This window comes from Pezoporus wallicus, unplaced genomic scaffold (genome assembly GCF_028554395.1).
Source record: "Pezoporus wallicus isolate ANWC-B61680 ecotype Strahan unplaced genomic scaffold, APGP_CSIRO_Pwel_v1 scaffold_8769, whole genome shotgun sequence".
Taxonomy (NCBI): domain Eukaryota; kingdom Metazoa; phylum Chordata; class Aves; order Psittaciformes; family Psittacidae; genus Pezoporus; species Pezoporus wallicus.
This window is the reverse complement of record NW_026642673.1, coordinates 986,624-1,126,006: the sequence shown is the minus strand read 5'-3', so window position 1 is coordinate 1,126,006 and position 139,383 is coordinate 986,624. Positions and strand designations below refer to the sequence as shown.

Here is a 139,383-nt window from a genome sequence, read left to right as displayed (position 1 = left end):
GTCCTCACGCTCCATGGCATAGATGGTGAGAATGACGCCCTCAAAGCCGTACCTAAGGCAGAGCACACCACGAGCATCACTGCATGTCCCAGGCAGCCCCATTCTCTCCCCAGCCTACGGGAGCCCAGAGCATGGAGTCCCACCTGACATAGGAGACATAGGAGCTCCACTGCAGGTAGGTGGGGATGGTCTTGAAGCTGACAAAGAAGCCGGAGAAGAGCAGGACAGGGATGGCAGTGACAGGTCCCACAAAGGTAGCCACCTGGGGAGCAGAGACCATTAAGTGTCCTGTCCCTGTCCACAGGCACTCACGCCTATGGGCAACACTTCTCTCCATCCCTCCTTGTCATGGGACCCGTGCAACTTCCCTCCCATCTCCACGTAATAGGTAAAGCCAGGGCCCCATCTGACCTGCAGAGAAGTAGAAGCAGCTCCGATGAGAAGCCCAAGGGACTGGGCCACCAGGGCTGTGGCGGTGGCCAGGGCAGAGAAGAGGAGGAAGCGTGTGGCTTCAGGTGGCTGGCCTGTCATCCAGTACACGATGCTGCAGTATGCAATGGGGCAGATGATCTGGAGAGGGGCAAGCAAAGAGAGCACTGTGATGGACCCATGGACATCTTCAATCCACAGACCCTTCCTAGGGGATGGAGGGATGCAGAGACCCCTCAAAGGCCAGCCCAGGGAACTGTGTAGCCAGGCAATTGGCTGTGCCAAGGCAAGCACATCAGCACTGGGGCCACACTTTCAGCCCAGCTGAAAGCTCACCTGGAAGGGCACATCTGCCATGGTCTTTGCCAGGTAATAGGCTTTCAGGCTGTACCAGTAGTTCAAGTGCTCTCTCAGGAATACAGTCATCTCCTGGGGAACTGCATAGAAAGAGTTAGCAATCAACAATGTCCCGGCCTGGACTGCTCCAGCCCCTGCTCCCACTTGCCCTGGTGCAGGCAGATGTGATGCTGTCCCAGCACAGAGCACCAGGCAGCCTCCTGCCTGCACCGTTAGTGTGCGAGCAAATCTTCACCAGGGAACAAAGTCAGTGACCAATATGGGAACTTTCTGCACAGAAAAGTCAGCTTAGATGGGGCTTTTTAGGCAAACCTTTTGAGGAAGTGGAAGAGGGGTGAAGCAGCTGAAAATGCAGCTCTACAGACATTTTCTCAGAAGAAAAACCCAAAGCATTAAAAACTCCAGCATTCTGCTTCAAGCCAGCAAGTACCTTATAGCCAAGCATTAAAGAGCACAACTGCAATATACCCAAATAGCAGTCCCTCTTGTCTATTTCCCCCCTTTTCCCCAGTTCATCTGGCTCCATCACACACCACCCTGCAGACACACTGCTGGAGCACCCCCTCTGACACTGGGCTGGGAGCAGGGAATAGGTGTTGGGGGAAGGAATTCCTTACAGGTGAGGATGGTGGGCATCAGTGCGGCGAACATGAGGAAGAGCATGGAGAAGAAGAGGAAGCCGGTGTTGTTGAAGACTTTGCCCGCGTCGTTGCCGATGTGCAGGTAGAGCAGCCCAATGAGCACCCCGATGCAGATATGGGACATGAACCGCAGGTGGGTCAGCACCTGCAGGCACAGAAGGAACAGGGGCTCAGTGCTGCATCCCATGAGCATCTCAGCAGATCAGGGGACAGCCTGCCTGTTCCTCGAGGGTGAGCCCCACTCCAGCCCCCATTCAACTCCTGTTTCTGCCTGTCCACAGCAACTGAGAGGCCCCATCCCCTCAGCTCTGGCCCAGCCTCCCCTGTCCTCACCGTGTCCCTTAGGATGCAGATAAAGGTTCTCTTGAAGAGGATGCAGAACTGAGTTGAAGTGCTGGTGGCAAATGTGTGGCTCTCGATGTGGTCCACGTCCTGCAAGACAACAGGCAAGTCAGAGACATGGGTCAAGCTCACATGTGCTCCCTGTGAGAGAACAGGTACAGCAGCAAGCACATTGCTGTTGCTCAAGCCAAATGGAAGCTGATTGAACATCTCTGCATTGGGGGCAGAGGAGACTGAGTGTCCCAGGGTGGGCACCCTGTTACCTGCTGCTCCCTGTCACCGGAGGAGGGTCCTCTCATCCCCACTCACCGCCACACAGTGCGCTGGGCATGACGGATCTGATCTGTCAGGGCTGCTCTTCTTCTCAGCCATGGTGCACATGCCATTCTGGACAGCTCGGAACAGGACAGGGTTGAGGTCCCCATATTCTCCTGAGGCCACCTCAATAACTGTGGAGGCAGACAGGATCCATGAGAGGTGCTGAGCCAGCCTTGCCATTGCTATCCCCATGGGGCAGGGGTTGGGGCATCCGGGGATGCTGCACCACAGAGCAGCACTGCCCAGCCAATGCATAAAGGGAAGGGTGCAGGCAGCCCTGCTCCATGGGGCTTCGGCACTGGATTTGGAACTTGCCACCCTCTTCTCCCCACCATGGCCCCAGCTGCTGTAGGAGCACTCACTGAAGTCAGCAGGGTTGTGGTATGTGGGGCAGTGAAGGCCAAGACCCTTCAGGTAGGGGATGAGGTTGGTCACGATGCCTTTAAAGATGCACTGGCCCTGGCTCAGGATGTAGAGCTGGAAGAAAAAGCCAGGATATGGGAAGTGCAGAGCAAACAGGGGCACTGTCGCCTGCTCCTACCCACCTCCCTGCCCTAGGCGACACAGGGCAACCTTGCCAGACCTCGGCCAGCAAGGCTGTGTGCCACACAAGTCCCAGGTCAAAGGCCTGCAGCCCATCCCTCCCATGGCCTCTCTGCTGGGTCTGGAGCCAGAGGGACCCTGCATCCCTGAAGAATCCTGTGTCCAAGCCCAGCCCAAACCTTGTCGAACATCTCAAAGAGCTTGGCGCTGGGCTGGTGGATGGTGCAGATGATGGTGCGCCCACCCTGAGCCAGGGACCGCATCAGGGAAACCACCTGGAAGCAGGAGGCACTGTCCAGACCGCTGTGGCCACACAGGATGGGGTGGGGGAGAAAGAGACAGCAGAGAGAGAGAAGAGGAGATTTGAGAGAAGGAGGAGTACATCCTAAAGATGCCCTTGCTTGTGGGCATCTTTTCAGATTGATAGAGCATCCCTTTGCAGCCATAGCTCTGCCATCCCTGAGCCCTCTTGGGGCTCAGGTGGGCACAGTCACATCCCACCCTCAGGTCTTGCAGCCCTTCTGTGCTCAAGTGTGACCCCCCGGCACCCCCCAGCAGGAGAAGCCCAGCTTGGGCAGGCAGTGCAGGGCAGCCCCTCACCTCGTGGGCTCATCGAAGAACATGACGGGAGGGTTGTTCACCAGCTCCAGGGCGATGGCCAGGCGCTTGCGCTGCCCCCCCGACAGCGAGCTGGTGCGGGTGTAGGAGCACTCCAGCAGCCCCAGAGCCGTCAGGATCTCATTCACCTGTGAGACAGCCTCATTGACCATGGGCTCCCATGGGCCCTCACCCCATCCCTGACACCTCCCTTCAAACTCCATTGTTGGGAGCCACTCAGCATCTCCTGGTCCCCTCAGGGTCCCTCCTCTCCATCCTGGGGAGAGATGAAGGGTCCTGGACATACCTTCCTCTGCACTTACCAGCTCCTTCTTCACCTCCTGCTTCTCACTCAGCTTCAGGTTAGCAGAGACCTGCAGGGAGAGGATGGGCAGGGGGACACAACTGTCACATGTAGGGAACGGAACCGACTGCACCATGGCCCAAGGGCTGGGAGCAGTGGCTCAGGATGAAGGGAGCAACAACAGCAGGATTTTGCCCACATGTCCCAGAGCCCTTGGAAATGCCTGATGTCAGCGTGGGCTCAGTGCCTGAGGACACAGGATGCCCACAGAGCCCAGCAGGCTGCCTGGCTGCAGCGTCGCTCACCATCATAGCCTCCAGAACAGTGAGGTGTGGCAGGAGCATGTCATCCTGCATGATGTAGCAGGACATCTTGCGGAAGGTGCGCAGGTCCCGGGGCCGGCCATTCACCAGGATCTGGCCCTTCATCCCCGTCTCCCTGCAGGAAAGAGGAGTCGGGGGAGTGCAGCACAGGGCCCCCGGCCCTGCACTCCCAGACCCATGGGCTTTCCCCAGCCTCACCTGTACCCAGCCAGGATGTTCATGAGCGTGGACTTCCCAGCACCCGAGGGGCCCATGATCCCGATGAGCTCCCGCTGGCAGAACTTCCCTGACAGGCATTTGAGCAGTGTCTTGTACCCTGCAGGGAGAGAGCAGCATGGGTCTGGCTTTCCAAACTGTGTCCATCGCCATCCCCAGGGCTACAGCCACAGCAGCTGTCATGTTCAGCATGATCCCTGACCCTGGTCCTTGGCTAACCCCACTGATTTCCAGCACCAAAGGGGCACATGCCCTGGATCCCAGCAAAGGCGAGGGAACTCCCTGGGTCAGGGCACGTAGATGCCGAGGAAGATTACCAGGGTGTGACATTGATCCTGGGCATGTTTTCAGATCCTTGTCCATAGGGGTAGCAAAGATGGGCAATGAGAAGCAGGGTAGCATGGGGCAGGCAGAGTCCCCAAGCCTGCTGGATGCCTGGCTGTTGCCTTCATTGGCATTCATGCTGAGGCTCCCAGCAGCAGCCACTGCTAATCAGACCTGGAATTATCTCTGCTTTAAATGCAGCCGATTAGCATTTTCTGGCAGAAGGAACATGATGTGTTGGGAGCAGAGAACAGGCACAGCCTCAGGCTCTCAGGAGCTGTCCCTAAAACACAGCCCTGGCAGGAGAGCAATAGTATTGAAGGGCGCTAGGACCATGCTGAACCATGGACCAGCTCTGAGCATCTCCTTGTTCAAAATACACCCCTCCTGCATCCCGTGGTGGCAGCTGGTGTCAGGTGAGAGCAACACATCCATCCCCAGCCCACCAGCTTGGGCAAGCCCATACAGGTACAGGTCATAGTCCTAGCACCACACTAGCGGGGGTAGCCCTTCCGGCTTGTCCATCCCCAGGACAGGGGGTCCAGCGCCACAAACTCCTGGTTCCTCCTTTGCACCCCTCGGAGTCAGAGGGGCAGCAAGGGTGATGAGAGGAGGGCAGGGGGCTGTACATGACCACAGCAGAGCAAGCACGGCCGGCAGCCCCCCCATCGCATCCCGGCACCACGCACACAGCTCCGGCACCGCGCATGCTGCTCACGTCGGCGCCACTGCAGCTTGCGCAGCGGTTACTTGCGTTCATTGACTGCCAGTAACCTCCCGCTTCGGCACAGCGAGAGCCTGGATGGATCCTGGGGGCTGTGGACAAAGGCACCGGGAGCTCCCCCCGCCACCTCCTCCACCTGGCCTCGGGGGAGAGACCCTCCCATTGCCATCCCCAGATCCCAGCACCCATTGGGATGCTCCTCTCTGGTCCAGCTGCCTGAGCCTTTCCCCCTCCGTCCCTGCAGGGCACTGGCTCACTGGCAAGCAGCGGGTCCGAGGACTCCAGGGTGCTACAGCACACTCTGCCCTAGGGAACCCAAGTTATGCCATGGCTCCCCTTGGGATGTTGCCTCAGCATCCCAAATGGGCAAATCTCATCCTGAGGATATTCAGAATGCCCCCACTGTCTTTCAGTGCCTCAGTTTCCCCCGCTGCAGAGCCTAGGGAACAGGACGGGATGAAGCCTCAATCCAGGGCTCCTGGGTGGCAGAGCACCTTGCTAAGCAGCCCTGTGCCCTCGGTCTGCTCATGCCAGACCCCGGCTCATCCCTGCCTGCCTTCGGCTTCTGCAGATCAGCTCCCCCTCCATCTCATGGGGCTGCCTGATTGGCATCCCATTAACTGAGAAAGCTAATTAAAGCAGACTACCACCCACCAGCCGCCATCTGCCTCCCCTCTCCCCTCCCTGAGCTCTCGGCCAGAGCTGTACACAGGAAAGAGGACCACGGTGTCGGCTGCGCAGGGAGGAAATCCCCTGCAAACCACACAGATTCTCCTTGCCAAGCTCTAAGCTGTGGCACCCTTTGGGGTCTCCTGCTATTGGCACATCACACACAGCTATCATACCCCAAACAAGAGCACTGGGGAAACCCATCCATCCTGCCTGCCCCTGAGCCTGGAAATTAGCCCCATCTCCCCCATGCAGCCCTGAGCAGAGGATTCCCTGGCGAGAGACTTCTTTCAGATGCAATCTGCTTTCCCTGGGCATTGCACAGCAGAGGTGCACAGCAACTGCTGCAGGACACGAGCCTGCCCTCCACCCATGGGTGCCCAGCAAGGACAGCCAGCCACAGTGCCATGTCTAGCACTCAGACAGACCCCAGGGCTGGACACCCAGCCAGGGGTGCGATAACCCTGCAGGTCCCCTCCGCTGCCCTTCCCCAGCCGGCAGCTCCTACCTCTCTTCCTCCACCAGGAGCCTTCCCGCACAGAGTAGGACAGGTCAATGAATTCGATGTTGACAGCTGAGCGCTTCGGGAGGTGAGAAAACCTCTGGGCCTCTGTGATGTGGTTCTCAACCTTCTTCAAGTGGGTGGTGAGGAGCGGGGCATCGGCAGGGCTGGCGTGGCACACCGTGTCCTCCAGGGCAATGGAGACACACGCGGGATCCATACCCTTCTCTGCCATCCTGCTGTTGGAGATGCACAGGGACTGACTCACTGTGAGTCCCTAAACCAGCCTACAAGTCCTTCCACATCCTTTCCTGCTGGCCCCCTCTGCCCTGTGATACATTGCCCAGCTCTAGTGTGGCTCCCACAGCTAGATAGAAGGATGGACTTGGCCAGAGAGCTGAACTTGTGCCTAGGGGCTTACAGCGAGGTGATCAGTCAATAATTCATGCACCTCCTGTGGCTGGTCCAGCTCTGGCAGCAGAGCTAGCAGGCTGTTCAGCCCTACTGCTGCTGGCTAGCTGCCCCATTCCTCTCCACCATGGTGGGCACAGGATAGGAGGTGGGATAACTGATGTTCTGCCCTCAACAGGAGATGCCCAGAGGTGCCTCGATGGCCCTAAGGGCTCCCCAGGAGCTGCCCGTGCCTGGCCCATCCAGGACTCAGGGGACATGGGCATGGAGTCCCAAGCAAGCAGGCTTTTCCAGCCAGCTTCTCAGACAAAGCACAGCATGCCTCACCCAGGTTCCTGAGGCAGGGCAAACCTGCCTTGATTAGACACTCAGCTGGTGTCCAGGATCCCCATGGGCTTCCTTGGTCAGCCTTAATAGAACAGGGAAGGGACCCTACTACTGCGAGTCCTTCTCTGCTTCCCTTGGCTCATTTCACCTTCCTGGCCCTTACCAACACAGCCTCAGAGACCAGGCCAGTACTTAATTGGAGCCATTGCATGATGCTAATATGCACACCTGCCCAAACGTTCTCTTGCTGGGCAGTGTTATCTGCCTGCAGTCCTCCCCACAGCCGGCTGCAGCACGGCCAAGCTCCTCGCATCTCCGCTTGGCTTGCAGATTCCGCGGTGCTGGGGGGGGATGTTAAGCCAAGTAGAGTGTGGAACCCTCTAACCCCAGATCCCACTGCAGCACCAAAGACTGGGGGGAGGCTGGGGATGCCCACAGCCCTGGGAAAAGGAGCCTGAGGAGGCTGGGCCCGGCGCCCATGTCGCCTCCAAGGCTGGGGTCCTATCGCTTCGCTAACCTACATTGTGTTGAGAGCAGGCTGCAGGCAGCTCCCCGCTGTAGCTGCAATGCACACACACAATTCCCAGGAAGGAGCCGCGCCGAGATCTTCCCAACCCTCTCCCCGCTGCAGATAGATCCCTTTCAGGACTGCAAGGAAGCCCGCCCCAGCCCCGGGGAAGAAGAGGTAGGAGCGAGGACCCCAGCGCTCAGCACCCGCTTGGCACCGCCGTGTCACGCAGCCCCCAGGGTGCGGGCCAGCGGCAGCGGGGGGTTCGGAGCGGGAGAACGACACCGCAGGCACAAAGCGCCCTCGGGCTCACCTTGACTCCTTCGGCCGGGCGCACAAGGAGCTCTAAATCCCACAAGCCGCTCTCCGCGGCTTAGCCCATCCCCGGCACAGGATGCTCTGCCTTGCTCCCCGGGCAGCGGAGGGGTGTCCCCGCAGGCTCACCTGCAGGCTGCGGGCGCGGGGCTCCTCTCGGCGGGGTCCGGCCGTGCTTCCCTCCGCCGCAGCGCCCTCCGCCTCTCACTTCTCCGCAGACAAAGGGGCGATGCCCGCGGCGGGGGCTGGGAGCGGCTCGGCGGCGGCTCCGCCGGTGCTCAGCGCCGGCAGCCGGGCTGGGCGCTGTCCCCGCGGGTCTCCAGCCGGGGTCCCCTCCCCATCCCTCCGCAGGGCTGGGCTGGGCTGGGCGGCGGCCGGGCGGGCAGGAAGGGATGGAGGGAAGGAAAGGGTCCCTCCGACCACCGCCCAGCAGTCGCTATCAGCACACCCGAGCGCGGCTGCTCGGCGATGCCCCTCTCCTCCAGCTTTGTGGCTGCCGCTGCCTCTCAGGGTGGCAGGATGGGCTGCCCAGGCAGGCAGCACTGCCAGGCAGCGAAAATCCTCTTAAAGGGACCGGCCCTAATTTCCTCTCCCTGCAAGCTACCAGGCCCTGAGCATCCCTAGCGCACAAGCCTGGGGTTCACTAGCCCTGTCTCCGCATGCTCCCAGCAACCCTCCTCACTGCCTGCTCCTGTTCACATACGGGACAGAGCTCACCGCAGCTCCCTCCATTGCCACCTCAGCCCAAAACTCCGTGAAATAAACACCCCCTAAGTCCAGTCCTGCCCGGGACACTTCTGACACCGCTTAGTCGCTGTAGATCCACCCCAAGAGGGGCACAAGCTGGGTGAAACCGGGGCTGCAGCACAGAGTGCTGCCTGGGAAACTCATACCAGGCATCAAGAGCCAGGGCTGGTAGTGATATAGCTGGCCAAATAGGGCCTTGATAGAGGAATGCACCTACTCAGGGCTTTACCCACATCACACACTCACTTCTGCATCTCTTCAAGCAGGACCTGCCATCCCCGCCCTCGGCAGCACCACGCCTGGCTCCACGCTCGCTGTTACTCACACCTCTCCCCCACCACAGCACTTAAACACGAGAGACATATGGAAATGAGCTGCACTAACAAGAGTATTAATTAAAAACCATCTGTTGAGCCAAGGAAAGCTTCCCCCCTCCCACAGCCAGCCTTGGACTGGGACAGAGTTTAGGGCAGTGATTTGGCTCCTCGCAGAGAAGATTCAGCCAGTGGGGCAGGACAGCCCACAGGCTGGGATTAGGGAGGGCACAAGGAGGTAGTAATGGAGCCAAGCTCCATACAGAGGTCTTAAGTAGTCTCCTCACAGAGCAAAAGGCACGCTGGACCTATCCAGTTTGGTCTGTATTCAGCACCCTGACTTCCACCCCCAGGGCACTCACCGTTAGCAGGTCCCTCTCTGCACAGTACCATAACAGTCCTGTGTCCCTGCAGGTGGGCACAAGCAGGGGCTGGAGGTGAACCCCTCGATGTCAAAGCCCCTTCCTTCTCAACTGCTCAAGCCTGGTTTGGGAGCTACTGTGACCAAGCTGGTGGCCACGCAGCAGCCAGCAGCTGCTGCAGCATCCTTTTGTGAAGTTGTTTCAAAGGGGAAGGCCAGCAGGGATGGGAGTCCAGTGCCCGTAGGACCTTCCTACAGTGACCTTAATCACAGTGGTGTTCCCATGGTTGCTCACATGTTCAGAACAGTATCAGTGGCAGGGGGAGCCTGTCCGGGCTCTGTCCAGGGCTTCAGTGACAGAGGAGGCAGGAGAATCTCTTTGCATGATGGGAAAACCTGTGTAATTTCCTGTAAACATACTTTTAATTACCCATGGTGGTGGTGCTGGTCCTCCAGCTCCCCTGGCAATCCCATCACACGTGTTCCAGACCACCTTTTCCTTCCCTGGGGGAATAAAGTACCTGACTTTTCCATTGCTGCTTCAGAGAGAGCCAGGGCAGTTCCCAGGGAGCACAAGGCTGGAGCCGGATACCAGTGTCAGCATGAATGCAAGCCACTGAGCACAGCCCCAGTGAGGAGGGAATGATCATTGAAGGGGAGAACAAAGAGTTTAGGGAAGGAAGCCTGTTCAGAAACCCACTCCTGAGAAGAGAGGTGGCAGAGCACAGGGTTACCACAGTGCCCGTGATGGCTGCTCCTGCCAAAGGCCACATTAATAGCAGCAGGGCACAGGCTAACAGGCCCCATGGTAGGCAATGAGGGCCCACAGCCCAGCTCCATTCTCAGGTGCTTGGAAGGAGACATTGGGGACCCATGCACCAGGTCTTTTCCTCCAGCTATGGGACCAAAGAGGGTCCTGCTGTGCTCAGGACAGCCTCTTATACCTCCTTACCCATTTTACTTGCAGGACATCAGCTTCCATGTGTCCCCAAACTGTTAAAAGTCCCTGGGGAAAGGGGCTCTCAGGGCAAGAGTGTAGACACTTCAAAGAAGCATGCCCTGAAGCCAGTGTGTGGACCACATGGCCATGGGAAAGGCTTTGTACCTGAGAGCTCACACAATTAGCTGTTCTGGTCCTAGCACTCCCAGGGAGGCTGGGGGGCAGTCCCACTCTAACACTTGATTCTTCAGTAATGGGTGGTGCAGCACTGGTCAGGCTGCTGTGGCCTGAGAGCTCTGCCCATGGCATGGAGATAGTGAGCAGGCACGTGTTCTCTCCCTCCTAAAGGGGACATGAACCTTCTCTAGGAAACAGCCAGGCAAATGGGGGTCAAGACAGCACCATTCCCAAGCCCAGCTGCAGGAAACGCATGCAGCTCCTCAGTGCCTGCTGCTCATAGAACATCCCCCGCCAATGGAGAGTCATGGGATGGGGCCAGGCAGGAAGGCAGCCCTACAAGAGAGCGAGTCCAGAACATCTCCTCTCCTCTTAGATGACAGCCTTGAAATGCATGGAGCTTAGGAAAGAAGAACAGCAATGATGAAGGTAAGCAGATATCCGGGGTTGAAGCCTCCCTCGGCATGGGGCCAGCCCTGGGTGGCCCAACTCTATCCAGAGGAAGCTGTAAGGAGAGCAAAGGCAGCAGATTTTGAGCTGTTTGGCACCCCCCAGCTCTCACTGTCACCCTCTCCCACAAAACAATGAGGGAGGCCCTTACCAAAGGTGAGCAGCAGCTGTCAGGACTCACCACACGGGACATAGCAGTCACACTCGCAGACATCACAGCGCAGGAACCAGCGGGCCCAGCCCGAGTGCTTGGTGACACAGCCCGAGATCTTGATGCAGCCACGTTTGAGGAAGGCTCCCAGGTGGGCCTGGGTGCTGCAAGATGAAGAGCATCTCCCAGTGATGTCCCTCTCACTGATCTCAATCCGACCTCGCAGGCAGATCCCTGCAAGAGCAGAGCCAGAGCCCATGACAGGCTGCCCACCAGCCCTACAGCTGGGAGAAAAGAGACTGGAGACCTGCCTGCAGCCCTCACCCAGCAGTACTCACGGAGGCAGGTGGGCTTGGGGGTCCAGCGGCCATCGGACTGGCAGGCACTGGCTGGGTCCCCCAGCAGCAGGAACCCAGGTCTGCAGCTGTACCGCACCACTGAGCCGACCCACCAGTCATTGCCGTACACCACCGAGTGGAAATCTGCTTCGGGTCGCCCGCAGTTCACTGGGGACAGGGAGGTTGCTGAGGGCAGTGCAGGGCTAGCACCCTGTGCAGCCCAAGAGCATGCACCCACATAAGGCTGTGGGTGTTGTGCAGGATCTGCAGGTGCCCCAGGACTGCTGGAGAGACTCCACACGTGCATGGCACACAACCTGCCCTCCCCAAGCTGGCTGTGCCAAGCTCTGCAGCCATCCCCAATCCCCCCCGCTATCCGTGCTCTGGCTGTACCTCTGCAGAAGGACTTGTATCCCAGCCAGCAGCAGCTGCCATTCCCACACTGGCTCCTCTTCAGCTCCTTGTGCTTTCCCTTGCAGCCTCCCAAACAGATGGGTGCTGTGCCAGACCAGTAAGTGTCCAGGTGTCCTGGTGCCATAGGGAGCAAGGAAGAGCAGGGTTGAGGCCAGGGACCACCCTTTCTGCCAGCTCCCCAGTCCTCAGAGATCTGCAGGGAGGTGGTACTAGCCCAGGAAAGGCTCATCCCAGCTCACACCCTGCTGTGGTGAGGAGTGCATCCTCTAGCAGCACCCAGCTCTTGTGCAGACCAGCTCCCACTTCCCCTGTGCTCACCACAGGGGCATGACAAAGGTCTTGCTCGCTGCTCCAAAAGACCAGTCCAGCCAGGTGCCAGCAGTGCTGGGCAGCCTGTAAAGCCCTCTTCCCCAAACACTCTGTTACCTTCTGGGTCCTCACAGGAGACCAGCGTGGCCAGCACGGCGAGGAAGAGGAGGCCCAGTCCCATAGCGCACACTCTGCCCTCCTCCCCTTATCCCTCAAATCAAAGGCCTCTCTCTACTTCCCCAGGAGAAAGTGAACTTGGTTTCCATGCTGTAGGACAAGGGGAAAGGGGAGGAGACATTCCCTTTAATGCCAATCCTCTCCCCACCAGATAATCTCTGGCAGATTACCCTCCCTGGATCCAGTGTTTAAAGGGACAACTCCTCCCAGTCACCACATCCTTGTCTTCACTCCCACCACCAAGCACTCACATTGTGCAGGAGTGCTGTAGTCCAAGATAATGCAGCTGCAGCTGTAGCTTTGGCAACAGAGCCCTGAGGCCCGCATGCTGGAAAGAGGGCCAAGCTGGAAGTACTGCAAATGAAACCTGGCAGAAGGCCATTCTCTCAAGGTATCCTTAATCCAGCTCTGCCAGGTACCAGGGAGCAGGAGCTGGGCAGAGGCCGGAAAAGTTAGGCAAGACCCAGCCACATCACTTCAGCAGCACAGGGATGCTCTAACCAGAGTTAGCAACATCCTCCTGCACTGTGTGCTGTCAGGGCTGCTGGGACAGACAGCTGCCTCCTACCCTGTCTCACCCTCAGCACAAGGTGCCCAGCCGACGGCCCTAGCTGTGTTCACATGGATTCAGCCTCAGGAAACCTTCCACACAGCTTGCAGCAGGCAGCTCTGCCCACTATCATCCCTGCTCCTTACCAGCAACTGCAGAGCATGCTGCCCCTCACTCAGAACACAAGCCTATGGGGCTGCTCTCATCACCCCATCCCAAGGGCACAGCCACAAATCACACCCAGTGTTTGTAATTGGAAAGTGAGCAGATGGCCAAGGGTTTAGTATAAAGTGATTTCCTCCATTAACCTGGAATTCCATCAGCTTTTGCTGAACTGCTTGAGAAGAGAGGGGAAAGTCAGCATTCAGCCCATATCAGCAGAGTGCTTCCCTGCCTTCATCTCAGCACATCAACTCCACACACAGGGTGATGAGGGTATCACTCCAGGGACACCAGCGTCATATTATCCTCATCCAATTCACTTGACGAAGGGCAAGCTGGCTCTGCTCACAAGCCCAGACATCGCAGACAGATGACATTTACACCCTGAAGGAGACAGCAAAAATCAAACCCATGTAGGCAACAAGAGTGCCAGAGTGAAACCTGGCCTTCCAGTGCCACCTCTGGGATGTGGAACAACACACTCGCCAAGGCAGCTGCACCAAGCAGCAGAACAGAGGACACGTGAAGAGATCCTGGCTGCTCTTCAGTGCCCATCTCCTGCACTGCAGACTCTAGGCAACTGTCTCATCCTCTCACCACAACGTGCCACGGCTGGCAGGGATGGGGCCGAAACAGACACCAAACACTGACTGGCTTAGCAGTCTTGACTTTTATTTGTCTTGCCAGAGAACACTTTGCCCAACCAGGAGCCCCAAACCCCAATGTGGGGAAGAAACCCAGAGAAGGACAAATGCAGTAAAAAAGCTTCCAATTCCCCAGTGCTGCATCAGCCTGCAAGGGACAGTACCTCCAGCCTTCTCCCCCCAGGGATCAGTACAGCATAACGGGACCAGTGGTGCAAACACCACTGACAGCACCAGCTGAACAACCTAGGAGAGGTGATGTGCAGGGAAGTACTGATGAAGGCAGAGAACATGCCACCCCTGGAGAACAAAGTATGGATCGTGGAGAACAGCTCTGCTATGCGCCACTCATCTCCCCAGGGAAGAGGCTCCAGCTGGTGTCTGCTCAGCACACCATCCTGCCTGGGGAGATCCTAGCTGAGGACCAAGCTCAGCAAGCGCTAACAACTTAGCTGCACAGCAGCAGGGACCACATCACCAAAGAGTGACCAAGAGGGGAAGCACTGTGACAGGCAAAGGCCAAACCTCCTGGAAGGGTGGGAGATTCTTGCTAGTCCCTAATCCCCCACAAGGAGGAGACGGACAGCTCTTTCCAGCTCAGGTCACTTGACCACAACTGAGAGACCTGTCCTTCCCCTCTCCCTGTGCTGACCAGAACCAGCAGTCACTGAGGTTGGGTCAGCAGAGGAGGAAATTCACCAGCTGCAGGCAGATGAAGAAAAGCTCAGCCCTATCCCTCAAGCACTTCTCAACCTGCCCCACCAGCACATCCCATGGAGGCCCAAGTTTTCCTCATGCAGAGAGGCAGGTAGCGCCTCACACGATCTGGATGCCCAGCTCCTCAGCTGTCTTCTGCAGACGGTCCATGACATTCTCCTCCAGCTCCATAGCCACCCCATTGGCTGCTGCCACTTGCTCCTCTGAGGAGGTGCTGGCCATGACATAATACACAGTCTCAGCCTCCCCATGCTCGTTGGTCCTGTTCACCACATGGATGATGGGGTTGGCTGGGGCGCCTGGTTCTTTCCCCGATGACAGTGCTGCTCCTGCGAAGACACTGGGCCGTGCTGGCTCAGGGCTGTCAGCACAGTGAGAGGTTGAGGGTAGCTGGGTCACCTGCAGCTCAGGAACACAGTGTTCAACTGGTTGAGCCTCTCCTGAGGCCTCCAGAATGATGCCTTGCAGGTTGCCCTCACCCTCAGACAGCACCACACACTCAGTTGAGCCATCCAGTGCCTCACCCCGCTTCTCTCTGTCCTTCAGTAGCTGCTCTGTTAGCTCCACACTCTCGTAACGCACCAGCTGCAGCCTCATGTAGCCATCCTCATGTTCCTTGTACCTGAGCAGAGATAGGTAGGGGTGATGGAGCCAGTCACACTATAGCCCTTTCCCACAAGACAGGTAGCAGCCTGAAGCTGCAGCCAAGGAAGGGAAGGGGCACTGTGAAGTTGCACACTGGTTGCAACGGCCAGTACTTCATATATAATATTGTGCAAGTATGATAAAAACCCTAAAGTACATGGGTCTTGAACACATTACAGGTAAATATCAGAGCCCAAGCACTGCCAGGCCTCTACTTCAGCAAGACACAGGATGTGGTTTCAGCTATTTCTTGTACTAGAGAGGAGGTAATGAGAAGCTAAGGCTGGGCAGTACCTGAAGCGAGGATGTCCCGAGGGCCATTTGAACTGATGTTTCTTCCTGAGGTGGACAGTGAGGTTGTTTCCACGTGTGAAGCACTTGTCACAGACATGGCACTTGTACCGCGGCTCGAAGTCACCCTGAAGGGCAGAGAAAGGGATGTGAATACCCCATGAGCCTGATCAGTGGGCCTGGAAGGATGAATCATGTTCTCCAAGGAGGCTGATAGGATGTACTATTGCAATAATAAGAGAGAAGTGCAACCTGACCTCACATTCCTACAGCCCTGCTCAGCCTGGGGTACTTCGCATGACTAGTTTTTTAATTCATGCTTCTGTACAGCATGTTGCACTAGCAGTTCTCACCCTCGCTGGGAGGCACTACACAGCAGAATAGCCCTCTGCTTTCTTTGTACCTCATGGACTTTCCGGCAGTGCAGTTTGATGGAGCAGGGGGAGCGTGCAGTGAAGCTACAAGCCTCAAACTCGCAGTGATAGGCTGGCTCTTTGCTGTGAGTTTCCAGATGTTTCCTCAAGTCAATGAGATTCTTGCAGCTAAAAGGAAATGATAAGGGAACAAAGTTGAACACTGTGAAGCACACACACACAGGTGCCTCTGGGCGGCAAGATGGAGAACCCTGGTCCTCACCTGTAGTCACAATAGTCACACTTGAATGGCCGCTCCTCACTGTGCCGAAAACGAATGTGATTGCGCAGGGAGGAGGGCAGTGGGCAGGTCATGTCACACATTGGGCACTTGTAATGGTTCACTGTGTGAAAGAGTGGGTGGAAAACATTACTGCAAAACAGGGAAGAGCACACACTCTTCATGGCCTCAGCTGGGAGAAGGGGTCTTTACTCACCATGGTTCCTCATATGGTCACGGAGCAGTCTCTCTGTGGCAAACCTCTTGGAGCAGTGAGAACACTGAAACCTCTGCTCTGCAGCATCAGGGGCAGAGAGAAAAAGGACAGGGTGGTGAGAAAAGAGATCAGAGCAGAGAGAACAGCACAAAGAACTGCAAGTGAGAAAAAGAGGCAACTGGGAACCCTCTCCAGGCAGAGACAGCAAACACTGACTACAAACAAAATCACTTGCAAAGACCAATCTGCTTCCCCTTTGCACAGCTTCCTTGTGCTGCCAGTGCAAGAACTAGGGAGCAACCCATCACACACACATCAGCACAGCTTGAGGGAACTCAACAAACAAATCCCAGTGCTGCTGCAAGAGCCCATCTGCTGCCTTTGACTTTGCCTGGGTCCTTACAGGATGAACAGCTTTGCCTGCAGCAGTGTCTGAGGTCCCAGCCATCAGAAAAGCCAGGCTGCTTTCAAGCACACTCATGCCCTCTGCTTACAGAGAACAGGCACCTCTAGGAAGCCAAATAACCCAGCCAGAGGACTGCTTACAACCCACCCACAGGAGCTTACGGTCCAGTGCAGTCTGACGGCGGATGTGGTCAAAGAACTTGGTGTTGTTGGCAAACATCCCCCCACAGGTAGGACAGGCCACCACCTTCTCCTGCGTGTGGCTGCGCAAGTGCTCCCGCAGTTTGCAGCGCCCCTTGAAGGTGCAGTCACAGTCTGAACAGAAGCAACAGAATACCATTAATGGATTAAGATCCTTCACACATGGGCCACAATCTGCAACCTGACTGAATGGCAGGCTTCTTGCTTCTGTTTTGGTTAGCAAAAATCAACTCCAAAAAGCCCCCAGAGAAGAGTCACAGCAGGATGAGATCACTAAGCGAGATCATTAATGTGATCCCTAATGTTCCTGGACAACATCTGCAACTCAGCCCTGTGCAAAGCTCTCTAGAGAGGCCTTGCATGCACTCACTAACCTTTCCAGCCACAGAGGACCACATGGTTCTCCTTCCCTCTTGCCTTGTACTCTGAACAGAAGCTGTGATCCTCCACGTGCCGATAGAACCACTCGGGATTATCAAATGATCTCTGTTGGGGAGCAGGGACAAACAAAAGAGGGTAAAGAGATCAGCCTGAGCACAACAGGTTCTTTCACACAGGTACAAATACAGGCAGGCACGCAGGCGAGCTGCAGGACAAAAGCAGCTCTCCTTCCCTTGGCTGCACCAAAGATGAAATATATGAAAGCGAAACTGGGTTCTCTGTTCTCACCTCGCAGTACTCCCAGAGGCACAGGAAGTTTTCCTGGATCTCAGGGATGATATTGCGGCTCTGGAAATCCAGCTGGCAATGGCTCACATCTGACTGGCTCTGCAGGGCCCGCAGCCCCCACTGCTTCAGCTTGGTGTGGTAGCAGTGGAAATAGACGTGGCGAGTGAGGTCAGCTGAGCTCTCCAGGGAACAGAAACCGCATTCCTGCCACAAACACGTGTATTCCTCTGCAACAGGCAGATATTAATGAGATATGACATTTACACCCTGAGAAAACAGGAAATATTCATGCTCTAACAGCCTGGTGGAAACTTTCCAAGTAAAGCTCAGGTTGCAGCACACAGAGAACACCACAGCTTTTTTCATGCAGTCCAGCAGCAGCAGCGCTGCTCTCCTCGGGGACAGGGGGATCCTCACACAATGCAATAGCTCATACAAGTGGGAGAGCAGCGGTCGAGGCTGCCAGCGCCTTACCGAGAGGGTCCATCTCGTCCCGGCGCTCCTTGGTAAGGTGCTGCTGCAGGTGCTGGGCCACATGCTCGCAGAACTCCTCCATCTGCGAGGCCACGTACGAGCAGAGCTCCCATTCGCACTGCAGCACCAAGGCACCCTTGCCGCCGGCCTTGGCGGGCGCCATGGCCGGGGATGCAGCGCGGCGACGCCGAGGGCTCACCGCACCGCCGTGGCCACGAGCTGCTCCGGTGTTGCCAGCAGGCCTCGGCGGCCCCGTACCGCCCGGAACCGCGGGGCCCAGCGGCACCGAAGCGGCGGCCAAAGCCGGGGGAGCCCCGGGCAGAGCGGAGCGCTGGAGCGGCCGCACTCTCCGTCCGGCTCTGCCCCGCCGGGGGGCGCCGGAACCCAACGGACTGCACCGCTCCTCCAATAGCGGCTGCCCCTCCGAGCCGCAGACCAATCACCGCGCAGGAGCTGGAGGCGCGCGTACAGCGGCCGAGAGGGCCCGCTGGAAACCGGAGCTGGCTCGCAAAGGTTCCGGCCCCCTTTGGGGCTGACCTGCGAGCGAAGTCCTTTTGGGATTAAAGCACGTTTGGTTATGGTAACATTTGGGTTCGCTGCTGCCACATAGGTTAATTTCTTGTCGTTTCAGAATGCTTCCTTGTCTAAACAAGAGAGTTCTCACAGTGCAAAACTGCGGTCAAAAGCCTCATGATTGAGCATCCCAGCCAAGCACCAAACACAGAATGCATCAGGATTGCAGCTCCTGCTGTGAGATAATGCAACATATTCTCTTTACTCAGTAACTGAAATGACAGTTTGAATTAAACAAATATACATTGACCATTACAACTGCTGTGCCACGCTTTTGTAACACCAAATGGAGACACAAAACTCAAAGTTTGCTTTGGCACAGGTAAATGCCACGCTAAATCCAACCAAAATAGTATAAAATGTGCCACAAAGCGTGCCTTTCTAACACACAATGGCTTCTGTAATTCCTGTCATACACACCAGCTCTCCCCTCTGATGTGAATGGGAAGTACGTGCCGAAATTGACTCAGTTAGAATCTGGATCTGTTTGTTGGGGGTTTAGTAGCATTATTATTTTATCTCCATTTATTTGTTTTCTGCAGGATCTGTTGCTTTCAATGTAATTATTTTGTAACCGGTGCAGAAAACACCTGGCCAGGTTAGACAGTGCAAAGCCATGAGCTTGAATGGGACTGGGATTTAACCTGTGTATCCTAAAGAAAGTATATAAATATCCAGCGCAGAAGACAAAACTATCTGGGAAGCCTGCCAGGAAGCAGGTGGCAAACTAAGCCTCCTGCTGATAAAGTGCAGACAGCCCTCTTCTGTTGGACTTCACATCTGCCCACACATCCCCAACCTGCCTGATGCTTCCTGCCCATTCTATTACCTGTCAGCCAAACCCAAGACACCTGCGGGTACCAGGATGGGGTGGCTAAGAATGGATGGACCACAATAGGACTTGTCTTATGTAAGGGCATATATGCACGGTAAAAGAGTCGGCACACAGTACCTTGATTGTGTGATGTCCTCTTGGTCCTGAGCTCCATGTCTGAGCAGGCAGAATACCCGAGTGGTTCTGCAAGTTAAGAATACTGGGAATTATTCAGGATGTTATTTCAGCTCTGCTTTCTCCACTTGCCTCAATGGCCTGAGTAGATGCAGCCTTTGCCAGCTGCTGTTCTTTGCATTTCAAGTTCATATGGCAGGCCAAATTAATCTCTAGGCCAGCACTGGGCAAAGTACACAGAGTTACAAAGAGGAACAGATCTTACCTAATAGTCCCGCAAGCTGGCAGCAGACTCCACAAAAGGAGAAATATTTAATAATGAAGAACAGATTGGCGCCAGTCTTGTCCTGCTCATGTAAAATGAGCACAGCAATGCTGTGCCTGCTCTGCTTGTACACAAAATGCTCTAGAGATCATCTGCCTCACCAAAAACCTATCCTCAGCGTATTGACAGGTTGTGCTACCTGTGCTGCAGGGAAAATGGCTTTCTTACAGCAAATGTGGATGTTTCAGAACTAGGATACAAGCTACTAGGCTTAAATAAGAATTTAAGGCTTAACTCTGCTTCTTGTTTTGCAGAAACAGTTTTGCTACCATTTGGAGGCTGGGAACAAAGGAATGGTTATAGCAGGCCTGGCCAAAAGTCCCTTTAATCTGGGTCTAGCAGCATTGTAAAAACAGGTCATTTCCTGGCTGCTGTTTCCCTTCCTGGCATCTCAGTGGAGACTAATCTCAGACTTTCTGAAAGAGAACCCCTTGCTTGATAACTAAGAGCCAAACCCTGCTTCCCCCCCCTGCCACCAGGAGCCTGTTGGGTTGCTAAAGGATGCTCCAGCTGGTCCCATGAGCACGTATCCCTGGCTGAGTGTTACTCCTCTCCCCACAGGTGCTCTCAATGATATGCAAAGCTTCCTGGGTTCACAGTGTTCAAAGACCCAGTTTTAATTGTGTGATGCAGAAGAGACCGTACTACTGTCAGAATAAGCCCCGCTGTGTTCATCTTCAACAGCACATGGGTATCTCACACTTACACATGACAAGATGCTCTTGTCCCAGGCCTTGCTTTTCCAGCCAGGTTCCTCACCTGTAAGGCCATGGCCCATCGCTGCAAAACATACCAGCCTTTCACTTTAACCTAGGATTTTTCTGTTGGTAAACTTCAGTTTTCATCCATGAAGTGTCTGCTCAGACAGGAAAGGGACTCTTTGGGAATGATCCGCACTGACCATGCAAATTGGAGTGAAACACACACAAGAGATTTGCATTTAAGCAAATCCCAAACAAGGTATCATGGAGACATCACTAAATTGTCAAAAACATATTTCCATCAGGCTCGACTGGATCTTTACCAGTGGAGTATGAGCACAGACTTCACTCTGCGCTGGGAGGTTCATGACAGACAGCCCTTCTACAAACTCCTGCAGAGTCCAAGAGCTGGGACTTGTCAGCAGTGACAATGGAAACAGGTGAGTTTCAGCACCTTTTCACAAGCGTAAATAGAAGCCTCTATCTAAATATCAGCAAAAGAACATACCATGTTGTCCTTAGGCTCATTTTAAAATCAGAAAGGATTTTCTAAAATTGATTTATGGCATCTTTAATGTCACAATAATTTAATAGCATCTATTAGCATGTTCTGCCTTCACTAGGCTGAATTTCTATTCCTTCACAATGCAGCACTTTCCCAAAATGAGGTTAGATCAAAATTATATGATTCAATTTGCCTGAAAATTATATAAACTCAGGCCTAAATGAGCATTCTCTTCCCCAGTGCTGGCAACAGCAGAGTTATCTGGAGTTTCAATTGCTCAGCATCAGATCCTGATAAATAACTCACTGAAAGCAACAGGTTTAGTTCTGTGGGGCTGGACTGCTAAGTTAAAAACAGGGCTAGAGGGCACAGCCATTACTTTTATTACTTCTGAATTTGAGCAGAGGAATAACTGTGAGTGCATAAGTGAAGTAACTTCAAGAGCACCCATGTGTAAAAGTAAGGATGTGTGGAAGTGTTTGTCTAATGTCTTTAGACCATAGTAAATACATTAGGAAAACAGGACTGCAGAAGTGCAGAGCATCAGACACTTTCTAGAGCAGGTCACAGAGAAGCAAGTTCAGTTCATACAGAGAGGCTGTGGGATTTGGCAGTATCAGACTGCAGAATAAATGAAGAAAAGCTGCTCACAGCTTTTCTAGTGATGCCATTTTAGAAATATTCCCATTCTGAAAATTCAACATAAGCCTTGGCTTCAGTGCTCCTCCAGAAGTTCTCTGCTAAATCAAGGCCTGAATCTTCAACTGGATGTAGCTAGCAAAGGCTGCACAATTTATCGCAGGTGTGAAACCACGATGGAACTCAATGGACTGTGCTATACAGTTGAGACTTTTCCATCAAATATCAACACTCTTATCTCTAAATGAATTCTTATGCAAAGGTGCAAAGTTTCTGCTATGGAAAGCATAGCTGTTTCTGCCAGTTATGCCTGCTCTTCCACAGCTTTCGAGCTCCAGCTACATGTGCACACCAGGTAACCATGCTTCCTACTGCTCTCAGCAAGACAGCCCTGGAAAGGGACTACAGGAGGGAGATTTCTGCTATGGGCTGTCAAAAAAAGTCAGATTCAGTATAGAGATTCCTCTCAGCTGCAAGGATTGATATCCATTCCAGCCATGTCCTAGTCTGTCCACAGATGCTCACTGGTTCATATTCAGACTCAGCATTCACCTCTATTTTGATCATAAGCCTTTTGGGGTACCGTCTCTTGCAACATATTTGCCTTCTGCCTAGTCTTGGCTGAAGTCTCTGCTCTTCCCTTTCTAACCTCTCAATGTCCATGGGCACCTGGGGCCACAATGCCACATGAATGAAAGCGATAAATGGAGCCAAATGACGCATCCTGAAAAGCAGAAAGGCAAAACGATAAAACACAGTTTTAAAGATCAAACACATCAGCTGTGGAACGTCTGCTTGTGTTCCCTTCAGAGGACACGGCTGTGTGTTTTCCAAGGGATTAGCTTCAAATTAAGCTCTTCTCTGGAAGATCTCAATAAAAGCCCATATGGACATCCCTCCCTGGCTCCACAGGTGTGGGATCTCTGTTCAGGCATAGCCTGCTAGCCAAGATAAAAGAGCTGTTCCTAGTATTGTACCTTGCACCTCTCTGCCCTCACTTGTGCCAAAACACCTGTACACAAGGCAGATCTTGCAAAGCTTTATCCTGGCAGAGGAAGAGGACAAATGCCTCATACCCAAAGTCACACAGACCCTATAGACAGGTTGTGCTGTAATCCAGTCAGGTGAAGAAAATGGATCCTGGCCTGCCATCAGCCTCTTGGGTGACATGGCCAAGACACTGTACCCCTCTTTGTGCCTTCCTTGTTAACCTTGATAAAACAGTAGAGTCCCAAAGTACCTGTCTGTATTCACTGTGGATACAAATCACACTGAGCAGACAGCTCCTTTCTCTTTGCAGAGATCTGCACTGTGATTCACATCACTGTTCACAGGAGCCATTCCAACTCCCTGGGGTATTTCCACCTTTGCTGCGCTGACATCAAAGCTCACAGAGCGATGTGCTGAAAGCCAGCAGCTCCAGAAGGGCAGGGAAGGGCTAAACCGACACCACCTCTGCTGAAAGCAGTAGGGATGTGCAGTCAAAGCAAATTTTACTGACCCAAAGAGGAAACATAGGACCCCCCAGAGCTCTCTTTGGAAAAACCAAACCCCATCAGCCAGTCATATCTGACACAGAGGGATGTGCATGGAAACCACATGGCACCCAGTGCTGAAATACAAGGTAGGGCAAATGAGTAGGCCTTGGTGTTTGGCTCCTAAGGGATAATTTTATATTAATAATAGCAGTCTTATGTACTTCCTTCCTAACTTGTCATACAGAGGAAATGAATTTGCTTCTTCCATAACAACCTCCTCCAGCTGCTCTATGCTTTCAATAAACTCCTCTAATGCCCATTTCATTTCCTCAGTCCCTACAGATTTTGGCAAACGGGTGTACCAAGGAGTGAGGGTGAAGCACACAGTCAAGGACCTTCTTGCTGAGAAACGATCCAGGCAGAGCAGTGCCTCCCACTTCAGTGTAAGTCACTTTGCATTCCACCACCACACAGCCCTTTTTCCGAACCAGAAAAGTCATGTCATGCAATCCTCTGGTTTAAAGAGCATTTATGCTGAGTTCAGGGCATCGCCAACATTGACCTAGAATAGCAAAAACCATTTGCAGCGCTCGTGTTTGCCCTGAAAGATCACAGATGTCTCCCTGATTTTTTGCATTAGTGAACCTTTGAGGGACTGAAGTCCTTTGGCTGTTTTTCCCAAGCAGATCAGTAATGCTGAATTTCTCATTCCTTCCACATCCTGCATATGACACCCTTCCAAGTCAACTTCCTTTTTCACTAGCTACACTCAACTCAGTGCCACAAAAATAGATGTTCTTCCCAGAATGCTGTGCTGCTTCCAGCTCCTCTCTGGCATACTAGAGTGCCAGAAGAGATGCAGTGATTTTATGGTCTGGAAAGAGGCCAAGCATCAGTTTGTTAGAGATGATTTCTTCTTAAAGTGGTTCTATAGCAACAGGAAACCTAAATTATAGTGCACTACGTTGTTTTTTCTCAATCACTAGCCAGAGAAGCAGTGCTGTGCACAGAAGACACAATATTGCAGGTGCCAGCACATGGCACCTGGTAGCACAGTAAGCCATTCCCTGTGTACTCTTGAGACTCACCTTTACCAAACAGCAGCACCTCCTTCCAAGCTGATTGGGAGCAATGGGGCCTTCTGACAGATGAGGAGATGCAGTCAAGCTGCTGAAACTGTGTCCTGGAAGGAAAGGGCAGGAGCAAAGACACAAATGGCTGGCAGCAGAACACACAGTGTTAATGCTCTTTCCCCCCATCCACTTGCCTCAGGCTTTTTGCTTTCAGCAAAAAACAGAGACCTCAAAGGGACTTCCAAGTTTGTTTTTTTTTCACTGTTACTTTCACATGTTAACTCTGTGACAAAACAGGCAGAAAGCCAGTTTGGGCATTACCAAACACAGCAAGATCTAGCCATAGATATCTTCACAGCCTTCAGCTAACTGCAGAAATGCAGAAGACTGCCCTGAGCCATGGACAGTCACTGGGAAACACATGCTCCCACCAGGAGGCATTTGGGAAGACTGCTTTGGAGAGCAGCAGGAAGCAAGTGTTGTGTTTGTGCTCACTGAGACAACAGATCCTGGTTGATGACTATCATGTTTACCTGCTCTCTTTATGAAGAAAGCAGTTTCAACAGCTGCAATAAAAAGCCCTAGGAACTGTAGACCACTTGCTGCTTGGTTTATTACACTTTGCTTTGTATTCCGAAGCTTAGCAGTTGTGTATCAATCTAATGCAATATCAGCCCTGTTACTAATTCCTTACAAGGCACAAAAAATTATTGTGCAGGGCAAATGTCTGTATTTGCTTGAATGTATCATGAAAAGAACAGCTGTAAGTGCAGCTCTGTTCATGTGACATAATATAATCCCGAATCAAGCAGCAGATAACTGAACACCCCTTTGTGTATTTATGATGTTGTGTAATTTAGCTGCATCTATTGTTTGAACGTGATCTTTGCTCCAAAATCGGTAAGCCGCTGTTGTGCAAGGGGAGGTCTATAGAGGAGATTCATGATGCTAAGGAAAGGGCATTGCTCATCGGAGGTGAGCCACTGGGCTGTTTACTGAAGCAGCAGAACAGCAACAATTTCATGACAACTAGTCCCATCAGATGCAGGGCAGAAGGTCCTGGGCTTTAGTGAAGATCTGACTTGTTTCCCACTGTAGGCATGAAACCAGCATTTGCCCTCTGCAGGATTACCTTCTTTCCTCAGGTGAGGAAGCTGCTAGGTACACAGATGTAGCGCTATGCCCAGCAGGACTCAGAGGCCAGGGATGGATCATTCTCCATACTTGCCATCAGCAAACCAGTGAGGTGCTCTGCCTAGGCTCAACTTTGCTTTTACTGTTAATGTCTTTTACTCCAGCTGCTGTGCTACAGGTTGGGTCTGGAGATGAGATACACTGAAGCCAAAGTACAGTCAAAGGGCACCATAGAGCCCCACTGCAGGACCAGGTCATTATTTTGACCTGCAACCTTATGTTTAGTCCCCCAAGGCAGCCTTGTAGCTGAACAATGCTCCCAGGTTACCAAGGCAGTGAAGCAACAGCTCTCTGGAGTACCCCTAACCAGTATATCTGCCTGCTCTTGTGTGAGGCAGGCTGAGACCAAGCTTATCAGCAGCTGAATATACTGTGGGCACAAGTGATGCTAAACAGACACACTGATGTGGTGCAGAAGATCCAGCTACCCCAGTCCCACAGCACTGAAAGGAAGTAATGCAGGGAGGAAATGAACTAATGTGCTTCAATTAAGCTGAGCCATTCATCACTTGGTAAGGAGCCAGGAGGCAAGTGAAATGTAGGTCTCTGCAAGTATGTAGGTGCCTGCTGTGATGAAGGCCAAAGATGGGCTGCTGCAGAGGCTCTTGAAATTGAATTAAGGCAAGTAAAACCCTCGCAGTTAATGTTAGCTCTGTGGCTATTCACCACAGGCATGTGCAAGAGGACTTGCTGCCTGTGACACACACAGTCAGATGGTTTCAGTAGCTGTTGAACACACAGGATCAAAGCTGAACTTAGATACACTGGTAACTTTAAACGCTTCATACTAGAGACTGGCACTGAAGTGACATGGATGCTGAGAGAGGGGTGTCTGCCAAGACCAGATTTGCATGTGGAGGCTTTAGCTTTGCAGGGCAGCCTGCATATCTAGCTATGATCCTCACTGAGGTCTGTGGCCAAAAATGTCCCAGCTGGGGGCAGGTGCAAGTCCTGAACCTGCAGCGTGAACACGTTCATCTGACCACAAGCCAAAGGGCTCCTTCCTGATGCCTCGTACCACTCCTGCAGCCTGCGTGACTCGTGTGGGCTCAGAGCTCATTTTCATGATGGAGCAGGGAGCAGCTGCAAACCTTCCTCAGCAGTAAAAGGAAGTCCTGGCGCTGGCAAATTTAATTCAAATCTAAACCTCTAAATTTGGTTGCTTGCTATGGCAGGAACCTCCTGTTTGCACTATGCAAACTGAAAATAGCATGCCACCATCACTGGCCACTACAACAGCACAGCTGAAGTAATGCAGCCATGGGCATGGTATTTCTGCTCTATGGGCTTGGAAGTCAGGAGACAGAACTCAGTCAAACTCTGTGTGTGAGCTCTCATCCAGAGGAGCAGATGGCTTTGCCTGAGTACTTGTAAGGAATTAGCCACCATGAGCACCAGGGTCACTCAAGGCTAATTCTTCCTTAGGGACCAAGAGATTATTTTTATCGATACTTCTGTAACACCCAAATAGGAACTAGAAGCAACTGCCTCCAAACATAGCCTGCCTGTTCTGCCAGGAGGGGCCAGCTAATGCAGCTCTGCAGCAGGTAGATGGAGCACAAGAGAGCTGGGCTAGAACACAGGCAGCGCAGAATCTGCCTGTTTTGACCAGCCAAGGGCTTAGAGAACAGCTTATTGAGACCTCTTCTGAGCCAACACCAAAACGGAAGGCTCAGCATTATGCCTGCATTAAGGGACCCTGCAGCCCATGAGAAAGCAGCCAGTTATCTTGATATTTCTACTGTTATCAGCTCTACACAAGACTTCAAAATCTCTTCTTAGCCTACATCTGCTAATACCTCAGAGGCTAGAGGCTTGAAATCTTAGAGTTAAGCTCTTCATGCTGATAGCACCAAGACTCAAATAGTGCATCGGAATGATGCCAGCACCTTCCCAAACTACACGCTTAGAGAGCTGCCTTGCTTTGAAAAGACCTTTTTTAACATATCTTTATCTTTTGCAGGGCAGCATCAGCACACCACAGTCATCATTTGTCCAAATGCCAGGTGAGGTTTTCCTCCACTGATAAATGACTTCTGTATCGCTTGGACAGTTGTTGTTGCTCCTGTTTCTTCTCCTCCAAAGCACATGAAGGGAGCAAAGGAGCAGTGGAGTAGGGCTACCTCTCAGAGAGAGCCCAGGAGGAAAGTAATTGAAAAAGTCAAAACAGGAGCAGCAATAATAAAAGAAAAGCCTCTGTAATCTTGTATGACATTCCCAGAGGTGAAAAAGGTAATTAAAGCAGTTCCCATCTCTTTTGGTAGAGGTGCCACACAGAAGCCCTTCTTTTCCCTCTGTGTCTTCTGGTTTTCCCTGAAGCTGCAGAGAGAAAGTATGAAACCAGGAGCTTACCTGTTTAAACTCTTAGGCAGGGAAAGGGAGTATGAGACTGTAACACCATCCTCCTCCCCAAGAGCTGTAGCAGAGCAAGGAAGAAGCAAACTCTGGCCTCATACTTGAGGCTTTCCCAAAACACACTTGGTTTGCTGCAGATGGGGACATCAGCTGGATCAGGTCAGTCTGAGGTGCTAAAAGCCCATTGGGCTGACACACCTGCTTGAAGACAGGAGCGACTCCTGCCCTGGGTGATTCTAGAGTGAAAAGGGCTCTACTTTGTGTCTGCAGTGGTGGCCGTAGCTCTGTGGCTCTCTTGGTGCTGCTGTTATGGTTTCCCTTGAGCCAATTTTTTCTCTTTGCCATTGCAGGCTCACCTACCACAGCTGGTTACTATGGCGTCAGGAGATCCTTCACCACAGAGTTGGATTTCCACAACACAAAGCAGTTTGTCAGTGATGTCTACTCATCCCCTCTAGGCTCCAAGCCCTTCTCTAGTGATTCGTCTGCCACTCAGGCATTCCCAGCACTTCTGGACCAGTATCTCACAGACCAGTATGGGGATTACCGTGCTACTCCCCTCACAGCTGGTACCAGCTCCTTCTTCAGCCCTTCTGTGCCCCCTCTCCTGCCATCTTTACCTAATGACACAACGCACTTCCTACTAGTGAGTGAGTCTGTGGTTCTCAGTCACCCAATGAAAGTTTACCCAATTTAAAGCTGGGGTTAAGTCAGGGGGACTTATGCAGGAAGGATGTGGCTGTTAGAGGAGGCAGCTACAGCAGAGAACACAACAGAAGGGGCAGGGCTGAAGAGCAATGTGTGTTCTCTTTGACCATGACCTTCATGTCATTATCCCCTCTTTCTGTTGGAGACCAGCTCCTAAATTAACAACCTCCCCTGCTCCCCAAAACAGCTCCTGCATTAAGCTCCTTAAGTTTCTAGAAACATCCTTAGTCAGCTCCAGGCTGTTGCCTATCCCCATTAATGCCACTTCTCCATTCACTCTGGGCCCTGCAGGGTCAGGAATGGTCAGTCCTGCTATTGACAACATGGATGTTTCCTTGCAAAAGCTTTAATACCAAATACTGCTCCAGAGCAACAGAACTGATGTGAGCATTCCCAGCTAGGCGCTGAGGATGGCTTGGCTTGGTGAAGCCAAGATAGGTATGCCAAGCTTTTATTCTTAAGGGTTCTTTCTTGCTTTCTCTCCCTGATTCCGTGCAGAGAGAGCCCTGGGAGCAGACCTCACCCGACAGTCTCAGCCAGCTGGATGGTGCATGCTCAGACCCTCTGCAGCCACTGCCTGCCAGTGCCAGCTGCCTCTCCTCACATGAATCAGGAAGCATTTCCCCATACCGAAGCTCAGGTTGGACCGCAGCCATCCCCGGAGCCCAGCCCTACCCTTTGCACCCTCTTGAAGATGTCCACTACTCCCCCAGCTATGCTGCCACCTCACCCTACACCTTCTCACCAATCATGACTGTGGCAAATGAGCTTACCTCCAGGATGAGCCACCTCTCAACAGAGCAGTCCTCAGAGACATCACCTCTGCATGATAACTCTGCCTGGGCAAAAGATGATGGAAGTCCCATCTGGGGGACTTATGAAGGCCGGAGAACTTATTGATGAGAGTTAAGAGCTGGAGTAAAAGAAGAATGGACCATTATTGAAGCAAATTAATTACTTGTGTGCTTTTTCCTAAAGATGGTCCTTTAAACAGAGGATGCTAATGCTGTACAGTGCTGTATGCTCTGTTTAGAAGTACAATCACTTGGATGTACCACATTTAGCTTATAGTGGTGCCTTCTAGTGCCTTATGAAAGTCATTGCTCACAGTCCCGCTGTGCTACAAGTAAAATTCACAGCCTGAAAAACATCTGCACAAACAAGGATCTCTGGTACTTCTTTTCAGGTGCTGGGAAAACAGGCTGCTCTGAACCTTAAACCCCTTACACAGCATTACCAGAAAACATTTAGGAAGAGCAAGGCTGGGGCTGGGGCAGGGCCTCCTTAATAGCACAGAGTCTGTGTAATGGTATCTTGTTACCTAGCAGCATAAATGCTAGTTCCTAACTCCAGCATGCTACGAACAATGACATTAGCTTGAGCAACAGTTATGCCCAGAGTAGCAAGTTCATGACACATTAGAGCCTGTAGCACAGGAGGCTACAACCAAATAAAGCTGGGGCCCTGGCAGGCTGTGGGAACACCATCCTGCCTGATGCTCTGTGCAGGAGGAAGCCTGACCTGTAATGCACAAAGCTCACCCTCCCCAATTTCCTTTTTGCCTTGAAGAAAACGCAGAGCTGTTCCCTCAGAGAAATACAAGCCTTGAGTCAGTGGGCATAAGGCAGAATGCTGACAGCCCCTTGCCTAGAGATACCCACCCGGCCCTAGAACTGGGACCAAGGCTGATTTAAGGTCCCAGGGCTCTGCCGAGGCGCACGGCCACTAGAGGTAGCTCTGCACCCACAAACACACACTCGGAGTCCGGCGCATCCCTCGCGCATGCCGCCGGTCCCGCCTGCTGCATCCAGAGCCGGTGGAGGTTACCTGCTCTGCCCCATCTCACCCCCCAGCCTGGCACCCACAGAAGCAGCAACAAATCCTTGCTGAGGAAGAACAGGAGCTCTCCATTGCCTGAAAGTGTGTAGCAGTGAGATGCTTTAAGGCCCTCCTTGCCTCTTCTCAAATCCTGAGGCTGATGGGACATTTGGAGTCTTCTCAGCACAATCCAGGGATTATAAACAGCACTGGAGCCTCAGGATCGGGCTCAGAGCATCGCTTCATGCCATGCTGTCTACAGGCACCTCTCTGTGGGGCAATGTGAACTGGGGATACAGCGCTGCACCTAGAAATAGGCAACGATACTGGGTCCCTGTAAGCATCACTGCAAAGAGCTGCCAAGCAGCCAGGCCAGTCCTCTGCACAAATAAAGCCCTTTGCTGTACAGGGATACCACCTAGCACCATCCCCGGCACCCCTCCTCCTGGAGCCCAGGAATGTCCTTGCACCCCAGTGTGCACACAATGACCATACTGGGCAGACCCATTGATGTCTTCAGGGGCCCAGCACAGCCTCTACCCCTAGGGCCTTGCAGCCCGCAGCAGTAGCCCTGGAGCTGACCCAGGCTCTTCCTGCCTCAAGAGGAGCCCACAGCTGGCCAGGAGCGCCCAGCTCCGGTCCTGGCTGGACTGGGGTCCCTCCCAACGCTTCCTGATTCCCCAGCCTTGTTCAGACCTGCTTGAAAAAGCAAACTCCAGCTGCTCTCTGTGCCTCAGATCTCACCTCTGCTTATCCCCATGGGCTGTGCCCTTCTATTTGCTAGTGGGGTCCTGTGGAGACATGGAAAGCTCAGCCCAGGGAAAGAGCCATCAACCAGGACTCCTCCGCACACATTGCTAAACATGGGGCGAGGTGAGCCCAGCTGCCTCCCCATGCTTGGACCCTGGGCACCAGAGGCTCCTGCGAGCAGCCAGCATGGAGCATCCCAGGTTGGCATTTGCTCAGAGCTGCTCCCCTGACAACGGGACAGGGCAAGGCAAGGAGCCCCAGAGCATCTCAGGTGTGTGCAGGTCTCCTTGCCCTGCACCCAGTCCCCTGTGCTACCAAACCTGAGACCTGCATGAGCCCACAGCATCGTTCCATACCACAACAGACAGCACCACCTGAATCGCTGTCTGTAGCTGCTGCTTGACAAAAGTGGCAAATCTCAGCCGTACCTTCTTCAAGGGCCTTGCATGGACGGGGACACCAGCTTCAGTCTGGCTCTATTTCCATCAGGCTCTGAGAGAGAAGCAAGGATAGGAAGTTTTTGAGCTGTCTTGGAAGTATTTGACCCACTCTGGCATTCAAATCTTAACCAGCTCTGTGAGCCTGGAAATGCTCCGAAACCCAGGACATGCAGGAACACCCAAACACGGGTGCTTCTTGTTTCCTTAAGGCACACAGCTCAGGCAGGGCTGGAGCTGAGCAGCCTGCACTCTCTGCTCTGCGGTCTCTGGTTACAGAAGTAAACATTACCCTGGCTCCCAGGAGTGCCAGCTCCCCCCACACCATGATAGCCTCACTGCCTCTACCCTCCCATCACCAGCAGCCACAGCAGGGGCTTCAGGTCCCAAACCTCTTAGGCAGGCCTGTGTACTCCCCTGTGACCCCTACTCTCTCTTTTGCTGCATCAGAGGTAGGAAGAGAGGGCTCCTACCCAGAGTGGTCCATGGGAAGCATCCCTACAAAGCCACCCCAAGCAAGGGGCTTCACACCCACGTTTCAGCACAAGGAATAGCATCACAGCTGAGCCCACTCCCCGCAGAAACCAAGTGTATTTGTTCAATTAAAGGAAAACATTCAGCTGCAACAATAGCCAAACTGCACTGCTGGTAGATTATTAACAGCCTGGCCTGCTTTCTGCTGCAGCCAGCTATTCCCAGGGCATGGCAGAGACTGCAGTGCCCAGGGAGAAGTTTAAATGCAACCTAAAGATCCCAGCTACATCAGTATTGCATGGTGATGAAGGGTTATCCAGAAACTGTGCCATCCTACCACACACCGAAACCCCACCACTTACAGCACACAGGGCAGGCCAGCACTGCAGCATGCAAGAAGGGGGGGGGGGAGCAATTTGTGCAAAGAGAGCAAATAGTCTGAATTAGGGGAAAATGCAAATAAACTCCAATATAAGCCTGGTATCTGGGCAGAGGGAAGGGTGTGCTGTGGAAGGAAGTGGGGTTTGGGAGCTTCAGCTACCTGGGCGTCCAGGGTGTAGCACCACACATGCACACTGCCATTTGGGCCCCAAAACCTTAGTATTTAGCCTTAAAATGTGAAAAAAACCATGTAGAAAGCAGCTCAGCCCCTTGTAGAGTCCTCTCTGCAGGTAGCAAATGAAATATGAGAGGGCTGGAGCCCAGCCTGTGCATCTGAGGGGAAAATACTGAGTCAGTTGTGAGGCATCTGCTTTGTTTGGGGCAAGATGGATAAAACCCTGCAAATGTCCCAAAAGCAAAGGGTGGGGAGGGCGGCCCTACCAAATCTTATTCCCCCAGACCCTCTGCTAGATGGGGATGTGCTCAGTTTCACAAAAAGATAGCCCATTTTGTGGAGCCTTTGAATATTCAAATTGAAAGTATCGCGCAATCATTGATTGTCAAATCATTGGTTTCTAGAGGTTTTAAATACTTGGCATTAGGAGAGAAAAACTCAAACTTATACCCGTAGGGATAAAACAATAATATTGTCGGGATCCACCTGTCATTGCTGCCAGGCAAGCAGGTCCCTTCGCCCCCAAATTTCAAGCCTGTCTCCTCTTGCCCCCTTCACCTGCTCTGGGGCCGGGGCCAGGGCCACCACTGCTGCTGCACCAGGCGCCCGGGGAGGTGCTGCCCACTCCTGCTCAGGATGTCCGGTAAGCCCGGCTGCGCCTCCTCCCCTGTATCCCCCCGCCACCCCATTCTGGGGCTGTTTCGGGGCTCGCCGGGGTCACTTCGCGAGTGAGGCAATCGCCTCCCGGCCGAGGAGCACCCGGCAGGGGAGGGCGGGGAGGAGGAGGGAAGGAGGCGGCTAGGAAGCGCTGTTGCTGCCCGCCAAGTGCCGGCCCCGGCCGGCCAAGGGGCCGCCGCCGCGGGGCAGCCGGCGGGGCCGGAGCGCAGCGGGCAGGACTGGGGGGAGCCGGGGCGCCGCTCGCCCTCCGGCAGCCATCCCCGTGGCTTCCCGGCGGGGAGGCGCTGCCGTCCCGAGCCCTGCGGCGGGGGAGGGAGACGCGGTCCCCGCACCCTCGTCTTCTACTTCTCTGCGCCTTCCCCGTTCAGCTCTTGACCCTAAGCCTGCCCCGACCGCCCGCTGCCCCGAGCCCACCCGGACACACAGCATGAATTTATCGCCCTGTTCCTGATCCCCACGCTGACCCCCTGCACACCCTCACCACCCTGCTCCTAGAACCCCAGCCCCAGCTAAATCACCCTGCCCCTTCCATCCACAGCCTGGCTATGGCAGCCCTGCTCTTGATGCTTCAGCTGCGCAAGACTGCGCTGGGGCCTCAAAGTGCTGGAAAAGCAGGATCCTCGGGGCACAAAGCTCTGCCATGGGAACCAGGGGTGGGAGCTCTCTGATACCCAGCCCCTAGGTTACAGATGTGTCTTTACCTCATCTGCTGGTTTAAGTTCCTCATAGTGTGCTACCTGTGCAGATCAGAGCTGAGGCTGGATGTAGCATGTACTCCTCTTACAGCTGTAGCTCCCTGGCTATAGGGAGGCCTGGTTTCTTAAATTCAACCCTTTCCTCCCCTCATTTTCCCCATCTTCAGTTTGTTGAATAGAAACAAACCAGAAAAAGATGAATAATCTCCAGCTGCTGGGAGCACAGCTCAGCATACTCCCCTCGAGGCAGACCTGGCTCAGCCTGTCACCTTTCTGGAGGGACCTGTATGCCTGTTACAGCATGTCCTCACCCAGAGTACCAAGGGGGCAGGAGGAGGAGGGCTGGCCGGACAGGAGGATGAAGCTGTAGAGAAAGGTTAACAGCAGAAAAGCATATGCAGGTGGACCCTGCAAATCCAGCGCTATCTTCTTGCTGCAGCAATAGGATAGGGGACCTGCAACCTGCTGCCTTCACTAGGGAGCAGCCGACTGCAGGATGAAACAATGAAACAACACTGGTGTTTGGTGTCTGTTTTGGCCCCATCCCTGCCAGCCGTGGCATGTTGTGGTGAGAGGATGAGACAGTTGCCTAGAGTCTGTAATGCAGGAGATGGGCACTGAAGAGCAGCCAGGATCTCTTCACGTGTCCTCTGTTCTGCTGCTTGGTGCGGCTGCCTCGGCGAGTGTGTTGTTCCACGTCCCAGAGGTGGCACTGGAAGGCCAGGTTTTGCTCTGGCATTCGTTTCCTCCTGTGGGTTTGATTTCTGCCGCCTCCTTCAGGGTGTGAATGTCAGCTGCCTGCGATGTTGTTTGGTTAATACAGAGAGTAGCTTTGGGTGTTTTACCGCGAGTAGAGCAAGTGAAAGTGATTTTTCACAATAAGTAAATTCTTTACCATTTCCTGTACTGAAAAGCCCTCATCAGGTAGTGACTGATGATGCTGACTGGGTTTGGCTGGATTACAGACATCCTAAATGCTTGTTTGAAATCAATGGGTGTTGTACAGAATGAGCAAAAGACAGAGATAATCTAGGCTTTGCAAGAAGTGATTCATGAAAGCAGTCATTTTATTTGGGTTTTGTTTAGACCTCTGAGTAACTGCCCACATTTTTCCATTGTTTTATTCCTGGTCCTCATCTGCCAGATGAAGGGCTTCACAGATTTATTTTCAGGTCCTAAGGGAGACAAATATGATAGGAATTTTATATAGATTCAATAAATTAAAATACCAAGCACCAGATGGAGCTTGGTATTAGTACACCAGGGAGGGGGGGGGGGGAGACAATGCAATAGGAACAAATAAAACACATGTGATTACCGAATATAATCAACACCATCTTTTCCAGAAATGTCTGTTTGCTGCAGGCTTGAAAAGCAGGCATTGAAGAGGGCTATAAACTGTGATTACAAGTGACTTATCAATGACAAGTTAATCATGTTTGCTCTAAGTAGACTCCATGTAAAGCATGACTGAAAAAAAATGCTGGATTTGCTCTAGGTTTTGAAAGTCTTCAATCTTAAGTGTTTTTTCCCACACATACTTTCAGGAAAGCCCAAGGTGTATCAAGGTGTTAGAGTAAAGATTACAGTTAAGGAGTTACTGCAGCAGAGAAGAGCACGACAAGCAGCAAGCAGTGCAGCAGTAAGTAAAACTCTTGTGGTGTCTGCCTTGTCTCTTAATCTTTCTCTCCAAGACTGTAATCTCTGGGTCAAGTAGACTGCCTGAGTGTAGCAGGCTGGTGAATTTGGGGGAGAATAATATTCAGCCAGAGTAAATGCAGCAGTGACCCAAACACAACATAAATCATCACTTCTTTGGTGACGAGTCTTTAGTGCGGGGAGAAAGCAGAACTGGTGCTTCAGAAACATAACTCACTCTGCAACAAAAGGGCCAATATGGGCAAGTTTTGGTCCAACAGCAACTCCAGTATCATTACGTTGGATAAGCAAGGCAGGCCATGGTAACTGCCCCCCATGTAAAATATGGCATAGTCAGGCTGAAGCAACAGCCCCAAAGTTTGTCTAGCAGAAAGGAAGAAAACAAAGCATGGGCAAAGACCCCTTAAGCAAGGCTCCATCCTGCTCCATTAGGGCTCCTTAGCATAGTATTCAAGTATACTCAACTAAATTCAGGTCTCTAATATTTTTCAGTACCATCTGGGCAGCTCGTAGCCCCATCCCTTCTAAAGGAGGGGATGGAGATCTGTGTGTGTACACACACATGCACTCTCTCACTTTTCCAGTCTTTGTAGGAGTCCTCTAGCTCCAGCCACTCTTAGGGATTTGCATAAAGAGCTTGGTAAATCATTACCTCTTCCTGGTTCATGACATTACAGCTTTGGATAGCTTTCAGATTTATCTCCATCTCCTGCACCTCATTGCAGCTGACTGCATAGAAAGCTGATCAGCCTGCAACCTACAGGCAGGGAGGCCTGGGTGAACAGTGCACAGAACTGCTTGGCTTTAGAGATGCTGGGCTACTCCTCCCCTCCAGCCCTAACAGAATTAGCCTCTCCATCACAGCAGATGTCACAGGCTGCATGGAACTGGTTTTTGCTCCCCATAGCAAGTTTACACAGCATTTGTTTTGCCCACACAGGAAAAAGTGGCAACGCAGGAGGTTGCCTTTGTGCTTTCCAAAAGGTATGCATTGTCTTGGAGAGGCCCCATAGGTTAGGGCTGGCAGGATAAGCTACCTCTGTGCACTGAGAAAAGCTGAACCTGGAAACTTCTGCTGCCAGTGTTATAGCTATGTCTGCCTTGTTACGTATCTGCAGCCAAAGAGAGGAGGGGTACTCCTGTGGGTACTTTCAGCCCAGAATAGCTGCTGTTTAATGAATTAAATGCATGGGGATGAGCTAAGAAGTTGTTGCTGGAGAAATGAGCCACTCATTTTTAATAAAGGAAACTAAATGGAAATTGTATGAATTAAAACTGAGGGGGAAAAAAACCCAACCCAGTATTTGTATTTACAGACTAAAATCCTGACCACAAAAGTGATAGGAGTTTCGATGCTTGATGTTTGGGGATTTCTTTACTATGGCAGGTTGGATTCCTAAAACAATTGATCTGTCTGCTCCAGCTTCCAGCATCCCTTACAAAATGAGACTGTCTAGTTTCACAGAGGCACGTAGCTGTGTTAGAGTGGGGAGCAATGGCAGAGCTGGTTCTCAAATGACATCAACCCCAAACACGGCAATCCAGTCTGGTGCCCAGCCACAGGGATACCTGCAGTTGTCTTTAGTTATGTTTCAAGAGTTATCCCTACAATTTGTTAACTACTCTCAATCATATTTATCCCTACAAATTCTTTGGGATCCCTCCACTATGGACTGTGGTCCTAGAAATTAATGTGTTAGTTTCAAAGGGAGCCACATCTCTACTGAATCAACAGGAATAGGGAGAGCACCCTAACAAGGTGCTCTTGATAGAGCTTTACACCAAGCTGGTGTTGTGCTCCTCCAGTGCCATTATAGGCTCAAGAAAAAAATCATGTTATGCACATTAATCTTGTTCTGTTAATGCTAGGGAAGTTTTCCATATTACACCCACCAGGTAAATAAGGTTTACATAAATATGTTGAAGAGAAATCCAACTTACCTCAGCACACAGAAGAGCGCTCTCCTATGTTACAGTATCTGCAATTCCTTTTCTTCCCTTCTCTTTGGTCAGGTTTCCTGGGGCAGCAGCAGCATCCAGTTTCCAGAGTCTGTGTCTCCACCTCACCCAGGTTGGTACAAAGCCCATCCACATGTCCCTTCCCACCCCCTTCCCAATTTTTCCCACAGCCCAGAATCTTTCCAGCCCTTGGTTGAGGCAAGCACCACCAGATAACAGGCAATGCAGCCAATCAGCGCCTGAAAGGAGCGCACAAAATGCAGATGAGGATCCTGTGAGGCCAGCAGGGTACATATTACCCCATTCAGGAGCACGATCACATGCTCTCATTTGTGCAGTTTATTTTCCTACAGCAAGGAGAGAGGTCTCCTTCAATAAGGGATGCTCATCCCCTAGGGAATAACACTGCTGGCATCACCGTCTCCAGGCTCCAGTCTGTGGGTCTGAATGGATCTAGAGGGTCAGATTGCACTGGAGCACTTTGCTGAGCTCCAGCAGCTGGCTGTTCTCACTTTCCTGGCAGCATCCATGGGAGCAAGAGGAGTGTCAGGTTTTCAGCAACACAAAGAGTTTCTTCCTCCTCTATGTGAATATCCAAGGAAAGTGGAGAGGGGTGGAGGGTACAGCAGCTTGAGCGTACAGATCCTTCAATTATTCTACAGCCAAAGCAGAGACCTAAAAGGTTGGGCAGGTGTGGATATATACATTGTATGGACATCCATCAATATTTAGGAATCAATTTGCTTATGCTAATAAAGAACTGCGAGACATACCACAGATTTTTCAGGCTGGAAAGTCTCCATCTGTTTATGTATCGTTCCTTCCTCCTCCCCACATCCAACTAAACACTGCCACGCTGAACTTGCAAACTACTGGGACTCTGAGTGACTCTCTACCTATGTGCAGTTCCATTGCCTTCAGGCCTGTGCCCCTCCATGTGGACAGACTTTGCTTTTAACCATATTTGAACGCAGCATGAAAAGGTGATCATTCTGAAGAGTCAGATATGCTTTCATACCCCAGCAAGAGCGTTGCAGTACGTTGAGAATCTGACCCTATGGTTTTCTAGGAACTCACTCATAACACTATGTGGGTGCAATGCCACGTTATCATTGACTTGCTCCATTTTGTTTGCTCAGAGGTTTGTCTCCTGACTGCCTTTTTGGAGTATTAAAGAGCAAATTGTTCTCCTGTTACGCTCTTCTTCCTCTAGATGTAGCTACCTTGCATCTGAAGACTGGGTGAGGCAAAAGCGCAAGGCATCTGCCAAGCTGTGAAGCATAAATCACTGCATGGTAAACTTCTAGGTCTGTAAACAGCTGACATTTGAAGGGAGGCTAGAGGATCAAGAGTCTGAGGGAGTTTCCAGCTGGATCCCTGTCTGAAACGGCTGGAGCCAGAATTGTTTCCAGCCGTATTTACAGATTTTTGGAGCTTTCCAAAGGGACTAGATTTCCCCAAGTTATTTGCATGCTTTTGATCATCTTCCTTCTAGTGTCTGCTTCCCTAGAATATTCACCCTGAACTGGAAGGACCTTTTTCTTTGTCTAAATCTGTAGGGCTACTGAACATATGAGAATACTGAAACCTGACCTGGGGCAACACCTGCCCTTTGTGAAGACATAATCTGCTACTGTCTGGTTTACCTTCTCTCCTAGGACCTTTTGATGCAGAACCCATCACTTCTGTTCCCAACTATTGTCCATCATGGCAGTTTTCGAATTGCCTCTCCTGTGAAGAAAGCCCTAGCTATTTGGAACAACTGGTAGATTCCTGTCTTCAGACAGATGCACCCTCAGACCCAGCCTTCAGTGGTTTCCAGACGTCCTCACACTACACCTCAGATGCCTTCCAGCCAGTCTCACACTGCTTTAACCAGGGCCTGGTAAGTTTTGTCTCCCAGGGGAACAGAAAAGGGAGGAATGTCCTTTCTACAGATCTGCAGATTTTCTGCAAAGGATAGCCCACTTCCTGCTAGGGGTTCTCTGACTCACAGACAAGCTCCCTATTAACACTAATGTCACAGGAACTGCCTCTTGCGTTTAAGCTTCCAAGGGCCAAACCATCTCCCCGGCTAGCCAGACCCCCCCGAGAAAGGTGATAGCATTGAAATCCTGACAGCTGTCCACATGTCCCCAGGTGGCACCCTGAAACATCCTGTGTTTTGTTGTTTGTTTTGGTTTTTCTTTCATTTCCCTCAAACTCTAGGCTGCTGGATCCCCCAGTTCGGCTGATCTGTCCAGCCCATTGAACTATAGCTGCTCTCCTCCTCAGCTGTCTCCTTTCACTCCACTGACCCACAGCCCACCCTCTGCTCTGGACTCCGAGACTTACAGCTACCCTGCGGAGGAATGGTCCTGCCATACCCCCTCCGCATACACCACCTCTGCCTGCTGCTGCACTGCCTATGGCTCCCAGCATGGGGACAACAGGGTCCCGCAGTACTTCCCCTGCTCCAGCACGGACTGCATGGACTACCTACCACCCATGGCCATGGCCGATGACTTCTTCAGAAGGGATAGGAACTGTGACATCTGCTATAGCTAATGGGGACTGTGGTTTTACACATCCACTGTATCCAAATCAGATTAATTGCCCATGAACTATGCAAAGCTGTGCTGCCTAACACAGTTCAGTTTATTCTTCACTACTCACACATTTTCTACATGACACTGGCACTACATTAATCCTCCTGTCTCGTATGGTCAGGGGTATCGGGGTGTTTTGTTGTGGTGGTGGTGGTTTGGGGTTCTTTTGCTGCCTTACCAAACACATGTAATTAAGCCCTTTTTGATACAAATAAATAATTTGGTACATATGCTGAAGCCTGTTCATTCCTCATGTGCTTTTCTGCTGATGATGCAGGATCCTGACCCTGTTTCTCATAAAGGTAAGGAACAGAGACATTCAGCAACCTATACAGAGAGTAATTCTCAGCAGCATGAAAGCAGCTTACCCTTTCCAGCAGATAGGGTCTGCAGCAGATAGTCTATATGTATCTCAGCACCCAGCACACTATCTACAGAGAAAGCTGTACATTACCCTGCTTTGACATGGATCTGCAGTTTTGTGGCCACTGTTTCTGCTCAGACTGCCATGATGGTATTCTCTAGCAATTTTGCAGAGAAGGAAAACTGCTGTTTTCCATGCAAGCCCAGGGCTTAGCCTATGGGTCATGTGCCAGAAAGGCCCCTCAGGCCTGCACAGGGGTTGAATCCAGTGCCAAACATCTTTGGCTGCTGATCAACACCAGCTTCCCTCTAAAGGCTGGGTTTCAGTGAGAAGCTGCTGTAGTTTGGCAGCTCTTTGTATAGTTTGGTCTGTTGATATCAGGTTTTCTTCACCGTTCAGTGTGATCAACTGAACAGGAGCTAAATGATTTATTTTTTTAAGTAGATAATGGGGAAAGTTATCATACCTGAGGATTCCCTGTTTCTTGCATAAACCCAGACCTTTCTAAGACTATGTCTCACCTCCTTTCAATAGCACTTGGTGAGGCAGACCGCCAAGCCACCCATTTCTCAGCTGAGTACCCAGCCTGGAAAGAAAGAAGCACCTCTCCGTATTAAATCCAACACTAATTAAAAGAAAAACAACTAAAGGTTAGTAGGGAAGACAAATACATCATTTAACTAGCTGTACTGGTGAATGTACAGGTGAAAATGGTTTGTAAGCATTCAACAAGACAAGTGCTCATATTAACACATCTTACAGCAAGGTTCGTAAGTATCCCAGTCGACACAGCAGTGCCACCAAGAAACTCTAGTAAAGTGTTACAGTCTAACAACATATCTCTTGCCTCCACATCAGGCAGATATTTAAATCTAATACATTATCTATCAGCAGACTGTGCATTTATCAACATCTGTCCAGCTATCAGTGAGCACACTGCATCTCAAAGAGGACTGCACTTAATGGTGTGCAGTGGAGAAGTTGTGCTCATCATTGATGGCTGTTGTTTAGGCATGACTGCTTCAGAATGGCAGTGTGAGCATGAGCACTACAAACCACCCTACATCCCATTCTTATTCCCACTGCTCAGATGTCGCATGACCCAGGCAAAAAAACCCCACTCCTCCCAGTGGGGCAAGCTGGAGGGCTGGTCTGGTCTCACCACTGAGCTTCCACACTTACAACAGCTTCCATTAAGTAAGTAGCACTATCCTCCATCCCTTGTCACCTCTTCCTATTTTTCTGCTGCTCTTCCTCCAGTTGTTTTGCAATCCCCTTGCCAGGGACTGGAAACATGTTTTAGACACTGATCTCCAGCTCTGTGTCAATAGCTTCAGGTGACACATGCAATGCAAGTAAAAGCTTGCTGACTATTGACATAATGATGTCTTGTTGACATAAGAAAGGAAATAAAGCCTTCAAAAACAACAGAGAAGGACTGTTCAAAGTTGAGTGTGCATTTTCGGGTTATGAGGAACATTTTCTCTCCCCACCTCCTTCGTCCCCCCAAAAAGGGAGGGGGAGTTAAAGGAAAGTAGTTTGGGTCACATCTCCAACAGAGCTGGCACAGTACTACTGAAACATTGGCATTTCACGAGTCCCTGCCAGCTGAAGTTCTGCCAGCCTGTATAAACACATGTTTACACAAAAGTGAGGATCACCCCATTCTTACAAAAGCCATGAATAACTCCAGAAGTAACCCGCCGTTATAGAGAACATGAAAGGTTCTTATTTTCAGCTTCTTTTCCAATTGCACAGGGTATTTGATCAAAAAGATTTGCTTGCCAACTGACTGGTGACTTTTCTATGGTGCCACTTAAGAACATTTGTTTGGTGATAACAAGCCTTTGTTATTAGCAATTTAACCAAAGCCACAGATAGGAAGAGATAAACTGTGCAAATAAAGGGGTGTCACACGCTGCCAGTACTGCTAAAGCTATAAAAGCTACAGCTCCCCTGAAAGAACCATCAAAAACTGAGGGGTAACTGTGAACTAAGATACTGCTCAAACAGATGAAATTTAAGCCAGCACAGAAGTCTTAACATTCAGGCCACCTTTGAGCCTTAAAAGGGATTTTCTTTACACACAGGCCACGAACTGCTTGGCTTGACAGGGAAAGGTGCTTTATATGCATGGAGAAGCAGCAGCCTCCAACTGTCTCGTGGATCCAGGCCAAAGACAATATGAACGTTGTTCACTGTTGATTGTGGTTGGCTTCAGAGAAGGCCTCTAATGCATGAGCTTTGGGAAGCTGAACACAGATGTGCCTGTAGAGAGAACAAATCCTTCCTGGGTCGGTCATGGGTTCTTCCATCTGCAAATCTCATCTGTCAACTCTGAGTAACAGGCTGCCAGGGCGATGCTTTGAATGAAGCCACATCCATTCCCCCCCAGGCTGATATTTTCCCTCAAGCCCTGGAGATGGTGATGTTTACAGACTACAAGTCACTGATGGTGTCGCCCTGTATTGAACATCCAACAGCAGGCAGATACAAAAATGAAGAGGTAAGCCACTCTAGTAAACAGGTCATGTATTTTTTTTCACGTTCTGCAAAAGGATTTCTGCCATCTCATAGACATTTCCAAATGGCAAAAAAACTTTTTACATTTTCCCTAGTGCATCACATGCCACATGCTAGTCACAATTTTACAGTCTTATTACTAGCAAGTTCAAGAAATGGCTATTTCATTGATCATTTTGTCTTGACACACAGCACTAACTCACTGATGCAGCTATCACTCAATTCAGGGCTTGCTGTAACATCCCTTCAAAGTAATAAAGCACATGCTTTTGCTGGCCTATGCCCAGATACATGCAAATTTATGCAAACACATGCAAATACAACTCTGCTTTTTATTGTCAGCGGATGTTGGCAGGTTTGTAAATATGATGTAGTGAGAAGCAATAGCGAAACAGCAGAGATGAGGCCTGTGAAAGCTGAGATCTCTGCATTTCTTAAGAACTTTTGTTCAATTCTGCCAAACAGTTGTTTAAACAGTCCAGGTCTGGGAGTGTGACAAGTGCTTTAGAAAACCCTCATTTGAGTTAGTCAGTGGGCGATAAAGGAAGTTACAGCAGTGATTTCAGACGTCTGCCCCTCATCTTGTTGTTTAGTCCTGTTAGAAATAATAACTTGTGCAACACTGAGAAATCAGTGAACTCTAATTCAGAACATGTACTGAAGATGAGACACCCTCTGTGAAGCGGTTGTCAAAACATGGCTTTCTCTTCCATCAGGCATCTACCTTCAATCCTATTGACCCAGAAGACATTGTTGCCAGTTGATTGCACAGCAATTCACAAATCATTTCACAGAAAGGATAAGAAGAATCTATTAAAACGCCCCCTTAGATAATAATGGGAATAGAAAAGCACTTACCACATTGCACTCTGACCCTGCTGTGCTCATGCACACACAGCTCAAAGATTTTCTACCCTGTCCATGCCTAAAAGCTGTTGAAGACCCAAACAAAGCCTTGGTCTCCTATACAGGCATTAGCTCAGGTGAGGTTTCAGCTCCTCTCCCTGAAGTGCTTCCAGAGCTGCTATTTGCCATCAGAGCTGGAAACTTGGATTGGATCAGATGACTCAAAGAAGAATCCCTTCACTGGGAAGCACTCAGGAGCCACACAAAACTGTACTGCTGAGAACCTTCCCCATGTAGTTGCACTTACAAGCATCTCTTTTCTTAAGTGGGGTGGCAATGGACAGCTGCTTCAGCTTTCTTCCACAAAGTGCTAAGAAACGGGGTAGTAGCAGCTTGCAGAAACCCTCTCTTGGAGCTCTTGAGTCCAAATGTCCATTCACTCAAGTAAAATACAGCCATGGATGACTCCTCAAGCTGACATGACCTCTTCCATCCAGTCTTTTCCTCCCCCTCAGGTTCCAGCATTCCCAGGCTAGCAGGCACAGTGAAGGTAATTGCACATCACATTTCAACCAGTACCTCTGTTGCAGAACCTAACAAGAGGCACAGGCTGACCGTGTCCGAGAGCAGTATTTCTCAACCTTTTATAACCAAACTTGGCTTGTGTTCTTTCGCCACTACAGGTTTCAGTTGCCACCAAATAAGTACAGGTTGGTTATTTATGTAACAGCCATTTGCTTTGCTTGCCTCTTTGCTTGCAAGCAATGCTTGAGGTTTATTAGTACTCTGTTAACAAAATAAAGTTTTCAGACATTTGAAAGCTCATCTTCTGATATGTTATTCATGGTCCATAGGTTGAGAAACACTGTCATCCCACCCTGATTTAAAGATGCTAGGAACAGGGATGTTTTAGTTTTCCTAAGAGTGCAATCAGCAAGCTGAGGTGGAAGCCATTCCGGAAGCTGCAGGCAACCTAGGATGTGGCACTTTGGTGACAGGAAATGAATGTAGATGCAACTTTCCCTTTCTTCAGCAAATGCCTGACCTGCCAAAAAAATGTAGAAGTTCACAACGTACCCTCTGAAACTGCATGCAGACACCCCAGTGCATACATATACATACTTAACGTGAATTTATATGTGTGACTAAATACATATATAAGCACATCAGGGACTGCAATGAGCTCCAGGAGCCTTTTCATACCTGTATGAAATCCAATCATACCTTGAGCTTTGCTACCACTGTGGAAGAACTACCCATTGACACCTCCTGGGATGTATTTGGACTGCCAGCTAATGCCTGCTTTGTGCTCCTCGATTACAGAGTTACTGCAGTGGGGAACCCCCAGGCCTACACCATGCAACATCAGCCCCATGTCATGACTTGTCCTTGCTGTTCCCCTAGTAAGGACAAACAGCTGTGGAGTGCACAGATGTGTTTGGAAGAAGCAGCAGCAATGTGGATTATGTACCTGATCTCCAGCTTTTCCAGAAGGAGCCATGTGGATTGGCTGATCGTTGTCTAAATTTCGGATGCTTGGGTCTGCCCCATGGTCAAGGAGCAACTGGACAATTTCTTTCTGGTTCTTGTCATGAGGCAATGCGGCTGCCATATGCAGAGCTGTGTTGCCATGGGCCTAATGTAAGAGAAGAGAAAGAAAAACAAGGGGAGAAAAAAAAGCTGTGCCACCTACTCAGAATTGTCCCAGAAATGAATACTTGTGAAATGAGAGGTGAAGAAGCCCCACATTACTTACTGGGAGGTGAGAGAGTGTCCCTGCTCTGTCTCTCCCATGTACAGCTGCTTGTGCAGGTGATTTGTGGATTTAGATTTTTGTCTCTCATAGATCACTACAAATTGGGGGCCTTTGATGCTTTGGCTACAGCTAACAGATAGACCTGTATCATGTATATTTATCCAGGAGAAACAATGGGAACTATTTCACTGGAAGCATTTCAGTCAGTCAAAGTGACACAAACCACATTATGCAGTGTTACCCATCACACATGTGCTATGCAAGGATTTACAACAGCAGACCCATTTGTGCTTCACACAGCTCCACTACTCCTTTTTACAATCGTTTGCAAGTGCCAGAAAGTTGCAAAGAGACCTTGACACAAGTGAAAGCCAGTCCCAATAGTGTGTAGGTTATACACAGGGCTCAGACTGATCCCTTGGATACAAGGCATCTTTGACTGTGCAAGTCCTCCCAGGCCACCAAACTCAATGGCGTTAAAAAGTGCTGCTTTGAAAGGTACCAGGCCATCCTGGTAGCCCAGCAGCCCATGTCCCTCAGTGACTTTGGACATGGACCAAACAGGGCTGTAGGTGGCTTGGCTCTGCAGCAGGCAAGATAAATCATGCTGGGCTCCAAACCTGTTCATTCCAGCACTCCAGACAAAAAACCTGAGTTTCCAGGAACAGGATTTGCGCAGAAACAAAGGACAAAACTTGTCGTGGAGCCACGAGAGGGCGCAGGACGGAGGATGCAGCGATTTGCTGCGGAGAAACTCCGGTACCACCAGACCGTGCAGAAATCTGTGCCCCTGCCTAGTCAGGTATGACTGGTAACGGTTTTAAATGAGAAACACCTAAGCAAATGCATAAGGCAAGGTATTTTTAGTCTGCAAGAAGTCTCATTTAGGCAGCCGTATACTTTTTTCCTCTCAGAAACAATCATATACTTGTCATGAACATGGAACGGTTGGGCACCAATTGCAATGTGTATTGCTATTCCAGTTGTTGAAGGAATACATATGATTTTCAGGCCCTACTTACCACTGAGACATAAGGAACACTGATGCACAAAACAAGATAGCAAAATCTTAGCAGTCATTCTCAAGCAAGGCATTTTTTTTTACAAGCCCTGAACAAGCAGATCCTTGTCAATTTTACCATCCCATAGAGTTAAGGGATGGTTACAAGCTCTTTATAGGTCTTCTTGTTAAAATGGAAATATCTGCATTTGTTTGCTGTATCTTTATGGCAGGAGTACTTGATAGCTTCCAAATCCAGGCATGGGGCTAAGAAAACAAGGCAGTCTGGCAATGTCTTGACTTTTATAGGGCTTATGTGAGACAATGGTCCAGAGCATCAGGTTATGGGCTCTAGGAATCTTTCATGGTAAAAATATCTCAAAGGCCTCAATGCTTTTCTTGCTGTGAAATCCACAAGGAAATGGATTTGGAATGAGACACCACATCAAGCAGTGGGTGAAAGCAGGGAAACTAGAACATGACTTCCAGCATCCCTGTTTTCTTGTCATCTTCGTATCTGGAAGAGCTAAAAAGCCAGGATGAGCATCGGACAACCTCGCCATCATATTTCTCACTACCCCAGACAGCTCAGCAACAAGACTGAAGACTTTAAGTGATCTTATCACAGTAGGAAGCTCTCACAGGATTGTGATCAGAAGGCAACAGCAGACTCCCATGGACAAGCTAGCACCTGCCTAATGGCTCTTAAAAGATACAGAAAGAATGTAGTGAAAAGGCAGCGTAGGGGCCTTCACTGTACAGAAAAATAGAAACCCAGTGTTATTACCCACAAACACAGAGAAAACATGTTTCCTCCAATCCAGCAGAGATCTGTAGGGGAAAAAATTGTGAAGCTGCCCAGTACCTGCTTCCCAAGTGAGCAACTGAGTTGACAGAAAACATTAAATCCCTTTCTGAATGGATACAAGCATGTGGGTGCTCTATGGAGTACAAGCAAGGCTAAGAGACTGAAGCTGTTGAAATGAAAAGCTAACGCTCTGACCCTCTCAAAACAGGGATCCTTAGCCCTGTCCTCCCCTCTGTCCTTTCCTTCTCAGAGGCACCCAGAATCATGCACTTATTCCTGCTGAGAGGGGACAGCTAGTCAAGAGGCGAAGCTCAGCCTGATTGTACAGAGCTATGTCTCAGTTAAGGCACAGGAATGTCAGCATTTTTGCTTAGGAGGATGGGTGAAGCTGATACAGCTGCAAGATAGTGTCACTGCTCGGTATCTGCTCAGAGGTGAAGTATGGGGCAGCAAAGGGATGGGTGACAACAGCATCACTGGGAAGGTTTTTAGCTTGCTTTATACAACCTGGGAATGGCTGTGCCTCCAGAAATCCTGCACTGAGGAACCAATGTTAGTAAAACTTCAGCTCAATAAGCAGCACTGGACAGAGTGCCTAAAACAGGCTCTCAGGCCCCTACAGTTAGACCTACTTGCCACAGCGCTTAGGCTTCTGCATGCTTGGCAAGGATGCTCTCTTGTTTGCAAGAGCTGGTTTCCCCATGCTTCACCTGCATGGCAATGTCAGCCACTGTTTCACTGCCCATAGCATGTGTCTGTCTTTTGTTACTGCTCCTGGCAGCTGCTAGGGCTTGGCGGGCCCTGTGAATGTTTTGGTTCTCCAGGCTCAAACTTGCAGGCAGCCATCATAATAACCAGTTTGCATCCAGGCACAAACAGAGCCAGAAGACTAACAAATAACATTTAAGGCAGAAAGAGCCACCATGTCCCTTAACTGAAATAGGAGCTTTGTCCTTCCTGTGAATGGCATGCTTGACAGGAGAGATTACTTGTTACATGGCTGCCCTAAACTGCTGTCATTCAGTATTACATTGCTGCCAACAACAAACCGTCGCATCATTGCAGATCTGTTTTCTCAGTCTTCAGCCTAATGTGATAAAGTTCATGTTCCTCCTCAAGCAACCACTTCCCACATTTTTCCTTTTCCCCGGTTATCTCGCTTTTGCACTGTAAGCTTCTGCCACCTGGGAGAGGGACCTGCACACAACTCTCAGTTCAAGCAAGGTGCTGCTTTCCAGGTGAAACATTTCTTTACTGGAAAATGCAATTTCAGGTTAAAAAAAGAAATTTAGAAAAAGCTCAGATTCACAAACTGTTGCTCTTTCCCTCCAGAAAAAAACATCTGTGGAAAGAGAACAGAACAGAAGATCTCCTAATGCCTCTGTCTGCATCAGCCTTGCATCGCAGCACAGCTCTCGCACTGTTCTCAGCATCTCTGCCCGTGGATGTGCACACAAATCCTGTCCACACACGGCCTGACTCACCTTGTTGTTGACAAAGTCCTTGGACTTGAAAGCATTCAACTCCAAGAAGTATCTGAGCAGCGAGAGGTTCCCATCCTGCACTGTATAATGAAGAACTGTCTTGTTGCTTTTGACATCCTATATAAAAACAGAAAACAACAACGACAAGTTCTGCAGAGCAACCTGAAGATGTTACATAAATCAGAGAAAAGCCCAGGCAAGCTCTGCAGCTCACATGGAGCACCTTCTTCCCTTTGGTGGCCCTCAAGCTGTCCAGTTTCTGCTTCAAGCTGCAATAAAGTAACTCCAAAAGGCAGCAACTAACTCTGCAGCCAGTCACTTTTAAGTGGAACAGGCTTGGTCGTGCAGTCAGCAGTTCATTCTTTCTCCAGTTCTACAGTTTGAGCACAGCACAAGCGTCAGGCAGGACAAGTGGGAGTTCCCACACAAAGAAACAGCATATAATTGAGCTGATTCCTTACCCTGCTGTAGATGGAGGCTCCTGTTTGCACTAGGAGCTGAATACAGGACTCCAGCTCTTCACTCTGGTGCTGAAGCTTTTTCTGCTGTTCCTCAGGCAACATCCGGCAACCCTGCTCTCGGAGCAGGGAGTTGTGGGCCAGAACAGCACAGTGGAGTGGAGTATGCCCTGGAAAATCAAGTATGGGAGATGATAAGAACAGTCCCAATGACACTATTGATGTACAGAGAGGAAGAGAACCTGGTTGGGAAACGTATGCATCTCTGCACCTCTGTTGCAAAAGTACAAGCCCTTCTCTGGTTCAAAAGGCACTTGTTGGCTGTATAGACACTTTCTGGGGCTCTTCATCGTGTGCTCAGTTCCAACTGTGCATTGAATCACTGCTGAATTATCAGCACGATTGATTTCTGTGGTACTTGAGCACACAGCAAAACCTTACCCAGTCAGTTTCTGAGGCCACTCTGGCCTCCTAGCACACCACAACAACTACACCTGAGCACCAGACAACAAAACAGCTGGTGTTTATTTTTATTTAATACTATCATAAAATATTTGTGCAAAGGTTTTTACCTTCAAAATCCTTCATTTCTAGATCAAGAGGGAAACCTATTGACAGTATAACCTAGAAGCAAGAGAGAATTGGAACATTTTAGTTCAGCAGAATATTGTCCAAGCCCAAATCAGTCAAAACAAACAAAATCTAAAAACAAAAAAAGTCAGATAACTATCATTTATAAACAAACTAAGTCCTTATTTGACACTAGATGTCAGTGCTTTAAACGTATTTCCTAACAGGAACATTCAGGGTTACACAAGATGCTCATGGTCCCTAGTTTCCTAAACCCCACCTAAGCATAGCATCCCATTAAATTCTCAGTTCAGAACAATAAAATCAAGTCATTGCCCCAGCTCAAAAGAGCTAGCCTCCTTGCTTTCACCCTATATTAAGCAAAGGTACCAATAACACCAATTCATATTTATTCTGAGCCATTCTTGACATGGATAAATGAAAAACTCTCCTTGACATGTACAGCCGATCTTTTAGATAGGGGAGTTCACTGATTTTGAAAATTACCAGACTGAATTCATTTACTTTTTCTTTTTAATGTGCAGCAGGTGAGCAGAAGTGTGACAGGTTAAAACCACAGCTTGCTGCAATGGCTGCAGCAATGATGATGCAAACCCTATAAATGTGACGAAATAGTGGTCTAAAGATGAGCATTGCCTGGATTTGGAAAAGAGTAAAATTTTTAACTCTTTAACTTAAGAAAATAATAGCTTAGATGTGAGACAGCCAAGTAGCTCCTTGTATATATTATTACAGATAATGCATGTTTTAGTCTTGATTAAATAAAGTTGTTCACATTATAGCATCTTGGCTGAGAAGTTTTGCAGTGCAGTGACTCACCCAGAACCTTGCGGAGTCAGACAAGGCACAGGACAGAATCCTTCTACAGAAAGATTACCCAGAACGGTTAGGGCTTGTGCTCCCTTTTCATAACAATAATATAGTATATACAGATCAAATATTGACAAGTAGTTCTGAGCTGCCTGATGATTAGAGATTAGGTGTTTAATCCACTAAGAAAAAACCCCAATTAAATAAACAAACAAACCATAAAGCATTCCATGGCTTTGACCACACCGAGGAGCAAGCCTGTGTGCATTTTCTTTTTTCATGTAAGGAAAAAAGCCACAAACAAAGCAAACCACCACAGGCACTCTGGGAGCTTTTGTTGGAATCATCTGGATGTAAAGCACTTCCTCCACTGTATAAAACACTGTTTTCCAAAGAAGTCTCAATGTTATACTGCCTGCTCATGACTTAACCCAAGGTGTGCACGAGGCAGAGCTAATGAATACTGGATATGGACTGCCAACTTGCCAGGTACCCCCTGGCACTTCCACTCACACATCCTCAGAGGACCCATGAGCAGATGCAGACCTATGGTCTGCAGAATTTATATGCCCCCCCAGATACACTAAAGCCATTTCCTCTGTAACAGGAGGCTGATTTAGCTGCTGTCTTGAAACAGGAATAACCTGGGAAGTCGATTCCTAACACAATGGAAAAGGAGACTTTGGTCAGCCTTCATTGCTTATTGACATCTTGCTTTCTGAGGAAATTATTAGAAGACATCAATATTGAGACTTTACTGTAGGTTCATATTGCTAGCAATTAAAGCATAAAAGCTTTTCCTACCTGAAGAACTTGGGCATAGCCATATGTTGCAGCAAGATGTAAAGCTGACTGCCCTTTGTTGTCTACAGCATTGACATCCGCTCCTGCCTGGATTAAATCATAGACAATAGCTGGCTGCCTGGCAGTGACAGCCACCAGCAGAGGAGTCTGGAAAAAGTAGCACAGCAGATAAAATGTGAGTCTAGAAGAGATGCTGTCACAGAACAAGGAAAAGGGAAAGGCAGTCTGGGCTAAATGGCATCTAGAAATGCAACAACTGTGGTGCATGAACCAAAGACAAATTTTGAATCCCACATATTAGGACCCATGCTGTCACGAGATGAGGGGTATTTTCCAGGTCTCTAGAGTGTTCTTTGGCCATAATATAGATGACAACCCAAGTTTAGCATTTTTGAAACTCCATTTAAAAGCACTGAAGCAAGTATTATCAGTGCCCATGGCTTCCTTTGCAGTAACACAGAGACAGCTAGATTTTTCAGAGCATCAGTTGCTCTCAGTCATGCAAAGCCCATGCCCATCCCAAACACAGCTGTTTGCAGGAGAAAGTGTTCCATATTACCTTTCCTCTGTGTTCCTTGACATCAAGTCTTCGCAGCAATTTCATGCGCTCTGCAGCTGCCAATGTATACGCCCTCATACCTTTAGCTGCATAAATATGTAGAATTCTAAGACAGTAAATAAAGACACCGATCACTGCTTGGTCGTGAACCACCCTGGGAGCAAACAGTTTTTCAGGGCAGCATAGCTACTTTGGGGGTTTTATACCCAGTGTTCCACAAAACCATACTATAAGCCCCAAAGGTCATGATCTTGACAGCGCCCATTCCCATGCAAAAGGCTTCCTACCTCAAAATAACTGCAGTGCTCAAGAGCCCTCAGCACTCCTGAGCTTTCTCATGCTGTCTCCTTTCCACTTCAGCACTTTCTTTCAGGTGAGATTTGCTGTTGTGTTGGGAGGTATCCACGTCCTCCACAAAGCCTAGTGTTGGGGCCCAGCGTACCATATTGTACGTATGTATGTATTGCTTATTGGGGTGATACAGCCTTGTATGCATTGGTGATAATTTACTATCTAGGGTAGCAAATAGCCTCTTCTAAATGGTGTATTTGTAAACAGCTTGTTAAGCTCCACTTCTTTATCAAAACTACTGGAAAGAGGGAGTCCTTATCATGTGCATAAGACAAGGAGTTGTCACTACCCATGGCAGTTAATGGCCTTGCTGCTGACATGGCCCTTCGTGATGGGAAACACACTTCACTGCTTCTTCACTTTGATTGTCTGGCTCTACGCTGAAGCTGGAGAGAATTACACAGAGCCACTTGACACTTCCATTCCCCCAGGTCCTAATTGTGTGAACAGGCAATTCCCATCCTACAGGCAGTTGTGCCAGTCCCTGGGTTTGTTTCACTCCAGCAACATTTGGTACACTTCAGTCAGAAAGTGGTAGGGCAGTTGTTCCTTTCCTCAGGCTGTTTTGGACTCCAGAGTCACACCTTGCAATTTCAGGAAGCAGAAATGCAACTTTATGGCTAGTCTGATTTTCAGTCAAGCTGACCATTAGCTGTGGCTGCACACCCAAACATCCCCAGATAATAGAGGATAATAGTGATTGAAATAACATCTGAACTGAAGGAATGCTTCTGTGGGTAAAGAATGCTTGAGTAAAGAGTGCCTCCAGGCCAAGTTTGGATCATGGATCTCCTACTTCATCTGCCTTAATGTGCAAAATTAACAGAAAGTCTAACAGCTAATCAGTGGTTCTAGCCTCTACATCTGCTATTGAGCTAATTGATTGCTAAGCCAGGTCTGGGTTACCCTTTTGGACAGGAAATAAAACACTCTAGGCATATGAAAGTTACTGTAGATCTTTATTGAAAAAGATTTTGTCTCTCTAACCAGAACAACCCAGAAAGAAATTCTGAAACAGTTCATCATTGTTTTATATTCACACACAGAATTTACATACATTGGAGTGAAAGAAATTTAAAAGCAATGTTAGCAACCACAGGCTTTATTCACAACTGCATTACCCCAGTTTTAGCTACTGAATGTGTTTGCACTTATAAAACTGGAGTAAGCAGTGGTGAAATAAGCTCCTTCTAATTAATTTCTTTGCTGGGTTTTTCTGCAAATGTAAGCCACTAATTTCCATGCACCTGAACTACTGCTATTTTCAAACAGCTTTATGATCACTTACATGATCTATTGATTATATCTTCCAAATTTGTCAATATTAAATAACAGAACACGCTTTCAAAGTCCTCAAGACTTTCATCCTGAGCTTGCAAACCTCACTCAGGCATAAAGTGTAAGGTCACTTGACATACTGCCTGGGTGGCAACAGGAGTGCTGGACACCAGGTAATAAAGAGTGCAATAAGTTATTTTGCAGTTAGTCTTGCAAATAATAAAATCACCTGAGGATCCTGGGCTTTAGAAAGCAGAAAAACCCAGAGAAATTGTGTTCACCAAAGAGACCCCTGTTTATTATGATAACAATAAAGAGAGCTAGAAAAGGATATCTCCTGCAAATATATTTGCCTGTGGCATGGCACTCCTGAACATCAGCAATAATATTTACAGTTGCAATAGAGGACAAAGTAAAGCTACTCATCTTGCAGGAAAGAAAATCAGAAAGCTCTAAAGAAAATGTGTGTACCTGTGGGCCTGCGATGTTACAGCACAGAGAAATGTTCCATAGCAGTAAGGCACAAGAGAAGTTACTAAGGTTCTCTGGCTCAGCATGACGTCACTGACTTCACACTCAAATGCTACAGAACGAGTTATACCTTTGTGTGAACTCAAGTGTTTCATCTAGGCTACTTCATGTTGCTCTGTAAATAGGGATGTCTGACTGCACTGACGTTTATTTCAGCTGTATTGACTTTCTGTCTTTAGACTAATGCACCTACCAGCACCAGTAGAACAAAACTGCATTTTATATTTTTCTATTTTCCAAAGGAACAGTTCAATTTAGGAAAGAAAAATGTCAACTTAGACCCCAAAAATGTTTTCCAGTGGCCCAGATCAGGTAGAGGTTCCTCCACAGACAGGGAGGCACACACACACAAGGCATTTACACTGAGCTCTGAAAAGCAGTCCTACTGAGCTAGGTCTTGTCAGTACTCAGAGGTAAGTGTACCTTCAACAAATGCTACAGTTGGCCATGGCTACACTATTCTACTTCAGTTTGAGACCATGCCTTATGTGTGAGGATGAAAGTGACCTTGTGCTGATGCTGGGCACAAGAATTATACAATACCAAAAGCCTGCCTGGGAGAGGTAGCAGGAACTGTAACAGCAGAGAAGTCTTGTGCTAAGCCTCAGGACAAAGCAAGTTTCACACAACACACAAGTCATGGTGTGCTAAAGGTGGATTCCAAAATCACAAGTAAACTTCCCACCCCCAAGCCTGCTTTTCCTCTGTACTCAAAATTCACCGTGGTGCCAGATGGAGTATTGAGTAGGTGAGGATCAGGCCCCAGATGCACAAATTAAAGCCCTTCAACAGAGAGAGCATGGTTTAAAACATACGTATCATTGTCTTCATCTTCTAGAAGTAGCTTCTCAATGGGCAGTGTGCTGATGACTCGTCTGGCATCCTCCAGCTCCTGCGGGGCTGGTTCAGGAATGGAGATGGGCAAGGGCACAAACTGTGGCCCAGAAAGTGTGGAAGAAGCTGTCTGGTACTGCAAAGTGGAGGCTGGCAGTGCAGAGAGGGGCTGAGCCCATGGGAAGTATGTGAGAGGCGGCTGCTGATCCGTCACCTCAAGCTGAGGCACTACAGCGGGGGTGGTACTTCGGGGCTGTTAAAATGGAAGGGAAATAAAACAAAATAAACCCATTGGCAATAAGGAGCAGAGGAAGGACCCAAACCCAGAAACTAAGGATGCTTGGTCTCGCTTTTAACATCCCTTTTCCTGTCTCTCTGGGTGAAGTGTTACATTGAGTGTGAGTTTTCCCACGCTGGCTCCCATGAGAGCAGTGGCTTGTGGGTGTCCCAGGTGCTTGCTGCCAGTAGCTCACAGTCATGTCAAGTTCCCTCTAGCTTTCTGTTCCCATTCCCACCCTCACTGTAAGCCCATGAGACAGTTACACCCAGTGCTGAAAACTGCATACTTTGACAGTCTCTCTCCCAGCTTGAACGCATGGCCGCAACTTTGCTGCCACAAGACTGAAGGTGGCTTATTCTGGCCTCTGCAGTAGTCTAACCTGACCAGCCCCTGTCAGCCAAGGCAGAGCCATATTTGAAATGATAGCGAAGGCACAGGACACAGGCATGTACCTTGGCTGATTTGGTGTCAGCTGCAATCACTGAACTAGAACACTGAAAGGAAAATAAGCCGCTTGAGTTCTACTGAAACAGAATTTTCTGTCCTTATCCTCTAAGGAAGGGCAAATCATCTTGGGTCAGATTTTGTCCAGCCTGAAACCAAATATTCTGCTCTGTTGATGTGCTGTTTTGGCCTTGTTTGGAATTAAATAACGATACTGCTTGATACCCTGGATACTGCTTAGGACTGTGCCCTAATCCTTGTTCAACGACTTATTGACTATAATGTGCATCCACTCCGTGAACTACTTTAATTCTGCTTCCTCAGCTATTCCAAATCCAAGCAGAAGAACAGCTCAAGTTGGAAGTGATGACAAGAGTAAATGTAATATTCCCTGTTATTACCCTTGAGCTGCAAACAGTACTCTCCTACCGTAAATAACTGTTAACAGACCTGAAAAAACTCAGGGCAATGGTAGTCCTGCTGCTGACTTGATGAGAGATGACTCATTCCCAGGACAACAGCAAAGAACAGTGTATGTGTTAGTAACATGGAAAGTCTGGAGGAGTGCAAAGGGCTGGGGAAACGGCAGTGAAGTATGCCCTATTTCATTGCAACCACAACAAAAAGTTGTGGAAAAACTCCTGCTCAAACAACACTCATGTCCACAATGCAGACAGAGCCACTGCTAGAACAACTATGTAGCATGGATGCAAAGACACACAACATTATAGTAATTAAATAAATTAACTAGTTACATGCTGCAGTCCCCATGGCTCTCACTAGAAGGTGGGGAATTGCTGTCATTTGTACCTAGGTATTTTAGACTTACTGCAAAATTGGTGATCAATGGTTGAGAAGCGTAAGTCAGAACAGATGAAGGTCCAACCAGCGTGTAACTGGGACACATAGGCTGAACATACATATCTGCTGTGTACGGGCAGCCAACTGCTTCGTGGGGCACATAATCAGGGTAAGTGGTCCACTGAGTTAGAGGCTGTAAGGATGAGGGAGAGGGCTGGGGGATCCAGCCAGAACAGAGTGGTCCTTCATCTGTGACTGGCAATGCAGAGGCAGCAACATCCATATCAGTGCAAGGCTGGCCTAAAAAAAAACAGGAGAGGATTAAAACCCAGTTCAGCATAGCCTTCCCTGCAGCAGGGCTGACAAACACTTAGAAAGTCAGGGGAACATTACCCATTGGTGAATAGGAAGGAAGAGGCTGGTGGGGCAAAACAACCTAGAAGAGAGGAAAAAAATATTCAGAGATGAACAGCATAAGCATTAAATTCAACCCCCTCTGAGAAGCACTGAGTGACAAAGCATATTAGCTATTATCAGACGATTATCAGCTACCACTTCAGCATCAGTGCCTGAATACCTGCCTCTATAGAATTTAAACCTTGTGTTGCAGAGGGAATTCCTCTTCAGAGAGCAGGCAGTCAATATCCTTCCTCCTGATACAGATAGATAGAGGTAGGCTGAAACTAAGAAGCAGATAGCCAAGGATGGCTCTGGCTTGTCTCTTTTTGTGCTCTTGAACAAGCTGCTTCTAAGCCACTTTCTGTTCTAGGAGTTAGATCCTGCCAAGTGCAAAACGCTTTCACTTTTCCATTAGGTCAATGCTGATCAAAGGTGTTCAGCACCCTAAAAGCACTCCACCTAAAGATACGTTTAGTAGTATCTCCAGGTAACATGAGGATGCACTGCCTTCAAAATGCTTTAGAGAAGCAAAGATTTCTTCCATTGCCAAAGCATTGCCAGCTCATGCCAGACCTGGTCAGTCATTGAGTGTCTGAGGAAGAACTTTCTGCTTGTGTTTTTTTCTCCTACCGTTGTAGCTGCCGTTGCACTGGCGTTATGAACATTGCCCCGTTTCCTTTTCAAAAGCTCCTTCACTGGCTCTTTGACACGGACACCTTGGTAGGGGCGAGGTTGCGGCTGCTGTTCTGGAGCAGAAGCTGAGAACAAAAATACAAATGCAGGTGGCTTTTATTTTCCTTTCCTGCCATTCCCAGAGGCTCTGCTCGTCTGTGGGCTGCACTAGTCAAGTTGGCTGGAGTCTGGGTTCATAAACATCTTATTCCTTAACTAAAGGTGTCTTTTGGCCCATACATGACATCAGGCAGCATAGGCGTTCTCTCTGCCATTGCTGCTTGGATGCTGTGATCACACAGGCGGATCATGAGGACGACCTAACCTGAAATAAGCAGGCTTGCAGTTCCCTCCGGTCACTAATCTGCAGTGCAGTGATTTACATCCATGAGAAGGACAAATCAGATTGAGCATATCCAACAGAGGTATAATACAGATGGGTTAATAGATATCAAGCCTATGATATATGTAATTTCTGGCAGGTAGATAAAAAAATAATTGGATAATCAAGAGAAATACATTATATTCTGTACTAGACACAACCCGTCAATACAACCCCAATTAGAAAAACATCCTTGTTTGGGAAGCCATGTAACTCATCACTAGTTTGACAGGCATACCTCATAGCTTTGAGAACAGCCAGTTATATTTAAGTGTCATCCTGGACCAGAGTCACGTTTCTGTTCCAGAGCTACGTTTCTGTTCCAGAGCTTTGCTCCTCACCTAGCCACGGGGGTTATAACTTGGTGAGCTGGAATGTGACACAGCTTCACAAACAATTATATTAACACATCCCAGAGCTTACACCCATAGACTATGATCTGTTTTAAAAAGTAAAGCTTATGACCAGTTAAGCAGGCCTATCATGAAGTCCTGCAACAAGTGAAAGTAGAGGAAACACAGTTCTTTATAAGCCAGTATTATCAACCCATATTTTACATTAAGTATTTGGAGGCAATTGACAGCAGAAGGAAACCATAGAATATGAAAGCTTGGGGAGGGCCAATATTTGTAAAGCCACTGATAACACTAGTAGCTACCTAGCCCTTTTTACTGCACTTTAATTTGTAAATATTCCAATTGATAAGATTCCATTTCTCAAGATCACCACTGGCCTTTGGTTTCATGAAGTACAGGTGGATAACCAGCTCAAATCTTGAGATATTATTCCACTTAGGAAGCATTTATTCAGATTTACATTCTGTGCTTCACATCACAGAACAATATGAATCATTTTACTTATGATCATCTCTCACAGTTACATGCACTTGTATGCACACTGAGATGTTTCTCTAACACCTTTCTGGGGAGTGAAAAACTGAGACTAAATACAGACGTTTTAAGTCAACATCAGTATCTTGATTAGCCATTATAAATACTTTTGGTACCAGACAGCACTGTATTTGTGTGTTGAACTTTTGTCTTTGTTACATTTTATGCATATTGGGAAAATACTCTGTTTTAAAGTAGCAGCTGAAGATAAGATGATTTTTCAGCCTTTGCCTGGTCCACATTTGCTTTCTGTGGACATTCTTTGTGGGACTTAAATTGGATTACTTGCATTCTCATGAATCCTGTGGCTTTGGAAATGCAGTTAAAAAGAATCAAGGTCACTTTTATTCTGCATACAAGCATCCACGAGGGCTTTTAATACAGTTGACATTTTGCTTTTTAAATCTAATTTGTATAAATTTATCTGAGTGCAAACAATAGACAGTGCTAAAAAGTGCCATGGTATGAGGTGCACTGAGAATGCTGAGAAGGAGCTAATACTAAACAGGAGGTCTGAAATACAGACGATCACTAAAATGCTTTATTCGTTTTAGAAGAGATATATTTACATTTGGAAATTATTTATTTGTACTTTACTTTTCAGGGTCAGACATTGCTGCTGCTCTTTATGCTGTGTGAAACATCAACTTTGCCAAAGCAAATATGAGCTCTGCTATAGACTGCATGAGAAGCAGAACTGTACCTCTTGGGTAGTATCTTATCCCTGAGTCATCACACCAATCTGAAAGGGCCTCCTTGCAGAATTAGGGTGGGGAAGGATAGTAGTTTCTGGCTCCATGTTTGGGGGAAGGGAAAGAAGAAATTTACTGTAAAAGCTGACAAATATACCTATTGAGGGTTTCCGGTGTAAGCAGAGTAACCCCCAAAAAAGAGAAAAAAGAAAAAAACCCCAAAGTCTGCAGAACATATTTCAGTTCCCCCAAGCTGACCTACAGAAATAAAAATAATGCTAGCACAGCTGCTTTTCCACTCTTCAAGTGTACACCAGGTCTGAGCATTACAGACAAACCACAGCAAAATTGCTTTTGTCTTCAGGGTACAATTCCTCACAAAGCAAAAGAAATATGATCATTTAAAAGCAATTTGAGAAAGAATGACAATTAAAATATCCTCAGTAAAGGAAGTACCTGGATTTAGTAGTCTCCAACTCCTTATACCAAGGTTGTCTTAATAAGCTATGAAGCCTACTTTGGTCCAAGTTTCAATTATATGTTTATTTAAATAATGACCTGCAAATGCACCATGGTCTGCGTGCCCAAATTCCATTGGAACAAATGAAAGCAACAGAACACCTGGGCTCCAGTGCTCAAGTACCCACTATGTTCTGGCTTGTCTCATGCAATTCAAGGACCATAAAACAGCCATATGCTGTTTCTTAATAGGCACTGGATCTTGATTTGCAACTGAAGTTTGAGCAGTATGAAGCATCATCAGTCAAGGAAAAAAGGAAAGAATCTAATCCAGCCAATACAAAACTTTGTAATAGTTTCTACTTGTAAATATATTCTGGATCACTGCAATGTTTTTATCAGGTTGCCTTACACATTTATAGTGTGTGTATAGGCTCGGGCTCCTTTCATCAATGTTATCACTTGCTGTATTTGTAGAACATCGACAAAAGCCCAGCACAAACTTTGAAGACCATTGAGTAATCTTTCAAAGCAGCTGGATAACACAACAGCTAATGAAAAGGTACCCGATGCAGTCCCCACCAACTCTAAGTGACAACAGAAGTCCCATAATGTTTGATCCCAAACTGCTCTGCAATTCAGACTGAAAACTTCCAGACTGCACAGACAAGCTCGAAGGTTGTCAGTTTTAGTGGACCCTGGATGAAGATTTGACAACTCTATTAGCTCTGTTGTTGAGGTCAGCACACTCATCTCTCTGCATTGATTATCCCTTTGCCAACTGGTTTGCACCTAGGAAAAAACAATTTTTCCTTCCGAGGCCAAGTTGTGCTGAACGTGGCAGACACAGCCAATGGTGATCCTGCTGTCTCTTTTGGGAAGCAGCTCCAACCCAGCTCATGGGCTGACAAGAGCTTCAGGAACATGCTTCACAAGACCCCTTGCCCAAGGTGAGCAAAATGCTGAGCAGTCCAGTGTGGTAATCCTATAAACCCTGGCCTACAGTTGTTTGTGCTGTGGAGAACCTGAGAGCTGTCCAGAGATTCTAGTGAGCAGTCAACACTATCCCTTTTTTTCATGATAGTTTTCATCCTCAGATTTTTTGTCAGTACAGTATCTATATGCAGTCTTTTTAGATATACTTTCTTTTTAATAGCATCCATGAAATGCTGGTCTGAGTAAAAGATCAGGCAGGGAAAGCATACCAAGGCATTGCCAAGTATTTAAAGCAAGAAACTTCAAAATGCATCTTCCTCTACATTTTTATTTAACCATTGCTGAAGTTGGAAGGAAGGGTAATGGCAAAACAGCTGTTGGAAGACTGCAAGTGTTGAAGCGTGACAAGTTTCAGATCACTAAACTTCATGTTAGCACCACTGGCCTTCACACACACATGAACTGCAGATCAGTTGAAACCTTCATCCTTTCAAACAAGTCAGAATCATTTCCCATCAGGCAATTTTCGGTTTGAAATACACTGCTAATCTTTAAGAGTTTGCAGGACTACCTGCCTGCAGCAGCAAATGACACACTTGTCACTGTGTCAGAAGATTTACTGTTTCTTTGCTCACACACTGACATGTGATATGCTTATCGATTGATTAGTGTTAACAGTGCAAATATTTTTCTTTTTTTCTTCTTTCACCTCCAGTATAATAAAAAATGGAAAGGAAACACAATCGAAAAGCTTTCCTTATTTGCAGTAATGCCAAAAAGCAAGCAGCAACTCTTGAATAACACGAAAAAGTTAGATTTCAATTAACAAACTCTTGAGTTTCTGGCTTGGATCCTGAACACCAACTTACATTAGGCAGCTGCTGACATTTTTATCGTACATGGTGAACTTTGGCTAATAAAAGGGAAAAGTGGCCTAACTTTGTATGCCCTACTTGGGTGATTAGCCTCTGATCAAACCTACAATACGACATAGAATCATAGAATAGTTAGGGTTGGAAAGGACCTTAAGATCATCTAGTTCCAAACCCCCTGCCATGGGCAGGGACACCTCACACTAAACTATGGCACCCAAGGCCTCATCCAACCTGGTCTTGAACACTGCCAGGGATGGAGCATTCACAGCCTCCCTGGGCAACCTATTCCAGTGCCTCACCACCCTAACAGGAAAGAATTTCCTCCTTATATCCAATCTAAAAATCAATGCTCACTTAAAATATTTCAGCATGGTTGTCTGCATTTTACATTGCCTTCAGATACAGAGTCCTCCAACAATATATTTATATATATTTTTCAAGTGTTAAAGCTAGTAAAGTTATTTTAGGTCTGTTACTGCTTTGGAAATTAATCGTCTGATTAGATGATCAGTTCCGACATCAGAACTGAGACTGCTGCTTTTGTGATATGGATAATGTTGGATAGTACATCATAGATCACAGTGGAAAAGTGGTTTTATATAATGTAGCTCTTAAGAGCTAGGCAGGCAATCCTTTGTATGAGAACTATTTAAGCAGCTGCCCTTGTATTTACATCCAGCCTACCTAGCCATTCATAGTAGCTGATCAGCAAGCAAAGACAAGGAAATCTAAGTCCAATTCTTAGCTCTGCCAGGATCCCTGTACAAAGTTGAGGGAAGGGTCACCCAATTGGTAGATCTCCAAAGATATTTGGCTGCCCAAGGGTAAGTGCTTTGATAGAACTGTCAAAAGTACTTTTCAGTGCTTCTAGAAATCCCTGCACAGGAGCATCTGCAGTCCTTAGGCAGTTAGATTCCCCTTGAAACCTCAGAATGTTAAAAATCTATACAATCAGGAGAAAAAAAAACACAGTTCTTATTCCTTTTGGCTTTCTTGCGTTTGTATTGTCCTTATGATAACAACTTGCCTGTTCCCAAAGGAGTATTTAGATGGTGCTGCAAAGGTAATCCAACTGCAGCCATTCCCATGGCAACAGGCGGAACTTGGATGCTTTGACTCTAATCACAACACCAGTACCTGTTTATGCAAGGCAGTAAGTAGAGTAATATTTGTTCAGGTCTCTGTGGTCACTTCAAGCATTGCCATCCAGCTGGGAGGCTTAAAGTGCACTGCAGAATGAAGGTCAGAGGGACCAGAATCTCTGGTCATCTCATAACCAGAGACTAGTTGCTTGGAGCAGTTATAAAATGGATATACCCTGGAGGATGCTGAGCACTAGGGATGAAGAACCTGAATTACTCCGTATCATTTCACTCTCTGGAATCTTGGACAGTTAAATGAATTTCAGTGCTTGCTTTCCCTACCTTGGACTTACCACAAAGCAGAGACAAGAAAGATGACTGTTTTTTCACTCTTAACATATTGAAGGAAACTGTGTAACTAGCCAGCAAATAAGGTCAGGGCTTCACACTGTGAAGTGACCCATCTGAAGCTCATGTCCTTAGAAAAAAAAAAATTAGTTATTTCTACCAAGACCCACCTTAGTGAGTTGTGTTGGTCATAAAAGGGCCTGGTGGCTAGTCAATACCAAGTCCCTTGTACCTGCCCTAAAGTGACTAATACAGACCCGAATCATACATTTTCAGACTGGCCCTCATAATGCCATGCTGCGCTCAGACACAAAATCACATATGGGTACAGCATTGCCAAATAAAACATGAAACAACTCAGAAAACGTTTGTCCATATCCCATTAGGCTATTGCTTGCTTCATTATCTTGTCAATAGCTTTGCCATTTGAAATGATGTCTTTCAAGGCCCCGGGTTTGCATGTTATGGCCCATCTTCTGTGTGATTCTGCAAATGAGCATGCAGCTCTTTTTGTGCATCTGACACATTCCAAATCTCCTTTGAAGTGTTACCATTATTTTTTGTAGGCAACCCCGACAAGGAAAACTGGACAGGAGCGGATTATTGTCTGTTCTGTTTGTCACACTATGGGTGGGTATTTCAATGAGGATTTAGTTAAATGCAAAGCACTAAACAAACATCTGCAGAGAATCTGCCCTACAATAAACAAGAGAACTCAGAGCATGAGTGAAAGAGCCGAGTGATGGTTCATTGCTCAGCACAAGGAAATAAACTCAGTAGATTTCTGAGCATAATTAAATCAATAGACTAAACATTTCACTTACTTACCAACAACTCAGTATAGCATTTGTCTGGGTCTTTCTAGTCTCTCTCATAGCATTGGAGCTACCCAAGCCAGTAGTTTATTTCAGAATTATGCCAAGTATCTTTATTTTGATAAAGATACCTTTGACCACTTGCAGATTGGCAAACAAAATGTTAACTTTTTATTTATCCACCTGGATAACACAAATCAAGGGGAGATCTGGAGGCATATGGAAAACAAGATAAAAGACTGACTGGCAATCTCTGCTGCTTTGATTATTCTATCACACACACCCCACCAATGAACACACACACACAGAAGCAAGCAAAGAGTTTCTAAGGGTCAAATAAGACCTGGATGCACCAGCCATGTAGCAGTGAGGGCTATAAAATCTATCTGCTTCAGAAGAAGAGAGCCCCTATTATGAAGGGGAAGCTGAGATAGAAAGTATCTTAACCATAAGTCTCACCCGCATGTCCTAATTCCTCCCAGCCCATAATACTCTTTCCATTTTAGTAATACAAGTTTTCCACTTAATTGCTTATGTGGTCATCTGTAGAGCCTGACACCTGCTTTGTAAAGCATGGATGGGCTCAACTTTCATACTATCCATCTTTCCTAGTGGGGTTTTACCAAAATTAAAACTCAAGGGGCAGTATATTGCAGTTTCACCTCTCAGTCTCATTACCTGATACTTTCAGAAAGGCTGTACAGAGCCTCACATCTGTTGCGGGCAGAAGAAGCTTTATGCACTCAAAAAGCATTTGGGAAGGGGTTTTCAAAGGTGCAAATTCACATGTCTCAGTTGCACGGGAATCCAAGCACACCTAGCCAAAAGCATCGTCTAAAGGTGAAACTCTTGCCGAATTTCAGCCTCTCATAACAGAAACCAGTTGTATGAAAGGTAAACTCATTTGCTTTCACAATACAACATGAAGTAACTATCTGCACAGAGACCTGTAAAAGGAAAGTAGCCGGTGCTGCCCATTAGATACTCTCCATCCCTGAAGGGCTGCCCGCCTGCAGAGCAGGCCTGCTTCCATTCAGCAGAATCCTGCCAAAAGCTGGGAAGCCCCAGCCAGTCACTTCGCTCCTGCAGTGGGAGGGGATGCTTTCAGGCTGAGACACTCGCTGGGGTTTTGCTGAGCGGAAGCTCTGGGCCCCACTCCTGCAAAGCAGCGCACTGTGCCGTGACCCTGAGGGATCATTTCCAGTGCACAGGGCCAGCCATGCGAGACTCCCTGGAGGACAAGAGCCTCTGACCACAGCAGCTGAGGGCAGGGTCTGTTAGTTTTCCTTCTGTTCCTGTAGGGCTTTCTACAGAAGCATCCCCTGAAGAAGCAGGAAACTGCCTTTCAGAAGGTGCCCATGAGAAATTCCTCCTGGTGAGGTCACACCTATTTAAATGAGCTCTTGTGTCACTCTTGGGCTTTCCGTTTGGAAGAGGTTTTTCGTTCTTGCTGAGTTTTACTTTTTTTATAGCTAGGAAAAACATACAGAAATTACAGCATCCCTTTTAAACCCTCCTATTTTACTTAAAGCCACTTTTAATCCAAGTCAAGGCATCCTGATGGAGCAGATTGCCAGGGCTTCTGTCTAGTCTCCTCTCACACAGGTACAGATAGAACAAAAACTTCTGCTGCTGTTTTCAAGCTGACACTTGCACTTGACTGGAATTACAAACGCAGCTCCAGCCAAGGAGCCAATCCTGTAGCAGTAAGGCAGGATTGTCTTAGCATCCAGAGCGCCCCTTGCTTCCCCTGGCAACATAACGGTACATAACCTACTAATATGCCTATATTCCTCTGTCATCCTGCTGTTTAACAGTATAAAGTTGGACTTAATAATTGTCTTGGTTTTTTAATCCACTCTCATCCAGAAACCAGATCTATACTACGATATTTGCAAAGAATCCTTGGGAAATAAAATGCCTGACAATAGTTGACTTCCACTGCCATTTCAGTTTGTGCCTGTCTTCCTTCTGGCTCAGTTACTGCCACATCCCTGCTGTCTCTAACAGATCCCAAGTGGAATAAAGTTCTCTTTTACATGTGCTTGAGTACACAGCCCTGTGCTTCTCTAGCCTGGTTACTGCATAATATAGCAACTTAGACCACAGGGTGAGAAGTGTCAAACCCTGACATCCTTTCCTGGGAGTGCATGGCTGTGTCAGCCTAGGCTTCGTGTACCCGACTGTCTGGAAGCACAGTACCACAGCTGTGCAAAACAAAACTGTTGCTCTTGCAGGATTAGAGCCATCTTTTTCTACACTGAATATGGGATAATTGTCCCATACTTGGGTAAAAGCTTCACCCATGCCTCGGAAGCTCCCCACAGACTTACTGTCCAACTACCTATCCAGGATGCCCTTTTGCTAGAATACCCAAGTAACTTATTTTTGGTTTAGCTGCACAGAAACTCTCTGCATAGCACAAGAGATCTCCTCCCGTTTCCTAAGTAAGGAACAGAGCAGAGCTTTTATGCTTTCCCATAAGCCTAAGGAGCTCATGCAGGCACAAACCAAGTTCTCTGGTCACCCATATTGCCTCTCAATCAATTTATACATTAAAGCAAGCCAATGACTCACATGTGGGTACTGGAACATCCATGTGGTCACAGGTGGTTTGGACCAGATGGTGTAGGAAATGTGAAGCCACAGCTGGTCTCACTAACAGGAAATATAGGTGCACCAGAGACACTTACAGGTCTTGACACTTGACACTAAAAGGAGACTCGCAGAGATGGGAGAGCCACCTATAGAAATTCTGCCTCAGCCCTTTGTGTATTAGCAAATCTAATGGCAGGCTGCTCTAGTAACCAGCCCAGGAGTCAGAGAGAAGACTGCACATTTCACTGGCTGCTTCATCTGACCAATGTGAAAAGGATTTCCTCAGAAACAGAAGTCAAATCAAGGCAGTTATACTGTGTCTCATTCAGGATTTTCCAAAGAGCCAGAAAGCACTGCTATAACAGGAGATTCCAGTTTTGAGAAGCTCAGGGAGTACGGAGGGACAGGCAGGTATTGGCCAGTAGTTGTCTTGCCTAGAAACTGTCAACAGGGAATGGCTGACATCAAGATACAGGTTTTGATCTCTTCTCAGGAAGGCTTGTAATTTCTGCTTACTTTTGAAAGCGCTGCATGTGTCACAGAAAAAAGTGCAAAGAAGTTTAGTTAAATTCATTTACCAATTTTGTTCTACCTAACCATCAGGTTGCTACTATTGCTTTGTCATTGCAGAAAATAAAACCCAAACAAACCATTAATGGACTTCTGAGATGGAAGATTAGATTCAAATCTTGAACCTAATCATCCTCCAGTATGTTCCACATCGTATACCTACTGAATCTGAAAACAGCACAAGATAAAATGGAGAAATAAGGTGTGTTGCCATAGTGCTCCCGCTTGATGCGTAATACTTGCAAGACAAACTGAAACAGGATTGAATATGCAGTCAGCATTTCTGGCTACAGCACGTTACAGTCTACAATATAATTTCACAAATACGCGTTTGAGCTTCCAGAGTGTTCAACTGAGAAAAAGGCAGGAGAAATGGGTAATGGAGAAAACAGACTTCACCATTAATAAGCTCAGAAAGGTGTAGTAAAATGACCTCTGAACAACTTACGAACTATTATATAAAGAAGATTAATGTTAGTACCATATCAGATAAGCGCCTGGCAAATGCTTAAGTAATTAGCTTCTTAGGTATATTTATGTATTTATAGGTTGATGTAACAGCATAGGTTAATATAATGGAAAAGGACAGTAACACAGTTGCAAAAATGAGCATCATCTACAGAGCCATAGTGAGACTTAATAACTTGTAAGCAGCAAACACCTACCTGTGTTATGACCAGTAAGCTATTCAAGCAAAGGTGGGCCAAGAGGAGTGAAATTATCTTGAAAACAAGAAAACTGATTTCCTGTAAAGTCATAACTGTATTGCCCTCAACTGCTTTGTTCCTTATCTTTTTATTAGTTGAAAAAAGTACATATCAAAAAAGGCACAGAAATAAGATTTCTCACAGGTTTCACTTTTAAAAAGGAAAATTTTCTGGTATGTAACCACTGTAACCTTTGATATCATACCTGCATCCTGTTATTGTTTTTATGAATCATAGTCTTCCACTTGATTCATAGTGATGAATGCCAACAAAGCAGCAATGCCGCCCCGTGTTAATATCCCTGCTGGAAAATTAGCATCATGCCTTATCACTTGCCTCTCGAGACATGCATCTCTTCGTGAGTATTATCTCCCATGCAAAGTTAATGCTCATTTATTCATTACAATCTTCAGATATTACCACAGTTATGAAAAACAAATCAGAGGTCACTTACATTTTTGCCAGTGCATATTCTGTGTCAGGACGGAGTCTTTTTGCTCTCTTTGATGAAGATGGGCGGCTTTTTAATAGCTAAACGTGCGTTTTACTCCTTTACGGGGATGTGATAACTGACTGTCAGGATGTTTCTTTGAGCTTTTTAAAAGCCCCATGTTCCCGCTGAACCCTGTGATGTCATCACATCCTCCAACCACAACCACTTCTATAGTTTCCCTTACTCTATGTTGTTCTTCGTGATGCTAAGCAGTTCCAACAGCAGTGAACTCTGGAAGATATTATGCACAAAGAAGGCACCTGATATCACCAGAATATATTTGAACAACCAACCCTGGAATCTGCCACTCATGGGGCTTTTCCCATAGATTTGCAAGATTAGGCCAAAAGGTTGTACAGCAGAAAAATCACAAGAGTCTTTTAGTAAGATTTTGACCTTCTGTGGCACTAAGGATAGTCTTGTTTCACATAAGACAGCATTCTGCTGTTCCAGATGGTGCAACTATTGTCTCCATGCACTTCAGCAAGACTGAACTAGCCCACACACCATGTTTGCCTGCCCCTTTAAATGTGCAACACTTCTAAAATACAAAACTGGAGTGTTTGCTCCTGCCTTATGAGAATCTCAACTCCCTGGGGCCACTAAGTTTGAACTTCTGAGGAAACACCTGTAAACACTTCAAGCCTCATTAAACGAGGGTGTCTGTCATTTTAAAAAGAAGCCTTTTTCTGGTTTGCTTTGTATCAAAATACAACACTTCCTACTAAATAAGAGATGGCCCTTCCAAAATAGCTTGCAAAGCCAAAGAAAGCCTAGGAGAGGCTTGCCACAGGAGTTCAAGAATGCTGTTAGCATTAATAATAGCACTATGATATCTTACCTGTTCATACCATTGCATGAACCTCTTAAATCTCTTAACATTCTTTCCTCTAAAAATCAGACCATTGTGATGAATTTTCGCAAGTAACCCCGAGCTAGGAGCTTCATTCCCAGAGAAATATCTGCTTGAAGCTGCACAGTGAGTTTAGGATTCTGGGATTCCTATCTTCCTCTCCTGTTTTCAATCACTGAATTGTCACAGCCCCAAAGTTTGCTCTCACGAATTTCTCTCATATGAAACATGAGGCAGAATCTGGTCAGTTCTTCGGCTAGGAGTCTATTAAAAGTATTTCATCCTTTCAGGGATTCCAAACACCTCTCAGGAGTAGGTCCATTTTGCCAACCATTTTGCAACATACCATTAGGGTTGCATTTAATGAAAAACCTCAGATTAGTCAAATGAAGATGAATAATTAATTGTATTCCCTCAAAGATTTGTCCAGAAACCACAAAGAAGCAAACCCCAAAGAATACAGAGTGGAAAGAAATAAGGAATGTGTACCTCCACATTGCTGCCCTCCAAAATAGCACCTAGCCCTTAGTTCTCAGGCACAAGGACATTGTTTAGCCGTGTTTTGCATATCCCTATTAATGCTTACTACCAGCCACACAATGTAACATCCTCTCTGCTGTTGAAGTGCTTAGTAATAGCAGGCAATCTGTTAGCTAATACTTCATAGATGGGCAGGTAAGCTAGAGTCTAACTCATAGTCCAGTGTAGCCAGAAACAAAGAAGAATATTGAAACTGGCTTCAATGGTGTTTCAGTTATAGCAAAGCAGGAAGAATTTATGGACTCTAATACCTCCCATACAAAACTGATATCATATTTCTCCCTAAACTAATGGAACTTCATTTTAGAAGCCTCTTAAATTCGTATAATTATGATAAATGCTTGTAATGCAACAGGAAATCTTTTCCTGACAAATTATGTTCTTTGAAAGCCAAGGCCTGATCATGTATTTAGATTTACTTAAAGCTTACAGCACAAGGCAATCTCAGGAAAAACTGGAAGAGCTTCCCGAGGTTTGCCTTGAGTCAGTGCATAAGACAATGTCAGAAGGTGTTTAGAACAGTACTCTGTCGCAGTTTTCTTCTGGAAATACCTGCATTCCAAGCTACTGGAAAACAGCATAGCAAACCACGGTTTTAGGCGGGTTTCCACCAGGAATAAGACCTTATTTTTAAGCACAAGAATACACTCTGTGTACACTTGTGCTTTGCAGAGTAGTAGAAGCACAGACTGAGATTTAAATGCACCAGGTCTTACATACATGTGAAGGCAGGCTCCATAATAAATGAAAGTAAATATACAGACTAATTTAAGAAATCTACATATGTATATCATCTCACCTTTAACTACACTTTTCTTATGCTTAGAAAAGCAGTGGATAAAATGAAATCACGATTAAACTGGTTTCAACGTCTTTGTATCAATACTTTAAACATACGATGCCAGGCAGATAAAGTCTTGTCATAATAAACATCTAAAATGAGGAAGTTGCAAAAAAGGGCATGTTTTCCACAGATGAAACAGCCCAGTGCTATTCTGGGGGCTGATAATAATCCATTTCCATATTTTACATACAGTTACCAGATAAACTTTTGGTGTAGTAACCAAGAATCATTTTCCAAAAAGTAACTTCAGTAAGATCGAGAACAGAGGCCAAACTTTTGGGGATAACCTTCTATATACAAGGCTGCTTACTAATGATGCACTTTCCGAGGAGTGTATCACTTTTTCTTTTATATATACATATACACTGTAACACTGAAACAAACATCGTACCATAAACTCTTGTGATTCTTCTTCCTTCGTGTTTATGTGAGCCTCACATCTCCCACTCTGCCCTCTGAAACAAGTTCTGATTCATACCTCAGCTTTGATAAGGAACAAATGATGCAGCCTTCACATGTGCTCAGCCCTAGAGATCAAGTCCTTGGGCAGTGCAAATCACCATGGCCCCTCCTGACCTCTCAGTCAGTGAGGATCTGAACCTGGGACATTCCACATCCATTCCAGGGTTACTGCACATATTTTTTCACACAAGAAGATGTCTCATACCGATCGGGCCTAACATGAGGTGCAAAGGAGAGCATGAAATCCTTCACAATTTCTGCACACAGACGCCTAAGTGAAGCTATTCCCCAGCATTCTCAAGAAAGTTCTGAGTTCTAGACTAAAATGAAAGTAAATATCCCGAGCCAAGCATCCTTCTCACACTGAGACCATGTCTGCACTTAAATGAGAGTTTCCTATGAACAATCACTTGTTTTCTAACACAGAGTAAGTTCTAGAAGAAACCTTTCCAGGATTTTTTTGGACTTCATACTCTTTGAGAGATTATCTGCTCTATTCCTGAGCTCCAAGTTTAATCTCCTGCAAAGAGAAACAACCCCAAACCAAAAAAAAAAACAATAAAACCCAACCAACCAACCAACCAAAAACACCCCATCACTTCTTACAGCTAAATATTCAAGCTGTTTGTAGTGATCATGCACACATGCTCCAAGATCTACCCTGTCCTTCTTGGTGCTCACACACAGAGGCCATGTTCAGCACCGTCGGCTTGCAGCCTACCCGTTCTCAAACACTCAGGTGTTTGTCTGTGAGTGAGTAGCAGTCACGTCTAGTTCAAGTTTCCAGTACCAACTCAGGCAACAGAAACAATAGCACACAGCAGAGTCTGTGTCCATACTGCACCTGCAAGTGAGATGTGATCTCATGTTGACTGAGCCAGCAAGAGTACCAAGAACAGTGATGATCCCACAAGCCTAAGCTTCTGTGCTTGCTCACAAAGCCAGCCTGGGACCACAGGCACGCTACTGCGTACTCAAGTCCTTTTCTCTGCAGTTAGGTGTTTGAACTAGCTTGTTTATGCCGTGCACCTTGCAAGCTTGCCTCTGACAGACGATCTTGGGTAAGCTAGCACTGAGAGCAGTTGCACAGCCTCTCTCCTTTCACATGTCACATAGTGGCTGCTAAAGCAGATGGTGTTAAGGAGTGAAAGGAGAAGGCATCTTGGTAACTTCCCCACCTACAGTAACACCAGTCTGGTGACTTACGGGCTGCCAGAGTTTGTGCACACCAACATAGTGAAAAACAACCATCCAAGCTATCTGTTGAGAAATTACACAAAGAACCACCCCCAAAATAAACCTGAATTTGACAGAAATCAAAAGATCTCAAATGATTCATGAAGAGAAAAGAGGATTAAGAATATCATTGAATGTTACGCACACAAATCGCATGACTAGCTCTGGAAGTTGGCAGTGTGAGACAGCAAGAAAGCTTGGGGATTCATCAGCTGTGAAAGTGATGCAACATAAAGGTTTGTTCCATGTTCCCACTGGACTCTCAAACAGGTTTCCTTTTACAGTGGTCCTGCATAGAAGCCAGTAACATGCTGCACTAAAGACTTCGGTCAGTCTTTGTGGATCCTTTATTGTTATAGTCACTGTTCTCCATGCATATACCTTTTCATTTTACGCGTTACTGTGACAGTATAAAGTTGTATTTTGTCCAAAAGCAAACTGTTGGCATTAAAAAGAACCCAGTGTGAGTGACAAATTTCTCTCATGCCATGAAACAAAACTACAGTTCTGTGTTTAGAAAAGTAACTTCTTTGAGCAAATGTTGCAGCTCAGTGAGGATATACTGAGATGTAATCTGCAGTTTCTGCAAGTCAGTGGAAAGCTTTGCAGCAGGCACATTCAGAAAGCTACTCAAACATACACCAGCCTTTGGATGCAGAGGTGTATATTCACATTTGAATTACCTGACCCACTTGTCTAAAATAAACAGCCCCTATACACTCACAGCAATTCTTTCCTGAACGCAAAACCAGTACTGATTTAGAGTCCAACACTGCACCAACAACTCCATCAAAAGCCGTATCTACTGCTTCCTGGCAGTTGTCACTGTCCTGAAACTCTGTCGTCAGTATCATCCAAGGGGCGATGGAGCACAAGCAAAAGCTGTAATTTAGGTAAAAGCAAAAGAAATCCACTTTTGCAGTCATATTTACACACAAATTTGTTTGTTGCCTAACTCATTCGTATTAGTTGGGTGAAACTGCCACCTGCTGGTTACCTCGCTGTCAGCCTAAATGGGGTTTAGGACTCAGAAGTTGTGTTACCAGTCTGAGAAAGCAAAGAGCAGGAGATTTGCAAAGGCACAAATACCAAATCTTGCAGCTCAGCCTTGGATAATCTCCTCTCTAACACTCACTACAGCCAGGAATCACAGAGAGACCCAAAAGAAAGAGACCTCATTACCTAACGCACACCAACAGTTGGAAGAACAACTCCTACTCTGTACAGATTAGGGAAATAAACGAGTTTCTCACAAGTAAAGGAGCTGGAAATGCAGCAGAGAAACACCACGCTCAGCAAGGATGACAATATTCCCTCTGCAAATGAGAGTTTTGGAATCATTTCAGAACCCTCCAGGCACAGAAGATTTGCTGTTAGTCTCATGGGCAATGCCAACAATTCTGTAAGGGAAACAATACAGCCTGTTGCTGTGACTTAAAGTGGTAAGATCAGGGTATGAGCTCAAAAAATAATTCAGAAACAACCTCTTTTTCTTCTCTTGATCTTGTACTGTACATCCATTGAAAATCTGGAATCTTCATTTTGGAAAGGACACCAAGCAGCAACAGACTTAGCCTGATAACAGTAGCATCATTCTTGCTCAAATGTGTTCTCCTCTGACATTCTCATTTAAAATACAGCATTGAATGCTAACCATCTATGCTACATATTTTGTAGTAATCCCTCTGTGATCTATTGCAGTGCAGAAAGATAAGGGTATTTTCTTTCATTCCAGATGCACAGAAAGCATTTGATTAACATTGGCAGCTCTCTGGAAATTTAGGGGCTTTTCTTTTGTAGGACTCAGTTATGGAAACTCCCATCTCTTTTACTTCAGTGGCTGGGACTCTCACTAGCTAATGTTTTATTCTATTAAATGCAGGTACAGAAACCAGCTATTACTGTACTTGATGATTCTGGTGCAAGTACAAATGAAGGCACTTGATTCTTCATTTAACCCTCTCCTTTGTTTCTATTTACCTGTCCATAGTTTTGTACACTCCATAGTTTATTTTCCACAAAATTTCACCTTTAAGGTACTTAGAGGCAGGGAAAGACTGATGCTGAAAGTTTACCATGTGAGAAACTCAGGCCTCAGGAACCCTCTCCTGTAACGTGGATTCGTTATCAGAATTCATTAAACTCGTACTCTCTCCTGCAATATCAGTCCTATAACCAGGTACTGTATGACCCAGCACCTCTTCAGTAAGACACTACAGTTAGTACAACTTCATCAACTTCATGTAGCTTTTACAGCTTGCTTCTACAGAGGAGCTTTCAAAGCATTTTAGGAACTCCAACTGGAGCCTGACAAAATCTGATAAACTTCAATGATTACACTTTTCGTGCGAGATACAGAAACTTCAAGCGTTCCGACTATCACAGTTACGTACTCTTTTGCACTCTTAGTTGTTTGTTTTGCGTTTGGTTCTTTTGTTTTGGGTGGGTTTTTTGAGGGGGTTGAGAATAATATTTCATCAAAATAAGTAGGCAAATACAGCCAGAAATGTGTGTTCCGAGTGCAATCCCTGTGCAACAGTCAAATGCACAACTAGTTCTGAAATTATTAGCAAAAGTCTCTTTGGAAAAACCTTTCTATAGCAAAGATCCTGCAAGCTGCATTTCTTCTCTCATAAGTACTGTCCACTTCCTAGTCATCTATTTGGCCTGAGTGATTCAGCGATTCATTGTGGTGTACCCTCACTGGCAAAGGGCCATGGGAAGACTGTTTATGATTAATGTATGAAGATGCATTCACACTGTGCTTGAGGAACAGCTTTTCTTCTAGTCAACATAAATCCAAAGTGAAATACATTTGTACAAGTTCTGCAGAAAGAATGTGGGGATTTCTCCTGACACAGCCTGTCTGCGAAATGCTGAATAAGTAAAACTTACCAGGGATATCAGTGTGGCAAGAAGCAAAGGAGAAATGACAATGCATATGATCAAAAGCGGAAATGACTTCTGAATGCATTAAAATTCGAGCTTTTTTCCTTTCAACTTCATGTACCTATGTCACCAAAAAGTGCCAACATCTAATTAAAACACTGGATATTGACTAACGTAGAGATTCTGTTTTGTTAATCCTTTTTAGATTACAATATGATCTGTCCGCTTTTGCACGGCACTAGTTGTAACTGCAGTCGTAACCTTTTGGGAGATCTAAACGCAGATATTGGCTCAGTTGTGTTTTGGGTTTTTTTCTGGTGGTGTTTTCTTGTTTGTTTGGGATTTTGTTTTGTTGTTTTCCAGATTAGACAAGGTCAGGTAATTTCCAAAGAAAGAATTTTAAGTTGCCTTCATGCTTACAGAAGGACAGAATTTTCATATTGGACAGAGCTCCACACAGTGTGGATTATACATGAAACAAATTTAAAATCATTTATTCCTTTACAATTGTATGGACTGAGGGCAAAAAACCTGGATCTCTTTGAGTTCAAGTGCAGCGCACAGAAGTGTGCCAAATGCAGGCACGCTATGACCAGGTGAATAAATTCACAGCTTTCAGGAAGAAGCTGCCAACACTGCCCTGAAAACTGTGGGAAACACTTGGCCATAGATCACCTATTCTCTATGCCTGTCTTCCTCTTTGCTCTTGGAGAAAACTGATGGACTAATGCAGCCTTTCCCCTCACATCCACACACACACACTCCCCTAGCTGCCCTTTGCAAGGACCAGGTAGGAAGGTGAACACTCGGCTCTCCGGTCAACGCATTCTGCACCTTTATCACAGTCAAGCCTGCACATGAAACAGGGAAGAAATTCATTGGAGCTTGACAGACAGAAATAGGAACTTTGTCTATTTATGCCAAGAATTAATTTCTCTTCAGCCACCAGCAGAAATCAATCTTTTGAAGGCACAAGGTCAGGGTGCAGGGCACAAATATCTGCATTATGCTGGTGGTACTTAAGGCTCCAGAATTTACATAAAGTTTTCTGCTCTATCTGGTAAGACCACAGGAAAACAAAACAAATCAGATCATCCTATTCCAATCATAAGCTGTTACAGCGAGGTAAACCTGGACTTTCCCAACTAAACATCTCAATATTGTGAAAATAGTATGACTCAGTTGTTCTGATTTGATTTTTCTTTGTAAGAAATTAAAGAAACATTCAAAACAAGTGAACAAACACACTGAACTGAGATGCTAAATATTTTCATATAGGGAAAAACATCGTTTTCCGTTTCCCTTTCAAGCTTTGTATATGCTCAGTTCAGTGAAAACTAAGTGTATTTTCTTATCAGTCATAACAAATGGAACATTTCAGCCTCTTAACTGAAACATAAACACCCGAAGCACAACAGTGCTGTATCAAAACCAAACATTCTCCTTCTTGTGAAAATCAGTTCCTTTCAAGACATTAGAAAACAAGTACCCCTAAACTTATTTATTCATAGACCAATAATATAGAATTTAATGCCTAAACATTAAAACCAGCTTACTGGCATAAATTGTTCTTGTGACATATATGATCCCTTTCCACAAAGATCTCAGTCATGACAATAATGTTCTGTTGTGACACTGAACTTTTTAAGCCAGTTTACAACAAATCACACCTTGTAACTCTTCGTGAGATTGAAAAGTCACTGCTGCTGCTTTTCTTCCTAAATGATTGTAGGAATTAAAAGATGAAGATACTAAATACTTCACTGCATTACCATTAAGCCTGTGCTTCATTTCAAGTGTGCAATATATTACCTGGGATGAAAGCTTACACTCGTCTATAGTGTTAAGCGTATGCTTCAGTGATGACTGGTTGTGGTTTAAGTCATTTGACTGTAGTCACACAGGGATTTTATCAGTCACAATCATTTCACAAACACAGCTGCAGAAAGCTCCTGCTCATTAGACAACCCCATTAGTGGATTAGAGTGTATCTCTGATAATTTTCAAGCCCTGCTCTCCATAAGCTTGTACTACCCTCCATCCTCTGTAACCAAGAGAAATCTCTGGTTTATATCCCGCCCTTACTACTTCGGGAGAAGACTTAAAAGAAGAACTTTTCGGGACAATAAGCTTTGGAAAGGGGACTCTAGGCAATCTGTCTGTTCAGAAGGAAGTTAGTTTACTAACCAAAGTTACTACTCCCTGACTTGGACAAAAGCTCTACCATACCATTTGTTGCCATTTCCTCCTATCTGGAATTTCTGATATCATCTACCAAATAAGGGGAGAATTTTTGCTGTTCCATGCATGTTCAGTGGGAAAATAGTGAACAAAATCTTCAATAATATTAACGCTGGTTCCAAGGCCACACAAAACTATCTATTTTATAGCTTTTGCAGCAACACTCAGCACCTTACCAGGTGAGAATCTTGCTGGAAATTAACACAGGCTAACAAGGCTTGTGGCGTGCTCCATGATTTCCAGGACCTGTCTCTACTGTGGCTCAAAGATCTCCACTGGGGGACATCTGCTTCTGGAATTACTAAAGCACAAACTATGCAGCAAAGCATGCAAAGTATTCCAGGTATCTTCAGGCATTAAAAGCCAAAATAAACCCAGCTGTTGACAACAGAAAATAGGTGAGGTGGGGAAGAGAAGAGCCTGAGCAGACAGAAGAAGGGCCAGGTCACAACTGTATTCCCTCTTCACCCATACTTGAGGTTAACACACTACCTATGTCCCTCAACCTGGATGTCCTCAAGACTTGGCAAAGATAAATCCAGTCACACCCAAATGCTGATTTCACATTAACATGCTGGGTCTGTCTCCTGCACAAGGCATGAAACCAGTGGCCAGAATTTCTTGATTGCTCCTTTTCCATTCCTCCTTTAAAGATGGCACTTAGCAGCTAGGAAGTTTGCAGTAGAAGCACAATAAGGCAAGACACAACATGTTTTATGGGGACCATTACATTTTTCTGACTGCTTGGATTTGGCTCAAGGCATAAATAGTCTAATGGAGTGTAGCCTATTGCTGTTGACTCATGCTGAAAACAACCCCTTGTCCTGCAAGGAAAGTAAGATTTGCTCAATCTTTCAAGAGCAAATTGGCAACTTTCTCAGAGAAGATGGTGAAACAGTAACAGCAAGTAAAATGCCTCTTAAGGCACTTCCTTGCCAGGTCTGAGGTATCAGGATCTTTCCGAAAGTGTTAAGAGCATGCTATTGTTTCTCTTGTAGCACAGGCCAGGTGCCTCAAACTATACTTTCCTGGGCATAGATAGTGGAAAAAAATATGAGTGCCTTCAGTTGCTCACAAACAGCAAAAAAACCCTTAAGATGAGAAGTATTAACACACCCATTGCACTAATTGTGAAGAGAAACTCAGTTAAGTGCTTACATACCCCGTCTCTAGTCCAGAGAAACACAACTTCCAACAGCTAATTCATGCAACCCCATCTGAGTTAAGATTAATTCCCCCAGGATGCCTGTTTCTTTCTTGACTGTAAATGGAACTTCGATGACCAGATGCAACTTCCATGTCTAGTTTATTGATACTGAATTTAAGGTATATGAAATTCAACCATGGGCACCAAAGACCTTTCTTCAAGTTCACATCATGCTGATATCAGAGCCATGAATCTGACACTAGACAAACCCACTCCCCCGATCACAGCTAGGTGGGTCTTCACAAGTACACAGAAACAAGCCTTCCTAGGTCCTGTGCCAGCCAAAGATATAGCAACTCAACTGGCCTTGCACCAAGCATAAGCTCTTAGCAGGGTGGATTAGTTTAAGTCCTGCACATACACAGCCCTTCCCGAGAACAAACAGGAAGAGCTTTCAGCAGCATGTAAAATATCACACAGACATCGTTCCTCCTCTAGTGGGTTTCTCCCCCATTTTCCTAAAGCACAGTTGGTCCTAGCAGCATCCCCAGGAATGCAGAGGTTAACAAAACTTGTATGAAGGTTAGAGAGCTGACATTTTAAGGAGCAGCAGGTTTTGGAATCAAGCAGTTTGATGGTATCAGATACATTCGGTTTTCTGTCTTCAAAATGCACACAGAAGTTATCCTATTGAGCAACATATTTACAGCATTGTCCATTTCTTTGTTAAATACTTCACTCCCTGGGAAGAACAAACACAGCAGCCAATGCAAGTTACAGCCTTGCAGAATTATCGCTCCGGGTATTACTGATTATATCAGCTGCCATTCAGCTTGCTGTAACAAAAACAATTTGTCCTGAGGGAAAGTAGTATGTACAGAAAGCCACAGAGTGCAATGAAGGATTGGATGAAGCTCACTATTACTGAGAGGTGTAGTATTACTCCAGTGCCTCAATAACACCAGCATAAAAACATCCGCCTCTGAAAGCCTGCCATGCACACTAGCATTCATCTGCCCTCGATTTGCACCCTCAGCAGAGAGGGCATGAGCCATGCAAACTGAAATCCTCTTTACCTACAAGTAGTCAAGAAAAATAAGTTGTTGGTTTATTTGCAACAGCATATAATAACCTCAGTTGCAGCAAGATCTCATGACTAGATATGAAGGCGCCCAGCAAGAGAAGTCTCAGCAGCTGTCTTCTCCCATATATTCACTTCAGCAGCAAGACCCAGCCTCAAAAAAGTGAGGCTAGGTAGGAAAGAACATCTTTGACACCCGATTTCCAGTGAAACTTCACTAAAGGAGAAGCCACTAATTTGCATGCACAATATTAAGGAACAATTGTGAATTCAAAAGATTTCTCAGAAGTCTTTCTCAGCTCAGCCTAATCTGCTGAGCACAAAAGTTTTCCCTTTCGTATTGATGCATCAAATGTCTAGCTAATAGCGCTGTAAGCTCTCTTATTCTGACTGTAAAAGCTCCCAGTGCCATCTGATGTGCACGCTGCATATTCCCTGTATATTTTTCCAGCACGTGTCTCTGGCTGTTGTGGTTTACTGGGTTACTAGGGCACCTGCAGTCTGTTTACATAATACTGCTTGTATAAGAAGGATTCAGGGGGGCAGAAAAATTGAGGGAGAATCCCTTTTTGGTGCTTTAAAAAGATTATTTAAATGTTTGTTTTAAGGGACTGAGTCTGAGGCTTGAGAATTTATTTCCACTTCATGGACTGATTTTCAAGCTTTCCAATAATTGAAGAAAATCAAGTGTTTTCTGAACATTAAAATATCTATACATGTACTACACCATGAGCTACTTGCAAGCTAAGCCTTTGGGCCTTGCAGAAGCTTGAAACAGCTTGTTGAGTCCTTGTCCATGTATTGTATTGGTACTCTTCAAAGGGTACCTCCCATCCCTGCACAGTACCCTATAAAACCAATGGAAACACTGCTCTTAAAATCAGGGTAGGTTTGGACACTTACGAATGTAATAGCAATTCACCCACCAACTTCTGCTAACTAGTAATTTCCCTGCTCTTTATCAAGTGGAAATGCAAATTAAAACATACATCCATATAGCCCCTTAAAAAGACTATTTATATGAATGCATTGAACTTGCAGAGTCATGAAAAGCTGCCACCAAATCAAGGTGATACTGCTCAGCCAAGAGTACTAGGTCACCAAGATCTGATTGTGACTGTTGGTGCAAATTATCACGTGGGAAGAGACAGAAAGCATGGAGCTTCCAGTATTACTACATACTACATCACACGTAGGGGATGTAGATGTAATCACAACAGAAAAAAGCCTCCCAAACACATGGGGCCATCTCCAGCCTCTTTTCACTGAATACTAGGTTCTGTCCTTTTCAGTGGCTAGAGAATAGGACATGAATTATCCAGAGATGAAAGCAATAGCCTGAGAAGGGCTGAAACAACAGGATTTCTTCCAGAAAGTTTCACTCAGTGCAAAGTTTAGAGCATCCATTACCCACTGAAGCTCAAGCACATTCAATACTGAAGAAACTTGAACTTTCATGCTTCTTAGGCATATATGCCACATAAAGCTGGACCCATAGCTCCTGGCTCACACTAAAGCTAACAACAAATATATCAGAAATGTCTGTTCACACACCACTTACATCAGTGACCACTCCATCAGGAGTGTGAATCCGTCTAGGTCCCTCAAAAACAATTTAGTTACGTTGTCTTGGTTTACTTCCATGTGGGAATTTACAGATTAGATAGCTCAGTTCTTCTCAGGAATTCCTTCATTATATACAAGTGGCAAGAGGATAAAAAAATGCACCAGAGATAGGAAAGGGTACAGAAGGACTGAGAAAGAGTTGCAGACTTTCTAGGGGTCATTATTCTGAAGAGAACTGCAGGTGGCAAGTCTCTTCTTGCTTTGCACAGGTGTAAGGCTTGTACCAGGTATTTGCTCCTCCTTCAGCTCCAACTTTTTGTTCTGGAATTATTGGAATGATAACAAAGAACTTGCATATTTAATCTGTCAATTGGCATTTCTTTTAGTAGGTAAATATTTAATTCTTCTTTTATTTTATTCTTTTTTCTTTTTTTTTAAGCAGGATCTCCTTGGGTTAGTTGTGCTTCCATTAGCCTCTTAACCCTGGATAAAGAGGAGCAAATTCCAAGCAACACCTGTATTTTTGCATTTTCTCATTTCCCTACACAAACGTACTCTCAGTCAGTTACATGTCCTATAAAGTTGCGTCATCTTTCACCTCTGTTTCTTGATAAGTATGGATTTTTGGAACGTGATGCAGTTTACTGTAGGAATACAGCACTTCTGCTGTGCGCATTGGCTCAGTTAAGCAAAGCCTTGCTAGAAGCAGTGGAACTTCCCCAATTTAAAACAACTAAGACTGTGGTCTGAAGTGAGACACATATGCTCTCTTGATGAGAGTAAAATTTTTCTTGTGGGCATTTCCATCGCCTGGTTCCTCTTCTCCAAGGGAGCACCAGTATGCCATGAAAAAAATCATAGGTATCACACTATGGAGTTTGGTGCTTCCATTTTTCTGTGTCTATGTCATCCTTAGGTGAAAGGAGGACTTGCTGACAGAGGTAGGAGCTCTGAGTCTGAAGAGCAGAAATTGTAGAGGCAGTAGCTATATAGCATAAAGCAGTGGTACTGGAATTTACCCAGGAATACAAATGACAAAGAAGGATTTGATGCAGGTTTGTACCCAGAGAAATTAGGTCAGACTCCACAAGATATGAAATGATTTATGCTAATGAAATATTAACTCTCAACAAGGGGGAATATACTGGCATTTTCATGGGAACTTACTGCTAAAGAGAAAAAAATTACACGTGGCAAGAAACCAACCCAAACAAGTGCCAGGTTAGACTGGTTTGGTCAGAGAGATCCTCAGAAGCTGGCATAACAATCATTTATTTATTCATGGCTCAAGCAAATGATATGGACTATAGCAAGAACAATCCTAAGTAAATTGCTCCTATCACAAATAAATATATTGCCATAAAATATAACCACTCAAGAGTAGCGTTTTTCTAATTTGTCTTCTTAGATGGATTTCCAGAAGACATGAGCTGTACAGAATGAAGATTTACTCATGGACTAGTACTGGAGGGTTATGAGAGACGTGATTTTTCTGCAGCACGTGGCATGCTTGACTTGACAAAGCTTATTGTACACAAGCAACTGCCGATGGCAAAAGATGGTGTGAAATGGAGAGCTTCTCTAGGAGCTCATATCCGCAACAGAAAGGTTTTAATTTTCTGGGAAGAAAGTCTGAACAGAGGTGCCTGGAGAAATAAGCACAGAGTTGCTGTATTTGGTTGTCCTGCATTGTAACAGGAAAGCTCTGGACAATCACTCCACATTTCTGCCTGTTTAACAGCTGCAGACAGATGTTTTCAAGCTGTCGCTGTGTACCATGCAATAGTTGCTGTGACAATTCAACAGTTCAAAGTTCTACAACTGCTTTGAGCAACACATCCACCTTTGAAACAAAACTACCAAATGCTTTACAAGCTGCATGCAAACACTGTGTTTTACTTAGGCTGTGGTTACTGTCACCATTTGTATCTACCTCAAGGCTTTCCTTGACTTCAATGAAAAGGGAATGCAATTCTGAAACATAAGGAGGAAGCAATCATTGAATGCTTAGTACATTTTCTCCCCTCCACCAAGCACTGTAGCTAATTAATACACTTTAAGTACACCCAGAACTGTGTTACTGCTTAAGTCTCAGTTCAGGAGACTGTTTAAGCACATGCTCAGCTGTTAACAGGAATAGGCCCCATAAAGGTCAGCAAGCATTCTCTTAAAGTTCTATAGTGAGACTTTACCATTCTATATACCTCACCAGTCTTTGGCCCCTGTGAGATGCCTCATACATCCCAGTTCTATTGTGATATTTCTCCTGAAACTTTGTGCCTAAGCTTAAAAGAACATAAAGGCTTGGTTATTAAAGGTACGTCACGAGAGAGCTGTGCATACATAAAACACCTAGTTTATTCCACTACAAAGGAACTGAATGCTGCTGAATACAATTCTTAGCCTTGTTGATAAATAGGGTGGACTTCCTCATTTTTAGATAAATACCAGATGTCACAATTATTAAAGAAAACCAAAAAGCAATACTATACACAACACTGAACAAATAAAGTAGTTCAGTAACCTCGGGAATTTTACAGAGCTGTTTTTCAGGGTTCTGCTCTTATTCATTGTGTTATTATCCAGAGATTAGTGTAGCAATGCCTGGATCAAATTTCACAATTAAGTGTTAACTTCGATAGCATGAACTCAACTACTCACCGTAAGAAGGGGTTTGTTTGCTGTGTCCTCTCAGGCCAGCCAGGATCTTAGGGAATTCCTGCCTTCATTTTCTACAGGAAATGTTTGTTGGTTTGTTTTATTTTATTAAAATATAACATTATTTCCCCATTTGCAAAGCGACAGCTTTAGGTTGGGGATAAGGGATAACAGTACTTTTAATCCTGTTTCAGCAAAGGAGCAATAATACTACAAGCAATAGCAATAGCTCCAGCATCTCTGATCTTCCCCACTGTTGGCTGTAAAGACCAGGTATTATATGTTTGCTTCAGAGAGGTATGGCTCAGAAAAGTGTGATACATTTTCAGATACAAACAGCATGAATTCTGTGAGTGAGAGGAAATCTCAAGGAGCTTTACGTTTCTAAGCTAATCAGGAAAGATCCAGCATTCACATTTCCAATAACTGCCAAAGAGCAAAGTAACATCCTGACCCTACCCATCTCTGTGAGAGCAAGCTAAGGGGCACTTGCCCCTTCTTTCCCACACTGACCCACCTACAGTGGAAATTGCCACAGTCAGTGGCTCTTGTTACATAGTCTAGGCAGAATCATGCCCAATCAAACACAAAGCAAGTAGTATTTTTAGGTCTGCACAAAAACATTTCTCTCTTATTTAGCCATGGTAGGACTGTGTTAGCTGAACTCAGTAGGAGTCATTTCCCTAGTGTTGAAAGAATCTGGATGAAGGCCACTGGGAGTGAAATACAATCTCAGTGTACAGGGAAAAGCCTCTGAAATTTGACCCCAGATTACAAACCATTGTTGTTTGTGACTTTCAATGTATTTGTCCAGAAGGGAAAAATGGATTTAGGACCTTTATTTTCTTATCCCCACTTATGAATTAACTTTAATTATTAACTCTAAATAAGCAAATTTTTATGTAGCGAACTGCAGCTAATAGGAGAGCATTTGCAATTTGGTCCACCTTAATTCTTGGTTCATTCAGCTGCTCTGGCTTGCTGCATGACTAATAGGCTGCCCTATAGGGAATACCAGCAGGACATGAAACAGCCCTTGCTCTTTATACAGAGATTCATTTGAACACAATCTTCTGATATCCCATAGACAATCAGACACCCAGACAGAAGGCTTAGATTCCAAAAAACATACCAGGGGAAGCAGAGTATAGGAGATGAGGAGGCATCTCTGGGATTAAATGTCCCTTATGTCACCCTTTCACACATAGAATTCATATAGTTTTGATTGGTGCAGTGAGTTATATGTATTGAACTATCATAGCTACCTACACAATTTGCATCTTAGTGTTTTCTCCCCTCACGGGTTGCTGCCCTGTAAGCAACCCAGTGGAGAATCACCAGACTTTTCTTTGGGTTTGCCATAACTGAGCCTGTGTCAAGCCCAGCCAGACGTACCCAGTTATTCAGGCATCATCACATGTCTTTAAAGTGCAAACTCAATACCTTGTATACATGCCTAGCTTGATGACAAAACTGGTACACCAAGGAACTTCATGGAATATATAACTACCACAAAGTGCAAGGGCTCCAATTCAAGGAGCACATGTTTATGGTCAATGTCAAGCTAGCACTTAACTTCCTGACTTAAGTGCTTTACTGAGTCCATGCCAGAAAAGGCAGACCTAAGACAACTATAAGATAAAACATGGCAGAAAGCAATCTTGTATTCTTACATGACATTCTCTACTAGATCACCATCAAGTCTGAGATAAAGCAGAAAAAGAAACCTGATTATTAAGCATGTTATAGCCATCTCAGTCAAGATAGGACAAGGATGAAGAGAAAGGATTTGCAGACAAAGGACCTGTAGGAAAGTAATCTGAAAATGTAAGGGTTTGAGCCTCAACTTCCCCACCTTTGTTCATATGGAATAACTCACTTCTCAATGCAAGCAAGCAAAACTCTTTGATAGCAACAGTCTCCCAACAGAAGACCAGCAGATCCCATGCACTTGTGTCTGTCAGGGGCAGGAATGAGACAATATTGTGAAAGAGTTGGAGAAATGAGGTATTTTGACTGGCTGCCAGCCATGCCATTGTATTTCAGTAACTAAGCAGATAAATGATCCTTAAAAAAAAAAAAAAAGAAGAAAGAAAAGACTGTAAATAGAGAAGACTGCTCAAGTGCCCAGTCTGAAAAAGAATATGTGTTTGTGGCTCTAGCTCATGGACACAAAATATTAACCCTGACTTTGCATCCTTACATTGACTCGATTCTCTGCAGAGCCAGTAAAAGACCTCTCTTTTACCAGAACTTTGTTCTAGGACAGATGTCTAAATTAAATTCACAGCTCTCTTAAAATTCCAATAAGATTCAGAGAGACAAAAAGAGACATTTTCAAAGACACGAATAGCAGGCAGCAGAACAGCTCAATCTTGAGATTCAGAAACATACAGATAGTAGAAGAAAGGAGGAGTAGCTATGACATTTATAGCAAGGCATTATAAAGACATTCAGAGGGAGAGTCAACTGCCTTATGTGCATCTTCTGCTTGCTGAAAAGCTTTGGGGTACCCAAGACATCTGTGGGGAGCTGGCAGGTGTGACCCAGTACTCACAGAAGAAGTGCACTCTTCAAGGGGCTGTGGGACATGCAACTCATATAAAATGACAAGATATCTAAGCACATGAATCAAGCCATAGGTCACATAACACAACCTGTGCCATGCAGTGCCTTGAGTTCTACAATACCCACATTTAAATGCTACCTTCTCTGAGTCCTTTGAAATTAATTTCACCTGAGCTTCCACGTGGGCTGTTCTGACATAGTTTAAGTCACCAATTTTGCAGGGAGAGAAAAGTAATAATAATGGCATTTCTGCCACATTCCTCACTGATGGACATTTTAAACCAACATTGGGGAGCACAGGGAAGTACCGGTAAATCGGATTTATCTCAACACGAGATTTCTCTATATATTCCCCTTCACGCTGCTGTCTTTTTGCAGCTGATGTGATTTGTTTGCTAGAGAGGGCTTCCCGCGATCTGATTCACAGCACCATCCAGCGACAGAACTTGGGATACCAGGAACAACATTTTCTGTCGCTCTCTCGATTTTTCTTGGCTCGGTTTTGGTTTTGAATTGTCGCAAATTAAAAGGATGATGAAAAATTAAATACCATAGATTTTCAGCATTTGACAACAAAGTGCTGAGCCATACTTAGAAATCACTTAACACTGGTACTCTGTTACTACAGAGGAAACATCAGGAAATTTCTTCTTGCAACATCTTTCCAAGGTCTGTCTGAACAAAAACCTTTCTTTCTGAAAAAACAAAGTGAGAAGCACCCAAAGAATAACCCACCACAATTCTCCCAATAACAGGACTTTTTCTCCTTTTGTCTTTGTATGCAGGTTAGGCCCCTAAATGTAAACTTCTGCCTTCAACCTCGTTTAGTATTTGTGACAGGTATAGGTGAAAATCTATGCCAAATTAAACAAGGTTAATACCTGAGTAGTTATTTGGAAAGCTGAGAAATTTTGCTTATTATTTGGGATTAGATGATCAATTCCATAATGGATTTGTCAAGTCAATGAAACAAACACACAGCACTGACAGCTCATCTGTGCCCATGGGAGGTCACTGTTGCTTCACAGAATGGACCAGATGTGTCAGTTTCAGGTTAATAGCACAGATAAGATTAGGAACACCAGCAAACCACTTCATGGTAGCTCAGAATTAGTTCATCTCCTTAACTATGTTTTCCAAAAATACACCAAAATCCAAGCATACTATTACATATGTTTAAGACTGATATTTCTCAGAGCTGTACTGAGAAGAAACTAAATCACACCTGCAGATGCCCTAAAGCATTGAAAATGGGCAGATCAAAACAGCCTCTTCCCCCTTGATAACCTATAATTCCTCAAAACCTGACCAGACAATTTAGACGATAACTGAATGCCATTGACAGTTAATGGACTCTGATTACTACATACAACAGCATTAGGAATGAATGTCACAAGGAGGACCGCCTTTACTTGTCACCATCTGAAGAGGTGCAGACAGTCTGGAGAATTTCTTAGTTGCTATCTGTGGGGGACTGAGTAAAACCGTCAGTCTGACACAGGGGAAGTTTCATCACGGTGGAATAAAAAGTATTGCAGGTAGGTAAAAGCAGTCTGAGCACGCCGTCTCTGTCATCGCCAGGGAGCTCTGAATCCAAGGAAAACTTTTAGAAGTAGCCATGGGGCATCATTAAAGATGAGTCAGTGGCAGGTAATTCTTGGAAATTTACAATAGAAATCACGCAAAAAGTGACAATGATATTGTCAATTGCACCTCATTACAGCTGCAACCCACTCTTCCTCTTCTGCCTTCACTACATAGCTTCATTTTCTACAGTGAGGACCGTTCTGCAGACTTCAGATTATTTCACAAGCTCTGATGCCTTCAGAGCTCGAATACTGTGTGAAGTCAGTGGAGGAACCCAGCTGTCTGTACAAAGCACTGTCAGAACAGAGCAAATAAACAAGAATCTTTTTGATACCCTGCCTTCTCAGGAAAGATGATCATTGCGAGGGAAAACGTACACAAGATGGCATCATATAGCATCCCTAAGGAAAGGTGGAATGCATTCTGAAGGCATAACATATGACAACTGACCTTGTCCACATCCTATGTTCTAATTTCTGTCATCTAAAGGTAAAGCTGAGCATGAAAGGCTACTGAAAGAAAATAATCACCACTAAGTGATTATACACCATCTTTCAGCTAATAAATCTAGAGATTCCAAAGCCAAAAGAAAACAAGACATCATTACCAGACACAATAAGGAGATCTGAGTGACTGCAGTGGGAAAGAAGAATTAAGTCTGTCTTGCTCCACGGCTACTGCAACAAGAGGTAAGTAGAGCTCATACTTCAGGGTCATCGAAATGGCTAAGAGCTGCTCAGGTTCACTTGCTCAGCACAGACATCTGTCACAGTTTGTTTCTTTCTGAAGCAGCATATACACACCACTGTCAGCAGACATCCCAGGTGCAGTTACCCAATGCCCTGTCTCAGCAGAGCTAATTAGGTGTTCCTGTCCGCTATGAAAATGTGAGACAAACTCAGTGTGTCACAAACTCAAATGTAATGTCACAACCCCATTTCACCAGCAGCACGGATGCCAGCAGTTAGAAGTATGCACATCTAGAGCACAGCATAATTTAAGCTTTCCACTGAGGGCATGCAAATGGAACCTCTGCAACAGAGCACTGCTTGCCAGGAGAGATGCTCAGAAGAAGGGAAAATCCATTCATATTCTGCACTAGTACTGTATCTTATGCAGCTTCATTATTCAGTAAGTGCCTTCTAAATTACTAGTCATCCATTTGGTTCAAGACCTTTTTACACAGTGCAATGGTCACCTTTTAAAAGAACTACATGCATATGGTTGATATTTTATTTGTATTCTAATCAGACATTGAAAGCTTGTGCTGGAGAAAGCCTTGTTTGGCTTGTACGATAGTACATATTAATCCCACTGTCTCCTGATCCCTACATATATGAAATAAAATGTTAACAAAGGAAACCTTTGCCACAAAGGGTTTCATAGTTAGGTGAGTTAACAGTTGGCAAACCAGCAGCATCTAAAAGGAAAGACAGACAAACACCTAACCCAACAAATGCCGTTAAAGTGGGTGTGTGCACTAAAGAAACATGTAGCAACAAGGGATGAAGGAAGCTAGAGAGCGTTCATCCTACATTCAAAGATATAAAAGGAGTTCTACCCGCTGGCAGCATAACCTGAAAGTTTACATGGAGAGATTCGCAGAGCTGCCCATCACTAAGCAGTCAGAAAGGAATTGCTCTAGTAACAATTATCCACTAGGAACTTCCAGATGGCAGTGGCCATTTTTGCTGTAAATGTTACATCAGTAATCAGAATACCTAACACAGTATACCAGTAAATAACCAGTATACCTAAAAAGGAAATAAATTAAAAGAGAAAAAGAAAACAAACCCAAAGGTCTGGCATGCAGTTTTTCCCTACAGGGAAGCATGAACAGAAGATGGGAAGTACAAACCAGTCTCTTCTAAATGCTCAGGCAGCTCTGTTTATGACCAAGCCTCTGTTTTGACTTCATCCCTTTCCCCAGAAGACTCTCACTGAAGACCTTTATCCATCTCCAGTAATATTTGTAAGCATATAGGTATATATAAAATAAGGCTGATAAGAACTCATTAATTGAAATTAGAGTAACAGAGTATTCATTTAAAATGTTGGGTACCTATTGAAGTTGGAAGCAGGAGAACCACAAGATTCCCAGTTACACAAATACACAACCTTGGAGACTGTTTCTTGTAGTGGTCACTTTCCAAGGCTTTTTCTGCTAGTTTTAGAAACCTGCTTCTCTTCTCATAGCTACAGGGATGTATTTTGGTCCTTTCTGTACCATAAAACCAAGCTAATTCCTGCTTTCACTGTGAATGTAATAGCATACTGTAAACAATCAGTAAGAACTATTCAGCATATGGGTTGGAGTATGAAAAAGAATAGAAAGATGATAAATCTCCTGTGTGATTTACTGCCCAATATATACAATGATTCACCACAGTAATTTCCTGTTTGCAGTAGGCCAAATTCTCCCACCTATACAAGTGTTGAGTAGTTCCTTAATTGAGGCTACTGATTTGAGCAATACCATTTACAGAATAATAGTGTTTCATGTCACTAAGGAACTAGATCCTACCTCCAGATTGTCCTAGACTCATACAATGTAAAAGGCCAAGTGGGTGAAACAAAAGGAAAACATTTACCAGAGCAGAATGTGTCCTTAGTTAAAAATAGACATTCCTTGCGGCTGTCTCAATGTCAGAAAGGTAAATAACCTTGTAACTTCTGAAATATCCTGTAACAAATCCCTTAAGCGAGCTTCTTACAATCCGCTAAGGAAGAAACTGGAATATTGGCTCACTGCACGTCCTTCGTTCACAAACAGGACCTACAGAGCCCTGTGGATTTCACAGCAATAATAGAGAACTGTGTCATCCTTTTTAGTTGAAATCATAGGCAGCCATGCACATATGTGGATGTGTTAACCTTGCCTCTCCCCTGCGCATTCATGTTTTTCAGATCCAAACAGTAACATTACTAGATAGTAAGATCTATGGTCAGGGATCCAAGTAATAGCCTTTGCACTGCTACTGCATGTAGACTGGTTCCTGATTCTACACTTGACCTACAAGCATCAAATCTCCTGGCTTTGATCAATACCTAAATAATTCTTTCAACACCCCTGAGACTGGAGTTACTACTCTCAGTACAGAGAAGATGGAGGATTGTGCAGGTCTGTAGGGAGGAGTCATTACCCAGTTTAAACTAAAACATGCATGTAATATTGATCTTTTATTTTGCTCCAGAAAGTCTGGCTGCTTTCTGCTCAAACTGGTATAGTAAGATGATTCTGCTTGGGAGTAAAGCTGGAATGCTTTCCAAGACACAGCTAAGGAAGCTGCTGCATTTAATAAGCATTGTAATTGTTCTCCAGACTAGGTCCTCGAGAGAAGTATCTGTTGATTGAGTCAAAATGCCATAGCCCACAAGTCAGATTCTACAATGAAATCTATTTCCCAGGGACATGAGAACGATGGTCCCGAAGTCCCCTTGTGACAAGGAAACAGACTTCCTGTAAGAAGAGTATCCATCCAAATAGATGGGTTACTTAATCCTACGGAGTTTTGGTAGCTGCACCTGTCACAGTATTCAAGAACCCTTCCTTGCTAAAACAAAACAAACCCCCAAACAAACGAGGTTGTCCTTAACGGAGCACATAGCACTCCTCTCTCTCTTCACAGACTCAAAGCTATGCTGATTGTAAGGGCTGTTCTTCTTTAGCTAAAATCTCATGTTTAAGGATGCATATTTATTTTTGCTTCATGAAGGCTGTGAGCAATAGGTCCTTGTTCACAGCCTTGGCTCTTTCCTGAGAAAAGAATTCACAAAACATTTACTTCAGGATGGGTTACTTGTTTGCACAACCCTGTCAACTACTCTGAGTCAGAAGCTGCTTTTCCCTACTCAAAGCCACTTTCAGTAAATCAACCAGAGTTCAATTTTTCTGCTTCATACCTAAGGAAAACCACTTTTCAGCTTGTACTCAATCTCTTCTTGGGAAAAGTCATTTCTTCATCAGCTGCTGCTAATTGTTAGGAAAGAGGGTGGGGCCTTCCCAGGCTGACGTCCCTCAAGACATAGCAGAGTATAAAGAGCACAAGTGAGAATCGCAGCCAAGAAACTCTCAAAAGCTGTTTCCAGTGACTGCTGGGATTCCAAGGCTGGCTTTTTTGCAACTGCTGTAACTTGCTACTAAAAAGAGAAGGAAGCTGAACTCAGCTCATAGCTGCTCATTACACTGGAGAATTAAATGCAATTACCACGTTCTCAATGCGAAACTGGACTGATTTTGCTTTGTTTTTTTTAGACAACTGAATAAGCTTTTTTCCTCCCCTCTTCTTTTTCATCATTTTCGACACACACAGTGGTGATGTTGCAAACAGTCTGCATGAGTCCTGAATTACTGGTCAATCAAAACATCAGTGAAAATGAAATCTCTGGCTATAGTCCAGGCCAGGGATCTCCACTGCCTGGAGAAACAGCCAGTCCCAAAAGCTATTTTCAACAGAGCCCATCATTGCCAGACTCTGGATTAACTGAATTTAATGTTGCAAGTCCCAAGATCTACCCTCCTCCTTCATGTAAACCTCAAGAGATGTCTGCTCCCACTGGTAAGACCAAATCTTTATTCACCTTTTCTATTTTATGCAACACTATTATGCTGCTTTTGCAAAGTGGTAAAATACACTGACTTGCAACTCCTTTTATGGGAGCAGAGAGCTGTACTAACAGTAGCATGTACTAAGCTTCTGTGGCAATAATATCAAAGATACACAGCACACTTCTACTCATGTCTTGGTTTTATTTTGTTATGGTCTGCTGCTGAAGTCAGAAATTACTCTGTTTTGTAAAGGATGCTCCTTGAACTACAAGTTTGGTTCTGAATCTAACAGCAAAGTAATAGACATGACCTTCTTAGTTATTAACATTATAAAGTCATACGAAAGTGTATTTGGTGAATCATTGCCTTTGCTGAATTCTTCAATTTCAAGGTTACATTTGACATTTAATCTGACCCATCTAATAGTATTTTTACTGTAAAATAGCCTGAAAGATAATAATACATTAGTGGTATTTGGGGATTTTTTCATAAAGGTTTTCAGAGAGGCCTTTGAAATACTGCACAGAGTTTCATCACTAAAACACCAGTCCAAAACAGGAATTATTCCCATTTCTAGAGCAGTCTGAGAAATAAACTGTGTTTTTTGAGGTTACAAAGTTTTAATTATTCAGTGATAGGTTAAACATTGAGAAATGCCAGAAATCTTAGCACAAAATGGCAATTAAATATATACTCAAAACCCACTATTTGCTACGTGAGATTCAACACCCTCCTTCTGAAAAGGTGTCAGTCTCTCATGCCTGGAGTGGGGAAGAGAAACAGTATCACACAACCAGAAACTGCATCTTGTGTGACTGGTTTCCATGCCAATATTGCCTACTCGGAGACATCCCAAGTTTGGGGAAGCGCACCATTTCCATCTGTTCAGCCCCTACAGTTCTTCCCCACAGGACTTAGCAGCTGCTGGAGTCTGCCTGGCTACAGAGCACACACACACATATTTTGGTCAAGCAGGAATATTGGCACAGGCACCTCATGTTTTACTTAATGCTGACTGCTCACCCAAGCTTCATACACCTTTTTCATTTTAGGCTGCCGTGTGGGTTAATCATAAGTGTTTAAATCACAAGTGATGTTTCTATTCCTCATGAGCTGCAGTAGGAAGAGAAGCTTCTCTCTGCTCCAGCAAGCATTGCTGCTGGGTAAATCCTTATTTATCCTCAGTAAATACTATTTAATCCTCAGTAGCCCGCACTCCAACTCCCAACACTCAGACTCACTGGAACAGTGAGTTTCTATGTGGTGTATTCTATGTGCTAACTAGTTGAGAAGACCCTAAGCTAATGCAATAAAGATATCAGTTTATAGTGACAATAGCTGTTACTGAATGCATTCTACATGATGAAGGTAATTCTCGAAGGGGGGAGGAGGGTGGGACACAGTTACATAAAAGGTATTTCAAAAGCAACACATTTAAGCTCCTAATCTGGGCAAGACTTTCAAGTTTAGGGATTCAAGTACAAGATGCAAGAAGACCTAACACAAACAATTACAGAGTAGCTTGTTTTGACAAAGACAAGCTTGTTTGGACAACTGCATATATTCTCAAATAACTATTTCATTTCACTGCAGAAAATCATTGCTTCCCTTTGGATCACACCACATTGGCTTCCAAATACATCAAGAACCACTAGAGAAAGTCTCTGGACATAGCATCACTATCTCAATTCTGAAACAACTCTGTTCTTTATTGTTCCATTGAAGTCAATATATCAAACCACAGGACAGTAGAAAATTGCAAAGACAGATGAAAATCAGAACATGACTAAGAGGGGCAGTAATCTAAATAGTGTTGACATAGTCCCCCAAAGTAATCATGGCCTCTAAGTCACTATGACACCCTGAGCTGAAGGGCACTAAAAAAACCTGCCCTAAGCCAAGTCTCAAGATAGTATGTTTATTTCTGCACCACTGAAAGCTTTAAACCAGAAACATCTGACTTCTTTACCTTCTTCTTCCCAAGCATTCATCTGGATTTCCTTCTGCCTGCTACTCTTACCCTATTGTCCTCTTTCCAGCTCCAGTGCCACATTTACACTGGGTACAGTCTCTCCTCTTCTTTCACTCAAAATTGAAGAACTGAAGCCGTTTCTGCACACTACAGTTTGACAGTAGTCTTCATGTGGTAATTTGCAGGTTTACTCAGCTCTCTGCTTATGCCCTCAGATTGATGATCCCACAGCCAGCTTTGGGGTTTGTTTTGTCTCTTAAGAAAATAATTCCCTTTGTGAGGTTCCACAGTCTGTTGTAGCATGGGACACAATGAAATAAAGTAATTGTTGAGTAGGAAGTAGGCCAGAGCTAAGGAATGTGGGAGGCGATGTGGAAATTTCCCACAATTGATGATGAGCATCAGAATCACAGTCCTTCTCTCAGGGTGACATCATCCTCCCACTATCCTACAGTAGCTCAGAGATTTATGTTACTTTAAGCATTGTGTTATAACTTTTCCAGACTCTGGACTTAGATCTGATCCCCCTCAGAAGCGCTACATGGGTGTGAGAGTAAAGATGCCAGTACGGGAATTACTGAGAAAAATTCGTCTTTCCAAAGGCCTGGACCCAGCTCACAGCAAGGTGAGGACTCTCCTTGAGTTTAGAAAGGTTGCTCCCAAAGGTCTGGGATCCTGGTACATTCAAATCACACACTCAACTCTGCCAGTTTTCTGGAGAGGTTACGTCTGCAGCCTCTGCTTCTTCCATCCACCACATCAGTGGCTTTAACAGAGGTGGAGAATATATGAAATTTTAAACATGACAAAGGCCTGTGCTAGGAACATCTCTAAGACAGTAACAGCAAGAACCTCTTCATGCCCTGGATACTATGAACTATGCAATCAAGCCAAAGATTTGCTAAGAAACAATGACAATTTTGCTATAGCAACTCCAATTTCTGAACAACCTGCAAAAACAGCCTCAGAAGCTGGTTGATTCCCAAATTCCTGGTCTGTTGTAAAGATCTTTATAAGGCTGCCATGAATTACCCGCTCATGGAAATTTATTCACCTGCAGTCTCTGACGTTCAATGTACATAGCACAGGACAGAATTCACTTTGTGCTACAACATTTGCCGCTGTTTTATCTTCTCTTACGTTCAAGCATCTCAGATTGAGCTGGGTGTTTTTGTCTCCTCAGGAAGCCTCATTAATGAAGATGGTAACCAAAGGATCCTCAGGAAAAAGAGGTTAGAAAACTCCTTTCTTGGTAACAGAACCTCCTTTTCTAGTAGCATCATCACTGTTAGGTACCCGAAGAGCCAGACCACTTCTCTTATGTGGTTAGTGACCCATGCTGGTTCCCAGCTCCCCTTAAATTACAGGAGCAGGCCAGCTGTGCAACACCATGTATGTGTTATCTATTTTCTACCTGGGGCAAAATTTCTGATCCTAATATTTTTTGCACATGTCTCCACACACACACACACACACACACCCCAACTCAAAATAGCTTATTTCTTCATTTCTTTCCAACAGAAAAGAGAAGAGTTCACCCTTATACAGAGAAACAGCTTAGACAGGTATGCATAACACCTTCAACTCCGTGCTGCCAGCCTCCTCAGGCACATTTTGTATTATATCACTGAGTGAGAACAGGACATTTCATGTCTGATTTCCCTCCCCTATCTTCTGCCCTCCCCATTTTTGTTGCTGTTTCAGAGCAAGCAGAACGTTGGGCAAACGCTAAAAGGCTTAGAGGACCTCGATATCCTAGTGGAGGTACTGCAGGAAGACTTGAACAAAAGCCAGTTGAAAGAGGAGTCTCTGCATTCTGTGCCAGATGGCTTTTGGCAGGGCTTCTCCATGGATCTGCAAGCCTCCCGGTGGGAAACTGGAGGAAGCAAACAGGCAGTTGGTGGCCTGCAGGAAAGACGCCACAGCGTAACCATGTTGCGTTCATACTGCTGTTTTAAAGATTTCAACTCAGTATTGAGAGGAGAGGTAGAGACTTGTTTTCACCATGATCTGAAAAACATGCAAGAGTCCAATTCACCTGAATTATCCTCGAGGACAAGTGAGAAAGAGAGTAACTGGTGGATGCAGGATGAATGCACAAGTACCCAGAGAGATTTCCTGAGGCATTCTTCACAGAACACATCTCCACACTCGAACCCATCAAGAGGCTGTTCAAAGATGCATCTGGAAGCTCATTCAAGCTCTCCAGACACTGAAGGATATTCAAAGTCAACCCCGATTTCTTTCACACAGCAGGATCTCTCTGCCATCTCCTTCTTCCAGTTCCAGCTACACAGGGAAGAAAGTTTACTGAGAAATATCCCAGCAGACAAACTGCTTGCCCCTGATGAAAATGGCAACAGGTCTCCAATTTTTCTATTGAAATAACTGATTCCTATTTCCTGGGGCACCTCTTGTCCCGAGGCTTCAACTGCTAGTTTTGGACATACCTGTAGCAAAGGCTTCCTTGCTCAATAGGAAGCCCAGACTTGCCTCAGTACACTCGGCTGTAGGCAGATAGTAAAAATAGAAAGATTCCATATTCGCAGTAGTATTGCCAAACCAAAGCTGATATCAGGACAAATTCAAAGTGCTAACAGTATTAAAGGCTGAGTTCTATATGTAGGTGGTCACAAGAAAATGAAAATCAAGCAAAACAAGTAACTGCTACTAAAAAAAAAAGGAAAGATATGCAAAAGAGATCTTTTCCATGATGCAGACACTCTCAGGATAATTACTTGTGTTATTAGTTGGTAATAAAAATGGGTGGGAGGATTACACAAAAACATTTATATGCTGGTAGTCTAGAGCACAGACTTCCAAAGAACTAGGAGTGGCTGTTTTGCTAGAAATGGAATGAAACCAAAGGTTTTATTGATTCCATTCTCCCTAGGATGGCTAATAGAGAAAATAGCTGTCCATAAATTATATATATATATACATACATATATACACACACGCATTTAAAATTTTTTATTAGGTTCCATGCAGTTCAGATAGTTTGGGGAAGCTGGTACCAAATCAGATTGACAGAAAGCATGACATAAACTGTCCTAGTCTTGGTGGGAAAAAGATTAATTCCTGTTCCCATAGACAATCCTGTTTTCCCAATTTAATGTATTTACAACCAGCCTAGGAAAGCTAAACACCGCATCGTCCTCTTCCATGAAGTACCACGTTTAATTCAGAATAATTATTTCAGTGCAATAATAAGATTAGAGACTTGACTTTCCAGCAGTATTATAATAAAGTTACAATAAGCCACTCACTGCCATATTTTCCTGCATCTTTTTAAGCAATACAGAAAAAAAGATTCTCACGCATGAACAAATTTAATCACAATTAAGAAGTTCAGACGTTACTACTACCATGTTTATGTAATATTCACATAAAATTTCCAGCAGGCCACTTATCTTCATGAAATATTTAAACATCAGATTACATGCTCAAAAGAACATACAAAGGCAGGACAACACACCAAATAAGCTAATTTAATTTCTACTGGATGGTGAATGGTATTAGTTCTGTGTCAGCATCCCCTCTCTTTTATCCCCTTCGTCCTTCCCCACCAAAAAAAAGCAAACAGCAGTAAGTATCAGAGTTATTCCGACTTATCCAAGGATATGCTACAAGACAAGGGAGAAATAAATAAATAAAATCAATGCCTGCATTATGTTTTCTTCCAGGAGGAAAAGAAGACATGCCCAAATTTACAAGGAAAGAGGGAAATTCATCTTTTTCAGGATTAAATTCAGGAGAAACACTTGTAATATTTTGAGTAGTTCGGGGAGTCTGAATACATAGAGACACTGAGCTGCCCTCCTCCCTTCTCTTGATTTTTCAGTATCTTATACTCTTTTCCCTGTACCGAAGGATGCGTTAAAAAAGGAGGAGGAAATAGAAGATTGTTAGCAGAAAGGAATAATAGAGTCGCTGTTGGAGAGAAGAGGAATGGCATAACAGTAAGAAAGGAAGACCAAGAAATCTTGACAGATAAAAATCAGCAACTCCGTTATTTATATAGAGACTAAATAAATTAAGCACTTAAATATCCCAAGATATTGGCATTTGCAAACCTTAACATTTCATGTCTTAAAATATATTCTCACTCTTATTTTTAAGTATTTTAACCACTACTTTGTCTCCTATTTGTTTAAAACTCTGTTCTATTCCAGGCTGCTGCACAAGGCTGTTGCTCAGGGTAAAAGAGCTCTGACTTATGCACTTGCACAGAGATTTGCAACTCTAAATAAGATCAACGAGAAGGATGCAGAGAAACGGGTAGGATGCTAACTTGCCAAGACAGCGGCATTTTCTATCACATACAAACATCTTTCAAACCCCAGTCAAGCACCAAGCATCCTTTTGGACAGGGTGTGTCTACTGTATCCACTTGCAGAGACAGGAAAATAGGAACAGGGAGAAAGTGCTCTGCAAATTTTTGTCTTTAACAATGATTTTTCTCCCATTCTTCTCTTCTTAGACTGCATTACATCTTGCCGCAGAAAAGAACCAACATCTGATGGTGAGTGACCTGATATCCCTAGGAGCCAATGTCAACGAACAGGACAGTTTAGGGAAAACTCCACTCCATCTGTGTGCAGAGAATGGATATTTGAGAGTTTTAGAGGTAAGTTGGTCATTTATGTTGTACAAATACTGTGAAAAGGCAGAGCAAAGACAACAAATGTATGTTCTTGTTTTAAAAATATACGAGGGCTTTCTGTGCCTGAAAATTAGCTTTAGGCTGCTGTGGTTAAAGTAAGATTGAGTTGGAGGAGGGAGTATTCTGGCATTGTCAAAGATGAGCACTTATCTCAAGCTTCTTCATTTCAGGTTTTGAAAAATTGCAAAAACAACGGGGTGTGTGTTGAAGTGAATCTGACTGACCATTATGGTAAGAGGAAAAGCTTAACTGCATAGATGATTACTGTAGACTCCAAAAGTCTCAGACTACAGATTTTATCTGGGCCAAAGAATGCTCAATTTCATGTTTAAAACTGAAAGGTCTAGGAGGAGAGTCAATCAGTTTGAATAGAGCACTCTGATGATTAACCCAGTGTGGAATAGTTTACTCTGGTGACATGCTCAAGCACTGGATGTTTTGACTGCTCTGTGGTCTGCTCTGTTCAGGTTTAACACCACTGCACTGTGCTGCTCTTGCCCACACTGCCTTAGTAACCGAATCTCAAAAGACTGATACCAATACTGACATGGGAAGGTTTATCAGACTACGCAAAGATCAAATTCTGGAAGGAATTAACTGCTTATTACAAATGGGAGGAAAGCCTGAGTTACAGGTGAGGACCAGCAGCAGGGTGCTTGCTGTGGTCTTAAGTTTTCTTTTTCCTTTAGCAATCATGGGTTTTGCTGTCATTTGCAGGTACTAAATTCATGTCAAATTACCACTTCCCATTTAAAAATTGAGGAGAATACAGAACTTATGTGTTTGCTTCAGAGTCATAAATCTAACTGGCAGAACATTCTTCAAAAGGTAACTATAGCTACTTTTACACAAGCTCTAGCATTTGTACCAAAGAAACTAAAGCAGTAATGTAAGCTGTACCATCTTATAAACACATTAGATGACGCTTCCAACTTTGCCTTATCTTGCATAGGGCAGGAAATCCCCTGGGAATTCCTGGGGAAAAGCACTGTATGAGCTCTTACTACACTTAGTCCCATCTCAGCTCTAGGGACTGCTATATTTGCTATTATTTAGAGCAATCTAGTTGCATGCAAGTGCTGCCAGCATATTGTTCACGCCTGTCCCCAGTCCAAACTCCTCCTAGCAACAATACCTACATTTCCAACATTTTACAGCACACCAAGCCAGATAGAGGTCTCTCTGAAGCAACACCAGGGAAATTCTTCTCATGTTAATAAAGGACTGCTACAGGCCCAAGTATTGCCACTATATTCAATTACCTTCAGTGGCTTCTTAAAAGAGAAAGAGCTCATTTTCTCTGTCCCTTGGCACACACATTCAACACCAAAACTACCCCAAACCTGCATTACAGGGCCAAAAGTTAACTAGATTATCCTATGAGTATCAGCATTTCTTGCTAAAGTTTTGGTGGAGGAAGCAAAACACCAACAGTGAAAAGCAGAAGCCTGAGTGCTTAACAGAGGACTAGGTTTCAAGGGTGAAATTCTGCTCTACAGAAACAATGTACTATCTGCCATAGATTCTGGTATTCTTGCCCAAGATTAAGCAAATATGCAGTGCTTAAAAGCTGCAGCCCTTCTACTTTTTCTAGGGTCTTTTTTCATTCTGTCAGATAAGGGTTCCCACCAGTGTACATATACAGACACCAATAGTATAATAAGACTTCAATTAGCAATACAAACTTAAAGCTACATTTCAAGTCATTTAGGAACTTACCTTCTTAACAGTTATGCTCTGTAGGACATAAAACATAGCACAAGCAATTTCAATCCAGCTCATTTCTGACTGGACTGTTAAGGTGCCATACTCTCCAGTCTTACTTATGATTACGGGAAGAATCTAGGCTTCACATGTCAAAACCAGTACAAGTTCTTGAAACAAAGCCTACATCACTGTTAATGCTGGAAGTTTACTATTCTGGTTTCCTTATCTGTATAGAGTTACGGCTTGCTGGATGCTCCAAGAAGAATGCTTGGTCCCTCATCAACAGATAACTTTTCTGAGCTTTTTTCCATACCATCTTTGGACCTCTGACATCATTCTTAAAGGTATTTCTTGGTAGGAAATTGATTTCTCTAGCTAGCATCGTTGCAACTCAACCACTGTAATACAGTAGCTAGCTCCAGCACCTTCCCTGAATTGCTATATAACAATCATATGGAACTGATGGGAAAGATGCCCAGTGATTTATAATACACTTCAGATTAACTCCAGCGTTCTGGTCAGAATCTCTTTTGCTTGCAAAACTCCTTACTCATCCAAAACCAAGTGGAAAATAGGGCAATAAATATGTGGCATTAAAGAAACACTTAGCATATAGATTGAGCTGAATATTTGTTGGTTTATTGCCTTCCAGGGAAATGCTGCTAAAGTTCATTATCTGCACCTCATGGTCCGTGTGCTCCAACTGTTGCTGAAGTACAGACAGAGAACAGACATCAAAATTCTTCAAATGTATTATAGCTTTAATTGACTGTTGTATATATCTCTTCAGTGCTGAGAATTAAACAGTAAACCAATAAATGGAGAAAACCCTCGAGCCAGGTTTCAACAGTATTAGGCATTCAGTGTTAGATGCTCCAGTAAATGAATAAGTTGTAATTTTCTCACAAAGCTGATCACTTGCACTTCTCTTCTGAAGTTCGAGTTCCAGGTGTTTTACATTCTGAAGCTCTAACAAATTGTTAATGCAGGTGCCCAGCTCAAAAAAAAAAACAATCAACTTGGATGGATTGATCCTAGTCTTAAAAGTACCAGTGTAAGATTATTCTTTACAGTCCATATTCAATGTTCAGGTGTGCTGGAAATCACAGGCACTATGTAATTCTAAACATGAACTACGGGAACACAGAATCTGATGGGCTAGCTTTAATACCTCCTGCAGACCAGCTCAATTTGGCCAAGGCTGAAGTTGTTATGCGTTCAGGCAATCCTATTGGGAAAAAAAATAATCAAAATAAAACATACCCACACCATGTAACTGAGCATGTTCTCTCAACAAAAATTGAGCTATTTATTTATGCAATCAGAATTTGCCACCAATAATGGATTGTAGGTGAAGTCTGGGACAGAAGGTGTTTTGAATCCATTCCTTTCACTCTGGGTGACGCAACGAATATACTTGTACAAAATTTAAGTATATAACAATGGTTTTAAAGGCCATTGTTTATACTAAGCAATATTGCAAGTTAAAAGGATAACAAGGAGCTAAAATTATTCCATGCTGCCAGATAGCCAAGTATTCAGTAGAATTCCTATAAATTAGACAATAATTGTCAAAATAATTCTTCCCAGACTTAGTATCATTTTATTTTAACTTCTGATTGTGAATTAGCTGGTTTCTATGAAACTTTCCTGTTTGCTACATATGGAGCAATCTACATTTACATAACCTACGAAGTCACTGATCCAGCAATCAGCTCACATGTGTACCTTCTGTTGAAGTAAATGGGAGATTTTTCATGTGTAGCCAAGGCAGGATCCAGTATTGAGTACTCAGCATGTTTGGGGAATATATTTTTAATGAACCCTTTGCATTTTCTTCTTGTAAAAAAGGTTACTTTCCTGTTATTGGATATCCTTAAGTGTTAAGCTCCGCGAGCTATGTTGCACAACAGAAATTAACTTTTACTGAAAAATGACAGTGTTTTACTTAATTCCACTGGGATTTGGGTCTTATCCTATGATTCTTCTGCCCTGAACACCTAAATACCACTCTCCTCCCTAGTATTTTCTCTGGTCAGAATGAGACATGATACTTAAAAACTTCTGAAGTATTTCATAAAATAAATATTAGATTTTTATTCACATGATGAATTACAGAACACTACAGAATATTCAACCGCCTCCTTCCATAGGTGCCTCTGTGTTTTAATTATGTGAATTTTTCTTCACTTTTTGCCCCAGGTTTTACTTGGAAACAAAGACTTTTTCTTCTCTAATGATTTTTTCCTGCTCCACAGCCCCCCCCCTCCACTCATTCTTCCTTCATGTTTGCATTTTAACTCACATCTGTGCTTACAGAACTTTTTATGCTTTTGAAGAGAATTAATGACAACCTTCCAGGTTACTCAGCTTCCATTCACGTGGTTTAAGGATCAGATTGAACACCCACTGAAATTAAAGACTCCTTATTTACAATGAAAACTGAAATTCTGCATCAATTACAGAACCAAGAATGAAGCAGTATGGCGAACAAATAGAGAAGTGTATCAATAAGCGTTCTTAATGAAGAAATGAATTTGCTTACAGGATATCTCAAAGTGTAGAAAACTACCACATAAGAATGAATTATTAATTGATTTCTTTTAGTCACACGGAAATCATTCAGGTAAAAGAACAGGAATCTTCAGCTATCAGTATGTATCATTTATTCAATATACTCAAAGCTGAACTAGCTTGTAAAGTATGTTCTACAACAGTTATACATTTATTGCTTTGACATTAGTAGGTACGCTTTACATTGTTTTCATTGTTCCTTCCTGTCAATAAATGTATTATTTCATGCAGTATGTAACTTATTGATTTTTATGTACTCATAATACCCATGCTACACTCATAACAGAAGTAACTATCATGAAAAAGCACAAATTAAGCAGACTTTAAAAGCTAACAAGTAGAAAGGGTATTTTGCTGTTGTTTTAAGAGTCCAGAGGTGCTTGTGCAGAAGCACCAGCTTTACCCCAGACAGCTGGGCAAAAAGATGATTTCTTCAATAAAAGATAAAAATCCCTCCTTGTTTTCAAGGCCAGCACTAGAAATTAGCTCTGACCTTTATGTACAGCACTAGATAAGCCTAGTGATCTTGACGGTTCAGATGAAAGGCTGTTGCTTCACTTACCATCATGAAAGGAAAACCTTATCTGGCAAAGCAGCTTCTTAACCTGGGCCTGTTACTAATTCAGGACCGTCTCAAAGAAATTGATAGCATTTACTGAAGCATTAGCTTTACTTCCTTCAGTCCCACACACACTGTGCAAGTCTGCCCATAGATCTCTAGACAGTCCCAGCTCAACACTCCTCAGTTAACAGTGCTAGCAGGATCTTAGCAGAAGGTTTTACAATGTTCAGAATGAACTCCATAGCTTCACCCACAACTGTCTTTAAACTGAAGTTTTGAATATGTACACATGAACACCAGCCTATTGCTCTGGAAATACCCTTTTGCTCCCATGAAATCCTTTTTCCCATTAATTACGGAAATTGGCTTCCATGATCATGGTGCCAAAAAGATTTCAGGTCACTGAACTCCAAGGAAAGACTTCTTGACCTCAAGACATGTCCTATGGTTTATTCACACAGGCTCTACCACCATACTTATAGCAGAGGGGAAAGAGTTACCACACCGCACACGCAGCAGGACACGGCAGGAGCATTCCCAGGACTAAATCTGTCTGGCACACAGCAGAGAGCAGACTTCTTCTGAGCTGCGTTTACATTATCAATCTGGCTCAAAACTACCCAGCCCTGTGCCCTTTTTTAAATCAGCAACCACAGCAGCATAAGGTTCAGGGTGTACATCTAGACTGTGGCATGCCTGGGACCCAAATGCTGTGCTTCTGACACTTCAGCACCAGTTATGGTGGCCAAGCTAGTAATTGTGGTATAACTCCTACACCTAATTCATTCTAAATCAGATCACATGTGCTCCCCACAAGCTATAGTCATGCCTTTGAACTGTGGCACAAGCCATACTTAGAGAAGTTGCTTTCCTTCTTCACCTCACTTCTTGCCCCATGAGTGTCATTCACTGGTTTATGTGGTTACTCAGGTTCCCTGCTCCTTTGAAGATACATGAGTTTTGGCATGCATAATTGTTTTTAAAAGCAGTGTGAAAGCATTGCCACTGAATTAATAGCAATTCAGCAAAGAAAGATAAGAATAAACAGCTAGACCAGATTCAGCACTTCCAGCAGTTCTGAGGGATGCTCAAGGCCCTGACAAGGATGAAGGCTTTATTTTCCTAGCAGGACTCTGATGGACACTGCACGTATTTAATATCAGTGATAGTTACAAGGCCACAGACCCTGTACAGTAAGTGAATCACCGAGCAACCACGGACTTCAAATGGATGTACAGAATCCTGTGGTATTCATGCCAGTTTCCTAGGTTTTTCTCACCAAGAATTGAGTGAAAAGAAGTATCTGAACCAGAGCCCTAAGAGGTGAAGTTCACTAGGACTTCAGCTGACTATTAGATCTTTCTCCTGCAAAATCAACATCTTAAGGTTCCAGAAGGAAACATAAGCACAGATGCTTGGATGCTGCTACTACACAGTCAACAAGTAGAGCAGTCCTGAGAAAAAAGGCCTGCAATGCTAAGTCATCGAGCTCTACTGGACATCTTTTCTGGTGCACACAGACGTATTTCCACTAGGTATCGGTAACACAATTACTTAGGATAGGCTACTATAAAACGCTGTGACAAAAAAAAAGCACAAGCCTTGCGACCAAGCAGCTCATCTGTATCTATGAAATGTATACAGAATAAATTGTAGGGGTGACAAATGGCATTGTAAGAGATGAAAAGATCACAGAAAACATATTATGGATAAGCAAGAACCTGCACGGCAAACACACAGAAGCTCTTCTAGGTGTTATATAAACTGAAAGGATAGAAATAACACAGGAATCAGAGCAGAGGGGTTCTAGCCCAGATATTCAGCAGCACAAAAGTCCGCAAGCAGCAAGAAAACCTGCTACAGACCATTAACTATGGAAGGTGTCTTAAGCAAACAGCTCCTCTGAGAGCTGCTTTCAGTAGCTAATGATGGCAGAAATGCTCCAGCATTATTCTTTATTACTGCTTGTGCCAAATGGAACAACAGGACCGAAATTCTTTATGGCATAAGTGTATGAAAATTTGCAGGGATCCAGCAGCTTTCTGACCCTGTCACCTCAGCTTGACACCAATGAAGTCTGAGCACAGCAGAAAATCCACCTCCTGGTTTGTTTTTAGCCCCTAAAATGTGTTCTTGAAATCATGCTTTGCTGCATATCCACAATTCTTGCATCAAAGACTGCCTAAGGCTGCTGGATTTTGCTTAAACAAGCCATCATCTCCCAGATCCAAGAAAACTTAACTGAGAAGCCTATGAACTGTTTGCTCACTTAAACAGAGAACAATGCCATGATTGTAAGTAAAACACATAGAAGAAAATTAATTACATTTAAAAAAAAAAAAACAAAAAATCCTTATAGCACACAAACAAAAAGAATTAAATGTTTTAGATGATGAGCCAAGAGAAGAGTCAGTGGGATGCTGGACACCAGACTCTCTCCACAGCCCATTTGAGGATATGGATCAACATCTGCCGTTCAAGAAAAAAACACTGACATTTCCTGCACCCCACTCTGCATCCTGTTTCCCATAACTCCACATCTCTCTCCATGTGATGGAAAGCAGTCTGACTTGCAAGGAGAGCTAGAGGAGCCAAGTTTCTGAGCCAAACAAGAGGGAGAGGCTGAGCTCTTGGCTGATTCAGATTCTTTTAGAACAGTCTCACCCATCAAGTTTTATTTTTCCTACTTTCTTTGTGGCTAGAGAAACTTGGAAACCAAATGGTTTAATTTAAAACAAGACATGTTTCTGCAGCTGGGCTGAACAGGACAGATGAAATTAAATTTAGAGAAAGGAGTCCCACTAACTGAAAAACTGTGTCACAAGCACTTTGAAAAGGGATCACAGAGGGGGAGGCAAGGAAAGAGGAAACTATACTGGCTTCCACTCAATCTGAAGAGGAGATCTCTCAAGCTGTAGCAATCACTATGACCCCAGTTGTCCCAGCCATATATGAACAAAAGCTAGCACCTGCAGTTCAGTGTTGCTGCACACTTCTTCAGTCTGTTTACTCGGAAGTTTCACTTGTCCTCAGGATAAGCATGCTATGCTCCTGAGTATCTGGAGATTGCAGGATCAGCCGTAAAGAATTCCCTTCTGTCCTGAGACAGTCTAAGTGGGCTGGAGTTTCGGGCACCCCTACTTGCCCTAGTTACTTAAATCCGTGCAGATACGGTCACATAGCACCTGTGCCTGAACTACCACACCATCATTTTCCTGACTTTTTTTTCCTCCATCCCGCATTCCATGTGGTTTCTAAGAGGAGAAAAGATTTTAAACTGAGGTTACCAGGAAGTAAAAGATTTTAAACTGAGGTTACTAGGGGGACCCCCCCCCCCCCCCCCCCGAGGGGAAGGGGGTTCTTATTGAGCTTCTTGCAATCCCCAGGAAACAACGCTTATTCCTTCTTCCCTGGGTTTCCATGTTACCATTTTTTATTTGTCATCTGCTTTGAAGCCACTTCACATTTAATTGAGTCGCACAGTTTCAGGGTTCACTTCTATTAGCAGCAAGAGTTTAGTCTCCAGTGCATAAAACCTCACTTTTCAGGTATAAAAACCCAAGAAGGTGTTAACCAGTTGATATCAGGAAGGCTCCAGGCACTGCTCTGCTCCATGCTTAGACATACTTCACTGCTACACCCATGAGAAGCCAGTCTGGGTAGGTCCCAGCTCTTGATTATCTATCTCTATTTGTTATTTCTACCTATCAGCACTAGCCAAATAAGTTTACAGAAGTCTCATTTCTTGAGATATAACAAGATCTCTGAACACAAATACTGAAATGTGTGTGGTGTGATAAGTATATGTACAAATCATAATACTGAGTAACCAGAGGGTTGCTGTGTAACCCAGAATAAATACTCACTTCAGATGTAAAGGAAAGGATGCAGCAGGAATTAATACAACAGAAATATAGTGGCAGATTTTAAATATTAAGATTGCCTTGGTTTTGTTTTGTTTTAAATGAACCCCTCTGGATCCCTTTGCTGCTGATGAGTAACCAGTTTTTGAATACTTCACAATTACTTCTAGAAAGGTATTCACAGCTAATTGCTCGCTAGCGGCACAAAACACACAAGAACCTGCCTTCAAAGGTATACACAAAGGCCAAAAAATATTTCCATCCTCACAAACCCTGATACTTAAAGTATTCTAGAGTCCACAAAGTACAGCCCCTTAAAACTTCAGCTTTCATTTTCTTCACTAGACTCTTAAGCATCTTTCTGATCCTTTTCTTTAGGGAGCTGGAATAAAAGGTATGTTTACACCTCCACTCAAGCTGTGATGAAATCACATCTCAATTAATCAAGAAATATCTTCCTGCTAGAACAACTCTAGGATATACCAGGGAACAGAAATTAAATTACTAGAACTTTAAGTCCTTGGACAGTTTCTGGTTTCATTTTCTAATGCTTCCAGGTGTGTGCTTTGAGTCCTAGTTAGCACGACCTTTCCATTTCACTGGAATTATTACTCACACACAAAGGCAATCCCTTTCCTGATATTAAAAAAAGATAAGGTTCTACAGAACCCAGCAGTTTTTCAAGTTCACAGCCAAGTGGAATGCTTGCAAAGCATGTACACTAGTGAAGTCCACCTTGATGACATTTATGTATGTAACAGACATCATTTCAATAGTGGATTTTTATTTCTTATGCTCATTATCTCCAATGAAATACTTGTCTATTTGTATAGGAAGAAAATTACAGCTCTATCCAGCTGAAACAAGGGCAATATTGTAAAACAAAACCTCAGCTCCTTGTCTTACAGATGAAATAAAGTTTGTATTTTAATTCCCTGAGGAAGCAAAAGCCATGTGACACTATACTCCTCACATTACCTCCTCTCCCAGAATCAGAGCTCAGCTGCAGAGATGCTAATTTATACCCTCCAAGGTTTTAATCTACCTAGCCATAACGCATTGCCATTGCCAAAATAGAAAGTCAAAGCAAAAAAACCCTAGCAACTTCCAGTCTCTGTATTGTCCCTGGGACATGAAAATGTCTGGGCTCTCTTTGGCCTGTATTTTCATTTGTTTAAATTATGATTGGTCTGGTTTTTCAGGATTATCTCAGAATAACTTGTCTTCAGCTTTTTTGTTTTCCAACACTGCAGCTGAGTCCCAAGTGCCCCAAGCCTTTTGCTCATTTGACTACCCAAAAAGAACCAACTAGATGAACAGTAAATAGGGAAGAATAAAGAGAAATATACCAAAGAAGGCATGGAAAGAGGAATGAAAATAAAACGAGAGTCTTCCACACGTTGGATCACTTTCACCACTTCAATTTAATGGGTGGTGTTTGTTTTCTGAAGATGACAAATACCCCTAACAAAGCTCCGGGTTGTGCTGTCACATGCTTGTATTTTATGTGGAGAAAGATGCCTTCCTCTTTTGCAGGGCTTAAGCACATTGCAAACAAACAAACCAAAAACAGCCCAACAAATCACCTCATCCAACAAGAAAACCCAAACTGCACCCAACAAAGCACACACAAAACTAAAGACAACCATAAAACAAAGAAAACCCAAGCACAATAAAATAAATACATGTCGTATGTTACAACTCCTTCAAGCAGGTCTGCAGGAACTCGCTGTAAGTGTTCTGACTTTTTCTGCAATTGGGGTCACATAATTACCCTCACCCTCCCTTCCCAGCTCAGACAGCTGTAAAACTGAAAGGGAGCACCATGAATACTGCAAGCTTGTCATTAGGTCCTAACCCTGGAGCAAGGTGCAAAGGCTCAAGATAAGTTGTAGTTTTTAGAGTAATAAGTCCTCTGAGAATTAGTTGTGGGTAATGCCATCAAAAACTATCAGTAACTTGATGTGCCAACTGTCACAGCCCAGCCTTTCACTGGAATTCTTTAAAGCTATTTCAGCATTTGCGTAAGTTTCTCTTCCAAGAACCCATACGATTGTAGAGCAACCATTATCTAAACGTAACTGGCCTCCTTTAGCAGAGTCTCAGTCTACTGTAAACATTATTTCCTTTCCACATAAAGTTTATTCTCCAGATAATCTGTGTAACTCTGGAGTATGTTGGTCAAATATTTGAGGAGGAACAAACACCACCTATGGCTGTGTGACCACAGCCTTTGCTTTGTTTAGAAAGCTTTATTCAACTGAATAAGAGAGAAATAAGCCCCAAATTTTTCTTGACTGCCTTACTATGATATTTAAAGTACCTACTTATTCTGATACCCTGTAATTAAAATACTAAATAGTTCTCAAACATTGATGCCCAGGAAGAAAAACAGCTAGCAATAACATACAGCTTGAAAGATGAATCTGGTCTTTCATAGATGAAAACCACCGATGATTAAGTTCATTGTATGTGCATCAGGGATGGTTTTACAAGTCCCATACCAGAAAAGTACAGTAAGAGACTGCTTTGCTCTCGTCAGAAGGTGTGGATCCTCCAATTTCCATCTTCAATATGATGCTTTTAAAGGCTATTTACCCAATAGGACTTATTTTTCCATCTTATTTAAAAAAATAAATAGAAAAACTGGAGTTTCCTGTATTTAGCCTCCCCTTTTTTCTGTTCTTTTGCTGGACTGAAGAGTTAAGATAGGTAATGACTAAGGGTCATCATGTCATCCAGGGCTTTGAAAATGACTCAGGCACCAATTCTGGGTCTTTATTGCAGTCATGAAATGTTTTATGGGGATATTAAACTCCAATCGCCGCCAGGAAAATGGCAGCTTGACACACACAGAGCAACACTGTATATCAGTTCTGTGGAAAAAGGAAGTTGTGCATCTGCTCATGACAGAGAGCAATCGCTAACCTAAGATTCAACAGGGACAATGATATCACAACCTGTTTCCTTCTCCCAGACCCATTACCACAGGATGCTGGTCTTGTAGCAAATCAGATACATGACTATAAAATACTTCCTATACGAAGGAAAGCTACTAAACTGCCTCTCATATTCTTTACCTATGAAACCTAATGCCTAAGGGAATTCCTGTGGTCATTTTCACAGTGCTATGAAAGCTGCATTCCCTAAATTTTAACTCTATCAGACCCAGGAATGGGATGCTTGCCCAACCTCATCGTCCCTAGAATTAAAAAAAAAAAAAAAAAGAAAAGGAATATTCCAGACTTCCAGTGGATTCCAGGGCTTGGCTGAAATACAGATGCACTGCTGGAAAGAAGGAGCTGAATATCAACGACACACTGCTTTCCCTAGACAACAACATTAGCAGACGCAAAGAGCAACTAGATTAGGCACTCATTCCTCTATTATCTCCCTTTTGCTTTCCGCCCACTGCTCACAGATACTGATTGGCAGCAATGCACTAGTTTATGAGGTAAGAGACGTGGATTGAAACCTCTCTGGGAAAGAAAGGAACTGAAAGTACCTTTCTGATTTCTGTGTGAGTGTTCCAGCCCCATGGATGCTGGCTGGCAGATGGCTCTGGCTTTATCTAGGATTTAAAGAGAGAGGCAGACAGACTACAAAGAAGAAGAAATGGCTGCCCTTAATTTGGCAATTACCAGAATTTACTAGGTGTGCTCTAAGACTAGGCACCAAAGCAAAGCCCTGCAGGGACAGGAGAATAGGCAGAATCACAGCTAGTTCCTGCATTCCAATCTGTTTTAGGCAGACCTATGCACAGGATTTCTCCAATGGAGGCAATTCCAGGCATGCTCAGAGACAGAGATCTCTATGCTTGGGGAATGCAAACTCAAACAAGGAGGGAAGATTAGGCACTTCCAGCGTTAGGCAGTCACTGAATGGGAATGTTTTGGATTGTAATTTAAAGTACAGGCAATTCATATCTAAATAAATCACACTTTAAGAACCCAACCGTTTTAGTGGATATTGTATTGTACATTCCGCTATAAAGCACAACCTTTGGCTGGGGACTCCAGCCATTACTACCCATATAAAAGAAAACTGTATACCTAGTAACCCTTCATTGTAAAATCAGGTATTTGCCAGAGGGACAGCAATAGTTTTTGGCAACCCACACGCTGGCAATTAAGACACAGTCCTAACTTTTGCAAAACCAGAAATAAACATCTCCTCTCTCTGAATGACCCTCCTTTCATATTTTATTTTTCAGGCTGAACAGCGACTGAAATTCAAAATATACCTGGAAATCACTCATTTATTGTATCCTTAGAAAGTCCAGCTCAAATACAGCTCTTTGAATTAGTAGTTTTGTGAAAGATCTTTAAGAAATGTGTGTGCATTTACTATTGCCACAGAAGGCACAAACTGAGGAGAGCAGCGGGAAGCATCACCCAGAAATGCTCTTGAATATTTGATTACACTCTTCACAACAGAAGCCTCTGCTAGATATACGACACAGCTTTCATGACACATGGGGAGCTGCCTTTTATTAACGGGGAGAAGGTTTCAGAAGTGCCTCCAACGCCCATCAATCCAAGATGCTACGTTACTTCCCCTCGCCGACAATTCGCCGCGCCGCGGGATGCGGGCGGCAGGAGGAGCCCCACTGCCCCCTGCTGTGGGACAAGGGAACCTGCGGCAGGACAGAGCCCTGCGCTCCTGTTAGCGGGGTCACCGGTGCTTGCCGGTTTTCCTACCGTTTAAAACCCCCACGAGGAATGGCAAAAAGGGGAGCGCACTCAAAAGCGGGTCCCTGAACTGCATTCTAGGAGCTGCCACAGCTCTTGAGAAACAGAGCCATGCATAACCACATTTTCTGTTGTAAACACCCAAAAGACACAAATTGCTTAACAGGTTTTTTTGCTTATGCTCATCATAAGCTATGCTGCCTATCCCAAAAATAAAACCCCATGCACGCCATACTAGCTGATGGTCCTTTCTGGTAAACACGGATTCACAGACTTTGAAAGATCACGGCTGCTGTAGGGACCCTGAAAACTTGATATTACAAAGTACAGTAGCCAATTTTCTATAGCCATAAATAAACCCTTATCTGTGCTGCAACAGTCATATTTCATATGTAAATTCTTTAGATTGGACAGAGTACAGCTTCTGTTATATGACCTGTAGGGGAGTACAACAGGCTCAAATAACTTCCATGAATATTTTACACCACTACATTACCATGTTTTAACTTTCACTTACCATTAAATATTCAGTGGCTGAAAGGAAAACTCTCCTTATGCATGTTTGTTACTTACCCGCATTTGGCAAATCAAGCTAGTTGGTGCGATAGAGAAATGGCCTTCTGCCTCTTCATTTTCTCTATTTTTTCAAGCTTGCCTTGTGGCAATGGGAAACTACAACTTCAAAATGATGACTGTCAAAGTGGACTTTATTGCAACGAAAGAGAAGAGAATATGCCAATTTGTCCAGCAGGTATTTGTAGATAACTTAGCAGAGATTATTAGCTTCCTTAGAATGCTTCTCAGTCATATACTGCTCAATAAAAATGCAGTCAGACTTTTATTTTGTTGAATGCTACAGGAGATCTTAGATAATAACTTGGCTTGCTGAAATTCCTATTATAAAAGGTAAGTAAGCTTAAACAACAAGAACAGAGCATGCAGTGTAATGAGATTTACACATCAGAAGGCTTCCTTTCTGTGCTGCATAGTAAAACAATAATGAAATGAACAAATGTTTTTGTCGAAGCAGGATTCATTTAACTGATTTAAGTGGTTTATGATGACATAAATAAGCTACAATATTTAAACTAGAAAGATGCAAACTCATCCATCTACATAATACAGCTGCATTATAGAAGAAAATTTGATGAGCATTTCTGTTGTTGTTCAAAGGCTTTTTCTGCCCTGAAGGAAGCATTACACCAGTTCCATGTCCGCCTGGAACTTTTCGTTCAGAAAGAGCAGCACTGGTATCGCACAGCTGCTTGCCATGCCCAGTGGATTTCTTCAATCCCATGCCCGGCCAAAATGCATGTCTTCCATGTGGCTCAGAGGCAATGCAGCCTGCAGAAGGGCAAGAGACATGCATCTGTCTTGGGAAAGGCCAGGTGTTTCAGGTACAGGAGCAGTCCTGCAAAAGCTTTTCAGCCTTCACACATATCAGTATTACTTTACACTTTGTTCTTCATCTTATCTCACCTGCACTTCTTTCTTCAGTCTCTCTCTCTTTAGTATCAACTATCTTTAATCCTACACCTCATTTGTAATTATGTAGGGAGGAGGAAGGGGACACCAGGTCCCCATATGCTCTGAGTTTCTTCAGGGCTACATCAAACCTCCCCCCATTGCTGGAAGATAAAGTGTATGTGTATGGTCATCAAAGTTTCATCTGACCCTGGTCAGATAATGTGCAGTGCTTAATGCAGCAAGGTACAGAATAGTATCTGCATGAGACTGCAGGTTCCTAAGCAAATGCCTGTTTTTTCTTCCAGCCCCGTGATGCTCACTGCACATGCCCTCCAGGTTATTGGAGGTCCTTAAATGATGGAAGACACTGTGTCAGACAAGCTTATGACATTTGTCGAGATTCAGCTTCGCGAAATCAGGAAGGACAGTGTTTAACCAAGGAAGGATGGGTTCATTATTGCTCAGAGAAGGTATTTCAGTTTTTACATTAGTTAAATTCAAAGATCACACAGAAACTACCCTAACGGCTCAAACTCTTCCTTTAGAAGGCACAGAGAGCATGGCAACCAAGTGTTATTGGCATTTTCACAGGAGGCTTTGCCTCTTCTTCAACCCGAAACAGGAAAGCCAGATTCCCTTCCTCACTTAAGCAACACCTGGACATTATTTGTACTGCTATTTTATCCCTTTTTTTCCTTCTGCAGGTTTGCACTGTCCCCAGAGATTATCAAGGATATGATAAGGTTCTTGGCCTCTGCATTTGTCAAACTGACAGTCTGGAGAGTGTTTGTAACTCTCAGTGCAGAAGACAACAAAGAGATATTCTGCAGGTCGCCTGTACAGACAAAAATGCTCAGCTTTTCGTCACTTATAGAAATGGGAGCAAGGTAAAAGCTGCAGTCATTTCCACAATCTACCTATTTTGCTAGGCTTTTTAGACTTCTAGTAATCCTTTAACCAAAGAACATCCTCATTCCTTTTTTCTTGGGAAATTACAGAAAGCAAGAAACAAAACCCCCAGACACTATTCTATGCACAGCATATTTCTGTATGTGATCTTATATTGCAACTGTATGCAAAATTAATGCAAAAAAAAGAAATCTTTGAACTCTTTTTCTATTAGATTGCTGTTTTCTTAGAAGAATTAAGAAGAGTTCTACTGAGACCATATTTCTCTTTAAAAGACACCTGCACTTCAGAACAAAGCAAATATACCCATCCAACATTCGTTGTGAAAATGAGTGGTAAGGGAAAGAATAAGAACAGTTATAGTATTATCTGTATATTAAATGGCTTTCATACACACAAGCCTATTTATAACACAAACAATAAGAAAACTTGATGCATATAAACTGATAGCATGCAGCAATACAAACTAATAACTCCATGCAAAAATCATCCTTCTCAATCCCAGAACAGGCATCTGAAATCTGTATATTTTGAATAGTACAAGAAAGGACAGATATTCACAAATTTCCTCCATTCCCCAAATAACGATAAACAGATTTGCCTGAACTCCTTTCTCAGGTCCTTTGTCCATAAAGATTTTCCCTTGGGCTTCAGATATCAATGGGTGTTTACCAAATAGAATCAGAAGTAGCTAAACATATTTTTCTCCTGAACAAAGCCATAATCCAAAAGCACTCTTTGCACAACCATGCAAATAAACCGAAGTTTAGTAATGACAATAAGATGTAATAATTTGCTTAGTTTCATTGACTTCAGCCAAGGTAAACCAGATGCTATTTAAGGAACAGGTCTTGCAACACCAAACAAAACCTATAGGCTTGGAGTGAGGCCCAATCAAAGCACTGCTCAAAAATAAGAGGAAAGTACTAAAAAGTATACCATTTGGGTTTAGATTTTTAAGTGTTACTTGGGGTCTTTGGTGAGCAGATGCTCTATAAACTAGCAGAAAAAGCACTACCCAGCCTACTGAAAACAAGAAGTGACCAATGCTTTTTATACCACTTCAGGAAAAGGATTTTTAGGGGTGTATGATCCTGACCCACAACTATTCCACAATTTCATGCTAAATGAGGCTTCATCACATAACAAGAATCGGCCTTCTTCAGCAATAGATTCAGGTAAGTTCTCCCATAAAGCTCCAAAGCACGTATTCAATACAGCTTCTCTAAGATTTAATTGTGCTTTGTCCCATCAACCATCTGCAGCACTGGCTTAACCAGAAAATAACAATGGTTAAATCAAACAGACCTCACCATCTTCAAACTCCTGGAGAAACCGTTCACACTGAGCAAAGTCAAACATAAAGCTTTACCTTGTCTGCACTGAAAGTCTGATCCTTTGCAGTCACAGCCCAAACCCACTGGTCAGCAGACTGCTTCTCTCTAGCTCCCTGCCTTTCCCCCAGTTGCAATGAGAAACAGCTGGATGGGCAAAAGTTGCCTTCACCTGTGTGTGCTGCCATGACCACCTTGACTGTCATGGAGGGAGGGCAGAGCTCAGGAGCAACTAGCAGAGTTGAGCTTCCCTCATTTCCTCTCACATCTCTCCTTCGGCTTAGTAGTTCTGATCCATAGTTTAGCTCTATTCTTCAGCTCTATACACCCTCTTTTTAGCTTTGGGCATGTGAGATCACTTCCTTATTACCCCTCCTTCCACTTGCATTCCTCTTGGAAAGCAGGACTTAAGTCCCTCTTTAGCAGTTGCAGAGAAATCCTCAAATCTATAGCAAGCCAGTGGCATGTTTGCATGTTGTCCTGACAGTAAGCCTTATTTTGGAAACAAAATTTGCATGTATAAAGCTTAGTCGTAGAAAGTAAAAGCAAATGCTATATCCTGCAGTTGTTCTGTAGACAGAATATGATCAGTAATGATCCAAACTTAAGGTCTGTGCTTTTACAGTTATGTCTCGCTATGAAGAACATTCCTGGGTACAAAGCCTGAAACCCTCAAACTCCACATCAAAAATCATATTTACTGGCATCTTAAATCCCATCACATGCATTAATGTTAATGTTACTATCATATTCATTGTCTCCAAGGAGCATTACCCCGTTTATGATGTGTAAGTACAAATGATGAATATAGAACCTTTCTAATGCACTTAAGCTACAGAGAGCAAGGCTGAAGTTTTCCTGTTTTTCAACATAGAATTAAGAGAACACATGATTAGGAAGAGTGTAAATCTCATTAGTAAACATACTTTAATGTCTTTCTGACAGAGAAGACATTGTGGCACAGTAGGAAACAGCATGAAAGTTGTTAAGAAAACTTTCATTTATTAAATACATACATACTGTTCCTGTTGTCTTGCTGATGCTATTTCTGACCTCTGTTCACACTCTTTATAATTTGTCTTTTCACTGACTTATGCTGTATAATCCCTCTAGTCGACCTTAAGTTCTCTTCCCTTTCTTGTAGTTATTGAGTTTTGTGATCTAATTGGAGCTATGGTTTAGGTTTTGGTAAACTAACCCAAATGGAAACCAATAGGTCTTACTGCAATGAAAGCTTTCATTATTCCTTTGTGGCTTTTGTTTGGTTGGGTGGTTTTGTGGGTTTCTTCCCCTATAGGTTATTTTGATTTGCTTTTTGCCCTTCATCCAGTTTCAAAGTATACAAATAACACCAGGGACATGTAATCAATAACAAAACCTACATGTGGTTTCCATGTTGACATTGCAGTGATTAAACACATATAAGGGGTCCCAGTAACTATCTCTTCACTGCTAAATAAATATCCACGATGCTTAGGGCTAACTTACTCTACTGCACATTTCTGGGGGGAGAACCAGTTGGAGCAACCCAAAACAAAGCAAGGGGTTAGTAAACAGTAGAGCTGTGTGGACAATTGTAGGTGCAGTGCCCAAACTCACACTGATGCTGTTTTCTGCTGGTATGGACAAACCTTAAATGGCAAATGTACCTTAGTAAATCTCTGCTGTAACTATGAGCCTACCCAAAAAAGGTGGGTAGAGACAAGAACTGACTTTTTTACTTCTGCTCTTAGAAACAACCTGTACAACACGAATGCTGAATTTGACTGGGGAGACCTTCGAAGCCTCAGAGAGGAAGTTAGAGAGGCCCAACAATTCCTCTTCTTCCTTTTCCAGTTCCAGCACCCTGGTACCTATGTGCTACGGCTGAGTAGCAATCGGCACAAAAAAATGGTCCGTATCACGGAATCCTGGCTTTGCATTTACAATGTCCCTCTGAGCAAAGAATTTTATATATTCCATACAAATGTTTGGAAACATTGGAAGTTTAAAAAATAATAGTGAGCATCTTTTAGTTTTTGTACATCATACAGTACAGGTGAGTTTACAGGTGTGCTGCATGTATGCATATGTGCTGCATATATGAGTGCGAAGTGGTGCAACTGCTGCTAAGCTTTGATTCAGTGTAACAGGCAAAGTAACATTTAATGTTTAAATCATCATGCATATTTAAATCAGACGCGGTGACATGTCACCAGCTTTCTTATGCTTATTTTATTAAGTACATTAGGGTCATGCCACTTGGAGGACAGTGCTATGAAGAGGGGCCATTCTTCCCTACAACACCCAGATATGCTGTACAGGTGGGCATTGCAAAAAACCAAGACCTCCTACTGAAACCTGACTGGACAGCAGTTACTGCAGTGATCACAGGACTTCTCGTACTGCTTATTGCCTCTGTGGTATTGACAGTAAGTAGCAGTTAGTCAAAATTCCAAACATTTGTATGGAATATGAAATTCTTTGCTAAGAGGAACATTGTAAATGCAAAGACAGGACCCCTTGATAAAATTTTGCACGACTAATCTGCAAGCTATCTGTTCCCTTAGGCATCATCTACAGGGCTAAAAATTAGGATAGACTGTAATTCAGGTTTTATATAGGAGGTAAAATTCATCTCTGTGAATCTATGCAGCAGTACCACCAAAGCCCCAATATATTTACCTGCTCCATAGGTCACTTAGAGACATTGAAGATATAGGTGAATTTCAGTCCTGTTTTCTGCCTCATTAGATCAAACCATAATAAAATTCCTCACAACTCTTTGGGAAGGAACAAGATCAATAAGATGATAATTATATTTTCTTTAATGTCTGACCAAGCCTGCCTCAAAATAAGAGGACATAGATAAGTCCTGGAATGCCATTATAAAGAACTGTCAGTCATAAATAAGTTCTTCCAGTCGTCATTCATGTGCCATTCAGTTTTGCACTTCCTATTCAGAATAAAAGTCCCATTGATCCCAATATACCTGAAATCAGATGTTCTGTTTCACAATTAAAAAACAAGCTGGTCCTTCAGACTGTTAAGTCACCAGACAGCCATTCTTTTATGCTTATAGTATGTTCTGAAATGAACATGCTTTTTCTGCAACCAGACCAGTGAGGTAATGGCAGAAAATGTGATTTATTCATCCAGCAGATCCAAACAACAGATAACTACACTTCCTTCCCCTTGGTTTCAGCCTTATCTGCTGGGATGAGTAATTGTTCTGATTTAGAACAGATGACTTTAATGATGCACTTCGAAAACAAACTCTCATCAGGGTCCTTGCCTTACAGGTGATAATGCATCTTGCTTGTTAAGTGAGTAACATGTGAATCACATTAATAGAACATGTCAAAATAAGAAAAGGAACTTCCTTGTTTTGTTTTGTGTTGCAGCTTCTTTGTCAGGGACTTAGCTGGCCACAGAAAGGCACTACCCGCCCTCCATATCGAAGGCAGCAGCTGAAGTATAATCTGGACAGCTATTCCTCCAATGTATCAACAGTCTTTTCCATTAAAAAATGTCACCCCTTGCTGCAGAACAAAGGTAGTATGGATGATGACTCTCGCAGCACTGATGGAACAGGTCAGATAGCAAAAAGGCTAAACAATGGTGTGTCTATGTGGGTATTTGCACATAACGGAGCCAGAATCCCATGTTTAGCAATGTACAATGGCTGTTAAATTGTTTTACATGACCAAAGAAGTGGTAAATGCTCCATCCTTGGCAGTGTTCAAGGCCAGATTGGACAGAGCCTAGGCAACACGGCAGGGGGGTTGGAACTAGATGATCTTAAGGTCCCTTCCAACCCTAACTCTTCTACAATTCTATGATTCTTTGTTCAAAAAAGCGTTAAATGAAAAAAAAAGCTAATTAATGAATATCCATGTTTCAGCTGGCTTCCTGAAGAGGGGTGATGTTTGGGAGTCTGAAGAACAGATAGACCTTGAGTCATTTAATACCGATGTTTTCTTTGAGCTTTTGCTGAGACAGTCACTATCTGTCACAACCAAACTGGGCCATTTCAAAGAAGAGGTAAATTGTGTTCTGGGGCTACTTATTTTTATGTAGAAAGAGCCTAAAACTGGTAACTTTGTTACCATTATTTCATGAAGCTTTGGCTATTAGGAACATGCTTTGTTTCGACTTTCATCTTTTTAGAACATGAAACACAAATATGTACCTATATTCTTATGCTGTTCATACCATGCGACATAGTGCAAAGAGTAGTGACCTTAAGACAGATCATTTTGGTTGCCTTACGCAGCCTCTGTACCAAACTGATACCATTTGTGGTTCAAAGGACAGCAGAGGGAGCTGGAATTACAGCATGCAGTTACCAGTTGACTACTCTGGCAAAATCATCATACCCTAATCTGAGACAAACTAGCACTAACGTGTTTTGTACTGAAAATTCAGGCAGCAGCATGGGTTCTAATTACACAGAGGTATCTATTTTGAAGAGAGGCTTTACCATCTCTAAATCATCTCTTACAGTCCTAATGCAATCTTTTTTCTTTTTCCACCAAAGGTAAAAACTATCTATCGCAAGCTCACAAGTGAAATATCTTCACTGAAAAACCTTTGGATAAAGACACTGAGTACCCCAGAAGTGATGGAAGTTTATGAGAGCACAATGACAGAAGCCTACTTAAAAGCAAAACAGCAGGTAGAGCTGAGCTCAGTGACACTTACACACAGAATAACAAATGAAATTCTCCGTACTTTCATAATTTTAGGCACGGCCACACAAAACTTCACTTTTGGAATTGTAGGCATTTAATGTTTCATAGGCTGCAAACCAACACTGCGATGTCTGTGAAACACAGGCTCTTCTGGGCCTTTAAAACATTTAGAGGTGTTGCTGCTCCTGCTTTGCGCTAACACAGAGATGAATCTCTGAGAGATTACTCTTTTTTTTGTTTGATCTGTCTGGTACATCTGCACATCCCATCTCTTCTTCTGGGAGCTCTTGTCTCTCTGCTTTGCTAGCAGAGGTTTCAGCATAAATTCTTCTGCTCAAGTGTGCGTTGCAACTTCTTTTTCAACATTGGAACTGAAATTGTTTATGTTGTTACAAAAGTTCTAAGCGTGAAACAAAAATTATGTAACATTTCTAATCTTTGCCACTTTATTAAAGGGCAGAAAAGTTTTATCCAAATGCAAACAAGCAAAAAATAGATACCTGTATCTTATATTCCACCTAGGCAGAAGAAGAGATGCAGCAAAGGAAACGGTTGGCTGCTGAATATGAGGAAAATGTAAATCAACAGATACACTTATTACAGCATGATCTGAAAGGTCAGGAAGAGCATTGCATCAGGTTCAATTCTGCCTTGCGAGAGGTGGTGAGACTGGCAGAGATGCTGACAAATAAGGTGGCTTGTAAAGGAAACCAAACAACAAGGTCTCAGCCAGACTATTCAAGGTAGTAAACATGATACAAAATTCTACTGCAGCTTTATTTTTGCTAGCTAGAAAGCATTTGTGGCAAGCAATTGGGTTGGCTTGTGGTTGGTAGTACATACATCTGGAAGCCGAAAATGGATTCTTGATCCAAAAGATCACATTATAATTCTCATGTTTGTGTAAAGCAAGCCTAGAGATTCTCATCTTATTCTTGGGACAACAACATTTTGGAAGGTCTTTCTTGTGCTACCAACCAATTTGGCTCTGGGGTGTCACAACAGTTCTAGACAATATGCCACCCATGTTCTGACAGGTCCTACCACTGCAGAATCAGAATGGTGTCATTAACATGAAAAGAGAGAAACAGGAAAGTGGTCTTTTCTATTGCATTAGCCAAAGCAAATGCTCATCAAGCTCTCTGTCAAAGTGCAGATATTATTTCCACATCCATCAAAATTCTTCCTTTACTGCTCCCTTTAAATTGTTTTACCTTATCTTCAAATGGCAAAGTAACCATCTTTATATCTTGAATTTCAGCCTATTAACCCAGATAGAGGTTGCAAGCAGCGAGATGTCAAGCATAATAACAAAAGAGAGTCACCGCCTCAAAGCATGGGGCGTGCTGGGTGATGGAATGGGAGCCCACCTTCTTAACAAATCTAAAACCAGGATACTTACCAAGCAGGAGCTAGTGGGTAACTACAACCTCAAGAAATTTGTTTGAAAATGATGTGAATGTGTAAGGAATTGTAGGCGGGGTGGTGTAGCACAGGTGACAAAATACAGGTCATGAAAAATAGCTAGATCTCAAAAAACTAATAGCAAAGTCAAAAGAGATTGTATTCAGAAAACCAAGTCCTCATCCAGTAACGACTTGTGCATTAAGGGGTTGTTACAAAACCAAACTCATCAGCAGAACTCTTCCACGTTGTTTCTTAGGAAGAATGTCAGATGTGCATTTATCAAAATCTTTGCTGGGTGCTTGCTAATTATCTCTTGGCAACAGAGAGGGAAATGAACTATTCTGTAGACAAGTCTCAATAAGTTCAATCAGCATCAGAGTAATCCAATGTGTTTGTCTGCTTTCTAGTATTATTGCATGTAGAATCTTCTGTAAAAGGCAGTAGAAAGATCAGTTTCTTTATTCACACATCTGCCACCCTGCTCTTCTATTGTAAACTGCTTTTAGGCTCAAATGGCACTGCTGGAGCACCTGATGTTGTTTGCATGGATCCCATCACTGGACTGTTAAATCCCTACCCACACTGCACCATGCTGCTGACTGGGCAGTGCCCTGGGCCAGTACCTAGTGATTGTTTTCTGCATCCTGAGACTGGAAAGGTCCTTTATGTAGCTGGCAACATTGGTTATGATCCCATCATATCCAGGCTGGTCTGTGTTGTTGATTCTGCTTCAGGTAAGTGCCACAAAGCAATAATAATTATTCTAACTGCCTGTTCGTGGAGTTTTAGTGGAGCACTGGTTAAAATGAAACAAAAACCAAACAGCAAACAAACAGAAAACCACAACGTGCTATACTTGCGTATACTTTTCCCATAACAAAACCTAAAGAAAATCTGCAAAAGCTTCTAATTAGCATGGCATTAGAAGTATTGTTCATCTAGTACTTATCCACTTACTGTGGATAAGACATATTAGATGGTCTGTATAAAAGGAAATGATAGGCATTCCTTGTTTCTGACACTTTTTAGCCCCTCTCCTCATTAAACTGTACAAACCATTATAAGTTGAGAAACTTGCAACTTTAAAGGAGTAGCCAAATTAAAAATTATATTAAAAAAAAAAACATTCAATTGTTAGAAATTCATTCATTTCATTCTGGACCTAAAGACAACAGACCTTTACTATCAGCATCCTCTGAAAGCTCCATAGTCTCCATTCTGAGCTCTAGAGCTTCCTTGTCATTAGCATTACTTTGCATAACCATGTTAAATTTCTTCTGGTTCTACACACAGGTAAGCGTCAGAAGGCTGAAGTGCCCATATTCCCTTACATTCCTTACCCGGTTTGTCCCAACACTGGCCTACCTGTGAAGACAAAACTTCCAGTCCTGTGTTCTGAAAATCTGTTTGCTATGGGAGGACTGATGTTAGATCCAGTGACGGAAATAGAAGTTCCAGTGCTTGGAGTTACGATTCATCCTCACACTGGGCAAAAGCTGGCTGTTGGTGGGATGTACCTTAACCCCCTCACTGGCATGTTGACACCTCTGGAGATCGGGGGTCCGATGGCTGAGCCAAAGGGAGGCAAGATTGTTCCAATACTCGGAGTCGGTTTGGATAGTAACACTGGTAGGTGAATGCCCTTCACAAGTCACTGAGTGAGGTATGCACTGCTCATAAGACCTATTTTAACTTCAATTGAAGTGAATTATCATTGTGCCTTTTTAGGAACGGGAAGGACCAGACCATAATGACAAGTTGCCAGGTGATATTCTGACTCTCATTTCCTGTTCTTGACTGCAGGAGAAGTTATACCTCTAGGTGGGCTGGTGGGTCCTTCTGGAAACATAATGCTGCTTGGAGATGCCTTCACCGAACCTCTGAGTGGGAAAACCACCCGGGTACACGGAGCTCACCTCCGGCAAGATGAGGTGCGGCCCCACAGTGGAAGTTACCAAGCAGTGCTGGAAGCTGACTGGCTGGTATCACAAAGCCATGTGGTGAATGCTATAGAACAGTTTAAGGCATCAGTTGTGGAAGATACCTGTCTGGTAGCAGACAGATTAGCAGCACTAAAGGCTTCAGTAGAAGATATGAAGAAGTCTTTCACTACTAAGTTTTATCATGCAATACATTGCTTGCGAAGCCTGGAGAAAAAACTGCAAATAGCTTCAAGTCTCAAGAGTAATGGTGGTAAACTGGGTACGTATAAAACAACCAGCCTGTTTTAAGGAGTAAACAGGTGTCATTACACTGAAGGCTACAGCAATGCACCCATTTACATCACAGGATTTGTCCAAGATATCAGCACTGTAAGCCTTTGAAAACAGTTCTTTTTATCACAAGACTATTTAATGGTTTATGTTTCTCATCTTTTTTTTTAACAAACTAGGTATGATCAAATATCCTAGCACAGAGATGTGGATCCCTGCAGTGTTTGGAATGAAAATCCCAGATCCTGGTGGGTCTGGTTTGATGGTGCCAATTCTGGGAATAGACTGTGACTGGAATACTAGGCAGCCTTTTCCACTTGCAGGAACCATGGAAGATAGAAATGGAAAAGGTAGAGTATGAAATTGATTTGAATGATGTAAACAATAGAGAGCCAAGGACACATTGTTTTCAGGGTGAGGAAAACACCCTACCAAAATAGATGAGTTTCTACTTCAATACTAAATGGAAAATACCAATTTTCATGGTGTATATATTCAGAACAAGCAACACCAGAGTAACAGCGAAGGAGAGCTAGGACTGAGACCAAATCACACGGTGGCTTTCATACCTTCAAAAATCTACTGTACTCTTTAGGAGAACTATTCTGATGTTATTCTCAGTGACATGGCAGTAAACTGACGCTATCTGAAGATGAAGGTCTGCAGTTCAGTGGTCCAACACCCGGTACATAGCATTTTCAGCTCAGGAAAATTCAGTTTGTTTTTCATTGGGTGATTTGAAATCATTCTCAGTTCCTTTTGAACTTAAAAGCTGCCAGCTAGGGCTGCAGCTAGAATTCATGATCTAAATTCGAAGTATTATACTTAGTCTTTCTTTATTCACAGGCCTTGTCCCTATCGCTATTGGTGCCAGAACCATAAGTCCAGTTACAGGTGAAACTGGGCCTGTTATAGGTGCCCAAACCAACCCCTGGACACACAATATAATTCCTACTGTTCAGTCTCTTGGAGCTTTACCAAGAAGAGCTACAGATCCAGATCTGGTAATTATAGCTCTAGCAAACTATCTTTATTTACAGGTTTGAGATCTGTGGGAGATTTCTTGCTGACGCTTTTCCACTACAGAGGAAATTTTAGTTCTTTCTATGCCCCATAAGTAGTATTTTCTTACAGTGCAAGATGAACAGAAATACATGTATGCCATTTTACTTACATCTCTTCATTATCAACTTTTTCTTGCCCTACCTGTATCTTCTTCTGCTGATTCTTGTACTCTCTAGTTCATATCCTTACCCTACCCCAAAATAACACACAGAGACTTAGCACTGCAAAGCATTCATCCTCTGGGGCAACAAAGTTGTATATATGCTGCCAAAAGCATTGAATGCAGGTTACATCACTAGCTTTAATGAAGTTTATAATCTATCAGCTTCCTGCAAATCTGAACTGTTATGTCTGTCTCTGCTTTACAGCTGGACTTTCTAGAAAAGGAAATAAACTCAAGGCATATATACTGGCATTGCAGGAGAAAAAAGGAAGAAGGGCTTCTTAAGAGGCTTAACTCACTGTTTTTTCATGTCCTTGATGCTGCAAAAGAGGGAAAAGCACAGAAGGTATGGTGCATTTATTTTGCAGATGGCTTCAGGAAAGGTCTTTAAAACTTTGTTAAGGCAGTCTTCTTCGCACATACCAAATTAAATATCATTGATGCTGTACCCAAGGTGGTGGTGCTCTGAATTCCAGTCACTCTGCCCTCCAGTACGATGGAAACCAAAACTGTAAACGGAGGCGTCGCTACTTCAGTGCAACCATTTCCAGCTACACAAAGACAACACAGTTCATAGTGGTTTATATCAGAAACAAGGGGCTATGAAGTCAGTCTCTACACAATCAGGATAATTAAAAGGCTAGGAAAAAGCAAGAGCCAAATTCAACAACCCTTTGCTCTCATCTGTCAGAGGAAAGAGTATCGCATCAGGTCATTATCTCACAAGTTTGCAACATTATCTAAAATTCCCACTCCTCTTCCATTTCTTGCAGGTAAAATACAAGGAAAAAGTGAAAGGCATTGAGGAAATATGCCATTTTCTCAAAGAGTCCTCTCTGCAGGAAGTTGAGAGACGAACTTCAAAATACTTTAGTAGCCAGCTGGCTACTGAACTATCCTTGCTATTCAAAGGTACAAAAGGGTAACTGCAACCAGAGGAGAGGGAGACAGGGTTGTACATAGTTTTCTGTGATGTTTGCTCCTTCCAACAGGTTAGCTTAAGCCTTACAAACTACTTCTGTCCTCCTGCAGGAAGACAACACAGAGGCAGTGTCTGAAAATTGTGATTTTCTAAAAGATAAAGAATGTAGGTGCAGTGAAGCACATTGAGAAGGCATATTTGGATTTGCTCTGTGAATTTCCAGATCATCAGATGGGTGCTACTGCTAATATTTGTTGTTTATAGCTGACAGAGATGAAAAAGAACAGGAAATACAGGTTCTGCTGGAGATCAGAAAAGCACTGGAAAAGCTGATGGAGTTTGCTGAAAAGATGCAACTAGAAGAAGAACGAATATACATGCAGCTGATAGAGAGAGAAAAGCAAAGGATCCACATCTTAAGTACTGAGACAGTAACAAACCTGAAGCTCAGAAAGGTGAGGTCACTGCTGGGTTGGGCTGAAGATCCTCAGTCTCAATCCACAGAACTCTGCTCTACCTTTGAGAGGCACTGTTAGGAGCCGAGCAGTCACTGACAGAGAATAAATGCAACCTACCATATAAAATCTTTAAGGGCTATCCAGACCAGTGTTCTAGAGTTGTTACAGATACACCAGCTTTGTAGCTAGAGATTTGCCATATTGTAAGAAAGAAAATGAAAGCAAGAATTTGCAATTCACTTGAAGCAGGGTTATATTTTCTGTCGTTTCTTCCAGGCCATACTTGCTCTAGCCTCTGAATCTCAGCAACATATACTGAAACAACAAGCTAGTGTGGAGATTGCATACGCCAAACTGGAATACTTGAGGGACTTGTCAAATATCCAAATGCAGCAGACAAAGGTACTGATTTCACCTTGAGGCAAATAAAAAACAATCATGTTACTTACTTTCTAACAAAAGCATGAGCAGTTGCCATGTTCTGTGAATATCCATCCAAGAACACTGCTGCAAGAAATCAGAACCCTGTAAAATAACAAAAAACTTAAATGAGAGTTCCAAAATGGGATTTATAAAGTAAATATCAAAGAATTTGATGCTTGGAAATTCAATGAAATTTCACTTCAAAAGGCAGATTTTCAACAGCAGAGTTAGGAAAAAAGTTAGAATAGAATAACATAGCACAATTCACTTGGAAGGGACCTACAACAATCATCTAGTCCAACTGCCAAGTTGTCAGTTTCACTATTTGCTGAGAGATTTTAAACAGCTGGATACCTGAAGTTCTGTACTTCCTAGGGAAGAAGCGCAGCTTGAAGGACATGGAAAAATCTGGGAGCTGGGAGCTACGGGACCGTAACCGTTGCAAAAGGCTTTTAATCTTCTGAGGCAAAGTGCTGTAGCATCTTCTTGAGTCACTGCACAATTCGCATAGGCCTGGCTATGAATTGAAAATATAAGGTTTTCGTAAGAACAGAAAGAATGCCAGGATGCTTTTTTCAATTATACCTTTGACAGGCATGAAATGGGGTTTGTCTGCTTTATGCTGTTTCAGGTGCTTTTCTCTGGGTCGCAACAGTGTTTTGAAAACTATCAGACAACCAGATTTTATGGCATTTGTGGGATCTCACACAATACACATGAGGTCATCCAACAAAACCTGATCCCGCTACTCAAGTCTACTGTTCGGATGCTGGAGGAAAACAGCAAAAGCAGTATATCACCTGAGACATCAGGTAGGCTGCTTTAATCTTTGGAAATTTAAAAAAAAAAAAAAAAAGCATTATTTTTATACACCTGAACTATCTCTATGGTTTTAGTTCTGCAGCTCCTGCAGAACGGAAAATCTAACCTCAGTTTGACAAGAGAAAATGCAGTACAAACCTAACAATGAATAGCAAAGCTTTTACTTCCCCTGCTGAGAATATTAAAATTGGATATTACGTTGTACAAGTCTGCCCGCCGTATATGAGCAAATAGAAAAGAAGAATACAAGCTGTTCAACTGCTTTTCCTTCTAGCCCAAGAGCACTGCTACTTTAACTATTGAATACTGTACACTTAAGGGAAAAAAAAAATCCTAAGTGTGTAATAGGGTTTTACTGTACCCAAATAATGACTCAGCAGTAAATATATTCTGTTGTCTTCTACAGGCTACTCATCAACCACTTTAAAAGCATCTGGTGCTCATTCAGAGGCATTAAGGGCTGAAACAAGTCAGGAAACTGCTTCAGTTTCCATAGCCTCACCTCCTCTGCCCACTTCACTTTCAGAAAGGACCAGTCACGTACAACAAGAAATCCAGACAAGGTAAGAAATCCTTGTTTAACTGCTTCTGCACTTTCAGTTACAAAATATATATATATTCTTTGCAAGTGTAAAAGCTTTCATCCCTAGCAGGCTTATATTTGGATTTTGCATGTGGCTCAACAGAAGATACCTATTACAGTCTACTGCTTGTTCTCCAGGCAATGTACATATGAATTTTAGAGGTGCCTCATAGTAATGACTATTTAAAATTAGTGATGTCTCTTCAGTCCTGTCTCATGCATATCTGGTTGTAGGTTTTTCTTTGAGAAGCATGCTTGTGAACTGGCACATATGGAACTGTCCTTACTGACAGAAGAAATAAACACTATCTTTGCCTTTTATGAATTATCCAAGACTGAGGAAAAGGAATACCATAAAGGAAGTTGGGTAAGGTTGGCATTGTGTTAGAGTTCTCAGCTGATACACAGGAAAATAAAGTTTTCCATTACCTTTTTGAATTCCTTTCAATTTTCCCACATGACTTTCAAAAAGGAAATTGATGCAAAAGGGGATTTATTAAAGAAGAAAGAAATCTTCTGTTATGACCGCTGCAAGGCAAAACAGAAACTAAACTAGGGTTTTTTTCTCAATGTGAAGGCAAAAGAAACAGTGGCCTTATTTTCAATAACACTTGGGTACTTAATTCCACAGTAAATCAGGCTACTTAGGTTACTTAAACAAACACTGATGTCTTGTTTTTGGCTACGATTTTTAGCTCTCAGATTCAATATGACTCAATTCTCATTTCTTTGCTGCTCCTGATCATGAAGATGTTTCAGGTGCTATGTCTATAATTTCAGGGGATGAGGACCAGTAAAGGAACAGAAGCAACCAGCACAAAGGACTCGCTTCTGAAAGAACTGTCAGAACACCACCACCACACTGAACAAAGCCTCCGTCAGAAACAACTGGAAGAAATCAAGCATTCAGGTCTCAGCCCAAACTTAATATTGCCCAAACAGACCCTGCATTTCCTGGAAGAAATTCCGCATCAGTTCTCATTTTGTCTTCTTGGTTTACAAATCCCAGATTCTAACTTCACTGAGCAGCAAGTGAGTTTAAAGCATTTGCTTATTTTTCTTTATGCTAGTCCTGCTATCGTCACCTCACTGCTTTGCAAGAATGAATGTAATCTTCACTGGGTGATACAAACACACATACTAAGTTTAGGCATTACATGAGTGGCTGTACTATCAGAGCAGCTACAGGCATAACTTAAATGCTCCAGGTGGGTAAATTCCACCTTTGAGACAACCTTATTTATACAGGCAGCTTTTACTAATGCAGAGAGTAATTCTACAGTTTATAAATCTGTTCTGGGAGCAGATGTCTGCTTATCTCTTATTAAGCTAATGCCAAACTTTTTAATCCATTTCCTGATTTCACTTAACTTTGCAGGGGAATAGAGGACTTGGAAACTAAAGCACTTACAAATTTGATGCAAATAAACAGGCAGGTAGAGGAGACAAGCAGACTTTAAAAACCCCTGTGAGGAAAACCTGCAGTGACTCCATGCCTTTATAAGTAGGAAAAGCTTCCACTGGAGCCCCTTAGAGAAAAGACTAGTCCAAACTGACTCACACTTCCCATCACAATTCTGTAGGAAACTGGATTTCACTAATCCTGGTGACCACAGTGCTACTTCGTGTAGAAAATCCTTGCCCTTTATTCTCTTTTGCTTGATAGAAACTACATTCCTGGGAAGTCAAGCATTCACCAGACTCTCTAACTCAAATACTACAAGTTTCAGCAGCAAAGATAGTAAAGCTGGAAGCTCTGAGGCAAACATGTCTGTACAGAGTCCTGGATGTCTACAGCAGCCTTCAGGTAGAGGCATTTCATGATTTTCATGTTTCACCCGTCCCTGCATGAGCCTCTCAAAGGTAATTCACACAGCCTGTGAGTGCCCAGATGTCCATCCTGCCTGACAACCTACAGGATGTGCAGGGCACACAGGCTGGAGCATATGTGCAGGCACATGGCAAAACCCTGCTGTCAAAAGCCCTGTCAATTACACCCACTACAAACCTAATGCTGGAAACAAGCTCGTGTCTATAAAACACAACTTATTTGCTCCTATAACTGTGCTTATCTGTTCCAGATTCTGACTTGTCCAGAAGGTGTGTTGAGGATCCTGAACAGTTTTGGCTACAAAAATAATGGTGAAGAAGCAGCCCGAGAGGTTGCTCATAGTATAGAGAAACAGCAAGTAGCGAGAGCAGTGGCTTTTCTCCAGAGGCATCATCAGGAAGGGGATTTGCTTAAAGGTTTAAAGGAAGAGTCAGAAGCTGAACTGAGAAACATGCAGGCACAATTCAGACTGGAACTTCAAGCACAAACAGAAGAAAAGGTACATCAGCTAAAGCATCGTATTGTCATTTGCCAACAGCTATACAGACGGATGAGACTTAAGTAAAATCTCTGGGCATGTTATTTTAGGTTCAGCAATGTTTTATGTGGTTCACAACTATTTGACTCATGCCATCAAAGGAAACCTTTTGAAGTCCCATTTTAAGTTGATAGGTTTCGTTATTTTTCAGGGCACTTCATTCCCCCCCCCCCCCCCCCCCCCCGATTCCTATTTTCACACCTGCAGTGAGAACTGGAACATTTCCACACTTAGACACAAGTCTTCAAGTAATCTGTAAGACTTTGTAATGTTTTCTTTCCAGATGCAAGCCAAAGAAATGCAAGTGATCCAGGAGACAGAAGGAGAGAAGTTAGGCAATCTCATGGCATACTTCATCCTATCTCAGAGACACCTGCGGCAAACAGTCGTTCTGCTACAAGATTGTTACAAGCTCAAGAAAATTGCCTTGAGGTCCCAAAAGGAGGGCACAGGCCTGGAACAGCTTGTTGTAGAAGTAAAATTCTCTTGATAGTTTGGTTTGGAATCTGGAATTCCTCCAGTATGTTGTCACTACCCTTTGAAGTTTACAAACTTCTCAGGAATTGTGTCTATTTATAGAGAAGGGACAGCTAACTCCAGGTTGCAGTATATTATACTTCTTATGCCAAAAAGAACTGGAAAAGCCTTGGACATAGCTACTAAAGATCAGATACTTCAGATCCACGTTTTAACATAGATTTACTTAGAACTCCTTTGAGAATCTTAAGTTATTTTTTTATAAACGATGCACAAGACTGTAAAATACAGTTACCTGGCTTCCTTTATGGCATTTGCAAAAACTCTGACTTAAATCTGCTCTCACTCTACTGCAGAGAAAGTAAGATAACCAAAGAAGGTTCACAAATTTCATGTTCTGTTTCACATGACCATTTTATCTTTCAGGAGTTATCGATTAGTGATGACGCCAGGGACATTTCACATCTCCTGAAGGACAACACAGAGTATCTATTTTTAGTGCTGGAATTTATACAAACTGCAAGGTTGTTACAACTGAGAGAGACACAGTTTAAGGAAATAGTCAGAAATCTAAAAGGCTGCATGCAGGACAAGGTAAAACTAAAGATATATTACCTAGGAATTTTATTCAGAAAATGCCAAATAATTTGCATTGCTGCTGTTACTGCACAAAAGACTTTGTTCTCCAAGTATCACTCTTTCCAAGATCTTACGGTTTGTTTTGTGACTTCTAGTTTCTGAATGAAGCTAACATCATAGCCAATGAACTGAAAGAATTCAGACAGCAGAAAATGAGAAGGCTGGAGGAACAGCTGAAACTCTTCCTGGGAAGTAAAAGAACAAAGATGACTATTTCAAGTCATTTTGATCCATTGCAGGTTAGAAAACAGCAAATCCCAAATTTTCTCTAATTTAACAGGCTGTGTCAGATGCATATTAGCTTAATAGCATAATGGTAATGAGACACGATTGCAGCTACATTGTGTGGATTATGTCCTGAAGTCATGACACATACATGAAAATGGTTAAATGTAGAGATTAGGAATGCAAGACTAAGTAGCTGGAAAGGGATAGGAGAAGCACAGCTTTCAAAAGTAGGCTGTCCCCCAAGTGAAAGTACAAGGGAACAAATAGATCTTAAAAGAGTTTTCTTCATTTCAGAACAAAAATGTCACCTTGAAGCCCACACAGTTTGGTTCCACAGCATATGCTGAGTAGCACGATAGGGTACAGTGTGACTACCTCCTTTCACGCAGCTTCCCTCTTTTTTTACTGAAGGATTACAAAGACTGGTACTCCAGCAATGGCGTATCTCACACAGAGTGCTAATCATTATAGAGTTTGAGGAATTTAACTGTAGAAAGCACACTTAGCAGCTAGTGTCTGCCCTACACAAAGTATGTACTGCCAGAAACCTTTCACTCCGTAAGATGACAGTCTGCTGGAGGTCTCTGTATTTGCTGCTTAATATTGTTTTCAGGCAATTGAATAATGCAAAGGAGTAGAAGTTTCTAAAATACAGACCCCAGGTTTATGCAAGGGGAGAAGTAAAGAAAAGCTCTCATAGAACCAAATATGAAATTTCCATTGTGCTTTTTATAAGTACTTACTTTTGTATCTCCTTTCTTTTCACTGTAGAACCTCATGAAAGAATGCACTGAAATGAAAGCTTTCTTTGGAAAGGATTTTCCCCCAGATTTACAGAGGTTGAGAATGAAACCAAAAGAAGCAAAAAAAGAAAAAGAGACTCAGCAAAGCAACAGCCCTCTCTCATCCATCACCAACTCTTACTCGGTCCCAGGGATACATCACAAGGCAGATGACCAGCTCCTATTGTTCTTGACTAAGAGTAAGTCAGGTTTGGCATAGGATTTTCAGCTCAGATGATATCAGGGTTTCACCCTTTCAAGTAAAGTGTATTATCAAAATTCAAATGTAAAGCTGGATACTTATATAGGTGCTTGCTTTTTCTAGGACGTGAATAAAATTAAATCCCTTACCTAGACGATGTTTATGCATCTGCAGAGCTGAGCTTATTCCAGCCTTAGGGTTAGCAGTTCTGTAATGCTTTTCTTGAAACATCAGCAGCTACTTGGTAAGCAGGAGAACTTCCTCTTCTTTGAATTGAAAAGGTTCCACAGGGATCAGTTGCCCTATCACATGTGATCAACTGCTTAATACTTCAGAGTCTTTTCCAACAATTTTGCTATGAAGTAAACAGGCATTTATTTACTCATTAGCTTGATAAAGTGGGATAGCACAGTCCTGGAATTCCATTAAACACAGAAATATGGCCAAAAAAAAAATTTGAAACTGATGAAAAATAATTTCCTCATGCAGCAAAACTAAAATTAAGGAGAGCGTACACTAAGTACATCAAGCAGTCCAGTTGGCCTTGTTGCTCCCTTATCACCCTGAAAAGCAAACAGTTCAAAGAGTAACAAAATTATCAGAATGACAGGGAAAGATTTCCTTATCTAGCCCCTTGAAGAGATTCCAACGTAGTTCTGGTTTTAAACCTCTTTCAAAAATTAGACATTTGGTCAAAAAGTACAACTTTCATTCCTAACATCTGATTTATAAACTGATGCCTTAGGCCCAAATACTACATAGAAAAGTTGAGGTTAGCTTATGGAACAATGACAGGAACAGACAGAAACCTACCTGGAATTGTTTGCAGTAATGAACTAGTAAATACTGTTCTCACAGATATCAAGGTGCTGAAGCAGGCAGAACACCTGATGGCATCCAGGATCATTCTTCTGAATCCACAGCTCACACCACCTTCTCTGTATGGTAAAAACCTTCAGATGCTTTATTGGCTACTACCCCACACATAGAAGTACACAAAATGAACTCACAAGAGGCTTCTTTTCATGCCAACTACCTCTTTTTTAGTTGCTTAACAATACGTGAGCCACATCTGGTATCTGCATAAGCCTGTAACTGAATTAGCAATGATGGAGCCCTTATAATAAACCAAATACTGGGTTTAGAGAATTTAGGCAAATGTTGTATTTATTAGCTAGGGGGGAAAAAATCCTATCAATTCTGATCAGATGCAGAATTTGACACTTTGATAGAAAGTCACTATTTATAGAGTTCAAGGCAGATAGAATTTTTTTGCTCATTTGCATTGGTGACAAAGAACATATTTAGTAACTGTTGGGGAGGGTATTCTGTCAGTGGTTAGAGCTAGGGTTTGGTTTTGTTTGTTTGGGGTTTTTTCTTTTAATTCAACATATCATTCTTCCTTTTTAAGCAGACTTCCATCTAATGTTTGAGATACATGAAAAAAAGATAAAACTAGTGCATTGGATAATGTAAAGAGTTTTGATTAGAAAGATATTTTCTCTGCAACATTAACATCTTTGCGTAGAGTTCAATGTCATGTTCTAAGCAGCAAAACTGCCTGTTTTGCCTTACTTGTCTATGTAATTTCAGTGTGTGAAACATTCTCTAAAGAAAAAATACACTAAGAGATGGATTGCTTAGGAAAGCAGTATTTCCATTTTTGTTTACACAGGTGCTGATAAAACTGAGTGTATAAAAACCTCTTTTCTTCTTGGTCTTGTGAAAGATGTGAACGATGAGCTCCGAAGTCATGCAGTGGCAGCTGGGTTGTTAGAAAGCCAAAGGCTGGACAAAAGTAAATTTCAGCTCTGTTCTTTTATACCAGAAAGTAAGAACTTAAGTGTAATGTGAAGATTTCAGTTTCATCATTCAAGTAGCTGTTGATTGTGTTTATTATGGTGAGACTTTGCTGAACAAACATCATAAAGTTGCTGTCTTTTGAAAAAGTGTTCTACCATTGAATAAGTCAGAACACAGAATGACCTTGACTTTGCTGCTGATCAGCTCTGACACACACTCATGTGCTTAATGTCACCATTCTAGGCCTTAATTATGAGAAATTTCACTAGGAAAAGTGAAATTTTGGGGTTTATCTTCATATCGAGATGAGAAATGCAGTACACTTGTATTGCATTGTTACCTCTCGGACAAAGGAAACAAAAATATAAAACCAATTAATGAAATGCTACTGTTCTTGCAGAAAAAGCAAGTACTTATCAAGGTATACAGGATGCCTTAACGACTCAAGAAGAACTAACAGTAGTTGATCCTGCAACCCTTTCTCCAAGAGAGTTTGTCATCTATCAGTACGGCATCTCCATCCTACGGTTTCTCAGATTTCACATTGATGTAAGTTTTTAATATACTCATCTATATATATTAAACTATCATGCTTTCACATGATGTTTATAATAAAAATTCTTCAGCCAACAGGCTTCAAAGGATCTTATAAGGTAAGAGGAAACAGGAAAGGACTAGCATGCAAGCATCGGGGATTGACTTTCATTTGTTTTCTCCACAATGGTGTAGGACTGTTGTGAAGTCAACCCTTTCTCCCACACAATCCATGATCAGTTCTTATATTTATTGTGGTATCTTTCTTGATCACATGCTTAATTCTTGCATTACCAAATCCCTGCATACTGCATAATACTGTGATAACATGTTTTCTTTTACAACTTGGAACAAAGATTCTTTCATTTTTCCATACAGTTTGCACACTATGGCTTTAGCCTAGGTAAACTCTCCAGGGTCTTTCATAAGAGTATCAAAAAGTAATAAAAATCATGGTGACTACAGCAAAAGCTCCAGGGCTAGAGTAGACTTTCATTTACTTAAATAGAAAACTGGCAAGATGAACTGCTATGATTAGCTGATTTTTTTAAACAGTCTCCATTTTCAGGGCTAGCTGTTGGCTCTGTGAACCTGTCGCAAATCAAAGCTGACATTTAAATGAACTTTTATCCCATTAATCCCATCTTACTTTGCAGATTTGATGTACATACACACTTTTTACAGAAGCATTTTTCCCTCTCTTTGCAGGCTCCAGAAATTAACCTGTGTCTTGCCTCCAGCATACCTCTTAGTAATGTCACCGGCAATGCTTTCAGAAACTCGTTCTTTTATCAGGTTTGTCAACTTCACATCTAGCAATTTCTCTCATTATTGTATCCATTAAGTTACGGGAATAAGAAATAAAATGCAAAAATGTTTCATACTTTTCAATTTGTAATATGCTTGATGCTTTCTAGGAAAAAAATATTGATCTAAGAAATTCTCACATGTTAATGCTATACTCCAGATATATCTGAACACAAACTAAACAGAGCACTCCAGGATACTGGGTTTGAATAGATGTTTAATAGGAAGGTCATACCCAAAGCACATTTATTAAATCAGCAATGCTTACCCTGTTTCTCATGTCCAAATTCTACCACTTCCATTTCTCCCAAATTCTCTACAGTCAGCTTTATAGAGATCAACAGTGTATTGGCACTTTACTTGCTATAATTAAATTACAGAATCTGACTGTCTAGTGTTATTTATTTCTATTACTCTGGGATGGTGAGAGAGAAGCTCAGAATATGCAAATATAAAACTGTCTAGATACAGAATGCAAGAATGCTTTAGATTTGCATCATGGAGTAATTAAATGGTGCTTTATGACAATGGTGCTCTCGTGTCTACATGGCTATCCCCAGGACTCTAATCTGAATCTTTTAACTTCACTAAGATTGAGACAAACCATTTGAAGATTTCTATCAGCTGAGCTGACTACTGCTGTGCTCATCTCAGCTCTGGATATTTGTTATTTCTCAGAATTCAAAGCACAAGCTGTTCATTTTAAAGGATTGCCTGAGTTCTGTAGGAAGTTTCCTTCTCCTCCTTGTGCACTGCTTAGCTCATATCACTGCTGCTGACTTCAACCATGACACCAACCCACTCTTTCTGAGGCTTTTTCATCAGGTACGTCAACACATTCCAGAAGTAATTACATTATAGCAGTGTTTGTAAAAAAAAAAAATATGCCATTTTAAAAGGGAGGGTTTAACATCTTTGTAGAGCTTCCAATAATAAAAATTAAAAGGAGAGATACAATAAAAATAGCTAAGTGTTACCTGAACTGCTATTATTGTTACACAGTGTCTGTACACCAGAAAGAATCATGTTCAGTAGCTAAAGAACACTTCTTCACTGTAGCTGTAGGCAGCAATTCAGTAGAAAAATCCACCATATCATGTATTAATATCCTGCCTGAATACAGGTTAGGGGCTTTTGTTGGTAGTTGGCTTCAGTTGTTAAGTTCTTATTTTCTAGGCACTAAAGGCTTGTCTTACTGAAACATTCTCTCTGAGGCTCCAGCTGTCAGCAGCTCGCCAGGGTGATAAATGTTATGGAATAAATGAGCTGTTGCTAAAGAAAGAACCATTCTCCAAGGAGGAAGTAAGACTCATCTCCCAACTCTTTGAGGTCAAAGTGAAAAGCCTCACAGACATGGAAGCCTTTGAGCAGGTAATAAGAAATATCATGAGACCTGGTCTTGTTGAAAGTACACCTTCCCTAAGAAATCAGATAAAGGCTTGTAAAAGTAACACTGATCTGCTTTCTTTACTTCTGTGCTTATTGCATAACACAAAGAACAACATCTCACTCCAGACAGAATTTGAGGAACCAGTAAATGACAAGTTGCTTGTGAAGAAAAAAGAGCATTTCCTTCATACCTCAAGCAGCCATGAAAAGGGCAGGTCTGGATGGAGGACACGGTAAGAGTGATTTGATAAGAAGTATTAGTAACAGTTGTAGAAAGACAGCAGCAGCTGAACCATCTGGAGGGGTTGATACAAAACAAATCATGACACCTCTTCATCATTACCTCACTTTCTACTATAAAGGAGAGCTTAGATTTGATGCCAGCCTGTGTCACAGAAAGAGTGATTACTTCTCCCTAAGCTACCATCACTTTCACTGTAACAGAAAACTTTCCAGGGAAATCTGTCTTTCTGGTTGGCTCTTGTGAAGAGTCTAGAGATGCCATTTTAAACAATGGCATTTCTACTGCATGATTTTTAGCATTCCCTTCCATATATATTTATATACACTTTCTTTTTTTAGCTTTGAAGAGGAAACACATACTTACTTGTCCACATCAGAACTTGAGGATAAAGTGGATGTGTTAACTGAGGAGCTGGTGCGTATCATAGAGGATGAACACCAGTTTTTAAAGAGTAAAGGCAATGAAGACTTGCTTCTTTACTACCTTGAAATAACTGGTTTGGAGAAAGACTGTTTGGTAAAACAAATAAATGCATTAGAAGAGAAAATAGACCTAGGCAGAAAGTTGTAGTGGTACACAAGAGAACACTCAGTGGTTTGGTTCTAACTTGGTCCTCTGAATCTGTCCTCGGGCTTTAAGGGAAAATAAAAAACTTGTGGTTTTGTTTCACCTGTAGTGTATTTTCCTCCTTCATACTAAAGGCTCATTAAATCAGAAGTGAAAGCAATGCAATCATTCATGTGACAAGCCTTTAGATTAAGTGATATTTCTGGGTATATCCAAGTGGTAGAGTCAAATGCTATTGGAAAAGCTCAGACTAAGGG

The 139,383-nt window shown here is 44.1% G+C and overlaps 10 protein-coding genes and 2 long non-coding RNA genes across 16 annotated transcripts in view; 6 read left to right on the top strand and 6 right to left on the bottom strand.

The window, feature by feature from the left end:
* Positions 1-8,501, bottom strand: part of ABCG4 (ATP binding cassette subfamily G member 4) — a 9,276-nt gene extending 775 nt beyond the window's left edge. The window contains exons 1-15 of one of the 2 annotated variants that reach the window (XM_057432028.1): positions 7,980-8,501; positions 6,296-6,525; positions 4,053-4,170; positions 3,837-3,969; positions 3,551-3,601; positions 3,231-3,376; positions 2,810-2,933; positions 2,450-2,564; positions 2,079-2,218; positions 1,761-1,859; positions 1,404-1,572; positions 766-866; positions 412-570; positions 144-262; positions 1-52 (exon numbers count right to left, since the gene is read on the bottom strand). The exon at positions 1-52 is cut by the window's left edge and continues 775 nt beyond it. In XM_057432028.1, coding sequence (XP_057288011.1) covers positions 1-52; positions 144-262; positions 412-570; positions 766-866; positions 1,404-1,572; positions 1,761-1,859; positions 2,079-2,218; positions 2,450-2,564; positions 2,810-2,933; positions 3,231-3,376; positions 3,551-3,601; positions 3,837-3,969; positions 4,053-4,170; positions 6,296-6,524 — 1,755 coding nt within the window. In that variant the 5' untranslated portion in view covers position 6,525; positions 7,980-8,501. Of the gene's footprint in view, positions 53-143; positions 263-411; positions 571-765; positions 867-1,403; positions 1,573-1,760; positions 1,860-2,078; positions 2,219-2,449; positions 2,565-2,809; positions 2,934-3,230; positions 3,377-3,550; positions 3,602-3,836; positions 3,970-4,052; positions 4,171-6,295; positions 6,529-7,979 lie in introns of both variants that reach the window. The other variant, XM_057432027.1, reaches the window with a different exon arrangement.
* Positions 8,502-10,807: 2,306 nt separating this feature from the next.
* LOC130611349 (CUB and sushi domain-containing protein 2-like) lies at positions 10,808-12,473 on the bottom strand. Of its 2 annotated transcripts, none has more exons than XM_057432012.1 (4): positions 11,722-12,473; positions 11,329-11,496; positions 10,991-11,224; positions 10,808-10,894 (listed from the first exon to the last, which is right to left on the bottom strand). In XM_057432012.1, the coding sequence occupies exons 1-3, from the start codon at positions 11,969-11,971 to the stop codon at positions 11,010-11,012; spliced, it is 633 nt and encodes a 210-aa protein (XP_057287995.1). In that variant the 5' UTR covers positions 11,972-12,473; the 3' UTR covers positions 10,808-10,894; positions 10,991-11,009. The 2 variants fall into 2 exon arrangements, with proteins under 2 accessions (XP_057287995.1, XP_057287996.1); XM_057432013.1 differs by lacking the exon at positions 10,808-10,894 and having other exon boundaries at positions 10,902-11,224; positions 11,722-11,856; positions 12,169-12,473.
* A 1,400-nt stretch (positions 12,474-13,873) lies between these two features.
* HINFP (histone H4 transcription factor) lies at positions 13,874-18,034 on the bottom strand. The gene is made up of 9 exons (XM_057432024.1): positions 17,837-18,034; positions 17,363-17,589; positions 17,068-17,179; positions 16,655-16,807; positions 16,088-16,165; positions 15,874-15,994; positions 15,641-15,779; positions 15,241-15,365; positions 13,874-14,923 (listed from the first exon to the last, which is right to left on the bottom strand). The coding sequence occupies exons 1-9, from the start codon at positions 17,997-17,999 to the stop codon at positions 14,401-14,403; spliced, it is 1,641 nt and encodes a 546-aa protein (XP_057288007.1). The 5' UTR covers positions 18,000-18,034; the 3' UTR covers positions 13,874-14,400.
* Positions 18,035-23,256: 5,222 nt separating this feature from the next.
* Positions 23,257-29,351, top strand: POU2AF2 (POU class 2 homeobox associating factor 2). Of its 3 annotated transcripts, none has more exons than XM_057432029.1 (4): positions 23,257-23,449; positions 27,237-27,279; positions 27,979-28,274; positions 28,835-29,351. In XM_057432029.1, the coding sequence occupies exons 1-4, from the start codon at positions 23,297-23,299 to the stop codon at positions 29,234-29,236; spliced, it is 894 nt and encodes a 297-aa protein (XP_057288012.1). In that variant the 5' UTR covers positions 23,257-23,296; the 3' UTR covers positions 29,237-29,351. The 3 variants fall into 3 exon arrangements, with proteins under 3 accessions (XP_057288012.1, XP_057288013.1, XP_057288014.1); XM_057432030.1 differs by lacking the exon at positions 23,257-23,449 and adding an exon at positions 25,127-25,224; XM_057432031.1 differs by lacking the exon at positions 23,257-23,449 and adding an exon at positions 25,541-25,785.
* Positions 29,352-34,045: 4,694 nt separating this feature from the next.
* On the top strand, positions 34,046-40,142 carry POU2AF3 (POU class 2 homeobox associating factor 3). The gene is made up of 5 exons (XM_057432046.1): positions 34,046-34,060; positions 35,243-35,457; positions 37,380-37,474; positions 39,021-39,247; positions 39,571-40,142. Exons 1-5 carry the CDS (start codon positions 34,046-34,048, stop codon positions 39,907-39,909), a joined length of 891 nt encoding a protein of 296 aa, XP_057288029.1. The 3' UTR covers positions 39,910-40,142.
* A 4,110-nt stretch (positions 40,143-44,252) lies between these two features.
* NFKBID (NFKB inhibitor delta) lies at positions 44,253-49,865 on the bottom strand. The gene is made up of 5 exons (XM_057431971.1): positions 49,762-49,865; positions 49,193-49,359; positions 48,732-48,848; positions 45,155-45,319; positions 44,253-44,728 (listed from the first exon to the last, which is right to left on the bottom strand). The coding sequence occupies exons 1-5, from the start codon at positions 49,775-49,777 to the stop codon at positions 44,657-44,659; spliced, it is 537 nt and encodes a 178-aa protein (XP_057287954.1). The 5' UTR covers positions 49,778-49,865; the 3' UTR covers positions 44,253-44,656.
* Positions 49,866-53,246: 3,381 nt separating this feature from the next.
* Positions 53,247-96,941, bottom strand: POU2AF1 (POU class 2 homeobox associating factor 1). The gene is made up of 5 exons (XM_057431970.1): positions 96,330-96,941; positions 57,502-57,629; positions 56,866-56,908; positions 56,501-56,772; positions 53,247-55,200 (listed from the first exon to the last, which is right to left on the bottom strand). The coding sequence occupies exons 1-5, from the start codon at positions 96,526-96,528 to the stop codon at positions 54,889-54,891; spliced, it is 954 nt and encodes a 317-aa protein (XP_057287953.1). The 5' UTR covers positions 96,529-96,941; the 3' UTR covers positions 53,247-54,888.
* LOC130611328 (NF-kappa-B inhibitor zeta-like) lies at positions 92,606-101,745 on the top strand. Its single transcript, XM_057431972.1, has 8 exons — positions 92,606-92,621; positions 98,759-98,864; positions 99,067-99,213; positions 99,420-99,480; positions 99,717-99,883; positions 99,967-100,077; positions 101,191-101,300; positions 101,609-101,745. Exons 3-7 carry the CDS (start codon positions 99,106-99,108, stop codon positions 101,284-101,286), a joined length of 543 nt encoding a protein of 180 aa, XP_057287955.1. The 5' UTR covers positions 92,606-92,621; positions 98,759-98,864; positions 99,067-99,105; the 3' UTR covers positions 101,287-101,300; positions 101,609-101,745.
* LOC130611329 (uncharacterized) lies at positions 95,570-96,475 on the top strand. The gene is made up of 3 exons (XR_008975226.1): positions 95,570-95,815; positions 96,105-96,148; positions 96,288-96,475. It is a non-coding gene; the product is annotated as an uncharacterized LOC130611329 (long non-coding RNA).
* An 11,322-nt stretch (positions 101,746-113,067) lies between the features above and the next one.
* LOC130611366 (uncharacterized) lies at positions 113,068-116,709 on the top strand. The gene is made up of 6 exons (XM_057432045.1): positions 113,068-114,043; positions 114,419-114,583; positions 114,818-115,000; positions 115,237-115,357; positions 116,090-116,200; positions 116,696-116,709. The coding sequence occupies exons 1-6, from the start codon at positions 113,942-113,944 to the stop codon at positions 116,707-116,709; spliced, it is 696 nt and encodes a 231-aa protein (XP_057288028.1). The 5' UTR covers positions 113,068-113,941.
* LOC130611325 (uncharacterized) lies at positions 116,606-139,179 on the top strand. Its single transcript, XM_057431969.1, has 34 exons — positions 116,606-117,144; positions 118,090-118,249; positions 118,579-118,767; positions 119,740-119,929; positions 120,240-120,379; positions 120,876-121,013; positions 121,552-121,772; positions 122,291-122,448; positions 122,943-123,170; positions 123,730-124,065; positions 124,240-124,638; positions 124,829-124,999; positions 125,496-125,653; positions 126,083-126,223; positions 126,651-126,789; positions 127,064-127,254; positions 127,534-127,659; positions 128,312-128,492; positions 128,909-129,065; positions 129,320-129,452; positions 129,866-130,117; positions 130,752-130,892; positions 131,167-131,415; positions 131,738-131,929; positions 132,358-132,525; positions 132,666-132,809; positions 133,570-133,780; positions 134,641-134,727; positions 135,458-135,580; positions 135,986-136,134; positions 136,828-136,914; positions 137,605-137,751; positions 138,103-138,548; positions 138,898-139,179. The coding sequence occupies exons 1-34, from the start codon at positions 116,984-116,986 to the stop codon at positions 139,127-139,129; spliced, it is 6,345 nt and encodes a 2,114-aa protein (XP_057287952.1). The 5' UTR covers positions 116,606-116,983; the 3' UTR covers positions 139,130-139,179.
* Positions 127,194-134,066, bottom strand: LOC130611331 (uncharacterized). The gene is made up of 3 exons (XR_008975227.1): positions 133,932-134,066; positions 127,707-127,782; positions 127,194-127,370 (listed from the first exon to the last, which is right to left on the bottom strand). It is a non-coding gene; the product is annotated as an uncharacterized LOC130611331 (long non-coding RNA).
* Positions 139,180-139,383: the final 204 nt, after the last annotated feature.

What these genes read in the sequence shown, in the direction of transcription:
- LOC130611349 (XM_057432012.1), bottom strand. Translation starts at nt 11,971, where the DNA reads ATGAGCCTTTCCTGGGCTAGTACCACCTCCCTGCAGATCTCTGAGGAC. An exon ending in ATACAAGTCCTTCTGCAGAG is followed by an intron (nt 11,497 to 11,721) that starts GTACAGCCAGAG and finishes CCCTGTCCCCAG; the next exon opens with TGAACTGCGGGCGACCCGAA. An exon ending in CCCCAAGCCCACCTGCCTCC is followed by an intron (nt 11,225 to 11,328) that starts GTGAGTACTGCT and finishes CTGCTCTTGCAG; the next exon opens with GGATCTGCCTGCGAGGTCGG.
- HINFP (XM_057432024.1), bottom strand. Translation starts at nt 17,999, where the DNA reads ATGGCGCCCGCCAAGGCCGGCGGCAAGGGTGCCTTGGTGCTGCAGTGC. An exon ending in CCGTCAGACTGCACTGGACC is followed by an intron (nt 16,166 to 16,654) that starts GTAAGCTCCTGT and finishes CTGATGCTGCAG; the next exon opens with AGCAGAGGTTTCAGTGTTCT. An exon ending in TGTGACTATTGTGACTACAG is followed by an intron (nt 15,780 to 15,873) that starts GTGAGGACCAGG and finishes ATTTCCTTTTAG; the next exon opens with CTGCAAGAATCTCATTGACT.
- POU2AF2 (XM_057432029.1), top strand. Translation starts at nt 23,297, where the DNA reads ATGCTTTCAATAAACTCCTCTAATGCCCATTTCATTTCCTCAGTCCCT. An exon ending in GCAGTGCCTCCCACTTCAGT is followed by an intron (nt 23,450 to 27,236) that starts GTAAGTCACTTT and finishes TATCTTTTGCAG; the next exon opens with GGCAGCATCAGCACACCACA. An exon ending in ATCATTTGTCCAAATGCCAG is followed by an intron (nt 27,280 to 27,978) that starts GTGAGGTTTTCC and finishes TTGCCATTGCAG; the next exon opens with GCTCACCTACCACAGCTGGT.
- POU2AF3 (XM_057432046.1), top strand. An exon ending in GACTGTAATCTCTGGGTCAA is followed by an intron (nt 35,458 to 37,379) that starts GTAGACTGCCTG and finishes CCTATGTTACAG; the next exon opens with TATCTGCAATTCCTTTTCTT. An exon ending in ACTGCTTTAACCAGGGCCTG is followed by an intron (nt 39,248 to 39,570) that starts GTAAGTTTTGTC and finishes CTCAAACTCTAG; the next exon opens with GCTGCTGGATCCCCCAGTTC.
- NFKBID (XM_057431971.1), bottom strand. An exon ending in GAGCCTCCATCTACAGCAGG is followed by an intron (nt 48,849 to 49,192) that starts GTAAGGAATCAG and finishes GTTTTTATATAG; the next exon opens with GATGTCAAAAGCAACAAGAC. An exon ending in AGGACTTTGTCAACAACAAG is followed by an intron (nt 45,320 to 48,731) that starts GTGAGTCAGGCC and finishes CTCTTACATTAG; the next exon opens with GCCCATGGCAACACAGCTCT.
- POU2AF1 (XM_057431970.1), bottom strand. Translation starts at nt 96,528, where the DNA reads ATGAACGCAACATGGTTACGCTGTGGCGTCTTTCCTGCAGGCCACCAA. An exon ending in GTGCAACGGCAGCTACAACG is followed by an intron (nt 56,909 to 57,501) that starts GTAGGAGAAAAA and finishes CCTCTCTTCTAG; the next exon opens with GTTGTTTTGCCCCACCAGCC. An exon ending in TCCTTCCTATTCACCAATGG is followed by an intron (nt 56,773 to 56,865) that starts GTAATGTTCCCC and finishes GTTTTTTTTTAG; the next exon opens with GCCAGCCTTGCACTGATATG.
- LOC130611328 (XM_057431972.1), top strand. Translation starts at nt 99,106, where the DNA reads ATGGTGAGTGACCTGATATCCCTAGGAGCCAATGTCAACGAACAGGAC. An exon ending in GAATCTGACTGACCATTATG is followed by an intron (nt 99,481 to 99,716) that starts GTAAGAGGAAAA and finishes TGCTCTGTTCAG; the next exon opens with GTTTAACACCACTGCACTGT. An exon ending in GGCAGAACATTCTTCAAAAG is followed by an intron (nt 100,078 to 101,190) that starts GTAACTATAGCT and finishes TTATCTGTATAG; the next exon opens with AGTTACGGCTTGCTGGATGC.
- LOC130611366 (XM_057432045.1), top strand. Translation starts at nt 113,942, where the DNA reads ATGCCCGGCCAAAATGCATGTCTTCCATGTGGCTCAGAGGCAATGCAG. An exon ending in CTTATAGAAATGGGAGCAAG is followed by an intron (nt 115,001 to 115,236) that starts GTAAAAGCTGCA and finishes TTTTTCTATTAG; the next exon opens with ATTGCTGTTTTCTTAGAAGA. An exon ending in ATTCGTTGTGAAAATGAGTG is followed by an intron (nt 115,358 to 116,089) that starts GTAAGGGAAAGA and finishes ATACCACTTCAG; the next exon opens with GAAAAGGATTTTTAGGGGTG.
- LOC130611325 (XM_057431969.1), top strand. Translation starts at nt 116,984, where the DNA reads ATGTCTCGCTATGAAGAACATTCCTGGGTACAAAGCCTGAAACCCTCA. An exon ending in CAAACCTGAAGCTCAGAAAG is followed by an intron (nt 127,255 to 127,533) that starts GTGAGGTCACTG and finishes CGTTTCTTCCAG; the next exon opens with GCCATACTTGCTCTAGCCTC. An exon ending in AATACCATAAAGGAAGTTGG is followed by an intron (nt 129,453 to 129,865) that starts GTAAGGTTGGCA and finishes CTATAATTTCAG; the next exon opens with GGGATGAGGACCAGTAAAGG.